Here is a 144,179-nt window from a genome sequence, read left to right on the forward strand (position 1 = left end):
AGATCACATTTCTTAACAGTAGAGAATTGCCCGCAGTGACACATTTCAAATGAAAGGAGGAAGCCATTAGCTCCATTTGAGAGCGCTCACAGTTGAACCCAAAGGGGCTGAAGGTGCAAATTCACAACCACCTTAGCATCTTTTGAAGTGATAGGATATTGTAACAAGGGTTAGTTTTCTTGAAAGGCTGCAGCTTTTAAATGGCCATTCCTAGGATGCTCAATCTACTGTCAATTAATTTCATTAGATGACCCTGAGTGTAATAAAAGACTTTTTCATTCTTTGTATCATGCATGCATTTTACCAATGGTGGTTTTTATATTAAATATATATATATTGAAAGGACTGAAGAGGGGGGTTGCTTGCCCTTCTCTGAATAAGCAGGTCGGGACTTTGCCATTCTATTTTTTTGTCTCCTAGAGGTGGTGTGCAGATTCTTGAGTGCTTAAAGTACTGCCTTTTGGCTTCCCAGCATACAAGACTTCTCTTGTGAATTTGCAGTTTAAATGCACTTCAGTTTCTGCAAGACAGTTCCCTGAATGGAATAGAGCTACCAGATGACCTTTAAAAATAAGAGCTGTGGCCTTACAGAAAGGATTTCCAACGTGACATAGTTCAATTATGGTGCTATTATACTGAAATGTATTTCCCAAGTCGTAGTTTCGGAAATGAGAAATGCCTGTGGTTTCAAAGTGAGATAAAGACTTCGTTGGAGATAGGGCACTCAAGCAGAGAGCCAGATTGTGTTGTTTTTTCCTTCAGCCACAAATATATTTGTCTTAAGTCTACACAAGCACTGAGGGCAAATGGTAAGCAGAGCATTACAAAGCAGTTCTTTTCACTCGGTGCAAGCATATCTCACCACAGAAATAGGGATACCTTGACTAAACCAATTCAACAGGTTGACTTGGGTTCTAGCATTCTTGCTTTGAACATCCTATGAAGGGTGGGGAAAGAGCCTAAGAATAGGATACTATTGAGCCTGTCTGTGGCAGAGACAGCCAATGTGGTCCAACTCCAGATGCTGTTGAACTCCCATCTTCCATCAATCCTATCAAGCATAGCCTATGGCCATGGATGGTAGACAACTTTGGGAGGGTACTACATTGGCTGCCCCTGGTGTTATGAGAAGGAATTACTTAGCAAGCTAACATTCCAGAGATGGTTTAATCTGATCCTCCCATGGCCAAAAACCTCCCTTGATTTGAAGGCACCTCCTTCTCTTTCACCCGTGTTGTTAGGGCCGGTCTTTTCCTCAAGCACAGAACTCAGCTTTCTTAGTTCAAGGAATATGTATGTCCTGGCGTCTGCTCTGAGAATGCAGAGGTAGCGAGAGCAGCTAGACTGGTGCCTGGCTGCTGGGACCATATAACACTGGTTCTAAATGAATTATATTGGCTCCCAGTATGTATCCAAGCACAATTCAAAGTGTTGGTGCTGACCTTTAAAGTCCTAAATAACTTTGGCCCTGTATACCTGAAGGAGAGTCTTCACCCCCATTGTCTAGACTGAATACTGAGATCCAGCTCTGAGGGCCTTCTGGTGGTTCCCTCAGTGCAAGAAGTGGGGTTACAGTGAACCAGGCAGAGGGGCCTTTTTCGAAGTCACATCTGCCCTGTGGAATGCCCTCTCAGCAGATCTCGGACAGATATGACAACCATGTGATTTTTTAAAGACATCTGATGAAAGCCCTGTTCAGGGAAGTTTTCTGTGTGTGATTTGTGTTGCTTTTACTATTTTTTGTTGGAAGCCGCCAAGAGTGGCTGGGGCAACCCCAGATGGGTGGCATATTTTTTATTTTTATTATTGCAAGCAAGAACGACGTTCTTTCTTGGATATGGTAATGTGTTTAGGGAGGGTAGCTGAAGGTAGACTGGGCAGCAGAATTGGCTGGCATGTGAACTGTGCACCTCACAACTCTGAAATGAAGCTCAATAGGGGACAACCAACAAAAGGAGCAAATACATAGCATTGAAATGTGCCTAAAAGATGCGTCTTGCTATGGGGATAGCCAACTTAGTGCCCTTTAGATGTTTCTGGACTTCAGTGTCCCTCAACCCTAGCCAGCAGGGCCTGATGGAAGGGATAGGGCCCACAGATTGGTTACTGCTAGTTTATTACACCAGAGTCTTCTCAGTAGGTTATGTAACATGTCTTTATGCTTTAGCTCTATACTGAGTCACACCACTGGGTCTGTCTAGCAGAGTGCTATCTATATCAGGGGTAGGAAATTAAAGGTCTGGGAGCCAAATGCACCCCCCTTGCCCTGGCCACATCCTGTACTAAGCCTTGCTTCATAGGCTTCAGTGCTTTTGCCTGGATGGAGAAGGGAGGGGTGTGTGTAGAAACTAGGCCACGGTACAAAAGTAACATTCATATTCATTGCTCTGCCCACTTCTGCCCATCACTTGCATATGGCCCCTGGGAGGTTGCCAAAAACAGAATGTGGCCCTTGAGCTGGAAAATGTTTGCCACTCCTTATCTATGCTGCCAGCGACTGTGGTTAAAGCAGCTTCATTAAACTCTTCCAAGTCTAGCTTTGTATTTCACAGCTCTAAACCACACTTTAAAGAGGAGAATGGCTACATTAAGTCACAGAATCATAGTTAGAAAGGACCACAAGGTTCAAGGTTTCTCGAACTTGAGTCTCCAGCTGTTTTTGGACTACAACTCCCACAATCCCTAGCTAGCAGGACCACTGGATGATGGGAATTGTAGTCCAAAAACAGCTGGAGACCCCAGTTTGGGAAACCCTGATCTAGTCCAACCCCCTGAAATGCAGGAATCTTTTGCCCAACGTGGGGCTCAAACCTATGACCCTGAGATTGATATATTTAGCTTACTAAAAAGATTTGAAAGTGCCTGCAACAAAATCAGCCTGCACCTCTCTGCAGTGTATCCTACCCACAGTGGCTACTGAACACCAAAAGTGCTGGAGAAAGAACTAGAAAGAGGCAGCCAAGTGAAGAAACCTTTAGGATGTTTGCTCCTGAAAGTGTCTTTTTCCTTACTTCTCCATTGTGAAAGGGGGAAAACACGTAGGAAAAAATGAAGTATGTTTTATACACAAAGAAAACTGGAACATTTGAAAGTTTATTTGTTTGCATAAGATGGGTATAATTAACCGCAAACAAACTTAATATCGATCGCTCAAATATATTGTCTATTGTCCAAAAATCTGACAAAGAGAAGAGCAAATATCAATTGGCTGAAACCAAATTATCCATTATCTCCTGCTATTTCCCCAATTTCTATGCAGTATTTACAAGTAAAATAAAACCTACGCAGAGCTTCGATGTACAGTGGTGCAGTGGCTATGAAGATTATGGGCTTTCTGAAAAGCAATCATATGCTAAGAGACTGATGTTTTCACAGAAAAATATACATCTCAATTAAGGCTTTCTGCAAAGCCTGAAGGCTTTGGCTGTCAACACACCCACGTGGTCTGGGGCTGTGTGAATTGTGCACCTCCGTAGGAGCCAAGAGAAGCGTGAAACCTGATTGCTGATGCTGAACTTGGCAGGATATCAGTGTTCATTTCATCCCTAATGGCTGCTGTGAAAAGCTTGGAGAACCTGAACTCCAGAAAACATCCTGGATTTTCCAGGATCAGAACGTTTCTGGGGATATACACACCCTGACCCATGTCTACTGCCGTTTGCCGCTTTGAGGCCCACAGCGATCACTCACACCAAATCTCTGTGCTCTTCATTCCCCTTTTAATCAAGCCCCTGCTTTTGTTCAATAATTTCTGAATTTTCGAAGCAAACAGTGCATACAAATACACTTCACATGAATTTATTCAGCAAAATTCAGGTCGCCATACCGCATACCTAGAACTGTTTTGGGGGCTGTATGTGTCGGTATGCAGGGCGCGATGGCAAATGTGTACACTGATCACACAAGGCCCTGCATGAAGCAACAATCTTTTACAGTCATTTTAGCAGGTCCAGCAAACTATATAAAATTGCTTCAGGGGGGAAAAAATGAAACTGCTTAATGTCAGATGATTTTATACAATTATACAGTGAAGAATCCGACTTTCAATTTTATTTCCCCCCCTGACAATAATACATTTAAAAACAGTATTTCACAGTCACAATATTACTAGCAGAAACAGAAGCATTAAAAGGTTAATCTTCATCTGATGAAGAATGTCCCTGTCGTTCTGTCCTAAGTTTTTCTGCGTAGAACTGGAAGCTCTCCTACAGCAGATCAGAAGAAAAGAAAGTTAGGAGACAAACTAGTATTTTAGTGTATGTGCTAAGCAATTGTGCATCAACCCAACCCGCGAATATCTAACTGTTCTACATCTGTTTTCCTAACACTGATCAAGAAAAATAAAAATGAAAAGGCAAAGACCAATATTCTGTTATGGCTTAGGAAGAACTTGAGTCCACGCAACTTGAGGAAGACTAACTTAAACTTCAACAACAGTGATACATACCTTCCATATAAATTCCCTTGTAAATATGAGCAGCCTTTGCCAACCAGGTGCCCTCTATAAATATTTTGAACTGTAACTCGCATCAGTCCCAGTCAGCGCTGTCATAGACCATAAATGAGCCCCCTTAGGCACGAAAAGTTTATATTTTTTTTCTGCCGCAGAATATTATGAACCTCCCAAACATGTCTTGTAGATAACCTAGCTCTAACCACAAACCGCTACAAATTGCAACTTACATGAACTCATTGCTACTTGGCTTTTGTAGATTCTCCTTCTAAAATAACATACTGAAGAAGTTATTTCCACAGTTTTAATGCATTTGTTCCCCTCAATTAAGCAGATTTACAGAGGGGCCAAGGTTTGTGTTTTTTGTTGGCAAAATTACGAAAGATAAAGTCAACCTGCCTGAGAAAATTAGTTCCTATGTTTTACATTTTCATCCTTACAAATGCTATTTGGAGGGAGGGGAAATGTTCATGTTTAAAAACTAGCAATTAGCTAACACCTAAACCCGTTCTGAACTAAAGCATGCGGAAATCATTTAAAGTTTAAATGCCAGAGATAAAACACTCCAAGGATGCTTGATAAACTCACACCTCAACATGAATGCCCAGTAATGATCTTATACTTTAAACACAATAGCCCCAGAAGGCTTCCTTCTCCCACCAGTCAAGTCTAACGCCAGATTAATACAATGCCACAATATATACAGCACTTCATTTGTAGACTCCTCTGAGGGTTTTCTGTGAAGCCTTAATCCCAGAGTAATTAAGCATGCCACTTGTTTTATTAGCAACACACACACACACACACACACACACACACACACACACTTACTTCCAGAGGTATTTATTTGAAAAATCAGTAAACACTCACTGGAGGTTCAGTGAACGGAACAGGCTCTCCTGCATTCTTAAGGAGAACTGCCAAACGTTTCAGAAATAGCTCATCTGGGTGCAATTTCTCAGCTTTCATTTCATCATACAGAGCTTTTGCTGAAGCCACATCCTCATCTAATGCTAAGGAGGGGAGAGAAAAAAAAGATATATACAGAAGAAGCCATTACAGGAGATGAAACAGTTTACCAATCAACCAGAATGCATTATGCCAGAAATTTCTAGTTCCACTCAATTCATAAAGACTCAAATGTGTTGCTCTGCAATAATTTCCAACCAAGTAGACCTGAAGTAGAGAGAAATGCTGGCTTTAATCCATGAATTACGGTGATAAAATGAATAAAAGCTTCACAACTGCAGAGTAAATTTGCCCCTTGATGAATTTCTGGGGATGACAAGCTCCCGCTGCAAAGAAGGCCTCAGAGATAAGCCAACTCCCTGTACCAAGTTTGAGGGGGGGAAGTGGTAGTTTCCTCTTCCAATTAACATTCTAAGGTAACAGTTTACTTTTCCGCATGCAGCTTTCTTAGTGTTCATTTGAATAGTAAGAGTCTGGCGCAAATGAAACAGATAAAGCAAAGCTCATTTGAGATCAGTGTCAATACACCCTTTAAACCTGCACTGCCCACAGTCCTGAGGGGTCCTGAATTTATTCCTTCATGAAGCCATTCCTAGGTCTGTGGCATTAATCAACAAGTGAGAGCTCCACATTCCTTAATTAGGCGAGGGAAAAATGCTAAAGACTGAGTGTCCCTTTGGGTCATGAGCAGCAGCTTTTGATCATTAAATTTAAATTCTTGCACTTTATTAACAACCTCCGTCTTTGAGGATACCCTCATCACTTTCAGTTTTGCTTTGAAGTATGCTCACTACCTTAACTGATTACATTAGAAATAGTAATAACCTACTGACAGGCCACAGACTTGCAAGCTACTTAAACAAGGAGAAGGAAATAATCCTGAAGGTGACACATATGCTCTGGGAAGATCTCAAAATTCTTTTGACTGGCCGTTAAACTGTAGTATGTGGACAAGCTTGACACAGGGGTCGGCAAACTTTTTCAGCAGGGGGCCGGTCCACTGTCCCTCAGACCTTGTGGGGGGCTGGACTATATTTTGGAAAAAAAAATATGAACGAATTCCTATGCCCCACAAATAACCCAGAGATGCATTTTAAATAAAAGTGCACATTCTACTCATGTAAAAACACGCTGATTCCCGGACCATCTGTGGGCCGGATTTAGGTGGTGATTGGGCTGGATCCATCCCCCGAGCCTTAGTTTGCCTACCCATGAGCTTGAGTGAAGCATGTGGGTTGCACCTTCCCCAATGTTACCCCCCCCCCCAGCTGGTAGGACTTTGGCAGAACCTTGTTCAATTTTACAGAATACAAGCATTATACCAATTCAGTGTAACCCAATTTCCTTTGTTAACAGAACTGTGTTCACATGTAACACAAATCATAGCTTAGGAATAACCCATGGACTAGCCTTAGTGAATTGTCCATCTTGCATGTGTCTCTTTCCTCCAGCGCAGTTGGGAAGAGGGCTTTGGCAGAGTTTAGTTTCATTTATTTTATTTTATTTGCAGAATCCTGATGTGCCATTACATTCAAACCAAAGGTTGATCTCACAAGCCAGCTTTGTAACCCAGGGTGTGATGCTGGTTTGTTACAAAACTTACCAGCGTTTGTTTTAAACTGCAACTCCTGGTTTTGAATGTAATGGTCAGGATTCTGCAAAAAGGAAACCAAACTCTGCCTATGTCCTCTTCCTAACCACCCAGGAGAGGGGGGCACACAAGATGGCCACTTCGCTAATGCTAGTCTATGAATCACTGAGCCAGGATTTGCTTTACATGTGAACCAGGCAGAGGGCCTTCTCGGTGGTGGCACCTTCCCTGTGGAACGCCCTCCCATCAGATGTCAAGGAAATAAACAACTATCTGATTTTAAGAAGACAACTGAAGGCAACCCTGTTTGGGGAAGTTTTTAATATTTGACGTTTCATTGTGCTTTTAATATTCTGTTGGGAGTTTCCCAGCCAGATGGTCGAGGTATAAATAAATCATCATCATCATCTGTTAACATGGGAAGTGGAATTACACTGACTCAGACTCTTGTCCATCTAGCTCAATATTCCCCACTCTCACTGCCAGTGGCCCTCCAGGGGTTCAGACAGGAATCTTGCTCAGCTCTAACTGGACACGGAAGGGGACTGAACCTGAGATTTATTCCTAAGCAGAGCATGCAAATTAGGGGGGCCAATTGCTACTCCTCCCCCCCCCCCAGTAGAGACCTGCGACAGCAAAAAACCCTGCTCTCCTGCTTGCTTGAGTGACAGAGCCACTAAGCAGGTCTTTTTGCTGTACTGATTTTCATTTCATCTACCTTTCTGGTACCTGCCTTCCTAATAAGAGTTACTTAATGCTATACATGGGAAAAATAAAAAGCTTATAATCTGTAGAGATGCATGTTTCAGACCCCTCCATTTGTCAAGGAAAAGCTTCCCACTCACAGCTGCAAGTGGATGAGTCGCTTTCCAACTGTGGGAGGCTTCAGAACCTGTGCAAAGTGATGGTTTAATGAAGGTATAATAGAAATTGTTAACTTCCCATTTCTTTAAAATAGAAGTATCTATTGTATGAAAAAACAATAAAAGGAAGATGTAACAGTGAGATTATGTTTAATGGACCGCACAACTGAGACGTTTTCATAGTATTTCTTTATTCTTGGAAGACTAACAATTTGGGTTTTTCTTTCTTTTTCCCCTTACAAGCCTTGGACACAGTCTCAGGGTTTTATATACCTGATGAGAAGGCAGAACAAAAACCCCGCAAATTCAACTAGCTTTGGAAAATAAAGTATGCATCCTTCTGGTTCTAGAGTCTAATACAGTGGTACCTCAGGTTAAGTACTTAATTTGTTCTGGAGGTCCGTTCTTAGCCTGAAACTGTTCTTAACCTGAGACACCACTTTAGCTAATGGGGCCTCCAGCTGCCGCCGTGCTGCTGGAGCACGATTTCTGTTCTGATCCTGAAGCAAAGTTCTTAACCTGAAGCACTATTTCTGGATTAGCGGGATCTGTAACCTGAAGTGTCTGTAACCTGAAGCATATGTAACCTGAGGTACCACTGCATCTCCATCTTCCATATACCTTAGTAAAATTGCAACCAAAGTATCACCCTTTAATAATGCTTCTGTTTGGCATACACCTCATTGGCTGGATCCAGACTAAATTATTTCCCATGAAAACCAATGAGAAGTTGTAAATTTGTCTGATTGATTTCAATGGGACCCAAGTTCAAGAAACTCAGCTTGGATCCAATCCAGTGACCACCCCCCCACCCCCCGTCTCCTGTACAGAAATCTGAATTAGGGAGAAAAATAAATGAAATTGTTAAAATGATATAAAGATTTCAACAAGGTTTGCTCTTTGCCTCCTTACCAAGGTGAAATGTCAACTGGCTTTCCCCATAAGGAAACCATGTTGCACTGGGTGAATTTGAGCATGTTAGCTTTTTTTTAACCAACTGATAAAAAAGCAGCATTTAAGTATCCCCGCTGTCCAGGACCAATTGGGTTGCCAAGCAGACATGGCATTTATATATACACAGTGCTGACCTATGAGCTACCATTGAGCTGTGCCTTCCTTACAGGTTTGTTAAAATGTTGTTTTCTTTGTTTGCTCCACATCATCAGCTCCTAGGTAAACTTCACCAGTACCACTTTTATGTAGTTTGTCATTGGCTAGGAGTCCTAGCCCTCATAGAACAATTTGTGCCCTGAACAATCCTTAAAACATCGACTTTCTGAAGACCTCCAGCTTTGACTATTAAGTTCCAAATGCTCAAATTTTAAATTCCTCATACCTACGGGACCGCCTCTCCTGGTATACCCTGTGGAGGACCTCAAGGTCCACAAATAACAACACTTTGGAGGTCCCAAGCCGCAAGGTGGTTAGATTGGTCTCAACTAGGACCAGGGCCTTTTCAGTACTGGCCCCGACTTGGTGGAACGCTCTGTCACAAGAGACTAGGGCCCTGCGGGACTTGACATCTTTCCAGAGGGCCTGCAAGACAGAGCTGTTCCACCTGGCCTTTGGTTTGGACTCAGTCTTTTTTTTTTTTTTTGGGACTCAGTCTGACCCTTATGTTTCCCTCCCCTTATGATTTTGATTTATGGGCTACTATCAAAATGAGGCTGCATTTTAAATTGTATTGTAAGCCGTATTTTAATAAACTGGGGTTGTTGCCCCCCCATTATGTTTTATTGTAATTTTATTGGTGTTAGCTGCCCTGAGCCCGGCTCTGGCCGGGGTATAAATAAAATATTATTATTATTATTTATACGTGTTGGCAAACGGTCGGAAATAAAACACGTGGCATCTTACCATGGCATTTCATAAGGTAAGAGCAAACCATCTTCCTATCTGTGAAGTCAGGAACTAGATCCAACAATGTCTTGATTTTCTGAACCTAGAAAAAATGAGAGGCACAGAAGCAGACTTTTGTTATATAATATCAAAGGAGAAAGAGCTTGTTCATAAGAATCAAGGACTAAGGGAAAGGAATGTGCTATGGTCACGACCCAGAGGGATGTGTCTGGCAAGATTTTCAGGAGATAAAAGCTTGACTGCTCTCGAGAAGGCAGGAAAGAAAAACTTCCCAGAATCCTTTGTTCCTGCCTTGTCACGGGACAAGGGATGTTACCTAATCCAGTGCCTTCATGACAGCAGAAATAAATCAACAATTATTTAAATACTGGCTAGAGAGATGGTTGGATCCTTGGAGGATAAGTAGATTGCAGGGAAGCTGAGCAAATCCTTTACACATGTCTTCACAGTGGAGAATGCAGGGCAAATCTCAGCACCCGAACCAACGTTTTCAAGAGGGGAGTCAGGAATTGAGGAATCAAGAGATAAAACCAACAAATTGCTGGTCCCAAATTGTATCCGCCTAAGAGTTCTCCAAAGAACTGAAATGTGAAATTTCTTATCTTCTAACAAAAAAAATTGTAACTTGTCCCTAAAACCGGTCTCTGTACCCAAGGGCTGGAAAGTGGCACCAATTTTTAAAAGGGGACCCTGGAAATTACATGAAAGCTGGTGGAAAGCATTGTTTGAGATATAATAACCAAGCACACAAGGCTTGCTGAAGCAGAATCAGCATGGCTTTTGCAGGGTGAAGTTCTGTCTCATTAAGAGTTCATTTGGGGACTGTCAACAAACATCTAGAGCTGATCTAGTGCACTTGGACTTGGTACTTCACCAAAGACTCCTGAGTAAGCTTAGCAGTCATGAGATAAGAAGGGAGAGCCTCTTGTGGATCAGGAACTGGTTATGTAACAGGAAGCTGGGAGCAGGAGCAAATGGGAAGTATTCCTGATGGAGGGACATAGCAGGTGGCGTGCCCCAAGGACTGTGCTTTTTAATTTGTTCATAAATGATCTAGAGTTAGGGGTGAACAGGGATGTAGTTTGCTGACGATACCAAATTATTCAGGATTGTTAAAACAGAGACTGTGTAGAGGCCCGAAAGGACTTCTCCAAACTGAGTGAATGGGCAGTAAAATTACAACTGCAATTCCAAACCTGTGTAAAGTGATGTACATTGGGGTTTTGTTTTTTTTTTGAGGGGGGGGTCCTGAATTAAAAAGTATACACTCATGGGAACTGAATTGGTGGTGATGGACCAAAATGATCAAGGGAGTGGAGCAACTCCTGTTATGACGAAAGGTACAGCATTTGGGGCACTTTAGAGAAATAGTAAGTAAGAGGTGACATGAGAGAAGAGTTATAAATTCTATTTAGTATGGAGAAATTGGATTGAGAAAAGTCTCCCCACCATAACCTCAGAACTCATGGAAATCCAGTGAAGCAGAATGTTGAGTTCAGGACAGACAAAAAACCCTACTTCTTCATGCAATGCATAAGTTAAACTATGAAATTCATGCGCACAGGAGGCAGTGATGGCCGGCAACTTGGATGGCTTTGAAAGAGGATTAGACAAATTCATGGAAGAAAAAGCCATTAACTAACCCGATGGCTATGCTCTGCCTTCATGGTCAGAGGCATGGTCAGGGTCCTGACTGCAGGCTTCTCGTGGGCACCTGGTTGGCTGATGTGAGAACAAGATGCTGGAGTCGAATGGCTATTAGCCCAAACCAGCAGGTTCTTCTTATGTTCTCATGTCTGTTTTGTGACTGCTATCCTATGATGTGCCATGCGATATTAATGCAGTGGAAGAAAGATATGAAGTTGTCTCACAATGACCTGTTTTTTGTATTCTGTTTTATTGATCTCCTACTCTGTTGTTTGCTCTATAGCAACAGAACCCACTAGAGAGAAGTACTGTGGTTAGTGTAGCTTCTACTCTTTTAATGGAGCTTACGGAAAGTAAGTTCTCAGTGGATTGTGTCCTTAGAAGCTTGGCATGCGAATTCTGCTACAGAAGAAGCAAATATGTAGTTTTCAAGTTTCATGCGCATTTTTGCACTTAAGCAGAATACCACTTACCAAATAAATATTTCATGCACCGTTTTCCAAAATGCGGTTCTTATAAATAACAAAAATGCACTGTTGAAAAGAACTCCCCTCCCTTTCTCATATTAAAGAATTCGTTTTTATAAAAAAAAAGCTTTTCCTCTTTTCACTCCCTATGAGAATAGTATGTTGGACCAGGTGGGCCTGATCCAGCTGGCTCTTCTTAGGTTCTGATGAACCCATCATGATAGCCATTATTTGCCCAATGGGAATATGTGGTTTAATTATGTCCTCTTGTTGGAATTTAGAGACCCTTGGCTTTCATTTAAAGATTAAGTGGCAAGGCTGTAGACCTCACAATTAACTGAACAATTTGGGAGTGTCACCATCAACCAATTTCCCTAGATACACAAGAGGAGATCTTGTCCCCCTTTTCAGAGTTGATGACTGTGAAGGCACAGAGTCAGGTTCTATGGCAACATCCTTGACAGAGAGCTTTGACTAGTGAAGATGCTAGAAAAATATGGGGGTGGGGGGAGAGAGAGAGAGCTGACATACCTGTCCTGCTTGCTGGGTTGTCTTTGCAAGGAAAGCCACCAGAATCTTTTTTTGTTCACCTATTGCACTGCATCTCTTGAAAGGAAGAAGTAGGGGAGGGGGAAAGAGAGACACAGAGAGAATTAAATGAGCAAAAGCAACCGTAGGCTCTTGATAAATAAAACTACTGAAGGTGAAAACTTCCAATTAGAAAGGTTCACAATAACCAGCACTATATTATTATTACCAAAGGCCTTAATAGTCGACCACTTATTAAAAACCTGCAGAAAGGAAAACAAATGGGGTGCCAAGGCAATTCCTCCCTTTCTTTTTCTGTCCTTGGCACAATAAGCATTAGGCTTGCTCAAAAAGGAGGGAGAAAATGAACAAATGCTTTAACATCCCACAGAAAAGAGATTTAGGACTGTGAAAGAAAGAAAGAAAGAAAGGGAAAAAAGGGGGGGGGACACACTATTCCTCTCCAATTATTCTGCCAAGCATTCACAAGTGAGCTAGGGATCATAAGGTTAATTATACATTTAATAAGGTGTCAGGGAGATAACTGCTCGTTTCTTTATAAAAATTAAAATGTACAAAGCAAGTTCTCTTTAAAGTATAATTACCTACACTTATGCATACAAAAGGACTGATTTCAATCTCTCTATTTTATAAAAGGCTTTCTCTGCAACAGACAGACAGTGCTCAAGAGACAAAAGTTAAACTCAAAAAAAGTTTCTGTGACAGACCTGACAAGTCAAGTGTCTATCCCATGTTGGAAACTATAGAGTTTCTTTAAAAAAATAAAATAAAACCTTGATTAAAAAAAATCAAGTATGTCAGACAATATTTTAGTTTATGCTCACAGATGTCATCCTTGCATGTGTGAAAAATGCATACTGTTTCCCACCCCTAAGAAAGAGCTTAAGACACTCTGTCAATGCGAAAACCTCCAAGTATCAGCCTACTCTGCTTTGCAGAGAATGTATACACAGGAACACACTGAATTACTTTATAAGCAGATACTGGAGACATCCGTGAAGAAGAACTAATTCAAAACCCCACTAAGAACACACAAAGCATTTAATGCTTCCTTGTCAAATTCTCATAGATCCAAATAAAGTTTATCACTCTTCCGATGAATGGCAAAAGGAAACCAAGCAGAAATCCCAGAACATCCTTTATTCTATCCTGCTTTTCAAAGAATTGCCAAAACTCAAAATAAACAACTGTTCTATGAGGGACAACTACAACTACAACTACACACACACACACACACACACACAGAGAGAGAGAGAGAGAGAGAGAGAGAGAGAGAGAGAGAGAGAGAGAGAGTCTGAAGAAATATGCAGTGTGGTAGCAAAATGTATGTTTTCAAAGGAACAGTTTGTCATACATGGAGCATATGGCAGAGCAAATAGCAATCTATAAAAAGAAGGCAAGAAACACTGGCCTTTTTTTTTTGCACTCAAAAGAGTATAAGCCATAACTGTAGATATTATCTGATTTTGGATACGAACAACAGAAATGTGGAACTGGGGATTTGAGTGGTACGTAGTGCAGCCTCTCAGACTTCACTTGTAGCACCCAGGAGAGGTTTTTAAGTGGACTGAGAACCTTTCTGGCCCAGTGTGGCAGATGTTTATCTCCTCCACCCCCACAGGCCAACGTTGACAGGTGCTGGTGGGACCACCCACCTATCAATCACTTGATGCCATAATGGCAACAGGGGACCGGTATCTGGGTTGTCCCTGTGCATCAGCTGATGTGCAAAGTGTTCCATCGCAGCAATGCACTCTATGCGGAGATTCCCTTGTATTTCATCCGGTAATTGCAGTCTATCCCTCTTCAGACATTCAATGCACTATGCAAAGATGCACTATACCCATATCCTCATTTCAGACACTGAAACACCCACAAACCCACCCAACTAAAAGCAAGTACTTTGTCACAGTTTATTTCTGCAGGAACAAATTCACTACTACAAGATGTCGTGGTGGCGAACTGATGGCTTCAGAGGGGTGTTAAGATAATTCATGGATGGTGCTATTAAATGATGTTGGCAGTCTGCTTCTGAATACCAGTTGCTGGGGAACATGAACAGGTGGATGCTTTGGGGTTAATGTCTTGCTTGCCGGCGTCCCAACCATGGTCACCCTTGAAGACCTCCCAGTGTTAAGACCATGAATGTCACTTGGGTAGATTCCATGGAAGTGAAGCCTTTTGGTACAGTTCCTATTCACTAAACATTTCTCTTTCCCCCAATCAACGTAAGGTGGTCACTTTAAAGCTAATGGGAATCATCCAAGCTTATGGAGGTTCATTGCACCAACAGGGTACCATATTTAAACACATTAAGAAATAACTTTTCCTTTACATCTGAAATCTAACAAGATCACCTTTACCTCAAATGCAAAAACCAACCAACCACCCCATGTTGTTTTGTAACAAATGTGTGTTGCAACTTCTGTCTTCAAACCTACAGATAACAGGAATGGATCCTGTGACATTTTATATACACGTGACAAACTGATGCGTGATCATCAACACATGAGAAGAAGGCAGGACAGGGGCAAAACGAGCCAGGGAACTCTTCAATGCGCTCCACTGACATGCCCGGGGTCCGGAAGTGGAATACCCACACAAAATGGTCACCGCCTGCATTCTTTTAAAAGGAAATCTTATATTTAGAGACACTTCAAAGCTGTTGAAACCCAACAAGATTCTTCGCAGGAACAGAAATAAAGTAACACAGTTATTATAAGCATCACTAGTAAGCTAAGTAAACTGGGGTTTACCATGAGATTACAGTGCACGTTTAAAACCGGATGCATCTCTTCGATCGCAAAAAAAAGACACCCCAAGCATTGCATTTATGGTTTGCTTAATTATATAAGCAGTAGGCAAGGATCAAATTTCACCACTACCAATTTCACACACACCCCGCCCCAGATGCTACAAAACCTCCTGATGACTAAAGAGAGGGTTTTTCTTTCCGTTTACCCTTTAAAGTACTTAGCAGCTATGCAAGAACGTAAGTGAATGTAGCAGTATTTACTATCAGAAATTGGTAACAAGCCTCAATTTGACACAGGGAGTCTACACAAAAGCAGCAATCTGCAGGATCATTGTGACTGTTTGACTGCCACCTGCTGGGAAAGACTCCCGGCTGGAGCCTGTTTGTGTACACTGCCAATGGCAGCTCTTATCACCCATGGTTCATTCTGCATATTTCTCTGCTTCCTATTTAGCACTGCTAAAGTGGTACGAACGCTGTCGTCTCGCTCCCCGAAGATTGCCAATTTTTAAAAGAATGAGGCAGACAGACCACGGACCACTAGAGACGTGCATTTGTCAGTTAACATGCCAGTGACACATAACCAAACGGAAAGCAAACACAGCTTCTAAAACATTTAGAGGCTCCCAGAGAGAGATTTGACTGCTTTAAAGAAGATGCTACTACTGGATGTGTGTGTGTAAATAAAAATAAATGCCCACTATCAGTTTGAAAATAGTTGTCAGTGGAGATAATAAGTGTTTACCTTTCTTATTATTTGTGACCTGCTTTTCAGCCAAGCTTTAGCCCCCAAAGTGGTTTATTGCAATTAAAATTTATCACAAAAAATGCAGCTTTGGTTTCTTCGACGGTCTTGGCATTTAAGCTATTCCCCCCCCCAAAAAAAAGCAAAATGGGGAGCTGCTTCCTTCAGCAGGCAGAAGAGGAAGGGTACACACTTCTACCAGGGCAGCTGCACCATTACAGAGGCATGTTTGTGAAAAAGGAAAGAGAATGTTGCCCTGCAAGGACAGACTGCTAATATAACTGACACACTGTTCAGTACAAAACATGGATACAGATTACCATTCGCTTAAATCCTCATTCCCTTGTTTCAAGGCATTTCGGATTAGACAAGAATAAAATTATTGCTTCCAATCCACAGCAAAACAAAACAACAAAACAAAACTCTTAATACATGAAATCAGCAATTATGTGACAAATTAAAAAGTATCTTTGCCACATCCTGTGCGTGACACCTTTGTGTTTATTTCTTGCTTTTCTTTTGATGTGGTCACAGCACTACTATCCCCTCTCCTGATATGTTATTACCTCTAGAAGATGCCTGGCATCGTCTGCTCTTCCCGCATTTATATACTGAAGGAAAAGGTCTGTCGCAGGCCGATATATTCCAAACTGATGGGCCAACCGTTCAGCCATGGCACTAACTGCAAAAATCAAAAGAAACATGTAAGTGATTAATTCCGGCTTTAACAAAATATATTGCTACAGCCTGTTTTAAGTAAAACTGAGAGCTATTTAGTGACGTTTTTGCAAAAGCAAGGCAGAAACACACAATGCCATTGACTCAGAGGCTTGGAAACAGCCATTTGTTTGGTCCCTAACCGTCCAAATAGGGAAGTTCTGGCTCTCTCTAACTTTTAAAAGTTGCATCTGGTCAGTATCTCTGCACTGACAGAAGGCTATTTGACCCAATGGAAACAGCAGAATGGGGAGGGAGGCTATTTTCAGAAATCCCTCCTCTTCCTACAATCTACCTCAGAGGTTTGGCGGATGTTTTGAAGCAGTGGGAGCTGCAGGAAAGAAGAAAGAGACTTCTCCTTTTCCACTGATGGATGTTTCCAATGGATCAAAGAGATTCGTGTCAGCAGAGGAACACCAGATGGAAGCAAACATAAGGAATGTGCAGGCATAGGAATGTGCAGGCAGACATGCTAGTCAAAAATTTTTTGGCCTAGGGATTCCTATGGACTCCTTTTGCCAGGCTAACTTACGTTTTTCCAAAGCTGGCTCCAGTTTGTCTTCCAACAACTTTCTATATACAAATGAGATGCTTGTACTTGGAGAGTCAGCAAGCAGTGCTCCAGAGGTAAACATGGTCTCAATGTATTCCACAGCAACATCAGGGTTATTGCTGGAAGAGAAGGGGGTAAAAAAAAAAGTTGCACTGGTTTAGTTTCTAATGTAAGAGCTCCTAAACCAATAAAGCAGGTGCATAAATGTTTTATTTTATTACTACATTAATATTACACAGAGTAGCGATGTTAAAAGTACCCACGACTCCATTCATGCAGATATTGTCACAACACAAAGTGAAACAAATTTATGGCTGAATGCGTAAAGTTGGCACTAACTCTGTTTCTTTCGAGAATGAACTCTGACCTGTTCTATGGCTGAATAACTCTGCCATAAATGCTGCTTTTTTTAACGGAACAAAGATGACTGCTGGTTAGTTACTTCTGAAATAATAAAAGGGCAAAAATAAAACATCCAGGGACAACCTCTTAATAATTAATGCCAAAGCAACCAAAGAGTATTTTTTAAAAAAATATTAAATTAAATATTTTCCTGAATTTTTCATAGCTGTCTTTTTGGATTCAAACACAACGAAATTAAATGTGATACATTTAACAGCTTTGTCTACACACTTTTCTCTTTGAAGGATAATGCAGCATGAGATAGCGATGTGTAAGAAATAAATAGAACAGTTTATTGTGCTTTTGAGAAAAAAGTTCTAAACACTCTGGAGCCTGGTTGCAAGACAATTTTCATGGAGAGATACATTTGATCAAGGATCTGTGCTTCAGGTACTGGCAGCTGCTACAGGTTTGTAATGAGTTCAGAGCCAATTTCCAGTCTGAAGAAGTACCTGAATGCCTAATAGGGCAGGATTTTCTCCCTAGGAGTTAGCAAAAACATGGCCAAACTTGTTGATAAAAATGGAATCTGAACAAGCAGTTAAGTATGCTGGCAACATTGTGCTTGCTACGCAAAAGAGTAGAGTTCTACAGACATTACCGTATTTTTTGCTCTATAAGACTCACTTTTTCCCTCCTAAAAAGTAAGGGGAAATGTGTGGGCGTCTTATGGAGTGAATGCAGGCTGCGCAGCTATCCCAGAAGCCAGAACAGCAAGAGGGATTGCTGCTTTCGCTGTGCAGCGATCCCTCTTGCTGTTCTGGCTTCTGAGATTCAGAATATTTTTTCCCTTGTTTTCCTCCTCCAAAAACTAGGGGCGTCTTGTGCATCTTATAGAGCGAAAAATACGGTATTTTGTTCTTCCACATGGCAGTTCCCTTGTACTTCCATTTCTCATGGAAGACTGATGAGAGAAACCTGTGTATGCTCTTGTAAAAGTCCCCCTAATAAGATACGGTCTGAATCACTCATAATGAAGTTTGAGCACAGTATGTAGCTTTGGGCAGTCTAAGGGCTTGCAGAACTAAATTCTCTCTGGCTGATCAATGTCTGAAAAGAGTATGCCTGGATTTGGAAATTGGCCTGTGCAGGTGGCTTGCAATTCTATCTGCTTTTATCACACTATTTAAAATTATCCTGTGGCTCTTTGGCATGGGTATTTTCACCGGACCTACCTGCCTCAGACACGGATACCTGCGACATAATATAACTCTACAGAGCTGCAAAATTGGAGAAAAAACAACCGAGTCTACTGTTTTAAGACTGGTACGAAAGGAAAAACCAGAAAACAGGGCAGAATCTCTACAGAGAATATCGGTAAAAGATATATTTTGAGAGGCATGTTAAAATGTGCTCAGTGAATGTTATGGAAATGCCCTTCCGTACATACCAAAACGAAAAATAAACAAAATGCCATCTCACTATTTTAAGCAAAAAGCACACAGAAAAACTGTATTGCTGATGTTTTCGGGCAGTTAAAGGGCAGGGAGAGCTCATAACTGGAATGCACCTTTTAATGTTTCAAAACCTTGCGCATATTCTTTTAAAAGGAGGTTTGAAAAGGTTGTCTAAAACGTTTCTAAAGCCTTCATTAGAAAATTAAGCACCTGAATTTCTTTCAAAGCCAGTAAGAATCTGCATGTACAGCACAAACCTTTACAACTCTGAAAAATCACACATGCATTCTGCTCAATTTTAGGGGTGCAAAGCAAATTTAAAAGCACATTTAAAGTTTATTGGTGCAAAGTGAAAACCTTCTATTGGCTTTGTGGAAGTGTGCATCGTGCTGCGAATTAGAACAGTAAGAAGAGACTTCAGACATCAGCCTAAGTCGAGGCTCCGTTTAGGGAGGCAGAATTTGATAAGCGCATATGTTTGACATCATTAGCCTACTCAAAGTTCACTTATCCAGTAATAACCTGCCAGCTTCTGCAATTCATTAAATGGACTCCAGCCTCCATTGTTTCCAGGATAAGAAATTTCAATGGCAGCCAATTCTAGCATCCATTTAACTGTTACGAAGGGAAAGTTTATTGATATGCAAGGCAACCAAGGTCACCATATTGCCCCTTTTCTTGGCTTGTAAAACAGAAACAATAATCACTGCAGAGTTACTTACTTCTTGATGTGAGCCAACGCTGTGTTATTGATGTAAAGCATACGTGACAATTTAAGAGAGCCACTGAGGTCTGCCATCATCTTCTCAACTGTGGCTATACTCTCCACATCTCCCTTCTTAGCCAAAGCCTGAACAAGTCGAGTAATTGCCACCGGAATGGGCACCTTGCCACTTTCAATGAGTGCCTTGAGAGTAGATATCGCATCTATTCAGAATATGGAATAGTAAAAAAAGAAAAGTCTTCATTCAGAATGGAAACTTGGGCCTTGGCCTATTATATGCCATATTTATATATTTAATCAACAATAGGGAAAAGAGCATAAAATCTCCCTAATCCTATCCCTTGAATTCAGTTGGGTTATTTTGTGTGACAACTTAAGAAAGCAATCACCTTTGCCGTTGTGCATTTGCCATGGAAGCCTCATATTGGTGAAGTTCTGCTAAGCAAGATGGAGGCACTGCGGGCAAGTAGTTCCCATGTCTGAAAAATTGGTCAGCTGCCTACAAGTGAGGGTTACACTCAATCTGGAGGGGCACAGCTCTGTCAGTACAACTGGCTAGGATGCATTGGTAAAGGCATGCATTTTCTGCAGCAATGCCGTAGACCTCTTCCTGTTCATTTTCAGCTTTTAAACCCAGCATATAGCCATGGTATAAATCAGGGGTGGGATAACCTCTGGGCCCCTGAGCCATATTTCACCTGACTTTCTAGGTCCCCTCCCAACCACCAGCTGTTCAGTGGGAACAGCTGAGAGGGAAAAGGGCTTTGATATTTTGCAAACAATACAACTGTAGATACTTCATCTGCAATATCTGCTGAAAGTAGATCAAAGAAGAGGGGAGAAAAATTTCAGCAGATGTAAGACTTGTATACCTTGCAAACATACCAAAAGTGTTGACACATTTTGAAACTGCACATATGCATTTTAAAATTCTGTAAGGGAGGGCTTGGAGTTCAGCTGTGCATTGGCACTGTTTGCTTTTGGCCTATGGGAGACCTTTTTAAAGATACAAACAAGCGGGGGGGGGGGGATCAACAGAGAAAATGGGAAGTGAAACTTTATTCCTAATTAAATACATGTCAGTTTCTATGAAAAACAGGTTAGTGTGTGCACATTTGAATTAGTGTGTGTGGTTAAGGGTGTGCAATTATGTTTGGGTCTGGTTTTGCTGACTATTAGAACGTGGAGTCTGACCTTTGTCTCAGGGAAGTATCCTTTCTTGTCCAGAACACTTCTGTAGGAGAAACCTGGGACAATCTCCACCTGAATATTACCGTGTCTTTTAACAGTTGGTGTAGATACCATGAGAATGGTTTGCTTTCCTGCTCTTTGCTTTACTTTTAATACTCTCATAGAAGAGTTCTATATTTGCAGGTAATAATCAACCTAACCTTTGAACATTTTTTACACTGCTTGTCATTTGTTGGGGCACACATTTCAGTTTTGGGGGCTAGAGATGATACGGTTGTGGCTGTGCAACATCACAAGTGGCTATCAAAATGCCCAATGAATAGGAATCCCAATTCATGTGTTTTTGCAGCTTAGTAACTTTAAATGGCAGACGTCTTCCTGCTCCTACTGTCTGCTCTTTTGCCTACTATGTCTTGATGAACAAGTCCTTAATCAAAATCTATTCCCTGAAAATCTTGGCTTGTGCACTGATGGTTTTAAAGTCATGAGCATCCTTGGTCAGATTCCTCAAATCTGGGTTTACAAGCTGCTTGTAAATAATTGAAAATGAAAACCAAGCTTCTAGCATCCATCCATCCACCCCCCTCCAACTTAACTAAGACCTGGCTAAAAGCCAGCATGCATAAGAGTGTATAATTTGTAAAGCACTGGAAGTGTCCACCATAAAATGCCATGCAACTGAAGTTGACAAATGTATTTTAAAAGCTAGTAAAGAAATACGAATTGGCAAGCATGAACAGGAGGATTTCTTTTAAGAATACATACATGAGACTGCTTTAAGATATTCATATATGAATAAACTTGCTTCTTGAAAATGAGCAGCTATATTTACAATCACTAGTTTGTGCATATAGATTATTCTAAAGGATTACATACAGGTAGGTGTTTCAGTTTTCTACTTCGAGATGAAAGTGGGTCGTCTATGTTCAAGTAAACTTATTCAAGAGCAAGGTCTTCCTTTAGCGTTTTGTTTCAAGCAACAGGCTAGTGTACCCATCTGAAAGTATATTTTTTCACAAACTGGGGCACTTGTAATTTCAAGTGGCAAGCTTGAACTGAGGCCTACCAAGACACAGTAAGGTGCATTTTGGGAGCTATTTCCTACATGGATGTATACAAGAGATTCAACCAGCTGCTTCACTATTCAGGATTCTAGGTCAATAAAAGAGAGAAAGGGAATTTTGCATGACCAGTATAGAGGAGGCCTAGAAGATGAACTCAAAGACATGCGGTTATGGCAGGAGCTTCTCATGTTCCACATGTCAGAGGATACTGCCAGGAGCAAACCAGGACATGTGTTTGTGTGTTGCTGGAGCAGTGGGAAAGCCAAGTGCTAATGTACAGGTAGTAGGCAGGATTCAGGAGAGAATCGGGACAGATAAAGGCAAAGGAACACAAGATGACTCAGCCAGCAAGTTCAAAGCTTGGTACAGGAGCTGAAGTCTCCGTGGCATGATGTCCTTTATAGTGGCTGCTATTAGGGATGGAGCAAAAATGAAGCAGAAATACTAAAAAAACCTCAGATTCTTACGGCGTGTGGGACTGAGGAGCTGTCCCTGACATCCACCTCCAAAGCTGCTCTATGATCAGGATAACTTCTCTGGCATGTGAGGTCTTGGTGGTTGCTTTGGGAAAAGGGCATGGAGCCCTGTTTAAAACAAGAAGCTTCTAGCTTTCAAATACATTTTAAAAAAGCAAAATATACACATATACAGCAAAAAATATATATGATGATTTTCCTAGTTTCTGCTGACTCTAGTGGGCAAAAAGGAAAGAAGTCAAATATGATGTAAGGCTACAACGCCTGGGCAAGTGAAAAATGAAGGATGCTGTCAGCAATAAGAGAATGAGGAAGGGGAAGGCATTGAAGTCAGATGGTGTGATGATCAATTCAAAATGAGCTGTCGGGCAGAAAGGGAGAGGCATGAAACGAAAGGGAATTTGCAAACAAATATGACTGTTCAGTGGCATGTGAAAATGCTGAATCTCCAGCACACTTGTTCGGCTTCTTTTAATTACTGGAATTAAGTCATAAAAGGACAGATTTTAAGTTTACATAAGAATTTTAGCAGAACCTCCCAATATGAACTTGATTTACTACTCCTGGCCCTCAAAACGAATCTAAATCTGGAAGGCAAAACAGGAAGAACAGGAAGCAAAGCAAGCAGCTTTAAGACAGAGTCTTGGTACAATTTTGACTCTTTGTGTTTTATATAGAGAACATATTACTATGTACAGCGTAATGCGCTCACTAACAAGAGAGGTAATGACGCTGAACTTTTGGTGAATAGTCCTCATGTTAAAATGACATGTTATACTTTTAATAAATATCCACATAAGCAATGAAACACTTAGCAATCAGCAGTTATTCCAAACAGTTCCAAATCTTGCTATGTAAAATTGAATGTTAACTTCCTAAATCTGCATAAGCTTCAGTCTTCTAAACCTGAACTTCAGTGGCTTTGTACTGGTAAAAACATCACTTTCACTTCTTTGCAGCACCTCCAAGTTGAAGACAAACAACATGTTTGGAAGAGGGTTGCAACAATAAAATGGTCCATCATTGAATTTTCAGGCATTTATTTTGCACAACCAACACTGGTGTTTCCGAACAATCTAAGCTTAAAAGGAGCACAGAAGCACAATGTAGGTTTCTTTACTGTTGGTATTGCAAACTATTAAAAAGTATTAGATTAAGGTTTTTAAAAAATCAATATTATAATCATTTAGTGCACAACCATGCACATTTAACACTCAATTTAACTCACTTGATATCTTGCACTACCAACACAATGTGCGGGAAGAAACTGCTGGGAATTGTTTCAGATGCTCTAAAGTATGTTAATTTCCAAGCAAAATGACTTGTGCTGTGAATTTTAACGCACTTGAAAGCCTGTACTTTCTCTCGTTCTGGAGCACAAATTTTGCATGTCTGAAGAGCTGTGATTCATCTTAAGAAAACCCATCTTGTGTTAAATGGAACGGAAACTGGACTAAGTGGTCAAATGACAAGTACATTCATATTCAAGCTGTATTATAAATGCATGTACAGTAATTTACGTCTCTCAGCTACCACAAAAGGCGCTTGATAAGCAGGTAATTTGCTAAATGGACTCCTTTATCCAAGTATTCGAAGGGCGTTACAAGAAAAATCTGCAGAGGCATTAATGTGACGTAAAGGTCAAGCATTGTGACATACCTTTCAAATAATCCCGCCTAACTTGCGTTATGATGAGGAGGCTGCTGGCAGCATCGTTCAGCACGAAGCCCTTGATGTGGGTCTCAGCGCTAAAAGAAGCAGACATTTAGAAAGGAATTACTGACATGCTTCTGATACGATAATAAATGGTTGAGCACCAAGGTGAAATTATAAAAACTACTGTTCGTATGTTAAAAATATTGCCGCAAAATATCGACCTGGAGACAGCTTTTGTGTTATCCTGTCAATGGTTATAGAAGGATAATTTTTTTGTGCATTCTGACAGATGACAAAGTTGGAAATGAGCAACAAAAGAAACAAAGTACAAGATTTTTTTTAAACAATCGGTTCAGATTCTTGAATGCTGACATATTAGATGACGAAAATAACTGCATGCCCAGCATTGTTCTGCTGTATCCTAAGCGGAATACTTCCCCCCCTCTTCTTTTTAAAACAGTCACCATAATTATAAAATGTAAAACTATTCTTTCTGCAATAAAAAAATGAAACATTTATTTTCAGCACTGTATATTTTAAATATAAACTAAAGGGATATTATGAACCAACACCGTATCATTTGGTTGATTTAATTTTCAAATTTCTGTCATCTAGATGCATACAGGTTTTTTATAATAATAAAAAACCCCTCAACGTATTGCTTTTGCTGCCTTAAAACTAAATTTCATAATTCATCAGTTCTGCATCCTTTAGAAAGCAAGAAGAGGGGAAAGGCGGAGAGAAAGCATCCCCGGGTCTGAAGCGTCAACAAGAACTTGGCTTTAACAATATTGGTTAAAGCCTTTCGAGAAACATACACTGAGTGACTAACCAGAAAATCCTTTCCTATTTTTCGAGTGCGTGCCTTGAAATGCCCTCAGCATCACTAATGAAATTCAGACTTTCCTTAATATCTCAGGATAACTTTACATGGTTCATTTTCTAGGTTAGAACATCTCTGCTGGCCGGAGTGTATGTAGGGCTGCCATTTGCCATATCAACAATCAGGCTAAACCACCATGATCATCTTGTGGCAAACAACTGAGCAGCCTACCTACTTGAACTTATGAGCTGAGCGGATTGGGAGGTAAGCAGGGTCATTGCTAAATTATTCTCATCAATCCCAAGAAAATCCTGCATTGAGTTCACAATATAACTATCCTCTCAGTCACTTTCAGCCTCTGGGGCCTTCAGATGCAGTCACTGGGCTCAGGATTTTCTTACTCTCCCAACCAATCCCCTTAATCTCTGGCTAAGCACCTATTGCTCAGTTCCGCTTCTCCCCCCCCTCCCCGCCCCCTCTTTGTCCCATCTGTCAAAGCCCTTAAGTCAACAATTCATGCATGAGACTGTAAATTACATATAACAAAGGATTTACTTTCTCCAATCTTCCAATCTTTAGTGTGATTAAATAGATGTTAGCCACTATTACAGAACTAATCCCTCATTCCAATACTACTAGATTTCTATTTTAGACCCATACCTAAAATTCATCAGAATTCTAAAAGTAGGCCTGGGGACTGACCAAAAGCATCTGAAAATTTCCTTAAAGCACTTTCATTTAGTTCTTTCCCATTCTGCTGTTAAATATTATGGATTTTTTTATTTTTTAAGACAAACCTACCCCTTTACTTAAAATGCGTACACAAAAATGAGTTCGGACTTCTTATTCCAGCTCCACTGGAAACAAGGCAAAGCAACTCCAAAATGACCTCAACCTGGATTTCTCCTTTCAATATAAAATATTTTAGCTTCTCTTCTAGACTACCTGTTGCCACAGAATTTATTTAACAACAGCAGTGCTTTATGTATAGCAGGCTTAAGAAAACAGCACCTGGAAGAAGCATTTTGTTTTGATTTATTTGACCACTTTAATTCCCAGGGAAAGTTCCAACCTCTACTGATGTGTTGGGAAGGTGTGAATTTTTATGACGTTTCTATGGGAGAGAGAGATATGCCAATCAATAAATGCTTATTGTATTATCTATTGATATTCAACAACCCTAAAGAATAATCCTTATTAACTAATTAGGCATGTGATCCTGAATATCCTTTGTTCTGATACACACTATGTACTTGGGTCTTAAATGACGCCATGGCAAAGAAAGCTCAGCGTTCCTTTACGTCTGCCTTTTTAATCATTTTTGTTAAGAAAAAAGGCTGAGTGCTTCTTCAAGCATTTATTTCTCAGTTAGTGGCCCTACACTATCCTGGTTCAGTTGTAATGCTATTATGGGTTTGAATTACATGCATGAGCTTTTGGTTTGTGCTCTGCCCCCACTCCATTCTCCAGCACACCTGCAACGAGAGCTTCCATTTTTATTCATTGTGCTTTTTACATAATTGCTTTTCTGTTAATGTATACTTTTGCATATGATAGGTTGATGTTGCTGTTGTTTTTGGCCAGCTAGCGCTAATCAATTTGGGTGCTAATTTTTTTTATATATATTTTGCTTTTTTATATTTAACTTATTTAAGATAAAGCTGTTCTATATTTTGTTGCACACCTTAGAGTCTTTTGTGGTTATTTGAAATTAGCCAATCTAATTATCAATAAAGACCCGGGAACTCTTTGAACTCAGTTTTGACTTTTTAAAAATATAAAAATATTTTTGAACGTATCTTGTTTCCAAAGTTGGCTTACGTTGTTGCTAGGAAAAAAGTCGAGCGCAACTCTCTCAACATGCTCAAAATCTACAACCCACAACTTTTGGCATTCGTGGCCCTATCTGCACATGCAGAAAGAAAAGGCCTTCTGTGATTTCGCAGCCCTGTTGGATTATGACCAAAGTTTTTTGTTTGGCTGCTTTTGACATCTTCCTTTTTGCCCCTAAGATAATACCTAAAGTCAGGGTTTTTTTCTTCTATAGCCTACATATAGTAGGGGTATTTAAAATGAGAGTCGTCATGGCATCCTCTTTTTTTTTTGCTCTTCAAAATATGGCACCCCTAGATGAAACACATCTTGGTGGACCAATGATCTGACTAGGTATAAGGCAGCTACATATTTTCTTATGCAGGGCTTTTTTTTCAACCGGATCTCAGCGGAACTCAGTTCCAGCACCTCTCAGGTAAGCGCCATTGCCATTCTAAGAGAAAGAGGGAGGTGTTCATGGTGAGTTCCGGCACCTCTTTTTCTACAAAAATAGCACTGCCTAAAGTTACACTTTTATATGCCTGTTGTTTTTGTCCATGGAGTTTTGTCCCATGGACTGCAAGAAGATCAAACCTAGCCATTCTGAAGGAAATCAGCCCTGAGTGCTCACTGGAAGGACAGATCCTGAAGCTGAGGCTCCAATACTTCGACTAAACAACAACAACAAAAAAGTTACACTACAACTTTGAGAAACTTATAAAATATATAGTGATGCTAGGCAGAAGAATGACCACTATGTTTATTTTTTAAAGCTATCTTAAGATAAGATTTCTGTGGTGAAATGTTGACTTATCCCAGAATGCATCACAAACAGCTTTTTAAATCAAACATTTATATACGTTAAAAGTTCACACATAAATATAATTACAAAGCAAGGCCTTTAGGTATGGCCCGTTTTGTCACATATTTCCACTGTGAAAGAACTGTATTCCTATAAGGTGCAATTCAGTTGAATAGTGACCGACTGGCACATGCGACATGGAAGCGAAATTTCATGCACAAAGTTGAACTGCCCAATTCAGTAAATGGCACTTCATACTTGTATGATTCTGTCAGTGCATTCGATAAAAAGCAATGCCTGTAGCCTTCTGTGTCTGGTCTTGGGACTTCACCCAGCCTTTAAAGGTGAATGGTGCTTGGATAATGTGTGCATTTGTTAAATTGTTAAGTGTACAAAGTGTGTGACTGGGCTGTGATGCATCATTAGCTACAAAATGACCCGATGCTAAAATGCCAAGCTTCCCCCCCCCCCTTTTATAACTTATGACATGCAACATATTGGAAAGATCAATGCATTTTGCTACTTTCAAGTAAGCCCATTTTTCTATTAGGAAAACAGAAATTTCACCTGAAAGCAAAGATTGGACTGGTTTTTATGCAAGGTTACAAGTGCACAGATATAAAAGAATATAGAAAAAAAATCCTTACATGTTTTTTACATTGATGGCTTCTTCAAGATAACCCTTGCTCAGCAATGCTCTTATAAGTAAGGCGTATGCAAAGGCTGGAAGCACACTACCCTGCTCTTGTGCTTCTTGTAAAATTTTGTATGCCACTGCAAAGAAAATTAAAACAAAACAACTGATGTGTCAACTTATACTGAAGTGCCACAGAACAGCATTTATATCTCTCTTTTTGGAAAAGAAAGAAAAATATAGCATCTGAAACAAATCTATTCCTTTTTTTCTTCATATATATCTTAAGAGTCCGAAGCTTTATTTAAGAAACTGTCTGGTTTCTAGGTTGAAATTCTTTCTGTGTAATTGTTTCTTTAAAATACAAAATCCTTTCTGAACTTTTAGCAACCTAAATTCAAGTAAAAGAAGAAGAAGAAGAAGAACTACTGCCACCAATTGCAAACAAGTTATCCTCAGCCACCTTCAGAATTGCCATTTTCAAGTTCGTTGATGAGCTGCTACTAGGCTACCTTGGTTCAAAGACGTAATTCATATTATTTTAACGCATCCCCCAACTCTGTGGAAAGGAGTTGCAATGTTTGATACTGTATCATAGCAGCATTCAGCAAATATTGGCAGTGTTTTCAGTACTGGGAGATCAAATTATTTGGCTACGACAAGATTTACATAAAAACATACAATTTACAAATATACTGATATTTAACAAGTAAACTAAAACTGCATTTATTTGACTGATTAACAGTTTTATTTCACACATTCACAATAACTGTCAAGTTAGTGAAAAGACGTTACCAAAAAAAAGGGGGGGAAAGGTAACCACACTTTTCAGTCATTTACTTTTCTGAACAAGATTATGGAGGTGTAAACATCCTGTTGAAACAGTAATTTGTTGCTTAATATACTCTTTAAAAATTAATGTCATACATGGGGGGGGGGAGACGAGGGACACTGTGCTTATTTATTTCCCTTAAAAGCAGTGTTGGTTTTTAATATTTTAAATACACTACAGTATGTAAAATCAAATAAACTTTAGTTTTTATATGTAGCGGAGTTCAGCTGGTATTTGGAAATTTATGTACCAAACAAAGCAAAGAATAAATCAGAATCGACTTAAGAAAACAACACACATCCTGACTGTATATTATATGTGATGCAAGTTCTACTGTATATATCTAGTACCTAATCATGCACTTTATTTCAATAATGCAAGATGCATCACCAACATTGTGTTGAGAAAAGATATCCAAACCTTTTTTTAAAAAAGAAACGGGTAAATTTTTAACACTTCCTGTTCAGTTTGCTATTTATACAATTTCTGTTGTGTTGACCACCACAATTATGGTGCTAAAGCTAAAGGCTGTGCTCTTAGGTGCTGATAGTGTATTGGATGACGCCAATGTCATCAGGGCAAGACTTCGGGACCGAAGTCCAGGCACCACTTATCAGAATGGGCAGGAGGGCTCCCAAAACAGTAGCATTGGCTCACATCCTTATGAAGTAAGAGACGCAATCCACGTTGCTCTCCAAAGGGAGCCCTCCTCCCCCAAGATGAGTGAAGAGGCAAAAATTATGTAACTGCACAACTGGATGTGCTGCTACAACCACAGCTTGTGATCTAAACTGAGGATAGACAGTCGTACCTTGGAAGTCAAACAGAATCCATTCCGGAAGTCCGTTCGACTTCTGAAACGTTCAGAAACCAAAGTACAGCTTCTGACTGGCTGTAGGAAGCTCCTGACAGCCAATCAGAAGCCACGGAAGCCCCGTCGGATGTTCAGCTTCCAAAAGAACATTTGAAAACTGGAACATGCGACTCTCAAGGTGTTCGAGAGCCGAGGTATGACTGTATTAGATTGGTTAGCATTATGTCTTCCAAACCTTCATGTCCTCCACAGGAAAACTATTTAATTCTAACCAGCAACAGCATAGTTAAACCCAGGGCTTTGGTATAATTTAGTGTCCACTCCACCAAAGCTGGAATATCATTTTCTCCTGATTTCAACTAATTCATTGTTCTGAGTGGCTTCCTAAGGAAGAACACTAAAACCATTGGATTCCATCTTGGCTTAAGGGAAGACAAGATGCACGACGTGGGTTAAGAATATCTGGCCGCTCTAGGCCAATGTTTGACGGTATATATCTATAGTGGTGGTGAGTCGTTCCTGGCTGCTGCAGGTCACTTTGAAGCCATCACTTCAGGGGTAAAATGAGGATGACAGCGCCATGCCCTCGTACCTTTTTATTGGTGGGTCTCTGCTGAGGAAAGAGGGAGTTGGAAACCAGAGATTTCCATGTAGAGCTAAACATTCACATGAACTGGCTCTGCCTAAGTCATGGGCCAAATCGAGCTGACCCAAGATTCAGTCTAAGAGGGTTGAAGCAGTCTCAGATCCACCTGGGGCTGTCAAAAGAGATGGTGGCAGCCATAAAGCTGCCCTCGGCTGTGTATTTAATCAGGGTTTCAAATTATAGGCAATGCATGGCCCTCAATTAAAGTTGGGGCCTGGATCTGGGTCAGCCTTGGATGGCATCAGGGTCCGAATTGGATCGGTGTGGGAGAGGCAAGCACAGCCTTATTTACAACAGCTGTTACAACACTACTTTTCTTTTCAGGCTAATTTAACACAAAAGGGAGACAGTTACTTTCTGCAGTGGGAAAGATGCCTTCTAATCTTGATGAAGTCCAAATTTAATATAACGGAATATGATGATAAATTCTAAATCAGCGATATCCTTCCTACTACAGAGTGTAATAACCTCACATCCAGATGTTAAATTATTCCTTACAACAGTACGAAAGATAGTATCATAAGCAGTTACATACTGGGAGCCTATATATTCAGCATGGAAAGAAATACAAGACTGCTAATATTTTGGCACCAAGATTCTACAGTACAATTTCATGAAGCAGAATGTTAGCTATAGAGCACCGTGATTTTGGGAATACAGGCGTGCTTTGTGCCTTGTATTGAACGAGTTAGCACATTCTTTTCAACAATAGTTTAAGAAAGAGTCCAAATTAATTTACCTTCAGGTTTGCCCTTTTTGCAGAGTATGAATATTTCTTTTTCATTATCTGCCGCCTGTTCAGCAGTCGTCAAAGAGGGAGAACTTACAGAATCAACAGCCTCATCAGTAGCCCCATCAAACCACGTCTTTAAAAGAAAACCATTTTTAAAAGTTACTTATCTTCATACATACAATCTCCCTCTGCCATATCATTCACAAACCAACATGAAAGATTTTAAAGCCAGTATTTCACCACATAAAACAATTAACCTAATTTACCTCAGGTACATCAAATGGAACTTCCTGATTATTAGCCTTAAGAATATCTGCTAGCAGCCTCAAAGTTCTTTCACGGGGAATACTGTTTTCTTCTTGCATTTTAGTCCAAACAGCGTCAGCCCTTTGCCAATCGTTGTTTACCTCTGAAGGGGGAAAAGTGAAAGAACAGAGGAAACCTAAATATGGCACTGTCATTTTCTACTGCAAGCTGTTTCATGCATGTCTTCACATGAAGTTTACTTTCCCATATATAACCAACTTCCTTTGTTACTTAATCTGGAGTGGGTGTTTGAACATTCTTGTTTCAAGTTATTTATAATTAGAGCCAAGCAGAATATTACACATCATAGGAATAATTCTCCTGTCAGTGTAGTCCTAATTTCCTTTTAGTTAGAAATCTTCATCGCGGGGAGGAGTTGTGGTGGACCGCGTGGCCACCTACTCTTCCCCAGGGGCGGGGGACGGAGTCCTGCGTTGCCCTGGGGGATCCCGACTGCGTCAGCACTCAGCCTGCCAATCAGCTGGCTGGTGGGGGCATGGCTGGGACCATTTAAGTGGAGGAGCAAGCCGGAGGGCTTCCTCATGGCTTGCCTCTTCAAGCTCCCGCCCTCCCTCCCTCCCTTTTTTGCAGGTTTTCATGCTATGGACCTCGGTTGGTCGCTGTTGAGGGGCCTGGTAGGAATTTTTCCACTTGGCAAAACTGGCACGGGCCATTTGGTTTTCGCCTACCTCGTAGCAATCGTCACAACTTTGTTAGGGTTGTGGTTAGGCATTGTTTGACCTTTTGATAGGAGAGGGGAGGTGTGGCCATTACCTGCCCCTCCAAGTGTAAGGGTATTCCGTTAAAGGAATCCGGGGGTGTGCATCTTGTCCGAAGCCCAGGGCAGGGCTAGGACCATGACACGACCCCGTCGGGAACACCTGGGGGAGCTCAAGTTGGTCTGAATGGACGGGGCTCCCCCTTCTGGGGGTTTACCCTTACCAGACTCTCTGCACAACGGGCAGGGGTCAGATATAGTCGGGTCCATTCAATGCCTTAGCCAATTACTGGTCACATTCTGTAAACAATAAGCTTCAAACTTGATCCCTTAAGGGGAGTGAAACCCCACTCAGAGCAGGCTGCATATGTACTCCCACACCATCAAAATCCTCAACCAGCAATATTTCTGCCTTGTATGGATTACTGTATTTTCCCGTGTATAAGATGCCCCCATGTAGAAGACACCCCCTATTTTGGGGGACTCCAAATTAAGAAAACAGCCTTCAGCACTACCTGTGTATTAGATGAGCCCGTTTAAACCTAATTTGGAGTATAAGACCTAGTCTTATATGCACGGAAAAATACGGTATGTTTCCACTCCCCCATCCCTATCTACTACAATAGGATGCCAAGCAGTTCAGGACTTTCACAACCTCTCCAGAATTACAAGTTGGAAGAGAGACAGCAATGGGGGTCATCAGGATATAGGCAACATGCTGATCCAAATCCCTGGCTCATCACCATTTCCCATATTCCAAGGTGCCTGAATATGGGAACACACAGTGAACACAGTACATCCCCCAACTCCTTGCAAAAAACCCTTCATATATTAGAGAGTTAAAATAACCTCTGTTCATCACTCGCCTTGCAATCAATGACGGATTACAGGTTTATAATAATTCCTTTTTTTGTGCTGAACTACGTTGCCTACATTTGTAAACTGATGGAAAACTGAATTTAGCTACCGTTGTAATAATATACAGAAATAGCAATGGAACCTCAGGAGCTGTATTGCATGCAACAGTTTTGAAAGATGGTTAGACGTAGGTTAAGACTATGGTTCTGTTTTTGCTCTTACAGCGGACAAAGCTGTTTTCTCTTTATTTAAGTAGATTGAATTGGTTGTGTCTTTTCTTGCTGTCTACAGATTTTGCACAACAGTGTTTGATAAAATTTGTATCTTAGATTTCTCCTCTCCCCATTGAAGAGAGACAGGCTGCTTGTTGGGAAAGGAGGAGGACTCCCTCCTACTAAAGGAAGATTATGTTTGGAAACTCAGTTGCTTTATTATGGTGAACCAGTATTTGTAAAACAATAAGGAAGATTTTTTAAAAAAAGCTGCTGAGGAAATGAAATGCAAGAATGAAATAAAGCATACAGCAAATATCTTGGCCACTTCTTTTCTGAATGTTCTTTTTGCAAGCAAAAGAGGTGAATAATCTGCCAAGGTAGATGGAAAAAACCATGTTTCCTTATCTTATAAAGAGACAAGAAGGTGTCATAACATCACAGTGCTGAGCTGCAGTAAAGCAAAAATCCATCTGTTTCCAAAAAACACAGTTCCATAGAGGTGGTTATATTGGGCTGCTGCAACAAAAATAATGGAGAATCTTGTGGCACTTTACAGAGTTACAGTTACTGAATTTCATAGCCTGTTTTCCTCTTTCATGGAGCCCTTCCTTCACCTTCCTAACTTTGGCTAACCACAGTTTGCCATTCCTGAACTGGAAAACTATGGTTAGTGCTAACTTTCAAACGACAGCTTGCAAACTCACCTCATATTGAGGTTTGAAAGTCTTTTTTTAAAAAAACACAAACGATTAAGCAAGCAAGCAGTCAACAGATGCCATAGAAAATTACAGTTATGGTTAAACTAGCCCAACTGACCTGTATTGGTTGCTACTAACATGAAACAAATTCCTAGGCAAATATTACAGATGTCTGAATAGAGGAGAATTGCAGGGGGACTTCCGGGTTAGCGCCATCGGCAATGGCGGAGTTCCTCTGACCGAGCGGAACCCACTCCGTGAGAATCGGGTCTTGCCGCCGCGGCAAAGGCGGGGACCCCTTAAAAATCCCAGGCGGAGGAAGCCTGGGAACGTGGGATTTTGCACCAAGAGCGCCTCTCCTACTCGCGGGGAAACCCATTTTGGGGCTCCGGAGCGAAGTGGGGTGAGCAGTGCGGTGCTTCGAACTGATTGCTACTCTCACGGAGTGAAGCCGCACAGCTGTTGCTGGAGAGCGCTGACTTTTTCCTGTGGACAATTGGATTTAAAAGTAACTACCCGTGAGTAAAGTGAAGAATTGGAGTTTTAAAAGTTGAATTAATTTGGCACGAAAGCGGGAAGGTCTAAACAGGTAGTCCGCCTTCCGCTTTTGTAAATAGATTGAAGCAAAGACATTGCAAGCTAAAGTCTGGAAAGTCGTTTGTAAAGGACTAAATTTTCATCAGCTAAAAACACCAACCCCCCCCCCTTGGAAGCAGGAGAAGAGGGGGGAAATCTTAGACTGTTTAAACCTGCAGGAGAGAGAGTAAAGAAAGACAAATTTCCACTGTCTTGAACCTGGGAACGGGGCGTCAGAGACAGACGCTTTGGGGAAGTTCATTGACTGTGAATAAAATGTTTTTTGACAGATAGTTAAAAAAGAGAAACATATTGATTCCAATGTTTCCTTCTGCATATAAAAGGAATAAAATATCTGGAAAACGAAGTAATTTTGTTGCTGGAGCTGCTTTTAAAAAGACGGATACAAACAGAAATTGTTTCCTCTAGAGGGAGCTTGTGATACTGTTGCTGGAGTCGATCTGGGGAATTTTACAGCTGCAGAGATTAAAGATCGTGGGAACCAGACATTGACCTTGAGCAAGAATGTGTCTAGAAGAAGTTTTAGTGCTTGCTCTTTGCAAGACAAGCGCTTTACTGGAACAGCTACATGAAAAGATGGATTTGATGACTGTTGCAGTTAGCAATTTTGGACAAACGGTGAATACCTACATAGAAACTACTCAGGAACCATCTCAGGAATTTGCTTTGACAGGGCAAGTTGTGCAGAAGATAAAGGAGGAGGTTGTTGCTGAACCTCAAGTAATAGAAATGGAGAGAGCCGCAGCCTTGCAGGAAAATAAGTTGTTGTTTCTGATGACTGAACCTGGAGAAAGTCAGATTGGGAGAGATGGAGTACTGTTTGGTTTGGAGATGGGAAGCTGGATGGATCCCCCTATGCAGGGATGTTCTGACTTTTGGGATCTGGTTGTGGGCCAGGGGGAGCTTGGAGTTGTGGGGACCCTTAACTTTGGAGGGACTTTGAAAACATGCCTTCAAATATCTTTTGGATTTCAGTGCTGACTATGGAGAATGGGCTGACCTGTCGAGAAGGGAGTCTCCTGTCAAGTTGGAGTCTCCCCGACATCTACCCCTCAGTGAGAAAGGAAGGAAATTAAGAATAAGATCAGCAGAAGACAATGTAAAGTGCAGGTATAAACATGAAGAAGACCTGCAGAAGGGACATGGAAAAGACTTAAGAGCCTCAGATAGAAGGTCACCAGGTTAATGAACTAGATGGAAGGGATAGAAAGGACTGACAAAACCCGAGACCAGGAAGAAGAGATGATGGATGAAGATTGGAAGAAAGTTTAAAAATTCATTTAGAGAATTATTGTAAAATTAACGAGTGTTAGAAAAATGCTGGAATGAAACTATTTGACTTTAGTAGAAATACTATAAGGAATTATGTATAAATAAGTTTTAAATTTTAAGCTCTAGGGCTTTTTAAGGTAAGATAAGATTAAAATAAATTAAGGTAATTTAATGATAGAATATAGTGAAAGATGGAAAGGATTTGCTGAGATAATTAATAACTAGAATACAAAAAAGGGAGGTGTGAGGAGGTCGATGAAACAAGTTAACGAAAGATAAAGATTTGGGAACATTGGATTTGTTTTTAAATTTTTTGTTTTCCTTTTTTGTTGTTGGTTTTGATGTATTGTGTTTTGTATTTTTCTTTTTTTCTTTTTATTGACTTGTATTGCTTAATTCCTTGTTTTTCTGATTATTATTTTTTCTTTTTTTCTATTCCTTCTTTTTCTTCTTCTTCCTCTCCTTCTCTCTTTTTTATTCTCTGTAATTTTAAACTTTCAATAAATATCATTTAAAAAAAAAAAGAATTGCAGGAACATGTAGTGTATCCAATTCTACTCATACCAGGGCTTGATTGCACAAATTGATGCATAAAGGACCCTGCAACATGATGTTTAGCTATTTTCTTTGAAAAGCAGACAACCACTCCAAAATGTCCTATCAAACTGCTTTTAAATGACTTCTCAGTTTCAAAAACTGTGTGCCATATGGTATGTGAGGTTCCAATTCAAGATATATAAAGTCCAAAGCCTTTATCAATGCGCAGCATTACGTAAGCAGTCCTTTGGATCCCAGGCCATATAAAACCTGATCCTATTAAAAGAGGATGAGACAAAATGTTTCAGAGGTATGGCATGCCTGCAAAATTCCCTTTCCGTCAATCGGATCTGCAGTCACCCATTGCTATGTGGCTCTCAATTTTCAATTGTCCTCGAATGCTTAACAAGTTGCCCACGTACTGGTAAGATTTTGAAAGGCTTTCAAGATATTCCTTGGGAGGCTGCGAGTGTATTTGGCTATCTTCTATTGAAAGCAATTATGTATGTAGCAAAGAGGAACATCTTTTCAAATTCTTTTGTAGACAGCAAAACAAGACAGCTCTTCAAAGCAAGGGGAGAAATTACACAGAGGATTCTTGAATTTCTGAGACATGGTTTAGTACTACACAATGATGGGAAATGGCAACTTTCTTTAAAGAACTCCTCAAGAGATAAATACCACCTATGCAGAAGCAAATAGGTGGTTTACAAAAACCTTCAATTATCGTTCAACCAAAGTAAGCCAACTGCAGAATGTTTCCCTATTCGAGTTAACACTCTAAAACTGGAAGAAAGAAACTTAACTGGTAAATTGGAATGCAGCTGAAGTACAATGAACAACATTTCACCCATGGGCAGGGCACTGAACTAAATGGACAAATGCCATACCAAATCTTTCACCCAACGAAAATGGCTGAAGCAGGGAGAAGAAATCTTTAACAAGCTGCAATAAAGCCCAGACAGCTTGGCAGCTAAAAGATAGTACACTTGAAAATGGCGGTGACCAGCCCACCTACTAGGTAAAAAGGGGAACAAGGATGGAATGTGAGACAGGCCATGATTGCACCCTGACCAAATGGTTGTGTTCAAAGGTCTTGTTTCCGCCTAAGCAAGCTCTAATTCTACTTATCTCCACTGGGCATGCTTGCTGCTGCTGAAAGTTGCAATCCAAAACATCTGGAGTGGAGTGCACCATACTGGCTACCCTGCAGTAAACCCAATAAGCAACCTAGGCTGGTAGCAAATCTGTCATCTGTGATCTAGTTTAGATTCCTGCATTGCAGCCGTTTAGACTAGATGCCCCCTAGCTATGTTACTTTCCCACACCGTGGGAGGAAGGGAATCAAGCCTATTGTTTACTTAGTCTACCTAAGGAGCACAATGTGTGAGGTGTGAGCTGGTGGCCCCAAGCTCAGACAGCATGGCTCTTACAAGCCATTCTCATGTTTCTATACCAATTATTTAGGAACTTTCACTACAGCTTATATTTCTTTGCTTTTACTTTGCTGCGTGTTTCGTGCAGCTGGTTCTTCCTGCCAAAGTACCGAACCATACATATGTCCCTACTGAAATTCCTTTTGTTAAGTTTGGGCCCAGTTTTCCAATCTGTTAAGGACTTCTTGAATCCCAATTCTGTCTTCTGAGCGACCCCCCCCCCAGTTTGGAGTCATTTGCCAATTAGGTGACCATCCCTTCAATTCCTTCGTCCAAGTCATTTATAAAGCTGTTGAACCACAACAGACCCAGGACAGAACCCTGCAGCACCCCACTTGCCACATTTCCCCAGAATGATGAGGAACCATTAATGAGCACACTTTGTGCCTCATGATTCCAATTCCAATTCTTTGGGCCTCACATTAAAACTACAGTTGCTGCCCTTTGTAACCCCTCCCACCAATACCACCACATCCTTAGACATACAAGTAAAGTGCATAGTATTAGTTGCTTACAACACTATTAATTTCTCAAAAACGTTAATATCTCAATTGGGGTTTTTTTGTGGCTGTAAAAACAATTCTATTCTGAACATTGGTAAGTCTAACGTGAAACATACACGAGAATTTTCCTCACTTATAAGAACCAAAATAGAGACTGTCCATTTTACTTACTGCATAATTTTAACAGGTAGTAATACATCTCGTCTCTATCACATTCAAAAAGCTTTTGAGTCAGTTCTACCATGCTTTCCAGGGCTTCAACCTTAAACGAGAAAATATTACAAACACACACCACATTTATAACATCTATACATGACATAAAGAACTGCTTGGTTTATTAGACATTTATTGCATATGTATCAAGTTGTAAAAAAGTTATGATGGGGTAATGAATAGGTAGGGGATGTAGAATGAGCAAATAGGAAAAAGGGGAGTAGAAGAATGTGACTATATGATGTGTGATGGAATTTTCTGTGCATGAGCTAACATTTTAGCAATGATTTTCGCAACGTATAAATTGCGACGACAATGCACAGCAACAAAAAGAGAATAGGCTATCAGTGACTACTAGCCACAATGGCTAAGTTTTACCTCCATTGCAAGAAGCAGCATAGCCCTGAATACCAGTAGTTGAGAATCACAAGTTGGGAGAACACTGTCACACTTAAATCCTGCTTGTGGGCTTCGGATAACCATCCAGTTGGCCTCTGTGAGAACAGGAGGCTGGACTAGATGGGCCTTATGCATCTTCTTATTTAAGATCTTATATGTATATATTGCATGTGTTAATCAGCTCCTTACACTTCCCTATAATAGCAGTGTATCTCATATAGTAATCACTCTGCCAACATTAGCCACTCTGAGTCAGGCTCCGGCCGGGGTACAAATATTATTTTTTTTAAAAAACATTATTATTATTCTCAAAAGTATGCCCAGTGAAATTAATGAACATTATTGAAATTATGTATGATTTAGTTACGTCCCTGCATTGCAGGGGATTGGACTCGATGACCCTCAGGGTCGCTTCCAACTCTGCAATTCTATGATTCTACGAGTCTTAAGTTCATTAATGTCAATGGGTGAGTATAATTAACACTGTATACAACCTTCTATATTCTCGACCAGTGTATTTGCCAATACAGTGGTACCTCTGGATGCGAACGGGATCTGTTTTGGAGCCCCGTTCGCATCCCGAAGCAAACGCAACCCGCATCTGCAGGTCACGATTCGCCGCTTCCGAGCATGTGACGTCATTTTGACTGTCTGCGCATGCGCAAGTGGCAAAACCAGGAAGTAACGCGCTCCGTTACTTCCGGGTCGCTGCAGCGCGCAACCCAAAAATACTCATCCCGAAGCTACTTCAACTCGAGGTATGACTGTAAAAATCATCAGTTCAAAATGAACTGAAGTTAGCTGGGCATGAGCTTTGCGTCTGTAATAGTACACAACTGATCTAAGTAATTTCCAAACGGTTTTGCATACAGTCATACCTCTTGTTACGTCCGCTTCATGTTACGTTCTTTCAGGATATGCCCTGTGGCGACCCGGAAGTACTGAAAAGGGTTACTTCCAGGTTTTGCAGCTCAGGAGGAGCTCTACTGCTAACAAGTTGGCAAGTAAAATGATAGAACCCTGAATATACTATCAGGAATGGGAAAGACAAGACGGGTGACTATCCTACCCTATATCTGTAGACGGTTGTCAACTGGAGGCCCTACAAAAAGGTAGTTAGTACATGCAGGTCCTGCTTTGCAAACACAATGAGCTCCCAGTAAATCGCTTAATGGTGAGTGTTTGCACAACAAGCCAATGATTTCCATTATTTCCTATGGGAAATTTCTAATCCATGATTTGTCCATTCTCCCTCCCTTTGCCTGATCTCTCCTGCTCCCTGATTTGTCAGATCTCTCTCCCTTCCTCTATGCCAGTGATGGGCAAACTTGGCCCTCTGGCTGTTTTGGGACTACAACTCCCAGCATCCCTAGCTAACAGGACCAATGGTGAGGGATGATGGGAACTGTAGTCCCAAAAGAGCTGGAGGGCCAAGTTTGCCCATCAATGCTCTGTGCCTTCCGCCCCAAATGGCTGCTGCTGACCAGCAAAACACAAATATGTAAGGAGGTGGGCTGTTTGGATATCTGAATCAGCCATTTGTGTAGCAAGGTTTGAGTATAACAATATGTGTTTGGATAACTGAAATTTTCAATAAAGAGCATTCTGATAGTGGGAGGTGCATGTACACACAAACTAATTAAGTCTTTTTCTCTTGGATTTGGATGGTTACAATAGAAATGATGCAAAATTATTGCCTTAAATTAGTAATAACAATAAAATTTTCACAATACACAAACCTGATTATTTCCAATACACTTCTCTGCAAACCACTGCAGTCTGGTTGGTCGAGCTCTTAAACCAGGTGTCTGCAAAACAAGATTTCAGAGTAACTAAGCACTTGCTGACTTGGAATAATTCCTTAAATGCGGAGGATTAATATGCAGTTATAACATAAGATTACTCAAGTGGTGAACTTGCCCACTAGATACATTTTCATGCTACAACAGTTGAATATGAGGTTTAACACTTTCAAAAACAGTAGTGGTACTAAATATAGCCATGCTGTTTTAACTAAAATATTATAAGAAAAGTTCCGTATTTTTCAATGTGTTTAAAAGCAAAATGACTTCTGGGATACAAATATAAATAAAGCTGAATTGTTTAAGTCTGAATCTTTTTGAGTACTATGTCTTAGCGACTAAATTGATTTGTTATATTTGCTTTGCGTGGGACAAGTTGTGTCTTGGGCTGGTCTGTCAGCTGCTAACTGCAACTTAAGTTAATATTTAAGTATAATCACGTGCTCTTTGGTTTTATATGCAGTGTTTTTTTATTATACTGATGTTTCTATGATACTTTAGTTTGGCTGCCTTAAATGTCAATTACAGCATAAAGGAGGGATGCTATTTTTTTAAAAAAATAAACATAATTCTTTTGCCATTCTATTTACTTATTTCTGGAAAAAATCAGGCTCCCCAATAGTAATTACAGCAATTCAAAGAACTGTGTTATTACCTGTGTTGTTTAACTCAACTCTACAGAGACCAACCTAGACTGTGGCAATTCTATGTATTCTAAGGTGGTCTGTTGCTTTTCTATAGCAGATAAACTCTTATGTTCTGACAACAGCAGTTCAATAGCCAGGGGTATTTCTTTTGCTATCTTGGTAAAATGATATTTATTCCCAACCTAACTAGAAGGAATGTTTCCTCATCCTGGTCTGTTTAATTCTTCCATCTCCCCCTCCACTAATTCCTACTTCTGGCCTGCAAGTGTGGTTGTTAAGAACACTTCAACAATGCAAGTTAGGTAGCAAAAATTTCCAAAGAAAACACTAAATCAACTTTTGTCTCTGTGGAACAGCCTTCACAATTGTCCACAAACAAATGGTTTTCAGAGTTTACAAGCAACCTGTTCTCAGCTACAGGGCACTTCAACAAGAACATTTATTTGCTACTCCATTGGCTAACAGCTCCTCTTGTGCACTCTGGACTTTTCTTCTGTATATCAAACCCTTTATTGATTCTATCAGCGACGCTAAAGTTGTCTGCATTTTTTTTTAAAAAAAAGATTATAGAAACATAGTCAAAAAGCAAAATTCCTGCCTGTCCCCCTCCTGTCCCCAAACATAGTCCCACATTCTGGCCTTTTCCAATGAATAGTGGGAACATTCTGCAGCTAACTGTAGCTGTTCTCTAACTTCATCTGTATTGCAACATTGCAGAGTGGTACAGTGGTGCCTCGCAAGAAGAAAAGAATCCGTTCTGTTATTCTCTTCGTCTAGCGGTTTTTTCGTCTTGCGAAGCAAGCCCATTGACGGATTAGCGCTATTAGTGGCTTATCAGCTTATCGGATCAGCTGATAAGCGGCTTAGCGGCTTAGAAAAGGGGGGAAGGGGGAAAAACCCGCAGGAACTCGCAATACATTTTCGTCTTGCGAAGCAAGCCCATAGGAGATTTGTTTTGCGAAGCACCTCCAAAACGGAAAACTCTTTCGTCTAGCGAGTTTTCCGTCTTGCGAGGCATTCGTCTTGCGGGGCACCACTGTACATCCTACCAAAAGTTCTAAACCAATATTGATTCATGGAAAGTCCAAAGCAAGCTCCAACGTCATGACTGGGATAGAAATTATCAGAAACTTGCTGAAAGCAATCTGGCAAAGTTTGTGGAAGTAGCAGAACTCCCAGTGGCATTTTAGAAACTTGGTGGTTCATCTCTCCCTTCCTTCCTTCCTTTCCTTCTCAAGCACTCTACTTCTCCCAGTACCCAATGCCGTAGCACTATTGATGCTGTGAATCTGATAAATTACTACACAAAGGGAGCCCAATGGCACAGCACTGAACTTCTTAAAGAAAGTTATCAGGGTGACAATGCTGGGTGCTACCTCTGATGTCCTCCCCACAACCGCCAAGACTGAATGTGATCTGGCAACCATAATGTCCACCTGGAAAAACCCTGCTCTAAGATGCCAGGGTTCTCCCCCCCCCCCCTCTATCTTTTTAGCACAGGACTATCAAATCATTATTTTATGTCATATGGATATATGACCATCAAGCAAACGATAAACAGAAACCACTTGTGTATAATTTCATAGCACACATGATATTGGCAAGTGAATGCATACAGAAGAAGGGCTTGCTGGTTTTAAATACACCTCTTATGCCTCCCTTCCCATCTGATGATCTCTTAAACAATTTCACAAGACTGGGGGTGGGGGGTGGGGAATCAGTGAGAACTAAAGAATTAAGATCTTATACAACATGCCCATGGAAATTAAAAGAGAAGAAGTATGTTACTTGAATCTCTAGATAATCCTCTTTGTGACATAGCAAAACTCAAATGCGGCATTCACTTCCAACTTTCAATATCATTGCTGCTCCAAATGCCAATGATCTAAATGGCTTTAAAAGCTGAAAACTTTATATAGCAAATCCTCCTCTGTTAAGAAATGATTGCTGTGCCCATCACTACAAGGACAGCTGAGTTATACAGTGGATATTCTTGTGTTTCATTTTGAAATTGAGAAGTGTTTTCACATATAGTAGGTTCTCAATCATCAAAAGAACATCTAGGTCAGATTAACTAAATCTCTAGGGCTTTCACGATAGTCCATATTTGTGGCTTATCTCTAACCATCTTACTGAATTTTCAGCATTGTGCCTGGTCTGAAATTGAGACAGCTGTAATGCAGTACATTGTAAAAAGAAAAGAAAAAGGGAGAACCTATGCTGTAACCTACAAAAAAATCTTCAATAATTTGTGGCTTTTATTTTCTTTTACTTACAGATCACTCAAAGTGAAAACATTAAGTTTGGCAGCAACAACACACCACTGATTGTTACTTGCCTTCCTTCTGGAAAAGACAGCTTTTTATCCATTCTCCATTCAGTTTTCTAAAATGTTTTCTTTTCAATACCATATGAGGCTTAAAACAGTATTCTGCTTTACAATGTAATCTTTACTGCTCTATTGTTTTGACTTCTCCCTATGGATAATTATGTATTTGGACAGCAGCCCAAATTGCTTTTCTACTGTTGTTTGTTTGCGGCTGTTGGTGCGTGCGCAAAATAACTATTTTAATGTCTTCACGTGAAGCTTAACTAAATATTCTTTCACCACCCAAAGGCCTGGAATCAGAGAGTGGTGTGGGCACCATACATTTCCTGTGCCCTCTGAAAAACTGCTCCGGAAGCCACCCAGAGGGTGTGCAATGTTGTGCAGTAGAGGTGCAACTAGGGGGTGGGAGCTGGGAGGGCAGGTGAGATGCTGATTGAAATTGGCAAAAAAATTACAACAACCACTGACACCCCCCCCCCCCCAAATAAAAGCAACAATAAAAGCAAGTTTGTTTAAATCATGTATTCGGATCCAAGGTAGCATCCTGCCATAAAAGCATTACAGCAAAAAAGCCTTCTGAGAGCCTATTCTGTGGAACCAGCATTCCTGCCGAGATACGGCAGACACCTACTATCAGTATTTTCTGAGAACAATTGAGGTCACTTTTGTTTCAACAAGCCTTGCCAGCTGGCTAAAAAAGGTCTCTGCTATAGGTGTTCATTTTGTATTGTTTTTAAACCTATTTTCAGCCTTGCTGTTTCTTTAAAACGATTTTATCTGTTTTTATGACATGGCTGTAAACTTCCTTAAGACATTTAAGTAAAAGGAGATTTGTAAGTTAATAAATAGTTGTGGTGGTAGTAGCAGCATCAGTATTAATAAAACACAGTTATGGGAGCTACAGCTCTGGCTCCAATGCGCAGTTGTCTCACACGAGTAAAAAAACAGCCTTGAACATCCTTTTTAAAAAATAGTAATAATCATTTTTGCATTTTACAATGTTTTAACAACAAAAATTAAATCTAAACAAATTTAACCTACATTTACTTCGACTTCCCTCCCCCTCTTGCAGTTAGTCTATATCATATTCTTACTGCATAACCAATTCAAACCTATTTACAAATTTATCCTTTATGTTCCCTTTTAATTATTCTTACTGCTCATGTTTAGGTCAATCCTGCTAACATTTTTAATTGTTTACAATTTGTCTTCATATATTCAACAAATTTTCCCCATTCTGTTAAAAAAAGAAGAAGTATCTCATCCTGATCTCTTATTCTTCCAGTGAGTTTTGCCATCTCTGCTTATTCCCTCAGTTTTAGTTACCAATCATCTTTCATTGGAACAGTTTCTTCTTTCCATCTCAGGGCATATACCATTTGGGCAGCCCAAAGCCTTGACTTTCCAGCTATGGCTATGAAGATTGTACTAACATTGAAATATTCCATGCTGTTATGTCTAATTTCTTCCTCTGCTATAACTTTAAAGTAAACAAGGACTTGTTTATGAAAGGCTAGGATAGCCAGTTACCAACACACTCTGAACTTTTCTAAGATGAAGAAATTGTGGGCCATTAATCTATTCACATACACCTTGCACTTTTAATGTCTTATTCTTCATATTCCGATGGGGTGTCTCAAATTAGAACTGTCTGTCCTACTCATTTCTCTGATACAGCCTTCTTTCTTCTCCTGCACCACTCTGCGGAATTGTTCAGATAGTGAAGGAAATGGGCCGGATCAGAGGTCGCATCATACTGGCCATATTCACACTGCATGGCAACCAGGAACTCCAAGCAAGTGAGTGTATCAGTGTCCCTCCAGGTGAGCCTGAGGGCTGCCACAGGATGGATATAGTGATCTGGCACCCTTCGTTCTGGTTCCCAGGTGTCACCTTAAGACCTTTTGATATAGCCAGGCCTATGGAACTTTCCCCATTTTTAAATCTGCCAGTCATTTTATTGGTGTGTTATATTCTATTGCACACACTGTGTACACCACCACATCATATTGTATGGATTGACTATGTACATATTTGTGTGTGTGTGTTGGGGAGGGGGGATCTGCTGCTGCTGCTTGCTTGGTTTTTGTGCTAGCCTCAGAAGAAAGCCCCTTCTTCCACAGCCAGCACAGAAGGATGAGACCCTTCCTGCATGTCCATCATAGAAATCAAGGGCATGTCAGAGGAAGCAGACAGAACTCTATTTCTCCATCACCAGCTTGCCTTACAACAACAACAACAACAACAACAAGCGGCCTTGGTCCAGTATACCTGAAGGAGCATCTCCACCCCCATCGTTCTGCCTGGACACTGAAGTCCAGCGCTGAGGGCCTTCTGGTGGTTCCCTCGCTGCGAGAAGCCAAGTTACAGGGAACCAGGCAGAGGGCCTTCTTGGTAGTGGCACCCACCCTGTGGAACGCCCTCCCACCAGATGTGAAAGAGAAGAACAACTACCAGACTTTTAGAAGACATCTGAAGGCAGCCCTGTTTAGGGAAGCTTAGTGCACCGTCCCTTATCCCTCTTCTTCCCAAGCAGCCTGGAGGAAGAGTTCAGAAAGTTTTGCTTATCTGCACCTTGTAGTGCCATCTGGATCAACAAACTGAAGTTAACATTAACTAGTGGTCTGTGACAAAACAAGCCAACTTCAGATCATAGTTACCAAAGTTGGCATTTTAACAACAGTTAAGATTGACCATTCTTCCAGATCCAAAATGGCATGATAAACTGCGGTTTATCAGAAGCGGAACAGAAATTCCTCCTCCCAATTATGCAGAGGAGGGGAGGGTGAGAGGTTTTACAAAAGAACATAAGAAGAGCCTTAATACTAATCTATTATTATTTACACTACGTACTGTTTTCCCAGCATATGCATTGTGTATCATTAATCTATTCGTTAGTCACTTTTAAACAAAAGTGTCTTACAGAAACAAACATTAAAAACGAAGGAAAAGAAACCTAAAATTCTCACCGATAACATGTATAAAAGGGCAGATTGAACTCCCTCTACCACACTAAAAAGATTAAGGTCCAAGAACCTGGATAAATGGCATCGCCTGTTTCAAACAGTGGTGTTAGGTGTGCCTCCTTGGGGAGAGCATCCCACAAACAGGGAGCCACCACTGAGAAGGCCTGCTGTCATGTTGCCACCATCTGTACTTCCTTCAGAGGGGGCACAAAGAGAAGTGTCTTAAATGGGTCTGGGTTGATTTACGTGGTGTCCTTGAGGTATCAGAGTCCTGGGTGCATAAGGCTTCATAGGTCAAAACCAGCACTTTGAATCGATAGCCAACTGGTGCCAGGATTGGTGTTGTATCTGGCCTCCGAACTACCAGCTGTAGCTTCCAAACTATATTCAAAGGCAGCATATACCAACATCTCTCTCGCACACACCATGCAAAATAATTTGTTCCAGCCATCTCCCATGCTCAATAGGTCACATAAATAATCTAGGAAGCTAAATTTCTTTGGAACATCTATATTAAAATGAAATCATACTTTACAAATAAAGGAACATCTTGCTACAATAGTTTTATCTCCACTACAAAATTGAGTTTCATGTTGATTTTATACAGATACGCAGAAAAAGCAATTTGGATGAAAGGGTGCTGTAATCTCTCAATCTTAGGACCCAGAAATATTTTTACAGTAGATTAAAAACATACAAAACCAATGGTATCTTGAAATCGGTTGGTATTGTAATGCATGTCCAATGTTGTGCTCAAATCACTGTACTGCTTTAATTTCACTAAACATTATATGTATATAATCAACCCTAAATAGCTCTCTTGTCAGGTCTGAGTGCCATCATCTGCTTTTACTCTCAAGTATCTCAAGAATCACTTGAACATTTGAGTCCTGTCAATAGTCTTACACTGAACAGATTCTTTGGGGAGCATAATATTGTACCAAAAGCTGGTGCAACAACAACAGTAGGAAAAATGGCATAAAGGATGTGGAAACATTAAAACATGAGTGAAATATCACATATTGAACTTTTTAACACAAAGCACACTAGTAACAGCTTTCACGTGCAGCTGGGTTATTCACAAGAATGAGCTGCTGTCAGCAGCACTAAAGATTTTTTTTCACAAACAGGTATCATCTTCACATTGTCAGATTAAACAGTCTAACAGAGACACAGTTTGAAACAGGGATATTCACTGCATTATATCAGGCTGTGATATTCTGGAATACCCAGTTTCACAAATTAGGAAGCAAATGTAACTCATATGATAACGTCTGTGCTGCTAGACCCAATGGAAGGTGCTTGTTGACTTTCAAAGCCCTGATCAACTTAAGTCCCAAATATTTGAAGGGATGCTTCTCTCCATATGTGTCAGCCTAGGCCTTGTGATGTGAAGGGGAGGAGATACTTGTGGTTTCATCGATAGGCATGGCTTACAACATAGCTCTTCAGGAAGGTTTGTTGCAGAAGGGCAGGCTGGATAAGGGAACTTTAAAAACACCTGCCACTGATTTGTACTCTTTGGGGGTTTTATGCTGTGGTTTTAATTTACCTTTAAGCTATTTCTGATGCACTTTTAGTGGAGTAGAAGAGCTGGGGAAAAATTTACATCTAGCAACCAATGTGCCCCTTTGGTTTCAGATTATTACATGGGGAGACGAGTCTAAAGAGCCTGGGACACAAATTTTCACGGCCCTCTAGTGGCAATGGTGGCTAGAAGTAATGTATTTAGTGGTAACTCTGAAAGTGTATACTCTATTCTAACCAAACTATGCCTCCTAGAATACAATATGCATAAGGATTGTTTTTAATTTGCATTTATTTACAAATGCATTTGTATTCTGCTCTCTCAAACTATCAGGGTGGTGAACCGCCCTAAGAACTCTGGGTATAGGGCGGTATATAAATTCAATATATAATAATAATAATAATAACTTCCTAATAAGCCTATTTAAAGGTGCACTTCCCCCCCTCCAAACATAACAATATCTCTGTACTTTCAAACCACTTCAAGTAGCAGAACATGTACTTTATTCATATACAGACAACTTCAGTCCAAATAATAGGAAGTCTATGAGTCTAGCATTAACCTAAGTTTCATATTAAGTACTCAAGTGCAAACTATGTTAACACAAACTAACTATGGTTGCATATCCACTGGCCAATGCTGGGAACAGGTTCAAAAGGCTGGCTCCCAATCTGTGCCGGCTATTGTTTGCAAGGAACATCTACACCAGGTCTTTGGACCAGGGAATACTATTCCTCTTGGATGAAATTTGTAAATAAACACTCATACCAAGAGGTAGCCTGTGTTTTAAAACACAAATTGTCACGACGCATATACGTAAACCCTTAACTTGCTGCCTATCTATCCCTTCTCAACAAATTACAGCCCAAGATTCTGTAATTGCTACAGATTGGTCTTTGGCACAGGAGAACAAGCAAAATTAAAGAGCTGAAAAGTGAATGAAGCATATTAAAAAAGCTTAGATGAGGCTCCATCAAGATTATGCAAAACTAAGAAATCTTAATCCAACATAAAAAGGACAAGCAAGAATGCCAGATGTCTACTTTCTCTTCTGATAGACTAGCAAGAGGGAAAGTTTCTGAAATTAATGTTTTAGGCTGTCGTCTGTTGACATTATATTTGCTAATCCCTAAGTGAAACACAAAGTTAAGTGAGTGGTTATTTAGGAAAAACAGAAATGAAAGGAACTGACAATTTGTTTAAAGTTTTGGGGGTTTTCTAAGACAAAAAGTGCAAATAGACTGCAGGGCCAGAGCCTACTTGTTTAGACACCAGCATAGGGGTGATGGTAGATTAAGTATTTAGGGGAGGTTGAAGAAAAGTTCGATGTATAAGGACTTTTTCTCTTGCCACATTTTTGTTTTTGTTTTTCTAGGCCTTCACATCTCTAATTCCCTCCCTTTATTTTATTGTTTTAACCTTTTCGATAAAGCTGTTGGTGATTCAGAACCAAAATTCACCCAATCAGATCAGGCAGTTTACTCAAAATTACCACTGAAACAATAATTCAGGCAAAGCTGTGAATACCATTCAGTATTTTCTTTCACTTTTTTAATTTAAGCAATTATTAATAAGTCACCTTGTGATTTACTAAAAGGACCTTTGGGTTCTTTCCCTTTACATTTGAAAAGCTTAGCCTCATCTTTGCAAAAAGATTAACTTCTCTCTTTTCCTCTCACTAATGTAAACTGGTCAACTAATATGGAGTTTGGGAGGGGAGGGGGGGGGAGAAATGCAACTGTGTTAGAGGAAAATAATCACAATCTGGGAAGGCTCTGAGGCTGCCCTTTTGACTTATCAATTTCAGTAAGCAAAATTTCAATCAAGCCTAGATAAAATATACTAATCCTAAATAGACCAAGTTTGTCACCTACCACTTTCTATAAGCTGCTTACCATAGTGGGAGGAAAAAAAATGCTAAATTAAATGCCAAACAGTAGCAGACAGCACTTGTTTGGCTGATTAACTGGTAGACAAGCATTACAAATAAATCTGAGCATGGTCTGCAGCAAATTAAATTCCAGTGCTTTAAAGAACAAAGAATTTGTTGGGAAAGAGGATTAGCAACTTTACACCCAGGAATGCAGGTTTAATTTAATTGTTCCACAATCCGAGATTTAATATGCAAATATCATTTGGATATTTAATAGTGAATTTGACAAAGTAAGGAAACAATTTCAATATACAGCCAGGCCGCCTCGCTTCTAACTGTAATTATACACAATGGGGGGAAAGGAAGCCTAGTCTTCCCCTGACTCCTCCACCCCCCCCCATCTTTCATTACTAGGATTGGGTTCTATTAACATTAATCAGAACAAGACTAATTAAAGGTTAAAAACTTTAAATATATAATTCTAATTAAAACTCTAAATAGTTGTATGATTAGAGTACTGTCGTTATAGTCTCACCTCAATGATCTTCTTGGCTTCTTTATATTTGCCAGTATTCAGGAAGGCAAAGAAGAGATCATAGAGCATCATCATTTCACCTCTCTCTTGGCTTATGAAATCCATTGCTATAGGAACATTCATAAAAAGCAGATTAGGTTACCTGTTCAGAGTCAAAAGGAACATGTCACAAGGCAAATGGCTGAGTTATTGGACACCCATGCCATAGCATCATGTGATCACTTATAGCTAGATGATCTAATGACATGTTCACCTCTCCATCCATGTACCTGAATACTACTTTCTAGATGAGTTTGATTTTTACCATATCAGAAAGACTGGTCTTTTTCTGAGGAAGATTTATAGGGGGAAATCCATGAATTGTGGAGCTAAATATTCTTCAAGGACAGAACTGAACAGAGTTTGGCCATCGTCACTCATTCTTTCTAATTTAAATCATACTGAGTAGACCTATTGGAATCAATGGATTTAAGTTTATTTTGTGAGGTCCTCGAGATACTATTGGTATCTCTGGTGCCCCCGAAAACTTTTAAATAATTCTTCTTGATCACAGGACATGGTTTGAACATGTGATTCCTTTTTTTAAAAAATAAATTTTTATTGAAGGTTTCAAAAGTTTTTTTTTATCACAACAAAAACAAAACAAAACTATACAATAAACAAAACAAACATAAAAACACATATAATTTCGACCCTTAATTTCTTGTATCTTACTTTCTCGACTTCCTCATACCTCCCCTTTCTGTATTCCAATTTCTAATTAATTGTTCAGCAAATCCTTACTTATTTTTGACTTTATTTCAATCTTACTATTTCTCTTTAACATATCCATTACCGCTTATAACCATATATTTTCAAATCCAGCGTCATTTTAACATTTATTGATTTTGCAATATTTCTTTAAATAGTCCTTAAATTTTTTCCAATCTTCTTCCGCTGTTTCTCTTCCCTGGTTTCGGATTGAACATGTGATTCCAAACATTACTGCTGTGACCCTCAGTAATAAATGGCTAAAACTGGTTGGGTTAAGGTGTCCCCCTACCGTAATGCAGGGCAAGAACAGAAGGAAATCCCAATCCATAATAGCAGCAACCAACCTTTCTGCAACAGTTCGGTGTTTCCTTTCTGTATTAATCTGCTCAGGACATCGTGAAGTCTAGGAAAGCTGCCATACTTCCTACAGCAATCAAACACAGCTTCCACGGCTGCTTCTATGTCATCCCTTAAAAGAAAATCCACAACATGTTAATAATAATAATAATAATAATAATAATAATAATAATAATAATAATAATAATAATATCCCACCCTACCCAGCCAAAGCTGGACTCAGAGCGGCTAACAACAGTAAAAATAGCACAGTTTACATAAAATCACAATTAACTGAAATACATTCTAAAATCAATTCAGAATCAAATTCATGGCAACCATTGGGCTAGAGTTCTGTGAGGATTACCAAAGGAGGGGGTCAGACTGTGCCTTGGCCAAAGGCCTGGTGGAACAGCTCCGTCTTGCAGGCTCTGCGGAAAGATGTCAAATCCCGCAGGGATTTTAGATGGAAGAAAAAGAACAACGTATACACCAAACCTCAGAAACAGTCACCTATTGTCCAAAAAAGGATCAAGGAGATAAAATGCATCCAATTCATTTCCTAACACTTCACCAGGAACCCCAAAAAGAGACTTATTTTGACTTTTGTCAAAATTATTATAATCCAATTTTCATTAACTGACGGCTCAAAAGAATGGTCACATATGAGTTCTCATATCTAGATGGCCCTACTTTATTATACGGGAAGTTCTTTGAAGCAAATATGAAGAAAGATCTAATCTGAATGGTAACAGAAGCTGGGTGCATTTTTTTAATGAACTCTGCTAACACTGAGTGTGAGCCCCTCTCATTCAACAACAACAACATTGGTCTAGCCTATGTGTTTAAGAAAGCTGTTTATAAAACATTTTGATTATATACTATGCGCAGTGAGTTTTGACGATACTGAAAATTAAAATGTATATTAGAAGCACAATTCAGTTTCTTCAGAAAAAGCTTATTTTAGCATTTTGAACTTACGTTATATTGTGTTATGCCATCACATAACCAATACAACAAATTATGTGATTTTTTAAAAAAAAGAAAAGTCCATTCCACAACTATTTTCAGAAGGTATTCTAATTCTGAAAAATATTACGAAATTAAATACAAATTTAGAAGCGATTTTACTGCATTCCACACGAAACTGTAAAAAAATGAGCGGCGCTTGATGGCTCGCTACCTTAACCCCTTTACTGAGCCCTGTTTACAGCGCATCTTCTGGCACCCCACAGAGTCATTTGAATTATTGTCATTTGGGGTGAAGACTAAATTACAGGTTAATTTCAAAACTGCAAGTGGATGATGCCGGCTAGATTACTGTCATACAAAAGAAATACTATGGTAGCTACCACAGATGGGTATAAAGCTTTATATAATCAGTGTTTTCTTCTGCTCTGGTTGCAAGTTCAGTTAACACCCATAGAAACAGCTTGAGAACTCCCAATAATTCCACCTAGGGTGCAATCAAATTTATACATTCAAGTTCTCAATGTTTATGCTCAGCTTCTGACAGTGACTCTGAAAAGAGCAATGGTACTGTTTCAGCTGCGTTCCCACAGCCCGAAATTGACTGTTTAGGTCAAAGGTATCAATAAATGAATGAATAAATTAGAATGCCAATCAAACAGACACATTAATAGTGTTCATGCTCCAGATATATATTTCTGAAGGTATTTAGCCTGCTTGCGTAAAATAATGAGTCCTGGAAATGAACAGGGGTTAACGTACAAGTAGCCATGAATATATGTCTAAGCATTTGTAAATGTTTTGCCAATCATAAACTCAATGTTTCACCTAGCGTTATGCGAATGCTACAATACAGTGGTACCTTGGGTTAAGTACTTAATTCGTTCTGGAGGTCTGCTCTTAACCTGAAGCTGTTCTTAACCTGAAGCACCACTTTAGCTAATGGGGCCTCCTGCTGCCGCCGCTCGATTTCTGTTCTCATCCTGAAGCAAAATTCTTAACCCGAGGTACTATTTCTGGGTTAGCGGAGTCTGTAACCTGAAGCGTATGTAACCTGAAGCGTCTGTAACCCGAGGTACCACTGTACTACCACGGCTTCTGATGTCTGGTTTCAAGAGACTGCAAAAAGCTAGTTCCATATCCTCCAAGTATAAGAAGCCAATTATTTTTACATAATGCAAAGTAAATTCAAGGGTGTGGATCAAAACTACCATGTGTGCTTGTGAGGCATTGATGCCACCCTTCTGACTACAACCGCTCCTGATGAGGGGACCCACCAAAAGGACCTCATGCAACACCAGGGGCTTCAACCAGGGCTGTGGGAAAACTGACAGAATTGGCGGTGCCCCTGTGGACAAGCAAAACTGCATGGGCCAATCACATTTGTTTGCAGCATACCTATAGAATGCAGCTATTACATATAAATTAGACAGGATCTTACAGGTCAGGCAGTCTACCAAGAGGTTGCCTTGTTCAAAGCTCCACCCAAATGTGTGATATGCAGGAGATTCCTTCCAGAAGGCTTGCAAAGGAACACTTTCCACTAGACTACCTTTGGCCTATCAAATGAAGGTAGCTAAGCTAACGTTTGAAGCACAGAAACAGTGGTACCTTGGTTTTTGAACATCTCTGTTGATGAACGTTTCGGTTTTTGAACGTGTAAACTTGGAAGTAAATGCTTCGGTTTCCGAACAAGCCTTGGAAGTCGAACATGCCACACGGCTTCAGTATTGAGTTTTTGAACGTTTCGGAACTCGAATGGTGTTCCAGAATGGATTGCGTTCAAAAACCGAGGTATCACTGTATATCTGATCTAAAAAGCTATCTTTAAGGTTCTGTTTGATGTGAACTATTATCAGATTACATTTACTTTAAAGACACAGAATTAGAGCAAGCAGCTAATAAATTCAAAAACAAAACTGAGCAATTCACTAGACAATTGAGCTATTTCATCTATACTCATCTTGCTGTTCAATGTGGGCTTTAGAACACATGGCACTTTGCTGTTCTATGTAAATGGAATAGTGAAATCGTATTAAAAAGGAAATACTATCCCATTCCATTCTAACTTGCATGTCAGCTGCAATCACGTGTATTAGTCTCAACACTCACATGATGTCATGACAGTCTTGACACAGCAAAACACAACTTAATTTGGATTTCTGTGACGTAGAAGGAATTTTATCCAGAAGTGCCTGTGGACACAGTGGTCTTTCCCAACATGCACTGCCTTTAACGTAGATAAGAGCTGAAGGAGGAAGTTGGAAGAGTGACCGTCTTTCCCATTTCCTCTTTCCCTTTATGAACTTTTCAAGGATCAGGTTAATTCTACTGGATCCTAATTTTATCCGGATCCCTTGACAAAGCAAAGTATGTAACATGTGCTTATTTTCTTCCATCTTGGGGTGGTGTGGGGGAAGAGGGCGAGAAGTAACCAGAGTGGTAGTACCTAAGGCACTCACTCAAAAATCAAAATGTGTCCACAGGCTTAGATAGGTTGATAAACCCTGGTCCAATCCTATGCGGGCATACACAGGAATAAATCTCATACTGCTAAATGGGTCTTATGCCCAGGTATGCGTGCTTAGGATAGCAGACCAAAACATTTTGCTTCAAATAAGAGTAAGGCACAAGGTAACCCAATCTTGCAAGGAGCCAATATGTGATTGCTCACAAAACTAGCTCAGATCTCAAACTGATTGAACAATAAATTATGTGTGGCCCTGAAGGGCAAGAAAAGGTAAAAAAATACAACAAATCTTTTTGCTTAAAGGGTGCCACTTTCTCAACCTTACCTTCTTTACTTGCTATAAACAACTTTTCCAAACCTAGAAGCCTGCTTGATAAAAAAAAATACTCTAAATATTGATTTTAATTGGAATGAAGTGCTTCAGTGTTCTGCATAAAGTGTTAGTGAAGTGGCAATTTACCTAAGGGGTTTACTGATTGAAAAGCTCTCAAACCTGAAATCGCTAGAGAGGAAGAAATAAAAAAGGGGAGGGAGAAAGAGGGGAAAAAGGGACTCTGGGAAAGAAAACCACAGAGAATGCCTCAAAAACAAACCCCTCTGCAAATCTGAAGCATATGTTAGTGTGGAAGGAAATCAATTCAGTAAGGTACAATCAGCTTAAAAAAATATTCTGTTAAGAGAACGGGGCTCTTGAAAGAGCTAAATGCCCCCCCCTTTCCGTTCATCAGCTATAACGAGGAATTTTCAAGGAGACTGGTGTTGCAATTACAACTAATCCTCCCCAAAAAATTAACTGTGTTGAAGGCTTTGTAATTTCCCTAGGTACAATTTAGCTGTCACTTACTTTAAAATTTACTCAAACATGCGTTCCGAACAGCACTAACTTCACATGTCAAGTGCTTTCCAGCCAATTGAGTCTAAACTGGAAGTCGGTGTTAAACAACTGAATGATTAGACAAGATAGCTCATTTCCCTGCTCTTTTGTTCAGAATAAAATGCCACATTTACATTATCAGGCTCAACAGGATTTTCTGACAGAGGGAGAGAGAGAGGGGAAAAAAACCTCTGGTGAACACTGTCCGTACTAAACACATGAAGCCTGTCATTTACCAATCATCCTTCAAAAAGCAATAGCAATGAATGTAACTTAATTACGACCCAATGATCCTTGACAAAAAAAATCATCTTATCACTGTCCTGTTCTCCTAGGGCAAATGAACCATTTCTGTCCTTTGGCACTGATGATGCAAAATTTCTAATTGCAATAATGGAGTAAGAGAGACAAACCTTTGCTTCACTCAAAAAAAAAGTGTGTTTTAAAGAGGAAGAAAACAATCTAGAAATGATGTGGACGTTTGAAATAAAGATGCAAAAAAGCTGCTGGGGGAGGGCATTCAGAAAAAGCAGCGATTTTTAACAGACTGATAGGAGAAATCAACAAATTAATAAAACGACTTGCCATAATTTTTAATGAATAGCTATATTTAAACTTAGACAAGGGCTACAGAGGCACAACACGTCTTAGAAAGGGGACTGCTAAAATTTTGCGTCCATGGATTGCAGTGTATATGAATCCGTAAGTCTCTTCAATGGACAGCAGGAGTTGTGATTTAATCAGTAACCCATTGAGAACTTAAATTCCATTTCTAAGTCAAACTTCACCCGGTTAAATCAGTTGTTTTCACTTGTCTGAACTACAAGCAAGTTTAACATTTTGTCAGTGAGGAGGCTTTTCTCATTTTGTGCCTCAGAAAAAGATTTCTTAAATGGCTGAACTCAAATTATTCACTGTGCTTCAGGCCATGTCTTCCAATGACGTTTTGGGCAATGACTGTAAAAAAATTCACCTATGCATTCACGTTGCTATCTTCTGTTATCTTTCTCAGTTGGTTTCATTTGCCCTCCGAAACATTATGTAGCCAAACCCGATGTGCTTTTCAGCATAATCTCATTTTTATATCCAGTGCTTTTTTTTCTATAAAAATAGGCGTCGATACTCACCATGAAGTTCTTACAGCAAGTGCCACACTTTTTAACAACAAAAAGAGGTGCCAGTACTGTGTACCCTTCAGTACTCCCTGGCAAAAAAGCACTGTTTGTATCAGTGTTTCCCAAACTTGGGTCTCCAGCTGTTTTGGACTACAACTCCCATTATCCCTAGGTCAGGGATGATGGGAATCATATTCCCAAAAACAGCTGGAGACCCAAGTTTGGGAAACTCTGCTTTATATGATCACCGACTGGCTGGGATCACTCGTGTGACTGACCCAGGAAGCACTGTCCTTGCTCTCAGTGTGTCTTGAGCTTGCCCTCAGTGACACCATCTTGTAGCTAAATCTGATTCTGTTATCTCTCAGCGACATTACCATGTAGTCAAATCTGATTTGCTATTGAGCATACTACTTACTACATGATCTTCAATTAGTTAGGATTTAGGAGGGGCGGGAATTTATACTAGAAACAAAACAAGCAAACCTATAAACTGTGGCCCTCCAGATGTTGTTGAATTCCCATCAGCCAAAGCCAGTAGGGGCAATGGTTGAGGAATGATGGGAGATTTAGTCCAACAGCATATTGAGGGCCAAAGGTTCTTTCTCTGTATCAGAAAAAGAATCACACATTAGAAAGGGGGAAAAGTGGGTATTCTTATACAAGGTTTTCATGAAATGTTTCTAATGGAATAATTCTCTGAAAACACCATATTTGGCACTTTAAATTAGAAATGGGAATGTTTGACAGTGCCCTGTTTTTCTACCAAATAATGATTTTGTTTCAGTAGGTTTGATCCAACGACGAGAGCTTAAATGCAAGGAAAATGTGCCCATAATAACTCTTTCCACCTTTTATTGTATTCAGCCACATAACACCTTATTATAAATAATAACTGGGTGGTGTTTTTTTAAGTCTGTAACAATTAAAACTCCCATACAACACTTTTTGAAGTCCAAGTATCGAAGGAGAAGTTGTTGCACAAAGGTTTAGATTCCTAATGATGAGATAAAATGGCCTCAAGCCCAACAATGAAAGGCATGCTGTTAGCAGTATGCTGAAAGAATAATACTTTAAATGTCTAAAAAGTTAATGTTGAGTAAATAGTACTACTTCCAATCTGAAGAACACCAGCAATTCTATAAAGAGCCATTATGAAAAGACAAGCAAAATGCTTTTCATTATGACAAATGTGATATTATATTGTGGAGATCCTGGAGGATCCAAAACCTCCAGTTGCCCTCCCTGGTCCTGGGTAACTGGGGATAAGCTACCTGCAGTTTCCAAAACCCTCAGGGCAACTTACAAAAATAGAAAAAAGAAAAAAAAGAATATAATCAAGCAAGCCTGTGTTCTGAGGACACCCAGATTCTCTCTCTCTCTTCATCCCTGACTCTCAGCCTATGAGGTTTTGCAGGGTTTCACATTGTCACCCATGCTGTTTTGCATCTATATGAAGCCCCTGAGGAAAGTCATCTATGGATTAGTGACATCAATATGCAAAGAGCATTTCTCTCTCTCTATGTATATACCCATAATATGGGTGGTCAAGAGTTCTGTAGAGTTTCTAACATTTTCTGCCGTGTATAATGTTTTAGAAATAGTTATAAATGTCATTGTTGCGTTTTATGGGCTTGACAGACAAAGCGCATGTAAAAATAAAACCAATAGATATTTTCCTACTTGTAATAAAGCAAAGTTTAGCTGCAAGTGAACCATGATAGCGTGTTTTGTTTGTCCCACAGAAATCTGTGGGAGCCGCTGAGTCTCCCCCTATCTCCACAGCTCTACCCCATTTTGAGAACCAAAAATTGGCACGTGTAATATACATGACTATCAAAATGCCATGTTAAAGAGGAAAAAATTGGGAGAGAATGTATACCACAGGAACCAGGGGTGTGTGAGAGAGACCTTATTTTCCCATATGGTTCTTGCTGGTGGGGGTGAGGCCTGCTCATAACATGACTGCGAGACAGGCTTACTCCCCACTGCAACTTCATCCTAGTACGGTTTTCATTTTTTCCCCTGGGAGTAAATGACTGCCATCCATTTCCACCCCCTTGTGGCAAGATCTAAGACTGCAGGCAAGAATGTGACAAATCTGATGCTCTAACCACATTTAGCCATACATTCACCACACAAAGATCAGGAGTAGAATATTTGTGGCAACTTTCTAATATAAAAAAATGACCAGCATAACTGGGAATTGTTAGCTTGTAAAGCAATCTATGGCACCCTGAGAGTATTTAAAAACGAAATCCTATTTCAATATGTTAACAAACTGCAATTTATATTTTCTAGTCATAGACTTGACAGAAGAGCTCTTCAAAATTGTTGTCCATATTATTGCTGAGGAAACTAGTGCCAGCAGAGGACTATCATCCAACCAATTCTCCAAGCAACCCACATAATACCTGGAGTATTTAATTCTATTGCCTTCAAGGGATCAAATCTCCAAACTCCATCTAAATTGCGTTTGCTCTTAGATCCTGTTGGACTACTTTAGGCATCTCATTCAAATTACATTCCACTAAAGGGTCCCACTGACTGACATTGCATTAACTTCCAAGCTAGCATTGCTAGGATCATAGTCTGAGGCAGACAAAAAGTATAAGCAGAAGTTTTAAAAAAACAGTGGCACAATCACATAAAAAATACAGCAAAATTGAAACATTCTATTTTGGCAAGGGGAGATCACTACTTCTTGCAGAACACTATACTATTTGACACTTCCACAGAATTGTTTTGGGTGGCGATACCAGGGCCCAAGAGTAATTTTATGCTGGGGATGTGCTACTGTCCACTTGATGAAAATTCTCAAGAGATCTTGAGGAGAAGAATAAAATCAAGGAAGCCTCTACAATAGGAAATGTTGCAATGGGTAACTTAAAGTACCTTCACACAAACCAGCTACATATTTGCTGGTCTGGACAAAGACGTGAAAGGTCAATATACCATTTAGGACTATATCCTAGAACAGTTGGTCATCGAACCGACCAGAGATCCAGCAAACCTGGATCTAATCTTGAGGAGCGCAAAGAACCTGAGTTGAGATGTAAGTGCTGTCAAGCCTATTGGGATAAGTGACCATAGTGCTGATAAACTCAACATACATTTAAATGGACAATTGCCAAGAAAACTGCTCTCACTCTCACAGGATGAAGAACTCAAACTTGGACTTTGGTTTATGCCCAAATCTTTAATGCTGAAATAGGTATTGTTGTGTTTTTGTTTTTATTATGTATTCTGTGCTTTTATCTTGCATTTTTATGCTGTGAACTGCCTTGAGATCTTCATATAAAGGGTGATATACAAATTTTAATAATCACAATCGTAGGCAAGGCAAGGATTAAAAGCCACAGAAGGTGAATGATAGTGCTAAATGCAAGCTAAGACATTGATCCAACAAGTTACATGCCCCAACTTTCTTTTAATGAGCAAGGTGAGCACAACCTTCAGCATAGCAAATGGCAAGATTTCCAAGACTGGGCGAGCAATCAGGTTGTTGCTGTTGTTGGTTAAAATAATGGAATTGTAAAGTTGGAAGGAACCCTGAGGGTCATCAACTAAAGCATCCATGACAGATGGCCATCCAACCTCTGCTTAAAAACCTCCAATGAAGGAGAGACCACAATGGCCCGACAGAGTCTGTTCCACAGGGTCAGCAAACTTTTTCAGCAGGGGGCCGGTCCACTGTCCCTGAGGCCTTTATGGGGGACCAGAGTATGTTTTGGGGGAAAAAAGAAAAAGAACGAATTCTTATGCCCCACACAAATAACCCAGAGATGCATTTTAAATAAAAGCACACATTCTACTCACATAAAAACACGCTGATTCCCAGACCGTCTGCGGGCCGAAGTTAGAAGGCGACTGGGCTGGATCTGGCCCCCGGGCCTTAGTTTGCCTACCCATGGTCTAAGAGCTCTTACTGTCAGAAAGTTCTTCCTGATGTTTAATCAGAATCTCCTTTCTTGGAAATTGAATCGATTTGTTTGAGTCCCACCCTCCAGAGCCGGAGAAATCAAGCTTGCTCCCTCTTCCATATGTCAGCCCTTTAGATATTTGAAGGTGTCTATCATATCTCCTCTCAGTCTCTGGTTTTCCTAGCTTCTTGTATATTTGTTTTAGATCTTGTGATTTATGTGGAAGTTGTTCAGTTTGGTTGTGTATTACTTGATGTTCTATTTCTTGTTTATGACTTTTATTATGTTACAGTTATGTATTTTTTCATGTTGTAAGCAGCCTTGAGCATGGTTTGAATGGTTTCTTATCCATTAAACCCATAAAAAGGACAAAATCTTACCCCACCGATATACTTAAGTGTGTCTTATAGCCAAGCCCTCCTTTTCACATTAGACTAGTAACATGGGACCTGCTGCAATTGAACTGTCTCCCATGCTGCATAAAATATCACATACAAAGCAGGGCCCTCTGACACCTCGGTTTTTACTGTTAATATGTTATTTGGTTCCCTTTTGATCCTTACAGTATATTGGAGAGAAATACCTAGCATGAGAGCAAGTGAAACCAACTCACCGCATTCAGGATTCAATTTACACCATTTAACTCCTGAATTAAATTTAGACAGGGACTAACGATTTCCTGAAATCTGCAAGAATCATAGTTGTACTCCTAATTAAGAATGCTACCAAGTTTAAGCCAAAAGTTCTTGGTGTTGGGTTTCGGTTTTTTGGGAGTGACTTAACAACATTTGTTTTGTGGTCCACCTGATTCTAGACATCACTGGGATCCTAAGGATGCAATTCTACACAAGTTTACGGGGAATAAGTCCAACTCAAGAGCTTGTTGCTGAGTAGACAAGGCGCAGGACTGCACCATAAAGGGCAGGGATACTGTAGTGCCCACAAACCTGAAAATAATGTGCATTCAGCTGCTACATACAGGCTGAGGCTATACCAGCACAGGCTCTCTGCATTGCACTACACTGCACTGCCACTAGCTCCTGGATTATTCCATGAGAAGATCTGTTATGGGCTCAGAGAGCTTCATTCCTAGATGCAGTCTAGAAAGCAACCTGACTAGAGGCGCCTAACACCTGGCAATCACTGCTGATGCCCAACAGATTATTGAGCAGCTTTCTGCTCTTTGACTCCCAACTCCCATGAGTACCAACCAGCATGGCCAACTGTCAGGGATGAGGGTGCTGTAATTAGCAACACCTGGAAAGCAGCAAAATGGGAGAGGCTGATTTAGGAAGGTAACTGATTTAAGTCTGCCTGCTTCTGCTCAATTCTGGAAATGTGTTCCAATTTTGCCGGACTTGTCCCAGAAGAGAACAAATTGCATTTGCCCATTAAGCTTTTGCCCTACTCTTGAAATACACACACGCCAAAGTATAAATACATTTGTTTCTGACAATAAAATAATCAGGTTCAAACTAAGGAAGGACAGGAAAAGGTGTTATAGAGTACGATAGATTCCGGCGTATTAGGCAACTGGGCGTATAATTAGATCCCCAACTTTTGCTGTTCAATTTTAGAGTTTTAGAGTTTGAGCGCCGCCAGGGGCAGAGAGCGCACCCCTCTGCTGCCTCTGCCACTGCAGCAGCCCGAGGCGAGGCGTTTGGCGGGCAGGTGGGCGAGCACTGCGCTCGGAAGGACTTTCTGCGTCCCCTTCTGTGGGGAGGGAGGAGGAGCGACGGCAGAAGGGGCGCCTCTGCTCACCAGCTCCCCCTCCTCCTTCCCAATGCATATACCCGGTGTATAAGACGACCCCCGATTTTTGGGGTGATTTTCCAGGGATAAAATAATAATATTATAGTAATTTATTATTTGTACCCCGCCCATCTGGCTGGGTTTCCCCAGCCACTCTGGGCGGCTTCCATAGAAACCAAAAAACACTAAAATATCATACATTAAAAACTTCCCTGAACAGGGCTGCCTTAAGATGTCTTCTGAATGTCAGGTAGTTGTTTATCATTTTGACATCTGCTGGAAGGGCGTTCCACAGGGCGGGCGCCACTACCGAAAAGGCCCTCTGCCTGGTTCCCTGTAGCTTTGCTTCTCGCAATGAGGGAACCGCCAGAAGGCCCTCGGTGCTGGACCTCAGCGTCCGGGCAGAATGATGGGGGTGGAGACGCTCCTTCAGGTATACTGGGCCGAAGCCGTTTAGGGCTTTAAAGGTCAACACCAGCACTTTGAATTGTGCTCGGAAACGTACTGGGAGCCAATGTAGGTCTTTCAAGACCTAAAAAGTCGTCTTGTACGCCGGAACATACGGTACTAGGAACTGTGCTCCAAATACAGCATATTAGGAGTGTATGACAGGAACCGTGGTCCATGATACCACAAAGCAGACCGGTTGCTCGATGACCAACTACACCCCCCCAAAAAAACAGCTGTCTGATACATCCCCATCCAGAGGACAAGAGTGGACCACTTCCAGTGGATCAGAGCAACTTTTAATTGTGAGCATAAAAGCCAAAGTACAATTGTTTCCAGACTGCAACCAACTTACTTTTCAAGGTGGACACCAACGAGGGGAGAACACAGGTTTCCAGTAGGCTTTGCTAGACCCAGGGACACAATGGTCTCGAGTAGCCGATTCACCACTTCAACGTCGTGACGCATGGCAGCGCCATTAATAATGTGGAAAAAGGATGTAGCTGATATAGATTGAATAGGGACATCCTTCTCTTTCATCTCCTTTAAAATGTTAATAGCATCTACAATGAACCACCACAAAAGACCCTTAGGTAATTTCATGTACAGAGAAAACAAACTGCTATTAAAACAGCATTTCAAAAAACCAGCAGGAATGTAAATTCTGGTGTATAATGCCAATTTCAAGTTAATTACTACTTGCATTTCTAAACGAGACTACAATTATGAATCCACAATAGCATGGTTTTATCATTTTGCTGCAACTTTGACTACAAATTACAGATAGGAACTGTGTGCCCACTCTGCACTACGTAACCCTGTAGAGTCTGCCCTATAGCAACAAGATCCTACTAAATGGATGCTTTTATCGTTCAGTGCTAACATCTGCTAAATCACACCATTGTTTCTTCAGCAGATGGCTTGTCACGAGGCCAGATAATAAAGATGTGTTTACACTGTATATACAGCCAGACTAATGGTCTGATACCGATAGGGCCTGTTTGCTGTGTCGATACTAATTAGCCAAGGAGAGCCAATGAAAGCTTTCTAAGAGAGTGCATGTTAAAACATTAGGTTCATTAAGCTTCATTAAGAAGGCAGAAACAAACATTTTGGTATATGGAATAAGTGCATTTTTTTTTGTAATGTTCTTAATTATTGCACAGGCAAAATGTTTTGACCACTTTACATAAAAGCAGGGCTCATCTTTTGAAACTGCCTGCTGCATGCAGAGCGCTGTGTGCTTCAGAAAATCAACACAATGCCACCTTTTAATTGCACAGGTAGCCACAATCTGGTTTTATCATGTTTTGGGGTGAAATCTCACTCTAACAAACAATCCAAATCTATTATGACACCCTTTCAATTAAAGGAATTGGAAATAAATTTTCTGTTTAATAGAACAAATGCCAATTATAGTTGGTTAGTCAGAAACAGACTGTTTTTTCCAACCTCTAATTAATGGTGGTGATAGCCTAGTTTATAAACTTTATCGATTACTAAATACATACCGTTTACACCCAAATGCATTAAATACATTTACAATTAAAGATCTGATTAATTTAACAATATTCTTCAGTTGTTGGTTATAAAATGTTACATTAATAATATATAAAAGGCAAATTTAAGATCTTAATATTATAATACATTTATTAAAAAGTTAGAGGGTGGCTTTTTTTTCCTGAAGTGCTTAGACCCTTTACAAGGAGGTTATGTTTATAGGCTTTATGCTAAGACTTCAGACCTTCTTAAGCAAAAACAAAGCCATTAGTCTAGGCACATACGCAATTTGTGCCATAAGTCATGATCTTCAAACTCAATCCAAACAGCAATGCTAATAAAAACTAGCTGCAGAAATGCAAAAAGCACTGAGCTGTGTAAATGTAAATGACAAGCTTGCCAATCCATTAAAACTAATGGCCTGCACTGTCCAAGTATCTCTGGTTGAATTCACATGCAAATTTGTATGCAAAATGTTCAAGCACTTTGCAGGACATGATATACCATTAATATCAACTCATATTTTTATTCTGGTGGCAAGATACCTTCATTATATAGCAAAAATATACACTGAAAGAAAGAGCACTTACCTTCTACTCTGCCATATTTGCTCAAAACTTTCACCAAGGCTAAGCACTTGCCCGCATCAAGAGCAATAGATGAATCTTTACGAGAACTGGGGTATATAAAAAAAAACTGCATCAACTCCATTTGTGCCAGAATATAATAATCTCACAGCGCAATCATGTAGATGTTTACTTAGAAATCAACCCCACTGTGTGCAATGGGTCTTACTCCTGAGTAATTCAGTGTGCAATTAGGAAGTACATTTATTTCTGATATATCATGGAGGCATTGGCGCTATGAAAGGATGCACTGCTTTTTGAAGACATTGGGTTGGAACCACGGTTACATGAGTGGAAGGCCTGGAATGTGGTGTGGGAGCCTGCAATGGGAAGAGGGTATCTGAGAAAATCAGGAGTTCCCCTTTCATGAGCACAGCTCCAAAAACATCCAAAGACTTATTTATTCTCTCATTTATTCATTTAAAATGTTTTGCAGGATTTCCGGGTCTCAATCAAATAGGTAAACAAAAATATGAAGAAAGTAAATCTAGGGGGTGTTACCATCAACAAAAAATAATACGTTCGATTCAGATTAAGCAACTCTTTATTTTATTATATATATAAATTTTCATAAACTTCCATCTCATAAGAAAAAAATCATGGTGGTGTACAAAATATAATAACAAAATCGTACTTGCATGTTGGTCCCACATGTATGGGATAAGTTAGTCATGAGTGAAGGTAAATCCCATTGATGAAAATGGAAACTAAGGGTACACCATTTAGGCTATAATCCTATGGGCATTTACCCAGAAGTAAGCCTGAAAGGGCTGAGCTGATTGTCCAAATCCAAACCAATGTCAACCAGTCTTGAAATTTATTCCAAGGCTACCATTTAATACTGATATCATCATCATCATCATCAAACAGACCACAACTTCCTCAGTTCACAAGGAATTATGGAAAGGGACCATTGCTCTTATCTGAAATATATTTCTACGTGGTGGATTCAACTGGGTTTGGCTTCCTCTACTGCTCAATCAGTAGGAGCAGCCTAACACAACTGAGTCCATTATACCACCAAGGAAGAAACTAGGTTTCTCCAAAGAAAATTACTTATTGGAATCAACTTGCTTTTGGCATAATGCAACATACCTATTCAACTACCCTGTGCATCTTTATAACTCATTACCTTAGTCATAATTATGGTAACAAAAGGATTAAGGGCTGTTTCTGTAGCAGCAGATGTCTTTTTATAATAAACAGAATGCTAACTACGTACGATAGCACATTTTCAAGGGCTGCCAAATAGATCATCTTAAATAAATTGAAGGGCCAGTTCCTTCTTGGTAGGAGATCTGGACCGGTTCTTGAATGTGAATCCATATGAGAACACTGGACTTGTATGGACTGTCTAAGGCATTCATTTGTAGATAATCCAGTGAGCTGAAGGTAGCCTGAACAAATGCACTCCACAAGATCATCTATGAGCATATTGAATGAATAGAGGATCCCTTATTTTGAAACATGGCCCAGAATATGTTCAAGAACACAGAGCTATCGAGGAAACACCTGACTTATGCAACTTGCTAATATAAAGAAGTTGTTTCACAGAAGCTAAAAAGTCTTATTTCCATCTGAGGCCTTCCTTCAGATGAGATAAATAAGTAGAGTTAACAAATATAGAGTTACAAAATTACACACACACACAATATATCTATATATGTCACCTCTACTCATGTGCAACGTACGCAGGGTTTTGGAACCTGTTTAAAACTGGGTTTTCAAATAAAGTTTAGGAATGTACGGTCATTTTAGCAACAGGAGAACCCACTGAACCTGCAGAACCCACACGTATATGTGTGAAATAGAAATATAGAAGTTGAGAGAGAAAAAATTCACGGGAAAAAGACTGACTTTCCTGCAGCTCACTGTCAGTTGCTAAACTCTCATCATCTGTATATCTGCACTGGTCCAACATCATGCCAAAAGAGCAGAAAGAAGCTCCTAAATATGTGATTGTGTGTGTGTGTGTGTGTGTGTGTGTGTGTGTGTGTGTTTTGTTTTGTTTTCAAATTTACCTTAACAATAAAATTAAAGAAATAAAACTAAAAGACAAGAGGAGGAAAAAAAGGGGGGGGATCTGCAAAGTACTTTGCTGACAAACCAGGCATTACAGGTCTTAGCTGGGAGCTAATTTTCACAACCAAGATATTATCTCTGGAAACAGAGACTTTAAAAGGAAATGTTTACAGACAGGTATTAGAAGCATAATGTCACTTACAAGCGCTGTAACCCGCTATACTGCAGCTACATTACCCAGCTCAGAAACCAAATCTGAATGCCAAGGTAGCTGCTAAGACCTTATCATAAACTGATTTATTAAAATACAACATAGAGCACCACTAATAAACATGTGTGTTCAGAGTGATTATATAATCTTGACAACTTGTTACAACCAATCTCGAATTTCAGCAAAATATTTTTATCAGGGGAAAAGCTAATTAAAAATGTATGAGGGTTGGGCTGGTTTTTTTTGTTTCTTTTTTTAAATATTCAACCTACTTAATTCAATAAGGTCTGTGTATCAGCATAAATCTCTTTGACATCTTTCAGGGCCGGTGTACTTACAGTTCTTCTTTAAGGTTCATTGCCTCCTCTGCATTATCATGTCGACAGCACAAATGTATTAAGGCTGCATAGCCACCAACAGACATGTCCGCTTCGTATTTGGCTTTCACTTCAAGGGCTTTCTGCATATTCTAGGAGGAGCATTAAGGGAAAGATATGAACTAAAAGAGAAAAGTCCGCATGACATTTTGCATTCCAGGACTTTGCTGCGAAACTACATTTATCTATGTATGCACAGCCTACGTGCTGCTTGTTAAAAGCTCACGTGCTTTACATTTGCAAAAATTACAGTTATTTTAGCAAGTGACCTGAACTTGTCCAATCGAAACCTTTTGTTAGAGGAGTGGTTTATATGCTTTAGTGGACATCTTAGGTAGGCACATAATTACTATTATGATTTCTTCCTTGAATATATGTTAGCATTCGTGTTCGGTTGGAAGTTTTATTTTAACCGTGGGCAAAAGCAGGAACGAAGTGTCCAACTTTTAAAACCAAATAAGCATCCCCATATCCTTTTTAAGGAAGCTGCTTGGCTATTCCTATTAATACATCTTGAACATATGCTTATGAACAGAGGTCATGCCAAAAGCTTCCACCGTCACTCTTCTTATATAGAGTAACAAAATGAAGCGAAACCTCTTCACGGCCTAAATTTCTGCCATTATAGAATGCAAGCTATAAGGTTAACCATATTCCAGTTTGCTGTACAATAATGGGCATTATGGCACAGGCACACAAACAAGAAATTGGACCAGACTCTTGGAATACACAGCAAATTGCAGACCTACACAAAATATGAACTACAGCTGGATGCCTGCTGATGAAGGCAAGAGCCTCTTTATCTCAGAAAGCTTTTCTCCAGCAGGAAAATGGAATTTCAATCCCCGCATTAACCACCTTGTAATATTTGACTTGCAAATGACTATTGCATGTATCAGTTGCTTGACAATCTAGATGTAAGAGACCAGAGCCATGGCTTGAAAGGACATTTGGCATGTATGATAAACCTATCACAGCTGTTACTATCATTCACTTTGCAGATTACCATTAACAGACCAGAGTAATCCCAAAACATGCCATTCAAGAGGTAACTGAAATGAGTTGACTTTTTATTTTTTTTGCTTTAATTGCTTTTTTGTACTTTGATATGATTTACAAGGGCCAAAATCAGAACCCTTGAAACATTATTCTCCCTTGCTTACCAGCACTAAACCCCCACCTGAAATGAAGCCTAAGTACATGCAATTACATTTGCAACCATTCATCTCTGGTTATCTTTACTTGCCTCTCTCTGTCTCCCTCCCACTTTATATCCCACTGCCTTCACTTAAGATTTCAAACTCCTTGGAGCTAGGATTTGTCTTTTACTTAGTAACCATTTCCAGAGGGGTGGTCATCTTAGGAGGAAAGGGTCTTACAACACCTTAAAGACAAACCAATGTCAGGTGGTAGTGAGAGGGCAATCTCTGTGGCAGCTCCTAGGTTGTGGCATTTTCTGACCTTAAGACACCTGAGATATGTGTTTTCAGGACCACTGCCCTTATTTTTGTGACTGCAATTTGTATTAACCGTTCTTAATGTTAAATTTAAAATTGCTGAATCCCCACCCTGCGGAATACTGGTGAAAGGCGGGTAATAATTTTAATAAATAACTTCATCATCCTCAATAACATGTCTTACGCTTTTGTGGGCTAGATCCACCTTCCTCAAATGCATGTCATGAAGTGGGCTCTTGTCTATGAAACATATGTCTTAAATGTTAAGATGCCACAAGGCTCCTCCTTGTTCTTTCACTAGGATTACTCTGTATACTACTACTACTACTACTACTACTACTACTACTACTACTACTACAACAGTGGTGCCCCGCAAGACGAATGCCTTGCAAGACGGAAAACCCGCTAGACGAAAGGGTTTTCCGTTTTGGAGGTGCTTCGCAAAACGAATTTCCTATGGGCTTGCTTCGCAAGACGAAAATGTATTGCGAGTTCCTGTGGTTTTTCCCCCCTCCCCCCCTTTTTCCCAAGCCGCTAAGCCGCTTATCAGCTGATCCTAAGCCGCTAAGCTGCTTATCAGCTGATCCGCTAAGCTGCTTATCAGCTGATCCGCTAAGCCGCTAAACCGCTTATCAGCTGATCCGCTAATAGCGCTAATCCACTAATGGGCTTGCTTCGCAAGACGAAAAAACCGCAAGACGAAGAGACTCGCGGAACGGATTCTTTTCGTCTTGCGAGGCACCACTGTACTACTACTACTACTACTTTATTACTTGTACCCCGCACATCTGACCAGGTTGCCCCAGCCATTCTGATTCACTGCCACGTACATTGATGGGTGTTCTATAGATAAGAGTCACTGTTGTTTATTCAAACGTAACACTGAATGCTGCAAATTCAACACACAACTCTTTCAAAAGTTACCTCTTCCGCACACAAAGCAAATATAAGCTGCTTCAAAACATCTCCAATAGGCTGGTTCTCAGCTTTCAGTTGTTTCAGTTTCTCCTCCAATTCAGGCACCTGAAGTGCAGGGAACTATGGCAAGAGAATAAGATGTTTACTAAATAAAACATCCCTGAAAACCACTTGAATTAAGAGAGAAAACATTACGACATGTGCAAGCAAGAACATGCAAATTCTCTGCAACTGTTCGAGTCATAGCAAAAATGCATAACAGTTCCTTTATATTTTCAGTCTGCCTACACTAGATAGAGAAGGACAACTTAACACCAAATTTGCTGTGGTGCGTCTTCCCTCACTCAGCATGAACATGTGCAATTGCGTTGAGCTTTAAGTGCTTTTACCACAGAACAGTTAAGGCAAATGTTTATGATTATTCCTAGGACATGCATTGCCCAGAACCTTAAAGAAAAAAGAAAAAGGTTTCACCATCGAGTGCAGATGCCCCATCCATGTGCCCCACCCTGGTGTGCAAGGACTTCACATGCAAGTGAGGCCAGGAAAATTTTTGCAACTTGCCCTTCCCTGCCCAAAGTGGCAAAAACATAGGCTCATAACCGTCCCTGTGAGCTGCTCTCTTTTCTAAATGGGGAAAGTGAGTCACGGCAGCTGCCTCAGGTGTTCAAGCCTGTTTCTGGGAAGGCCAAATACGCAGACGACATAGTCGAACTAACAGACATATTATGCCTCTACTGTTATTAACACTGAAGCTAATTCCAGGAAAAGGCTGAAACGTCAGCTGCGCAAGAGAATAGATACCTTGGAAGAAAAAATCCTTTTTGTATACAAAAATTATTTGATTACTAACAAATAAACCTAGTTAGCCAGTCTACTTACTTTTGATAATTCTCCGGGCAACAATGCGTCTTTATCAGTCAAGAGAATTACATCCTAGAAGATAATATATATAGTGTAAGAAAATGTATGAAATATATGATGAATAAAATTGAACAAGATCCCATTTCAGCGAAGCATGCCGTTAAGCCATAGAAAAGAGTCTCTCTGTCCCCATTTATCCTCATAGTTAGAGCTTTAAAATTCTCTGCCCAAAGCACAAATGCTTCCAAATTAAATAAAAAGGAGAAGATCAATATGCTATTTTAAAAACCAGAAACGGTTCCTTTTGAATGTTGTTTCTCTCTAAACAGATCCATGGGGAGTACAGACACATGTTTTATATTGAAAGACAACATTTAATTTACCACTACAGACCTTAATTAATTCAGGAACGTGGCAGCTGTCCAGTAGGTTGCGAATACCTCTAAAGATGTTGGGAGGGATTACTATATTCTGTACCGAGAGGTGGAGAAAATTACACGAGTTTTAAAAACACAACCAAACTGAGATAATTTCTGTTAGACAAATTTCAGACATAATTTAAGTCTCCAGCACTCGCATGTCATTGAGAAGTGGTCTGGTTGTACTTAAAAGCTGCAATTTCAAATCTAATAGATACATGTCAGGCAGGACAGGCATTATGTAGCAAAAAATGAAATGGTACCATCTTCTTCAGCTGATGGAAGTATTGTCTCAACCGCTCCTCCTTGGCCTGTACCTCTGAGTCACTCATGCTGTCAATCAAGCTATAAAGAAAATAGCCAACAGCTTCTGCAGGGGGGAGGAACACAAGAGAAAGCATTCCACTAAAATTACTGACACTGTCATGTTATCAAGATTAATTTATAAGAAATCATTTTGGTGTGAGATGTCACCCTGATGAGAGGCTCTGAAATGGCAACAATGATCACTGAGGCATAGAGATTATGTGGTTTGGGAGCACATATCTAACTGGTGAGTGAAAGGAATATTAATTATTTTCAAACCCGGTGACAGCTTTTCAGTACAGAATCTATCTTCAATCTATTTTTTCTCACTGCTGTGTGACAGAAGCAGTACTGCCCAGGGCCTCTCCACCACTCTCCTGCCCACTACCCCAAAATAGTTGCCATAAATATTTTGTCATTTATTCAAAAGGAAATAAAGAGCTTCCTAAAGCATCGCGTACACAGCACTGTATATTTCACATTATTTACCATGCTTTCTGCAGCCTAGCAAGCGAACACGAATACAATAAGGAGTATTAAATGATTTTTAACAACCAGATCCAATAATCCTGTGGAGAGCTACTTATTAGCCAATGAAAAATCAAGATTAACAAAAGATGCTACAGAGTGAACAGCACTAATTTTCTTTGGCACTCAAGCATAAAATGTATAGGAGCATCAGGAAGAACTAATGAGCTTTTGATAAGACATCTACTAGTGACATGTACTGCATTCTTTTTATTATTTATTAAGAGCGTTCAGCAGGTCTTAAATCACTTTATTCGAGATACTAAGTGGCATTTTGCTCTCTGATATGACAGAAAGCAATTAAAATGTTATTTTAATAGGCTTATGTTTTGTTTTGTTTTAATAGCTTTCTGAAATACAGAAAAACTTGGTTGTAGTTGTAAAGTGTTTATTTAAGGGATCTGATTATGTTATCAGTGTTGCAAGCCTTTCTGTTTTATTTAACACATGTGCAACTCTATGAATGGAGAACATTTTAATTAAAGAAAGAAAAGGGGGAAACACCCCCCCTTCCAAAAAATCTCACGGATTCCATAAAATATACTGTGATCATCTGGATAAAGATTTTACCCAACATGTTTTCCAAATTTCACTTTCAAAAAGAAGTAATCAGTGTTTATGGTTGTAATCCCTCAAGCCCATCATTACACAGAAGAACGGATTTGTGGATAAGTTACAATCATAGAAATTGAAACTCTACCAGTTGGTCCCGGAGGCGTCTGGCAATAACGTCCATCCCTGTACAAGAGTTCTGTTATCTGGTAAGACAGAATAATCGTACATTGCAGCCGAGAAGAAGAAGCAAGGGCAAATAGTATCTGAAATTGAATTCTACAAATAATAAAGCATCTCTCCACTAAGCTATTATTCTATGCCACATCATAGCAATTCACTCTTTAAAAAGGAAGGCTTTTTGTGTGTGTAAATATGGTATTTAAAATCAACACCAACAGCATGTATGCTGCACACCAAAATGTATATTGGAAGTAGGGGGGAAAAGAAAGTATTTCAATGATTCTGTTCCTAGTGCCTTAACCCACAATAGGAAGTACTCCTTAAAGCAATCATTAAGCACTGTCACTTTCAGGTGTTAAAATTAAGAGTCTTTATAGTTTCTCAACAGTGTAGTGTTACTTCATTTTTACATATTTGTAAATAATAATAAAAATCTGCATTTTAGATAGTACTTAATGCCGACAACACACCAGCAAAGTAGTCCACTTCTTTAAACAAAGCAAAAAATATATATTAAGGGTTATAGCCAGCTAAGCTTTACTCAAGAGTAAACCCACTGAAATTAAGGGATCTAAGTTGGGCATGGCCAGTCATTCAACTGGGTCTACTCTGAGTAAGACCAACAATCGATACAACACTATGTCTGCAATCTTAAACACATTTACAGGGAAGTAAAGTAAGCCCCTTAGGGGACGCGGGTGGCGCTGTGGGTAAAAGCCTCAGCGCCTAGGGCTTGCCGATCGTCAGGTCGGCGGTTCGAATCCCCGCGGCGGGGTGCGCTCCCGCTGCTCGGTCCCAGCGCCTGCCAACCTAGCAGTTCGAAAGCACCCCTGGGTGCAAGTAGATAAATAGGTACCGCTTACCAGCGGGAAGGTAAACGGCGTTCCGTGTGCTGCTCTGGCTCGCCAGATGCAGCTTTGTCACGCTGGCCACGTGACCCGGAAGTGTCTCCGGACAGCGCTGGCCCACGGCCTATAGAGTGAGATGGGCGCACAAACCCCAGAGTCTGTCAAGACTGGCCCGTAACGGGCAGGGGTACCTTTACCTTTTACCTAAAGTAAGCCCAGTTGAAAACAGTAAAACTGACCTCCAAGTAAGCAGGAATAGGGCTGCATGGCACACTTGGAACGCAAAACTGAAGGTGGTCACTACATTCAGACTTGGATTTGATTTTCCTACGGCTAACTTATTTGACAGTTTGGCATGAATGAATTGTGTTTCTTCCCCAATATTAGCTTCCTAAAAACACCTCCCACGTTCTCCTGAAGGGTGTGTCCCTCCCCCTGCCCACAGGAGCAGATTTTGGAGGCACATGGGAACAGAGGTTAAATTAGTAAAAGCCCCCCTCCCCAATAGAAATCTCCTAGATAAAAGCCTTCTGCCAGCACAAGTTCACCAGAGAGCACAACATTCTTTCTGTAGCTCTGACCCACTTCCGAGCTTAGTATAAACTTTGCCTCAGCAAACACCACATCTGGAGCTGTACTAGCAGCCTGATTGGCAAAACTTCATACGGGCAAGAAAACCCAGGTGGTATTTCAAATTTAAACAGAAAGATGTAGATTGTCAAGATGAAGAAGACGGAAAGAAAAGGCTGTTTTGGAAAACAAGCCCCTACTTCTACATCCAAGAGCAATAAATAGAAGAAAAACAACTAAGCTATGCTGTGCCCCGTGTAGTGTTTTGCTGAAACATGGTAGTTAAGCATCGATCCAAAAACTCATTTTAGTGCAATCTTCCTATCACTTCATTATCTTTCAGGGAACTTGTGGCCTTCTAGAAGCTGCCAGACCACAATTACTGCTGGCTAGGCTTGATGGGAACTGTAGTCCAGGAACATCAAGGAGCCACAGGTTCCTCACCAACTTTAGACAGGGTGTAGGAAAATGTTATGCAAGAAGGAGCCTTGGTTATTTTGTAAATGACTTCCTCAATTGTTTGGTTCACTTCCATACTGCTTATTCTCTGAATTTTAAACTGGTGACGTACAGAGATATAAAGCGCTTTGGGTTTTCCCCTCAAGCCTAAATAATAATAATAATAATAATAATAATAATAATAATAATAATAATAATAATTTATTATTTATACTCCACCCATCAGGCTGAGTCCCCCCAGCCACTCTGGGCGGCTCCCAATCAAGTATTAAAAACAATACAGCGTTAAATATTAAAAACCTCCCTGAACAGGGCTGCCTTCAGATGTCTTTTAAAGATAGGATAGCTACTTATTTCCTTCACATCTGAAGGGAGGGTGTTCCACAGGGTGGGCGCAACTACCGAGAAGGCCCTCTGTCTGGTTCCCTGTAACCTCACTTCTCGCAATGAGGGAACCGCCAGAAGGCCCTCGGCGGTGTATCTCAGTGTCCGGGCTGAATGATGGGGATGGAGACGCTCCTTCAGGTATACAGGACCTGATGGGTTCAGTCTTCTTCCCCACCCCAATCCTCATCTCTTTCGCACATAATTATTAAAATCGCAAGAAATTACTTGGGCAGAGAGCCCAACTGGGGATCTTCGCATGCAACCCTCTTTGAGCAGAAGGTCTCTGGCCAAGTTACCACTGTCCAGGTTTCTGTCCACCAAGTATTTTTATCAACAAACTTCATCCAAAGCCAAGCATGTCTTAAATCCAATTAGATATGGGGAAGTGAAGGCGGTTTGGAGTCAAGCACGTGCTTAAATCTCCCCACTGAGTTCAAACAGAATTAGCTTTGGTTGAATCATGCCCTAAATTTAAAATGCACCGGACAAGATACAACACTCTCCAAATAAGTTACTGTCCAGACTGTGAGCATGCAACTTCCTGTTACTTATACTTCCATAATATTCTGTACCCAAAGCATTTTAAAGCAGCTCAACTTTATTTCAGTTTATTTCTTTCAGTTTCACTGTCTTACCTTGCTCCAGAGATTTACATCAAAGGACCTGTAGAGGGCAGCAGAGGATAATTAATCGAAGGTCAGAAATATTTGTTTAATTTAGCCCTTTCTTTAAGAGAAAATCGTAAAGCTAAGCACATGCAGATTTGTTTGGGTGAAGGGTATTAAAAATAAATTAATGATTTACACATTTTGTCAGGTTTATTTTTGAAAAATGAGTTCACGCAGTATATAAATTGCCACAGAATAGGAGGGCTATGTTAGAATCCTTTGCTTCAATGTGTTTCAACCAGTTTCGTGCTCGTATTTACATGGGGAAGCCTGAAAACAAAAACATCAATGCAAGTGTAAATGTCCATTCAGCAGAAAATTAAGGTTCCTCAGACCTTCCGGTAACTACTTCAGATGATTTTTGAGAGGGTTAACCACAACAGTAATTTGAAGCTTGTACATGAATAGTTTGCTGGTGACATGAAAAACGTACTTTCCAACACGCTTAGTCCATTTCCTTAAAAGTAATGCTGAAAGCACTTATTAATCTGCATGATTAATCTGTTAATGTGTTATTAACCATTCAACTCATTATCACGCATTAAATGTAAATGCATTAATCAGTTTTCAAATGTCCCCACTGTTAAAGGTTCAGGGTTGTAACCTATCTGCATATCCAAATTCAGGCAGCATTTTCAAATTAAATAAGTCATACACATGTATTATTTAATATCAACAATTACTTTCACTTCATACTCTCCAAAATACAGTAGTGAGATACTGTAACATATATCTCCTCTTCAGACTGCCAGGTTGAAAGAGGATTGCATAATTTCATTTTTATCTGCTTTTTTTAAAAAAAAAACATTATTGGCAGTTTTGTGAAATACTACCTGTCACAGTATCTCATGAAACACAGTCCTTGAGAAGAAAAGAGACAAGACTTCACAATATATGAGATGCTCCCTCACAAGCAGAAAAGAGGTATGCACTGCTGATTTTAAAACCTTAATTGTTTAGCATCCTAAACTTTCTGAACAAGAAATTCCAGCAGGACATACACTGAATCTGAAAAATGGAGGAAGATGTTCCCAGTTTAAATAACCAGAATGACACTGTAATATTTACTGCATAGTGTGAAATTGCTGCTCCACAGCTACAGATTAGGGACAGTGCACTGGAAGCAAATGCAGACGGATTCTAGCTGTTCTTGGAAATGAGTAGGTTAAAATTATGACTTGCATTCACCTGTTGGAATGTCTTTATCAGTGTAAGAATTGCCTTGTTGACCGAACAAAATCTGTGTAGTTGAATGTTCGGTTTCCAACACTGATCAGCCAGACACCTGAAGTTCTCAAACAAGGCATAACAGGAAGAGTCCTGCCTCCACACCTCATTCTGCTGACAATATCCAGCCATTAATATCAAGAGATATACTCAAAACATAAAAATGTTGTATTGGTTTCAGATGGGCTTCCCAAAAGGCATTTGGTTGGCTACTGTGTGAACATACTACTTGATGAGATAGATCTTTGGTCTGGTTCAGCAGGACTATTCTTTTTTCCTTTATTTAATACTTTTATTTATTTTTAATTCCAGTTAACAAACACATCGAACAACAGCAGGATTATTCTTATGTTCAGATGCTACTAGACCTGGTCTCCATGAATCTGCCCGACCCTTTAGGACAGGGGTGCCCAAACATTTTTCAAAGAGGGCCAGATTTGATGGAAGTGAACATGCATGAGGGCCGACCAAAGTTGAGCTTTTTTTTAGGATTGAAGAGCTTTTGGGGGGATGTCCCCCCAAGGTTTATTGACCTTTTTAAAGGATTTGACAGCAATAAATGAATGAACTGCCACAGGGGCCTGATAAAACCGGCCGGAGGGCTGAATTGGGCCCCAAAGCAGACTTTGGATATGCCTGCCTTAAGAACTAGCACAAAATAACCCATATATAAAACACAGTACTTGTTGCTTCTTGTTATGTGTTACACACACACACACACACCACGGTACTTGTTGGTTCTAGCTCCTGAAAGCTCTATCTTAAAAGACCTCCAACCCCTTTGCCACCATCTATTTCCCGAATTCTTCCGTTGTCCCCCTGTTGTTGTCTTTTTATAATATAGCATTCATCAAGAATACAAACAACAAAGTAATGGATACCGGTCACCAGCTACAAAGCGAAATGAGGTGGAAAATAATAGCAGCATGCTAAAATTGTACCTTGGCTTCAGGATCAGTGCTACAAGCTTTTCTGTTTGTTTGTTTTTTGGAGGGGGGGAGGAAAGCTGCACCCTACTTTGCTAAATTCCGACTTATCCTCATGAGGGAGGTTATAATCCCACCGACACCAGACCCATATTTTTTCCACCTCTCTGACTTCCTCCTCTCTCATATCTCTATCTATATCGGGGGAGGCAGCCTCGCCTGCACAATAAGCGATAAAAAGAAGGGCGCTGCTGCTGCTGGGCTTTTCTTCACGGGCTTTCTGCTGGGGGGCGGGGCGGAGAGCGCTCTGCACATGCTCAGGAGACCCCTTAGCCTACAATAAACACCCTCCCCCCGGACCCTGAGGAGGCAGCCCAGCCTCTCTTGGCGGCTCCCCACCTGCGCTGCTCCCGGACGAGGCTCCGCCGTTCTCCTCCACGGGCATCGCACCGCCACTTCCGACTCCCGCCGGGTTTCGAATGCCTCGCGGCGCTTCCGGCGGAGTGGGCGGGGGAGGGGGAAAAACCCGCACGCTTTCCAAATATCGCGAGATTAAAGCGCCGGCTTCGCGTGAAACTGCCGAGACAACAAATCCATAGACTGGCAGCCGGCGGCGGCTACACGGGCCACACGACGAGGTCTGGCGGGCCGGATTCGGCCCGCGGGCCTTGTGTTTGACACCCGTGCTTTAGGACCATCCAACCTAGTGGCCATCAATGAGACTCAGCTATGACCAGGAACTTCCCCGTTCTACTCTGGTCTCTGCCATGTGGCCTTAGAGGCAAACCCCTCTCTTTGCAACTTGAGTTCCCCCATCTGCAATATGGGGATAATAATACTGACAGGGCTGTTGAAGGAATTACAACTATAGAACACGTGTGACACTATATACACAATATATTGACCGATACTCATTAATGATAGAAGCTCCAAAAACCACCACATACTTTCAAGTAAGAGTTGCTGCCGGTGTGTTTTGAGGCGGGAGTCTGACAACCATGAACTGTCACCAACGTTTGCCTTTCAAAGGGCGAGTACGCTCACCAAACCATAATTAACTACACTCGACTATAGCTGGACATAATGCCTGAATTAATAGCAAACTGGTCAGCAAACCAGAATGGCAAATCATGGCTTATGCTAACAGAGGTTTTACTAATATTTTACTTTGAAAGTTACAGCCATCCTACCCAAAGTTCCCTTTCCTTGTGGGTTATGCTGCTTTACTTCATGAGCAACTGGCCAGAAGACTAGTACTTGCACTGTTTGCCTCTTCACCTCCCACCTCCTTGGAGGGTGAACGAAACAGGATTTCAGTAGCAGAAATGCCCTGTTGTTCTCCGGGAAACACATAAAGAGGCTAGGATGGAGGTTCTCTTTCAAGAAAAACAAGCATATGGCTTGGGTACTGCACTCTGGTGGTGTGATGGTGGCCAATGAGCACTGGAATACACTCTGAACTGCCAGAGGTAAAGAGTTATGCAAGCACCCAAGGAAGCAGACACTTTCATATGTGCATGGCTAGCTGTACTTGTCACTTCTCCAATGTTTATCCCTCTGAGTTGTGACGTTCTGAATTTACGAAACATCTCTCAAAACTCTTCCAAGATTATTCTTGGAATGGGGAGGTGTCTCGAAAAAGCCCTATGTCACTGAAACACGTACACAAGGTCTGAAATTTTAATGGACCTATTTTAAAAACCTAAAGCAGTCTATGGTTGCTGTGCTTATTTAACATTTCAAGGCATTGTTCAACAAAACAGCTGATTTCTCTCCGTCAGAAAGGGGGTTTTAGGAAATATTGTGCTATGGTGGCTTTTCAGAATTTCCCCCTTTTTCTTCCTGTCCCACCCTAACTCCTTTATTCAATACAGATTCCAAACAGGATTGTTTTATGCATTATGATCTGAAAACATAATAGGTATAGATATGACAGAGGAGGGGGGGTATAACCTAAAGCATTTTGATCTCAAGGAGAGGTAGGGCATTTCAGATGTTGCTGAACTCCAACTTCCATCAGCTACAGCCTGTCCAGCAGTCTGGGATGATTCAAACTATAGTTCAATAATACCTCAAGGACCACAGAAAGGCACAACTGGTCTGATCAGGATTTCAAGTATTGGCCAAATACTTCACCAATCATAGTGAACACATTTTTAGGCCCTGAAAACAGATGGAGTTACCCTATAAAAGGTACCATAATATCTAAATCTGCTAACTTTGGCCAGAGAAAGAAATTTCAGAAATGAACAAACCAAATAGCACAAAATGCATTTCTAATGCTATAGTCAATAATTGCTTCCCATTATTTTCAAAAATCTCATTTTACATACTGAACTAGCATGATGAGAAGACAATTTAGGGTGTTGCTGTTTAGCATGTGGAATAACTTGCGCTCTGATATAGCAACAGTCCAACAACATAGCCTGACAACACATGACTGTGAATCATGAAGCTGGGCTTTGTCAAAATAACATAACACCTACTTGGAGGATGGGTTAAGTAAAAACTGAGCAACAACAATTTATTTATACCATGCCTTGTCGTCGTCAACAACAGCAGCAGCAGCAGCAACATCAACAATTTATTTATACCCCGCCTTTTCCCTGATGGGCAGCTTCCCTCAAGGCAGCTTATATATTAAAATGAGAACCACTAAAAACACAGAACAACATATTAAAAAAACAACTGCAAGAAGCACAGCAATGACCCCCACTAGGGCAATGGGGCTTCCCCTCCTTTACTCCCTTAAATCCTCCCTGGAGGACCGGGAGAAACCCCTGAACAGCACAAAGGGGGAGAAAAGAGATTATTAGCGCTATACTGAATTCCGCCATTTCATTGGGTACCCTTAGGCAAGCACAGCCTCAGTGCTTCATCTGAGATTATCATACCCATCTACTTTCAGGGTTGATGTCATTATTATGGCAACAACTTGCACCAAACACTCTGAAAACTGAATGGCCTATATAAATGATAATTATTACAATTACATAATCACTAATTAAGCTTTCGATTCACAGAACCAAAAATAATTATGCTATAGCCAGTGATTGCATAGGTTGAAAGTTTCCCACCCATGTCACTCATAAGAGTGGCAAGTAGGGTTCATTCTGGCTCTTTAAACCTTAAGAGAGATGATAGGCCTGCACTGATTCTTACAGCCACATATATACTCCTATCCAGCTCCTAACTGGCTTTTTAGCTTATGGGCAAAAATATGCTTTCATTCCTCACCCCCTTTTTCTTAAAGTAAGTGCCCAAAATACCATCCTGGGATTAAGGACCAAGAGCATCTAAGGTACAAAGGTGGCAGTGAAAGCTTCATAAACTCTTACCTTCTGAATCCAAAGACTAGACTGCCTCTGAATTGCACTTGATCTATGGGTGGCGTATTTGGAGAAGACACTGCAGAATAAATGAAAATCCTTAGAATGCGTTGACCCTTGCTTCTCCAAAAAGGATTGATTAAGCCATCGGTATCAAAAGACATTTATTTAAAGAGAATCTGTTTAGTAAGATCATCTTGGCACATCAATGCATGATCTTCCAATAATTTCAAGTTTTAAACACAGAGAGGTCTTTCTTTACTGGCTAGAAAGAGAAAGGTATACAATACCCTGGAATTACAGTGTTTTTTGGAGTTTTGGTCAATTATTAGGGAATGCAGTTACTGCATGCTCATCTCTGTGCATATTAACTTAGAGCAGCAGTCCCTGTTGAATCATTCCCCACCCAGAGAAATACATTTATCTCATACAATTTACATGTATTTAAAAAAACATCAAAGCGTTTTACAAAAGATAAAACAGTAATATCAAAAGGAATCCAAAACACTCATTAGCTCTCAGTAATGTATCTGGGAAGCTAAATTTCATAAGCCCCGGCTATGTGTGACAACAGAGACTTCTATGCAGCACTAGGGGTAGGAGGAGTTGGCTTAATTCAAGCCAGGAATGAAACACCCAAGCTGGTATGTGTGGAGGGGAGTTGGGACAGCATACAGCTGACGGAGGAAGAACATGGACATTGAACCGCTCTAAAAATCAACAGCTATGCAGAATTTCTAGTAGTTGAAACATGAGTGCCCATCTGTCTTTCAAATGCATGCACTCCAGCAGAACGCATTACTTCTTCCATGCCAGCTTCCAGACAAGCAGCGCAGGGCAGGAGAATCCAAATTCAGTCCCTAGACCAGAGCTTTCCAAACTGTGCGTCGTGACATGTTAGTGTGTCGGCTGCAGTGTGTAGGTGTGTCGCGCAAATGCTCCCCATGCTCCTCCCAGAGCTGGAAATGGGTTACTTTAACCTCTGGTTTGCTCGTAAAACTGAATCACCATGTTGTGAAATGATACCTGTCTAAAAAGTGTATCACCAACATGAAAAGTTTGGAAAGCTCTGCCCTAGACCAACTGGGCCTTACACTGAAGAGCTTCCCTGCTTCTTTGTTGTGATCACTCATCTTTTTTGTTATTTAAATATAGAAATAAATAAATGAGAAAGCAATCTTGTGTTTAAAAAGTTTTTGTTCGTTTCAAAAAACAACAACACGGTGCAGCTCTGTATGCTCAACTGCTGCTGCCGCCGCCGCTGACAGCCGGCAAGCTGGTTTCCTTAGCAACAAACAAGTCTGAGGAAAAAAATGAAAAACAGATGACAATGAAGTGGAATGGGGCAGTTGAGAAAGGGAGAACAGGCACCCTTGTGCACATTGTCTAATGCGCCCAGATTCCTTAACTGATGCTTCATTGTTTTCATCTTGCCAGTTTTGGGAATCTGTGCATTATAGAACTTTGACTCCAATGAAAATCCTGTTTATTTGTATATATATATATATATTTTGTGTGTGTGTGTGTTCTATGATGGCCTATATTTGTAATGCCTAATAAAGGTTTGGCGAAGTAAGAAGCATTATAGAAACCTGGAAGCTGCGATCAATAGCCCTTGGTAGCAGTCCGCTTTAACAGGTTGCCTTCCCCTTAACCAGCAAAAGGAAGCTTTAATTTGATCTATTAACATTAAATCCTTTCTGGTAAGACTATCAGTATACAGCATGGGTAGGCAAACTAAGGCCCGGGAGCCGGATGCGGCCAAATCACCTTCTCAATCCGGCCCAATCGGTCCGGGAATCAGTGTGTTTTTACATGAGTAGAATGTGTCCTTTTATTTAAAATGCATCTCTGGGTTATTTGTGGGGCCTGCCTGGTGTTTTTACATGAGTAGAATGTGTGCTTTTATTTAAAATGCATCTCTGGGTTATTTGTGGGGCATAGGAATTTGTTCTTCCCCCCCCAAATATAGTCCACCCCCCCAAGGTCTGAGGGACAGTGGACCGCCCCCCTGATAAAAAGTTTGCTGACCCCGGTATACAGATTCAATGGTTCAATGTACAAAGCAGCATTTCATGACCATTATGAGTCTTGAAGCTACTAAAGACAAGTATGCACTGATGACTCTTTGGATGTTGTAGCAGTTTAAGTGGGGTGGAGGAAGAAAAACATTGATAAACACACATAAGGAAAGTAAAGGAGATGGACAGTGATCCCAAGATCATCATGCTCCACACTTGGAAGTTGTGCAGCGTATCAGAATCTCACTTATGAGCACTATTGTGAGCTTTGACGTCTCTGGTTACCTAGGACAAGTGCTTAAAACCATCCTTCTTTGTTTCCCCATCCCATCAATAGATAGCCACATGAGGGAAGAGGTGAGATCACTGATCATTTGTTGGTGAGCATTGGTGGAGAAATTTGAACCACCTCACCTAGTCTGGCACCTGGCAATGCAAATTGTCTGCTCCAATGCTAATCAGAGCGACTAATGAACAGTGAGGGGAAAATAGCACACACACACCCAGCTGATCACTGAGGAGGGCTGTGTCTCCACTCTGTCAGCAGCGAACTGTGGGGTCAGGCATACCTGACCTCTGGTTGTCCAGTCACTGCTGCATACCAAGATGGAAGGGGGAGGGGAGCTGCAGGGGCAGACCCCATCCAGCACTCCTGCCGGCACCAAACACACTGCAGCCTTGCTCTTCCACTGCTCTGTTCTAATACTCAGCAACAATGAGAATGCCACTGCAACCCCAGCCTGCCATCCGCTGCTACTGCACCCTATAGATGGGAGAGTGTGGGGTGGCTACACCACTGCTTGCATGTAACCCCCAGGAGATTGGCCAAGACTGAACACCACCCTCAGGCTAAAAGAAGTTTGGAAACCAATGCCCTACTGCTTGAGATTGTGGATTTCATAGAATAAAGTTAAATGCGAATTTATGGATTTATTTTGTGCCTGTTTTTAATATGAATCCTGTATTTATAAAGAGGCAAGCTACACTAGAACTCCAAGTCTAGGGAACTGGTGAAGTAAATTTTATTTATACTACCAAGGTGACTTTTAAAAAAAAATAAAAAATACGTTTTTCATTCTTATGTCTAGCTTCAACAGACAACGGCTGTACAAATAATAATTACAACATCAAGGATACTTACATAAAGCTAAAACATCCTCCAGTCTCCCAGTGGCTGCTGTGTATCTGATTTCTGCTACAGAGAGTGATTTACTATCAATAGGACAGTTTGCTTCCTATGGAAAGAATATAATTCAGAGACGAAATGCAGTAACAATTGGGAGAGCACAGTGGTTAAGACCCCCAGCATAAAATTTGAAATTTGGTATGAATTCAGCAATCAGCCTTAGACAAGCCCCGTCCTCTTCTGAATGGAAGGTCGGCGCTGGCCTTCCTAATAAAAAGGGAAAGGGAAAGGACCCCTGACAGTTAAGTCCAGTCACAAACGACTCTGGGGTTGCGGTGCTAATCTCACTTTACAGGCTGAGGGAGCCGGCGTTTGTCCACAGACAGTTTTTCCAGGTCATGTGGCCAGCATGACTAAGCCGCTTCTGGCGCAATGGAACACCGAAACCAGAGCAGCACATGGAAACACCATTTCCCTTCCCACCGGAGCGGTACCTATTAATCTACTTGCACTTTTTTTGGCATGCTTTCGAACTGCTAAGTTGGAAGGAGCTGGGACCGAGCAAAAGAAGCTCATCCCGTTGCGGGGATTCGAACCGCCAACCTTCTGATTGGCAAATCCAAGAGGCTCAGAGGTTTAGACCACAGCACCACCTGCGTCCCCGGCCTTCCTAATAGAAGGTTGCAAATATTTCTGAGATATCTATGTATTACACTTGCACAACAGAATCTCCTCGCTCTGTGTACCCTTAAATATGTTCTAGGTTTCCCTCAACCTTCTGGAGCAGATCTGGAGAGGGCATGGGGTGCGTACAGGCAGAGGACAGGGAGTTCCACTGTACAAGCATAAATCCTGGTCCTGACAGTTAGTTGGATATTGTCTAAGACAATAAAATGTGTATTTAGTTGCAAGCCAATAGCTTTTAGTTATTACAGCAACCATTTGAGATGCATAAAGATTTAAAAATTAGAAATGTGATTTAAATGAATGGCTTAAAATTATACTGGTGTAAAAACGAGCCCCCCCCCCCTTAATGCCTCAAAGCAGCTTTCTGGAAAAATACGGAAAATGCATTAAAGATAAGGTTTAAAAGTATATTTAGGAGGCATGCTTCTAGGGCTATTACAGCATCGGATCACCACAAAAGTAAAATGAAACCTGGTAAGTTAACATCACTGGGATATAAAGTAATAAGCCAACTACTTAACTCACCTGCAGCAGATGGCGCACAGAGCTGATATCATCAAAATTTGTCAAAACGTAGTTGGAATATGTTTCTATATCAGGCTCTACCTGCATTTCATGCATTGCTTTGAGGACTTCAATTGTACCTAAAGGGCGGGAGGGAAAACAGATGCTGAACCAGATGCTGAATTTCAGCTACCTAGAAACTTTGGGCCATATTCAATATGTCCATGTGTGAACGGATCAGAGTTCCGCTTCTCCAGTGGAACCTCTCCACCTACAGCCCCTCACATGCCCCAACATCTGCCCTGGAGGATTATAGGACTCTCCAGAGCAGATTTGGGGGTAGATAGAGGGACAGGATGTCTATTTATGCAAACAGAAGTGTTAACACTGCACTGGATTCAACCCTAAAACTATAAATCTCTATGCATTGTCAGAAAAAATTAAATGATTGGAAATGGCTCTACAGAAACGAGACTTTGTGTTTTGTTTTGTTCCAGTTGCTGCTCTGTCTTGTCCTCGGGAATCAGGTTCTGCTGTGAAATCAGCTACATTCATATGCATCTTTACCATAAGCAAATAAGCCTACAACCAACTCCCAATCTGGTAGTCAAGGTTCGGAAACCAAAAGCTATTAGGGCTAGAGCTGGGAGATATTTCAATTCATCATCTGAAACCAGCATGAAGTTCAGATCACAATACTGGTTTCAGACCTTTTGAGCAGGCAAGTACATCTTGGAAGGGTGTTTCAGGGAGAAAAGCAGTAGGAATGGATTCCCCCCTCACCTTTGCTGCTGCTGGTGGCAGGCACTAACACTGCCCCAATTCAAGGGGCTTTTCTAGGGGTGGGAAGGAGCAGCATCACCCCATTTGCTCAGCTGCTTGACGTCCACTGGTCACAAGGGGCTGATAGTGGGCACTTGCTTCACCCCACTGAATGGGTTTTTATCACCCTGTTTACTCAACCATTTGTGGTCCACCTGCAATGAGCAGCTGGCTGTGGCAGCCTGCTTTGACCCATTGAAGGGGTGTTTCTGAATGTCCGTGGTGGTGTGATGGAGCAGTGAGCATTGCCCTGTTAGAATCACAGAACTGTAGGGTTGGAAGAGACCATGGGAATCACCTAAGCCAGGTACATCCAACAAATGTACCGGTAGATCACTGGACGTCTGTGGTAGATCACGGGCTCCCCACAAAGAAGCTTAACAACTTTGGCTCCCCTAAAAAACTTTGACCTGAACCCAAAAAAGCAGGGCTTTCCTCCTCCCTAAAAAAAAAAAGCTCAACAACCTTGACCTGAACTCGCCAAAATGGGGTAGATCACTGTCAGCTTTTAACTCTGTGAGTAGATCGCAGTCTCTTGGGAGTTGGCAACCCCTGAATCCAACCCCTGCAGTACAAGAATCTTTTCCCCGATATGGGGCTCAAACCCACAACCCTGAGATTAAGAGTCTCATGCTCTACTGACTGAGCTATACTGGGTTCACAGGGTTTTTTCTTTTCCACCAACTATAAGGAGCTGTTGGCTTTCCTGAATACGTATGTTTGTGATGAGAAAAGGTTTGGGTGGGAGTTGTCTGTGAGAGTGATAGAGGAATGCACTTGGGTAAAGAAAGGGAGTGGTGTCTGTGTGTGTGTATGTGTCTGTGTGTGAAATGATCCTGTTATTAGACACTGTTGCTGGAGGGAAGGGGAACAATATTGTGTGATCACCACAATTAGCTACAAATATGAATGCAGTGCATGTACGTTTGCTTGTGGATTAAGGAATCGGCTAGCTAACCCTGATCAGTCCAGGATCAAGTCAGAAGATATGAAACCATTGAAGGTAAGAAGGATCACATGCAGCCTGCCTGCCTGGAGATTTAAAATCCCAAAACTACCTTGAACCTTGATTTCAGGGCGTGTGAGTCACACAGCTCCAGACTGTTATCTGCCAGAATCTTAGAGATTCAAAGTGGATTGCTGTATACAAGCACACACTATGGCAGTTTTCAGTTTTAAAATCTGGGAATTGTCTAGAGGAGAGATTGCTTTATTGCAGGGGTGTCCAACTTCCAAGAGTCTGCGATCTACTCTACTCACAGTATTGAGCTTTTTTTAGGGAGTCAAAGTTTATGAGCTTTTTGGGGGGGGGGGCGGTGCATTTTGCTAGGGGTTCATAGATCAGCCAGGAACTACCAGGGACATCCCACAATCAACCAGTAGGTCGCAATCGACCTGTTAGGCAGCCCTGCTTTATTGTATTTGTAAACCTACTTATTTTTCACTGCATTTTTGCTCCACTGGTAGCATAGGGAAAGTAACATAAAACCAGCCTAGGTAAAGTCATTTCCCAAAGAACTAACTCTTTTGACTTTTTCGTAAACTTCTATCTTTGCTTCATTAAAAAAACCTGTGAACTCCATTTACACATCACCTAAGCACAACATTTTAAGTTGTTCTCGGGGAGACGTGAGGGGGGCGTGTTAAGGCTGTTTGGTGGAAGGCAGCTGGGGAAAATAACTCTTCCACTTGATCAAAATAAAAAAATTCCTTCCAGTAGCACCTTAAAGACCAACTAAGTTAGTTCTTGGTATGAGCTTTCGTGTGCATGCACACTTCTTCACACGAAAGCTCATACCAAGAACTAACTTAGTTGGTCTTTAAGGTGCTACTGGAAGGAATTTTTTAATTTTGACTATGGCAGACCAACACGGCTACCTATCTGCAACTCTTCCACTTGATGGCAGCAGAATGGCCTAAACTGGGAAGGGTGGGCAAACAGAAGGGGACACTGTTCTGGCCATATCTCCCTTCCCAACACACTGTAGCAAGGAAGAAAAAGTTAGCAAATTTAAACTTGGTTACAGTGGGGAACAAGGATTTAGGTGTTAAGACAGGGGTAGGCAACCTAAGGCCCGGGGGCTGGATGTGGCCCAATCGCCTTCTCAATCCAGCCCGCGGATGATCCGGGAATCAGTGTGTTTTTACATGAGTAGAATGTGTGCTTTTATTTAAAATGCATCTCTGTGTTATTTGTGGGGCATAGGAATTTGTTCATTTTTCCCCCTTCAAAATATAGTCCGGCCCCCCACAAGGTCTGAGGGACAGTGGACCGGCCGAAGGCTGAAAAAGGTTGCTGACCCCTGTGTTAAGACAACAACCTTATGGAAAAGTTGGGTTTTCAAAATGGATCTGAAGAAAGAGAAGTAGTAACAGGAACACATTCAGCAAAAGTTTCACATTTATTGGCATGCATTTAGAATGCATGGTGGGATGGTGGTGTTTTTTGTAAAACCAACCCCTGGTTAATCCACTTAACTAATTTAACTATTAAAAAGGAAACGTAAAAGCCTTGCATCTGGCATTTAAAGGTTACCACAAAGACACTATGGCTAAGTTCTTGCCTTTTAAAACATAATGCTGCATTTTATTACATCATGTCTAGCTAACCAACTCCGGAATTCATGTCAAAACCTATACAGGTACTGGAATTTTTGTAAGCATAAAAATGATTTGTCAGATGCTGCAGGATACCAGATTCAAGTAGCATATGCTTTCCCCCCTCCTTTTTCCAAGTTGCCTCACATATTTGTTACTATAAAAAATTCTAAAGTTTCCTGAAGTCCCTGTCTTTGCCCTGGAGTGCCACCTATGGAAAAGTGACACTTCCATGAATATTTTATGCAGTGCACTACGGTGCAAATAATCAAATGTGAATTCCCTTTGAGCACTTAAAAATACATGCCAACAAGTCACACTAAATTAAAGTCGCATCATTTGCTCAAGTTTGCCTTAAAACAGAAGACGGACTGATTTTGGCCAAGAACCGGCAAATGTATCCAGAAAGAATTAATTACAATATAATTTTGCTCAATACATTTCAAAATCTGACAGCAAGCTTATGCTTTATATTTATAAGATGTCAAAAAACGGTAACGAAAACTCAGCTGAAACTGCATTTCATCAGCACTTCTATACTTTGAGAAAAGTGTTTAGATGCACATTATCCGTAACATCTGTTTGCTTTTAAAATAACTGCTACAATAAATTAGGCCCATAATAGCCAGGAGATGTGGGTTCAAATCTCTACGCAATCAAGCAAAAAATGCTTATGGCCTTTCATACCCCAAATTCACATCTGTTACAACTCTCTCTTTGCTGGCTTTATTTTTGAGCAGATGCAAGTGTTGTAATGAGGATTAGAATTTAGGATACTATTAATGTTTGATATGGGGAGAGGCGTTTTAAGGGGATATTGGATAAAGTATCCAAGGAAGATGGGAGTGCCTATCAAAATGTGCACACATAGTGGAATTACTTGTTCTAAATATATGCTTGCAGGGATAGTTTTCTCTTTTAAACATCCATTTGCACTTGCAACAGATTCCTATTTTTAAGGCTCAGGGCTTTAAACCAGTGCACACTACTAAACTATCTGATTAACCGACGGGGCTGGTTTAAACCAGGAGTCTGAGAGTAAAGGGCATACTACACTTTGCTACCTTATCATTCACTGAGTGGCTGCATTCACACATAACACTAAAACATAGTTTATTGTTGTAAGCACAAGTAGAAAAGAGCTGCTATGGGCCCTTGGGGCTTTTGCTCTCTTCCAGCTGTTCCAGAGAACTTTGGCAGCATTCTGTATGCATCACAGGTTGGGGCTTAAAACAAACCCTAGTTACTTTCCCCACAAAGAAACTTATTTATTATTTATTTATTATTTCATAAACTTTATATACCACTTGCTTGTAGAAAGACCACAAAGCGGTTCAAACTATGGGTTATAAATCTGGCTTGTTTAAACTACAATCTCTGGTTTGTATGCAAAGACAGCCTAGCTTTCATGATTATTGAAAACGAATTCTGCCAAAGTCCTCCTTCTAACGCAAGCCTTATGGTAGCTTGTTACTGTATGCTGCCGTAAATCATGGCTTACCAGCATGCGCGAACTGAGTTAATATCACAAAACACACACATATTGAGGCTTTGCTTTATGAAAATGCATTAAAAATTTAATAAACGAAATTAATCAATTAAAAGGCAGATGGCCAGTGCAAATTTAAATTAGTAAACATACTTGCTGTTTACTGGTTATATCTAGGTTAGTTTATCCAATATAGATAGTACTGCCTCTTTAGCAGCATACTGCAGGTGAAGAAGTCAGGTGACAGTTTTGAATGTTTCCCCAGATAGAAGATGCCTGAATACAATAAACTAGTATATCAGGGGAAATACTACACAAAATTCTTCCTCTCTGATGAGCTCATCTTCTTTGTAGGGGGTAGAGACATTCAAAACACAGTACAACCTGATATTCTATCACTTCATTCTACATAATCTGAGCTTTGTCAACCTAAGCAGCAGAATAAGGTAGCAGTGTGGTCTGTACCCCCCCAAAGATACAGGCAAACTATTTCATATTTTTTTATTGCTCTCCCATTTACCAAGAGTAACCAACTAGCATATAAAGAGGAAGGTTTTGTCTTAGCCCAAACCCTGCTTTCCTAGCTTTCCAACTGCAGAACACAGGCTAAATGTGTAGAACAGGCAATCCACTTCAAATGCAACAGTGACTGCAATGAACTGTAAATATCTTAAGATTAAAAAGCGCACGCGCGCACACACACACACACACATTCTTAGCATCATGCATAAGCCAGGATAGCTCTAGCACGGTCTTAGTCAAATCTGTGTCAACATTGATCAGAAAACAGAGAGACTGAATGCATCTACTTATATGCTCACATGTGTTTGAACATGTGTTGATATATAATGAAGGAATGCTGCTGGGGGAGGGGGGATATTTTGGCAGTGGATCTGGAATTTTGCTTTAACCAGTGAATGAGGATGTAGCAGTATCTGTCAGTGGGTCCAAAAAGTTTAGGAATATCTCTTATGCCATTAGTGCCACTAGAGAAAGGGGTGTCACACCTTCAGAGATGTCTGGAATTTATACCACTGGTAGAGATGATTGCTTGGGAACTTCACATCCCTCATGTCTTTAATAAATTTGCAAACGTTTACAAATTATGTCCATAACTGGTTGCTGGATTTTCTTGACTGACTGGAAAGAAAGAAGCTTCTTACCTTGTGGGATGTAGCAATCTACTATAGAAAGCATGTCCGTTACAAACACACCAACCATTTTGCATAACCAGTATGTGCATACAGACTTTGCACAGATTCTTCCCAAGAAATGCAATGCACAAATGTAACAGACCAAAGAAGCATGCCCGCCAGAAATTTATTCTGCATAAGCTTCCCTGAAATGTGGGAGAAACTCATGGCACAACATGTGACTGATTTTTCTGTGCAATTCTCTTTGAGGAGATGCGATTAACAATAATGTAAATGGTTTAATCACTACCTTAATTTGCATATGCTTATCATCTTTGACCTTTCTGTCCTCACAACAGCTTCATAGCACACTGTCATTATTTATATCAGGTTGACAGCTCAAAATCTAGGAATGAGGTCTAGTAACAGGGCCAAGGAGATGCCATGCACATGGTTTCTGAGCTTCCCCTCCTCCTTCCAATTATGATTCTTCACTTTCCCTGCAAACCGGAATAGGCAACTCACATCAAACTGTGGTTTCCAATTCTAGTACAGAGAAGTTCAAACCACAGCTTGCCAATTCAGATGTAATGACAAACTATAGTCGTCCAGAGAAGGAAGTCAGGGAGGAAGGCAATGTGCACAAGGACAGCTGAACTATGGATTTGTTATGGTTACTGAGGACCCGAATGGGTTGGGTTATGACCCTCGTCATGTGATAGGGGCAGGAGAGCAAAGAACTCTGGGAGGCAGGTGCCGTCCCCTTCAGTTTTTTCCCCTCCTGTCTGACGGATCAGGTCATTTTCTCCCAACTCTCTCTGCCACCTAAGTGTTTCTGCCTTCAACAGTACTTCATTTCTACTTCTTTACAGAGAAGATCAGAGAGATAGTCCACAGAACCTATCAAATCTACACTTCAGGTAAGACCAATCATCCTTTTGCAGTTAATGCAAACTGGTTCAGTAAGTTTATGGCTGAGTAGGTATTTCAGCACAAAGCCTCAAAAGGTGTAAGTCTCTCAATTCATCTGAATCCGTTGGTACAAAGGAAACATTCATGTGCAAGAAATTGATTACCTTGGTAATCAAAGTTCAGGATCTTGCTGAAATTGAAGATGTCTTAGAAGCTGAAAACAAACAGCTAAGAATGGAGAACTTTCCAAACTATTAGCAACTAGTTTCTATCTGCGATAGGGTACAAAGCTATGTGGAGCGTTGTTTTGGCAAGCTCTCTCAACACCACGCTTCTACGGTATTCATGTAAAAACAAAAACGGCAGAAAATTCTAGGGAAGTCTGTAGATTAAACACATGTCACTGCTGTTAAGAGCTTTTAAGGGAGTTCACCACAATAAATATTATCTGCTTCATCCTTGAAATCCAAAATAGAACTGCATACTGAACTACCAAAAACTAGCCTCTCAAATAACATTTTGTTTACATAATACACTGAAAGTCTGCCCACTTACTAGACACCACCAAGTGAAATTTTAATGCAGCATTACTTTTCCCCTCTATCTTTGTGAGATAACATTTATTTATATTGTGCTCTTCTCCCCAGATGCATCAGTTTTCAATTTGATTCTTCCAATTCCTGTGATCTCTTACAGTTAAAACTGCATCATGAACATAGCAATATGCAAGAAAGAATATGCCTTGAACCTGTTTGAAGAAAAGAGCATTCACGCTGATAACTTCATGCTGAAGATAGCACAATGTAAAGGGAGACTGGATGGCTACAAGAACAGAGAATGCTCTTGGTACATACAGCCAGAACTTCTTGAAGTGCTGAAGTACAAACTTAGAAAAGATTTCCCTTTATGTGGCCAAAGACACCTACACATTTCTCCTTGCTGCTGTTTTTAAACTGATGCTTCTTAGGGGTTTGTGGCATTGCTAGACTTCTGAAGTGAAGATTCAGTATCATTTGATGTCACAAACCTCACTTCCCATTTGCCGTAACCATCAACTGTTACACCTTCTGACCACTGCATAAAAGCAGAGCAAATTGTGCAATAAAATTTTACCGGATGAATATGGCCACATGTGTGCATAGCTCTTCACCCATTTATTTGTGGATAGAAGAGAACTTAAGCCTATGCTGAAACTCTGAGTTTTTACAATGTATTTGCAACATGCTGGGATTCAAATGATATGCTGGAGAACAATTTGCCCAGTACTTTTAAGTGCCTTCAGGGACCTAAAGAGTTAACAAGAACAGAATATTGTTTTATAAAGGTTTTTCTAAAAGGCTTGACACACTTTTATAGCCAGAAACAATTAGGGAATACTTGTTACAGCATTTCTTCTAAACTGGGATGCGACTGTATATTTAAAATAAAATTGCAATACAAACTGCCTGCTAAAAGCACTTTTTTTTTGTTTGTGCATTTTGTTTGTCACCCAATGTCACACTAACAACTCTGCATCTCATTCTAAAGCACATTATACTGTGAGATAAGATGAAAAAGACAGTTTTTAATTTCCCCAAGGGGAAAGTACTTCTGTTAAAAGCATCTTTTTATCAGACCACTCTTTCTGAATTACCAATAATGCAAACCAAAGAATTAGATATTGTACTTTAAAATTTAATATTTGTTCAATTCTTATTCATATCCTATAGACATCCCCATGTGTAACAGGGGAAAGTGTGTGCTAAATGCTTAAACCTACTTAAGAATCCCAAAGATTGAACATTTCAGTCCTTCAATCAGTGTGCTGTCAGGTCATGATCATTCAACAATGGAGGTTTTTGTGCTTTCATTATTGTAACTAAGCTCACATTTAACTTATCACTGCATAGGAATGAGCAAAGCTTGTCCAAAAAATATATAAATCATTTTTCTATCTTTAAAACAAGGGTTCCACAATGTAGCCCGACTTTTAAAAGCTTCCTTAGATTTTGGTGAGCAGAAGATATATTAAGAGAGAAACAGCTAAGGAAATAGTAACAAACCAAATACTTTTGCTACAGTCAAGCTAAAACAATCACAACTCCTTGAAGAGTTCTAAATTTAAGAAGGTTACCAGTGGCATAACAAAACAAACAAAAAAAGGCTGGAAAAAGTAATGACAAAGAAACTGTTGCAATGTACATCACCACACCAATAGGACAATAGTGCCTTAGCAGGGCTGCCTGTACTGCAACATTATTCTGTTTCTCGTGCTCAAACCCATTTGGCCTACAGGGCTGCGTGTTACAAGTTCACATGCACAGTAAGCTAAGGTTTGATTTTTAAAATGCTAACCTTGAACATTTTTCTCTTTCTGGTGGTGAACCAGCAATGGCCAAAAATAGTGAGGTCTGATGGGTTCGCCTTCTTCTTTGATGGCCTTCATTAGATCAATAGCCAAAGCTGAAAAGATCAAGAAAGTCAAAGAGTCAATAAATGGGGTTGTAACAGGGTTAAGTAGTAAAAAAAATTAACTGAGGCAAGCAATAAGAAAAAGTACCGGTTTTCTTTAACTCCAACGCACACAACAGAGTCATCTGCAGGGGAGCAGTGTGAATGCCGTGCTCTTTCATGTCACTGCAGAACTGTTTCAGTTTAGCCACTGGCTGTAAGGAAATGGAAGGTTTAAGAATTTCACTGTTCAACTGGCAATATTCAGCACAATTAAGTGAATGAGTACAGTGGACCCTCCGGATACGAATTAAATTCGCTCCAGGGGTCCGCCCGCAACCCGAAAAGTCCATAGGCAGAGGTGCTGCTTCAGCACACGCGGCGAAAACCGGAAGTATAAACTTCCAGGTTTGCCGCATTCGTAACCCGAAAGTTACGTATCCAAAGCAGTATGTAACTAAAGGGTCCACTGTACTTCAAATATTCTTGAGAAACAAAGAGAGTGCTGGCTTTGACTGGGAAGGCCTACACACTACTGCGTTCACATACGGTTTGTGGGCTTCCCTTGGGCACCTGGTTGGTCACCATGGGAGACAAGATGCTGGACTAGATAGGCCTTCAGTCTGATCTTCTTAAGTTCTTATGTTTATGAATTAATCCATGCATCCAACACATAGTATCCCAGCAGCGATAAGAGCAGCAGAGTCGCTCATGTAACTGCATGCCAGAAGCGAGGAAGCAAGGCATAATAAGGGTGGCAAAGGAAACACAAGGAAGCCAGTGATCAATAGGGAGGGGCGGGCTTACTTGCAAGGAGGAACTGACCAATTCCAGAGGGGGAACTTGAACAGGAATAGAAAGTGGAACAAAGGCTATGTATGAAGACAAGGGAAAGCTAAAGATGTGGATATCAGAGTAGGATTCATAGGGTGGAATGGGGAGAGACATATGAGGAAAAGAATACAGCTTTGAAAAAGGGAGAGGAGCAGACCTTGCGAGTGAACAGTTTGCTTAAGAAAAAAATATTGATTTAAAGCAGGGGTGGTGAAAATGTAAACCCCCAGAAGCCGATGGACTCCAACTCCCATCAGTCCCGAACAGCAGGGCCAAAGGTCAGGTGTTACAAGAGTTGGAGTCCAGCAATATGTCAAAGGGTCTCCCTCCCCTGCTTTAAGGGTCCTTCGTAGGACTTCACTTACCATGTTCAAATTTGCACAATGCCGTAAGAAGAAGTTGCCACGGTCTATGCTGCCTTCGTTCTGGGCATCTGACAACCCTGAAGGGAATGTCTTCAGTACTTGAAAAGCTGTATCTTCTAAGCCGTGTGTTAGTAAACTCAGACAGAGATTCATTGCATCTAGGTAGTTAAGTACAGCACGGGGGGGGGGGGGGAGAGAAACCAAATACGATTAGGAAGAGTCGGGGGCAGGACCAATACATTAATGTGCAGAAGTAGTACACCATTTATTTTTAAGCACTCAATTTACACATTATATGGAAAATGATAGCGTAATAAGCAAAGCAAACATTATAGTCCAGTTATAAAGGCATTATGGCCAATAGCTGTGCTTAACAATGTATTGATAAATTACAGTGTACTACTTACCAAGCATTGTGGATATATTTCAGTGCAACTCAGAAGAAGCCATGTATAAAAGCCACTGAAATTAACTAAAGTTCCAAAGAATAACTACTCTACAGATCTACAAATTTATCACTCAGTGCTTCTATTGGCTTTCACTGCTCAATGAGTAAGGATGCTTGTAGCCATTTTTTAAGTCAGTAGCTATACCCATGTAATCTTTGACTATTTCTGCTCATGTGCCATACTGAGAACTACCAATTCGTAAAGAAGTACAATGCTCTAATCAACTGAGCTAAGTATAGATTAATATCACCAAGACTGTGTAAAGTCAAGTCAGAATAACCACCAATTAGACATGATTATAAAAACACTATGTATCATTTTACAATTCTATTTGAGAGAGACATTTTATGTATATCTCTCTTCCACAGCTACTACCCTGAGCTACCCAAATGGATGCACTGCTTAACTAAGTAAGAAATAACCATGCATTTTCATTAATTTCCTTTTTTGAAGAGTAAAGGCTAGTGCCACTAAGCAAATCAGATTTGTTGGCATCTTTCAAAAATATTACCTGGAATGTATCCCCTATCATGTCTCATCTTCTCCAAAATGTTTTGTACATGCTGAGGATGTCCAGCCTTGGCAAGAGTAAAAATGATGTCCATTAAGTCCTTGTCCAAAAGGTAGGCATCAGTTTTTTCAATGTTGCCCAGGATCTGCAATAGGAAGGAGAAACAATGTAATAGGAAACTACATATAGATATAAATATTGATCTGTATTAATCTTTTTTATTATCATCAGTTTTATGGCCACAATGTAACCCTTTGCATCTACATGGAAAGAACACAGGAAGCTGTCTTGTACTTAGCTCAGTACTGTCTACAATGCCTAGCAGTGGCTCAGTGGAGATGGCGGGCACTGAGTCTGGGACTTTTTGCATGTGAAGCAAATGCTCTGTGCCACTGACCTATGGCGCTTCCACAAAGAGGGCATCTAGATTGACTTCTGTGGGTGTGTTGTACGTTAAGGTGTTCAGTCATAACACAATGCCCAAAAGATCAAGGATGGATCTACTTCATGGGATAGTTGAGAATATACAGTCATACCTCGGGATGAATATTCTTCGGGTTAGGCATTTTTGGGTTGCGCTCTGCGGCGACCTGGAAGTAACGGAGCACGTTACTTCCGGGTTTCGCCGCGCGCGCATGCGCATACCATCAAAATGATGTCATGCGCAGAAGCGCCGAAACGTGACCCGCGCACACGCAGATGTGCAGACATGGGTTACGTTCGCTTTGGGATGTGAACGGGGCTCCGGAACGGATCCCGTTTGCATCCTGAGGTACCACTGTACTATGCCAATATCTGCAAAATGATTCCAAAAACCATTCAATGGAAGCAAAATATTGTGCTGGAACTGCCTTTTCAATGTGCAAGTATGCTCCAGTAGCATTGCATTCGTTCAAAACACAAGACTGGTTTTCCAAATTCAGGAGGTTCCAGGCATTAATCAGCCAAATGAAACTGAGTGCCGTGTTACGCATGACACAATTGTGTCTCTGAATGTTAAGGGACCGCTCTAGAGAAAAAGCCATTTCAGAAGTATCAGCGTTAGTTCTGAAATATACGACCTTGTAGTAAAGAGTATTGATTTTTGTGGTTTAAGGAAAACAGCAGAATGCACAGTTCTGCTAAACTTAAGACCTTTTAGATTGAAAGCATTGTAGTCATCATTAAATCCATTGCAGGTGGAGAGAAAGAGGTTTAAACTGTCAAGGTGTTCATTTTAACTGCATTGAAGCCCTGGCTAATAAACAACACTTTTTATCCCATGATAACTACAATCCAACTCACATCTTCAGCACAACTGTCTTTTTCCAACACTGATCTCAATTAATGTTTGGATATCTTAGATGATCCACACATGTCAAAAGACAGACACACCAAAGTATTATGTATAGGTAGATCTCCACAGTTTTTGGGATTCCACTGCCAGTAGAGTGTGGTTACTAAAAGGTGGTGTCATGAAATGCCCAAGTGTGTCAGTTGTGGAACTATTTCGATTTTCTTTTAAAAAAATATTTTGTAAAAATATATACCACTAACTCACATAGAAAACAGATGTGGGCAGCAAATGTAAAATCACAAGCACCAGAAAAATACAAAAGCAGAAAAAGTAACAACAAACTGGTCCATCACATAAAATTCGTTCAACTGAAAATGCCTGTTGTCTTCAAAAGATGTGCTTCACCAAACATACTATATTCTTGATTTCTTGTAAATACCAAGCGGGGCTCATTTACATAGGGGACAATTAACAGCATTACTCAGTGTATGCAAACACACAAATTGAATAGGCAGCTTTGAGTAAGCCACTACCTTCTCTGCTTACCAAAGAATACTAGTTGCTGCACAATTTCAACATACAGTGGTACCTCGGGTTAAGTACTTAATTCGTTCCGGAGGTCCATTCTTAACCTGAAACTGTTCTTAACCTGAAGCATCATTTTAGCTAATGGGGCCTCCCGCTGCCACTGCTGCACAATTTCTGTTCTCATCCTGAAGCAAAGTTCTTAACCCGAGGTACTATTTCTGGGTTAGTGGAGTCTGTAACCTGAAGAGTATGTAACCTAAGGTACCACTGTATTACACTTCCTATAGAATTAGCTACTAGCCATTTGGGAAAAGGCATGAATGAAAAGTGATGACTATTATAAAATCTTTTCTGGACAGAGCTGCAGCTTTGCAGACGGTGTGTATTACCTCTTCAATTTTGCTCATGTCACCTTTCTCAGCGTATGCATTCAATAGTGCAACGTAAGTGTCTGGACCAGGTTCAATGCCAGCATCTCTCATCACAGAAAGGATATTTTCAGCATTCTCCATATCCCTGTGAAGTGTTTAAAAAAAAAATATTTTTTAATATAGTGGCAAATACAATGTTATAAACTGGTTGTGGTTGGTATTAAGACTTGAGCTTATGGGGGGGTGTCACAATTTATCAACAATGAGCTCTTTATTCAATTAAACAGCTGTGGGAAAAGGAATGAATGAAATATAGGACAGGAACAGACAGAGCATCTGCCATCTCTGGCAAGTCCCAATAAAGATAATCAATGGAAGGGGAAAAATCATCAAGGCTGGCTCACCTGCATGGCTACATCAGCACAATCAAATCTTGGCTTAATAATACAACCCCATTGCTACCGGTTCTCTACTCCCCTTCTTCAAGTGGCAAAACCGGTAATCTGCAGTTAACCAGAGCTTCCTGCTATGTCTAAACTGGGAAGCTATGGCTATTGGTTTCTTTAAAAAGGCAAAATAGGAAGCAATAGTTCATATGGCTTCCAAATCCTGCACAATTTCCCAGTCTGTACAAAACAGGAAACTACAGTTAGTTGTGGCTTCCTGCCTTGTTTCATTGCTTGTATGAAGGAAGGGAGCAAGTGGGACTAAACAGGCTGTACCTGCCACCTCCACCTCCTTTCAGCTGCTATGTGCAAGTCTAAAAATTTTCATGCAATTTAATGAGATACACTTAAGATCGTTTTTTACATGTAGTTTGGCCTTTAAGCATATGCATCAGAAAACCAGTCAAGGTTACAAATTTTGAAACTGTCCCATGCAAACAGTCACCTGGTTGGGGGGCGGCTTTTTATATTCAAGAGATCCCTGAACACATCATTATGCACAACTAAGATCTCTGTCAGGTAACTGGGGCTGATATGAAGGGTGTAACTATTTGTAACAATTAAAAAATTAGAAAATGCATTCACTTAACTCAAGACAAAATAGCAATTTAAGCAGAAGAGTAAGAACTATAAATTACCCGGATCTCGCATGGCCAGTCACAAGTGCGCTGAATACAGACTCTGTGATTGGGAGCTCCTTGCTTTTCATAAAACCAAGAATCTTGCTGCAAGATGAAGAACTAAGTCAGCTATGTTTTTCTTTGGAAAATGCAAGTAAAACAAATGTACTTTATACTGAAGACTATATGCTGAAGTAAAACAAAATAAGGTATCATTTAAGTCTTGTAATACTGAGTTAGCTAAGACCTTGAGATTACCATTTTAAATACAAAGAGACAATTAATCCAATATTTTAAACCATATTCTGGAAAAACAGTGTATGTTCATTGCTCCTAACCCTATCTTCTGTTATATATTCCTCTTTTAACCTAAAAAGGAAATTCCTGATTAAATTAGTACTGTGCAGCATAAAAACACATCCATGCTTTCTCCACTAGCTAGGTATTCTTTTTTGTACCTTGTTCCTTTCAAGTTATACAAATTCCAATTCTTCACTTGCATACAACGGCTGCATTCACATGAATAATGTTGCATATTAGCCATTGTTCAGAACCAAAACTGTGGTCAACATTAACTATGGTTAGTTTCAATAAGCCAGTTTCAGAAGTCACAATATTCAGCTGGGTTGTTTGAAAATAACCATAGCCAAGTATTGTTTCTTTGGATAAGGTTATCGCTTTTATATTTTTCAATGTACTTTCATTAATCAATCAGTGAAATTTGTTTGTTAAATTTTAATTCATGTTTAAAAATATAAACACTGAAATCGTATACACCAGGGGCAGAGAACTGGATCTAGCCAAATCTTTGCCTTCCTTACCCCCCATGGCCCAAATCTTACAGGAAAGCAGGACTGCTCACTTCTCAATCACCTAATGTCACTAGGACATCAGGTGATATGGGGCTTTGAAGTCCCAAGAGTGAGCTGATCGTCAGCCCTTCAAAAGCCTCTCTAGCCCAGTTGCCTTTTTACTTGTCCACACTGACATCATATCAGGTGTCAGATGATTGGCAGGTGGGCAGAGCTTGAACAAAATGGCCAGGCAGATCAAATGGGGAGACTTTGTGCCCCTCCCTGGTTAATAATGCCTAAAAGCCAGTGGTTCCTTGCCCCTGCTATACATACTTATCTAGAAGTAAATGCACTGAACTCAATGAGACTTCTGGGTAAACATGTAAAGGATTATGCTGTAAGATGCATTTTGGCTTTAAAATATTTAGGTCCATTTATGCAAACCCTTACCTAGCACCATCAATATCACCCTTGCTGCAATAGGCAGCAATCAGCCGCTGGTAAGTGACCTGCAAAAGAAGATGACGAAAATAAGACTTGCTATTTAATGAGTGGTGGTGAGTTAAAAGTTGGCCAAAAAAATGCCTTTACGAAAGAAGTACATACTCGATTGGGCTGAACATTAGCTTCTTCCATTTTTGTTAAGAATTCAGTTGGAGAGAATGTGTGCCCATTCTGAAGGTAGACCTTTAGCAAAGCATTGTAATGGCTTACATCGTACACAACACCTTGACAAGAGATTATAAAGAAAAATTAAAATTCAGTACATTAAGAAGTTCAATACGATAAAATAATTCAATGCAAATACTATCACAGCAACAAATTTAGGCATAGATAAGAACGCACAACTTCTGAAAGTGCGTGAAGGTATATTTCTAAGTCCACTAAACAGTGTACCTTTGTAATGCAACGCCTGAAACAAACATTAAACACATGTTTGCAACACAGCGCATCTTAAGTCTAGAGCCTGTTCATTACACTGAGGAAGTATGGATATTATTAAGGTCAGTTCAGACATAATATTCTCAACCCTCCTTCTATACTCCCATTTGTGACTATGGTTTGCAGCTACATGTATTAATAGAGGAAATCCAAGCCATGGTGGGGGAAGGTCTATGTAAGCCTAAATATTGTTCAGGTAGCATACAACTACTGTTTGACATTATGCTTAAGCCAAGTCTGGTATTAAACACAACCACTATTTAATATCTACTCACAAACCAAAGCTCTAAGAACTATTACCAGCGGGAGCAATTGGGATATTGAACAGAATTCTGGATAATTGTTTAGCAATGCAAAAAGTAGCAATATTAAACTAAAGTCTCTCTCTCTAAAATGTTAAGCAACAAATTACCTGACTTCATTGCACAAAAACGAAGCTTGGTTTTAATATTAACACCTCTAGATGTCAGTATAGCTCTTGGAATCTAAAAACAGATTTCCAAGAGTTGTATCTACAAGTATTTAAATAATGTCAGCTACACATTTAGTATCTAACAGTATTTTAATTCCATTAATTTTTACACCAGAATAAAATAAAGCACATGCTAAAATAACATTCATATGACTTATTTAAGAAAAAGAATACCTAGTCCTTTCATCTGGGTCCATATGGTATGGGCAAGTTCTGTTCTTTCAGCTGGATGATGCTCAGGCAATAATGAACCACAGGTTCTCAACAACAGTAGGGCCTGGTTACTACTTGGGTATCCTAAATTAGAACAAGATACATGAAACACAACATGAACAATCACTACGTAACCTAGAAGGCAATAAAATCTATTAAAGGGGGGGGGGACTACGCATAGCTTTGAAAAGTTTAGAAACGCATATCCACACTGTTCTGTGACATCTGACAACAGAAAAGGAGATGCGGGTCAAGATTTGCAACATGGGGGAATTAAGAACTCAATCCTATGTGTATCTACTCAGATATAAGCCCCACAGTGTTCAATGGGGCTCGCTTCCTATTTTAATTTAATTTAGAACTGCTGCTTAGACATACCACCTGGGAAAGTATTTGAACATGCATGCATTTTGTAACATTTTCTAGGATACAGGTACGTAGCTGTGTTGGTCTGATGCAACCGAAATATATATATGTGTGTCTGTGTGTGTGTGTGTGTCCAGTAGCACCTTAGAGACCAACTAAGTTTGTTCTTGGTATAAGCTTTCATGTGCATGCACACTTCTTCAGATACCAGCACATGAAAGCTTATACCAAGAACAAACTAAGGGTCTCTAAGGTGCTACTGGAAAATTGTTTTATTTATTTATTTTTTTATTATATCTTCTAGGATAGTAAAACTAGAGGCATTGGGTTGTATCCAAGTTTTACTCAGAATAGACCCTCCAAAATTAATGTACCTAAGTTAGCCATGTCCATTAATTTCAAAGGGTTATGACTAATGTAGGGTGTTACCCACCATGTTTTCCTGACGTGTCTCAAACTATTGTTGAAGAGTTTGACTTACAGTAAGCGTCCCAGATGGTACACTTTAAATGGAGCAACTATGTCCTGCAGTACAAATATGTGGAGGCAGAAAGTCAGCTTAACTTCAAAATTCTGATAGTGTGGCCACTGCATATGTACATAAAATGTGCTCTAGTGCCATATATATGCAGCTGAGCCTGTTTTGCCTATAGTTTGTAGTATGCAAGTGCCAATGTGTATATGCACACACTCGTTCCTGGAACAACTCAATACATTTGTAGCATATTTATGAAGGATTTAGTAACACATGAGTGCACAGTGTCACATTTCTCAGGAATTATTTTTTGAAAAAGTTCTTCTAAAAATGCTCAGATAGCATCCCAAATAAAGCCAAATTATGCATCAGATTTGAGAACAGAAGAGAAGGTGACCAAAAAAAATGTGTTTTAAGCAACCTAACTGCCAGAATGAAGTGATGCAATAAGCAGTGCAGACATGACAATTAATGATTTAAGTTGATCTCTGTTTATGCAGAATATATATACCGAGCTTCTGCTCTTCACTGGGAGCACAGCGTGGGGTGGGGTGGATCAGTGCTCCTTTCATGTAAGCTGAACAACTTTGCCAAGCTGAAATAACACTCATGTTCTTTATTTCAGTTTAGAAAGAAACAAGCTACTGATCCCACTTTTACAGGGAACTGCTCAGGAATTTCTAAAAAGTTTTCCCCAATGAAAGCTTTACGTTAGGAAATAATAAACTTTCTATACATACTGCCTAATCAGCCTGTAACCTCAAAAGAGTAGCTCACTACTATCTGCTGACTGAATACATGTGCAAGAATAAAATTGGGCTCCACAACATCTGATGCAAAGCAGTATATAACTTTTTGCCTTGCTTAGCTATTAGCCATCATTTCTAGTTGCCACTGGCCAGCCAATCCTTGCAAAGAAATTTCTCTCTTGTCTCACACTAGATAGAAGATGGGAAAAGAGAAACAGCAATGAAGACTCTCTTGTTTTCCAAAGCATGAGATAAGAGAAGAGATTTGCCAAACCAAGGAATAAAGTGTGAGAGAAGACTCTTACCCAGGCTTCCTCAAACTCAGCCCTCCAGATGTTTTTGGCCTACAACTCCCATGATCCCTAGCTAGCAGGACCAGTGGTCAGAGACGATGGGAACTGTAGTCTGAAAACATCTGGAGGGCCGAGTTTGAGGAAGCCTGCTCTTACCCAATGCTCTTGCCAATTCCGCTATTAGGAAAAGCCTAGGAAGAGCTTATGTCCCCCCTTCTGAGTTCTCTGCAATTCATAGATAATTTGGGGCAAAAACCAGTCACCAAATGGTCCATCAACATCTGGAGTTGTGGCAACCAAATAAGTGGATGGATGATTACAATTAGGGTTAGGACTACAGGAAAAATGTCTCCAAAATGTAATGGTGGTTTTATTAAGCTCTGTAACATGCAGATGAAATCTCAACCAAAATAAGGTTTGCCAGATTAAGAAACAGACTTCTGTGTCACACCTGAACATCTTTAAGCAGCCGTGGCTGGGGCAACAGATACCAGCACAAGCTGCTCAGTCTGTGGAAACTCATGCTGCACTTAAAATACTGTATATGTCTTTTCCTACGTAGGAATTATTCCCATGTTAAAAAAGTAAAATACAGAGTGATCCTAGAGGCAAGGAGAAAGGAAAGGGTTATCCTCCTTTCAAAAGGACACTGATATTGCTGCTTCTTAGCAAGATGTGACACTGCAAAACCGCAAGCCAGCCCACCTTTTATGCCCATTATTTCAACTCACACTGTAGAAATGTAATCCCATACAGTTGGCTTTTCAACCTCCAGGAATGGTGAGCTGCAGATGCCCTGATGAACAAGCCACAGCTATGTACACTTTGGGTACAGAAACAGAAATTCTGCTATGGTTTAGAAACTTGGTTGGATCCATGTCGCTAATATCCACTTATATTGACCCTGTTAATTTTTCTTTTTCCACTCTGTTTATGTCTTAAAAGAGCTAAGAAAACGAGCAATGTACACTCCAAGAGTTGCTTGACCTGATCAAGTAAGGGAGATCTATGCACTGAAATGGCCATCCATTCGTGCAGCTGTCACACGTGCATCTGTACCACCACAGGCCACACCGTGACTGGAGACACCTTTTGTTATGCACAGCCTGCGCAGCCCCACTTAAGCCTGCAGGTCTTTACGTGCAAATTGTTGCCTGTGTTTTAAGAGCAGGAAATCTGTTGGGGTGGTGTGACTCTGCCACCCTCCAGCAACTTCACTGCAGCTTATGGAACAGTGAAGTGGGAAGATTGGGGCTGGGTACGTGGATGGGCAGAACCAATCTGGGGCTCCCACCAGAGCAGCCGTGCAGCCTCAACCCCATTGCTGCCCTGCCCCCTCCCTCTCGTTAAGTGACAGCAATGGGAGTGTGGTGGCACAGCAAACTTCAACCACACCTGCTATGGAGTTGGTCTGAGGCCAGTATAAGCAAAGTGAATGATAAGCAATGGTGCAACCCTATATTCATGGAGAGCAGGGTATCTCCGTGCATCATGTGCTACTGCCATTCAGAGGGCACTGCAATTCCATTACAGCTGAGGCTATTCAACTGTAGCCATCTTACTGGCCTGTTACTGGCTCTTTGTTCCTGCTTCTGCAGGGAATATGCTGATCCACTGGATGCTAATGCTTAAAATGCAGGGTGAGCTTGTCATTAAATGGACCCTGCTAAGGCACAAGAGAAGGATTATAATAGGGCTTCATGAGGGCAGGGAGCGAGCTTGACTTATACCAAACCAGACCCGTGGGTACACCCGCCTCAGGACTGTCAGTAACAACCAGCAGCAGCTCTCCAAAATTTTAGGGAGGAATCTTTGCTTGCAAAGCATGTGCTCTGCCACTGAGCAATGGAGCCTTTCTCCACGTTTATACACATGTGCATAAGCCACCTGCTTTTATTTTGGAGAAAGCAAGCAGAAAGCCAGCGAGGGGCCCCCAATCCAGATCAGGAGCACATTTCAGACTGGAGACCTGTGGCTGCTTTTTTCCAAAATAAAAGCATCCAGGTTAAGCACTCTTATATAAACATGTCACATGAAATTTAGTCCTTACTGCCAATGCTAGTTAAAACAGGAATACTGTTAAAATGTTTGTGCCCTACAACTATTCAATTTTCACAAATTACAACTGTAACCCGAGTAAACGGAGCTCAGTTTATTATTGCAGCCACCAAACTGCTAGAAATAATGTAAATAAAAAATGCTACAACTATTTTCAAAGCATTTTAAAAACAGTATGTATTAATAATTGCCAAGGATTTTAACAAAACGTAAGGCAAAACCATGCTGTTAAGCAAAAACTTGATGTTAGGTAAATATAATGTTAAGCAAAATAGTAACACTTTACCTGTTCTGCACACATCATGAAAGATTCTTAATAGAAGGTTTTTAGTAATGCGCCCAGTTCTTCTGATAGATTCATCCAGTTTATTCAAGGCCCAATCAAAATGTTGTGTCTGCTTGCTTTGAATAGCTGTAGGGGGTTGCTCTTGAACTTCTCCCTTCTCTTTAGTTGCAACTGTAAAGAGCCTTGCTTGGTAGATCAGATGCCTACAAAACAAAACAAATCCAGCTTTGAGGGCAGATAACAGCTATACTTGTGTCTTACATTTGCTGAGCATTCAGAGCTGAAGCAAACCTCAAGAGTTTTAGGGGTAGGAAACAAGAGCTAATAGTTCTCTGTTTGGAAAGCACTGAAAGAAGAAAGCTGGCCAGAGAATAATAGAATTGGAAGGGACCCAAGGGTCAACTAGTTCAACCCTTACCACATGGAATTAAAACCTGCAAAGCAGCACTCAACTGCAAAAAACACTATTGTACTCTGCCTGTACATACATACATATGTATACACACGCACACAGAAAAGAGCTGCAAAGTAATAAGTGGAAGCTATGACAGCTGGTGCTAAAGAGATTGTGGTAAGGAGGACAGAAGAAAAATGGGGGCCTGAAATATAATGTACTGTCACCTTTTCACCAGGACCTACCAACTTGTTTTAAACTATCTAAAGCAGAAATGGGCAACATTTTTTAGTCTGAGGGCCACAGTCCCTTCTTGGCAATCCTCTGAGGGCCACGTGTTAGGGGTGGGTGGGGCCAGAGGTAAAAGTGGATAGAGCAATGAATGTCACTTTTGCCCTTGTAGAGTAGGGCTACACACAGACCCTCTGTCTTCCATTCAGGCAAGCAAGCCATTATCAGAGATCAAGCAAGCATTTCAGCCAGGCACAAAACACTAAAAGGTGTGTAAAAAGGCTGGTGAGGGATGTGGTCTGGGGAGAGTCCCATGTACCAGACGGAAAGACTTGGAGGGGGTATTTAGCCTCCAGGCCTGAGGCTTTCCACCCCTGATCTAAAATCTACCCTAGCCGCTGAAGACAGCTATGGAGAAATGTAAACTGGGGGCTCCCAGTTTGCATTTATACGTAATGCTAAAGCATGGTTCAGTGCTACATAAGACATGCTTGAGCAGAGGGCTGCAGGCTCTCCACTAATCCATCCTTCTTCATACCTGGGAGCACAGCTTTAGCAGGTTTTTATTTTTAAGAGTCTGACTAATTTAACAAAGCAAGTCCATAACCAATGGTTCAAAGTTGGCTTATTAAACTCAGCAGATTGTTTCAAATTGGAATCTCTTGGCTGAATGTAACTTTAAGCTGAAATTGTGTATATTTACCGTATTTTTCGCCCCATAGGACGCACCGGCCCATAGGACGCATCAAGTTTTTTGGGGGGAAATAAAGGAAAAAAATTTATTTCCCCCCAGGCGCTTGTGGGGCAGGCAGCGGGGAGAAGCGCTCTTCTCCCCGCCGCCCGCCTTGCGATCAGGTCCGGGGACAGCAAGGAGACGCAGCGCGTCTCCCTGCTGTCCCAGGAGTGGTGGGGCAGGCAGCGGGGAGAAGCGCTCTTCTCCCCGCCGTCAGCCTCCAAACCACTTCGGTCCCCCGACCTTGTGGGGCTGGCGCTGGGGCTCTCCTGAAGCCTGGAGAGCGAGAGGGGTCGGTGCGCACCAACCCCTCTCGCTCTCCAGGCTTCAGTGAAAGTGTGCATTCGCCCCATAAGACGCACCCACATTTCCCCTTCATTTTTGGAGGGGGAAAGTGCGTCTTATAGGGCGAAAAATACGGTAAAACTAACTCTGCTAAAGACCTCTTCGCAACTGTGCGTGAAGAGTGTGGAGCATGCAACTCTAAACCATGGATAAATACAACACAGGAATGTCTTAATGAGCCTAAGGCATTCCTGTGTTGTATTCATCCATGGTTTAGCATTACGTGAAAATGCATCCATTCTATGCTAGAAAATTCTCCAGAGAATATTCTCTAAACTGCAAATTCTAATGTAAGAACCAGTTTTACAACCCACATTTAAAAAATCTAGTAAATAAGAAGTCAAGCTGTGATATTGCCAGTGTAAGTAATGAATAATGATTGTTTTGATCCAGTTACATAACTGGGCATTGTGTCATTCACCAGTGTCAGTTCTGAAATGTGAGCTACAGAAAATGTTTGGGTTTTTTTTGGGGGGGGTGGTTGTTTTAAAAATATGATTCATTTAATTTGATGAACATTTGAATTCGTATGTATTTCAACTATCTGTAATAGCCTTTTCCCCTATTTTGGTGTGCCCTTATTCTTAGCAATTCTATACCCTTGGCCATACAGTGTGATATTTTCTTTTTACAGAAAGTAGCTTTAATGCTTTACACACTTAAAAGTACCTAGGAATAGGCTTACTGTGGACAGAGCAGGAAAGCTTACATGTGTAGCATTTATTTTAAACTTTATCTTGATTTTATTAGTGTTGCACCGAAAATACTGTACCATGTAGATATGCTTATTAAAGAACGTACTCATGTAGCAGACCTGAGGTTTTATTTTAATATTCCTTTTACTTTAAAAGCTACATTTCATGCATACACAACATAATTAGAATTCAAAGTTGATGGTAAATATACGGTTAGTGGCAGGCTCCATGATTAAGGTGAGTCATTCACACTGAATTTTCAATTTCAAGTTTGGTGCAAAAAAAATCAAAGAATGTGAATTCACTGCAATGCCCCATTGAATAAAAGTACCTATACAGTTTTTGGTTGCCATCTGAACAGGTTTACCCATGAACAAACATGTATATTAACTAATTATATCATTTTCAATGCATTAAAATTATATCATTTTCAATGCATTAAAATATTCTCCTATTTTAAATGAAATTTCTCTAATACAGTGGTACCTCGGGTTAAGTACTTAATTCGTTCCGGAGGTCCGTTCTTAACCTGAAACTGTTCTTAACCTGAAGCATCACTTTAGCTAATGGAGCCCCCCGCTGCTGCTGCCACACCACCACCGCATGATTTCTGTTCTCATCCTGAAGCAAAGTTCTTAACCCGAGGTACTATTTCTGGGTTAGCAGAGTCTGTAACCTGAAGTGTATGTAACCTGAGGTACCACTGTATTCTCATTAATCGAGAATATTCTCGAGAATATTCTCCAAAAGATTATTCTTGAGATTTTAACATCACTAGGTCAGAGTACCTGAAGTATCATCATTTCCTACATGAAGCTATCTGGACCTCGAGTTCCTATTCAGAATGGCTTCTCTAGGTAAGATAGAGAGGGTGGCTACTGGAAACAGAGCGTTTTTGGTAGTGATACATCAACTTTGTAATGCTCTCCAGAGAGAGGCTCAACAGGCAACTTTGTTGTGGTCTTTTCAGCGCTGGGTGGCCTTATTTCACAGGCTTTCTAAACTTTTAAAAATTTAAAGTCTTAGAGTTAAATCCAATTGTGTCCTTCCATTCACAGAAGAGTCTCTGATCTAATGGAGACCACCACCAGTGGAAGAGAGGAGAAGAGGCAATTTTTGCCGATTCCCCTTTTTGCAATATCTCAGACTGCCTTCCCTTCTGCTCTGGAGGGACCTCCAATGCTCTGGAACAGATTTTGGAAGGTGGGGGACCCAGAGGAAAGGGGCTGCCCCTTCTGTTTTGGGCAGGGTACAACTTTTATTCTCTCAGATTTTTCATTTTAAAATTTAGTTACTGTACAGTATTGCTAGTGTAGCTTAACTTACTGATTTTATTATCTGCTTTTGGAGTTACACAGTTTTACATTGTTTTACGGTTCATGGGGGTATTTTAATATATTTATTGTCATTTTAAGTGTATTTTGTGTAAACCACTTTGTTATTCGGCAGTATATAAACACAGTTAATTAATACAAGTTCCAGTAAGATAATGCAAGGAGGCCCTGCTCAAGAGTACTTATAAAGATATGAGAATTTAGATGAGAAGGGACTTCACAGCAGTCAATCCCAATGTTATGAAAAATGCTTCCCAAATAAATATGCAATAGCCCTTTGCAAAAAAAAATTCTGGAAAAGATGGTGGTTCAGATACTATCTACATATCCCAGAATTTGGGCCCCATGTACCACAGAGATAATACCTCCTTGTACATATATCTTGGAGATGCCTCACTAATAGGCAAATAATACCATCCATGATAGATGGCCATCAGAACTTGCTTTGTGCCATCTCTGTGGAAAGTAAAAACTGCTAAGGCAGTTATATGAAGGCTGCCACCTCTACCAAGGTGCATAGCTTCTCTGCTTTCTGGGCTTTCTCCACAGGCAGGAAGGTAAAGGAACTGATAGAGAGGGGCTGCTCTCCCACTCCGTTGGTCACATTCAAATCTGATTGGTCCTGCCCAGTGGAGCAAGTGGGAGGACCAACCATAGAATTGTAGAGTTGGAAGGGACCAGAAGGGTCAGCTAGCCCAACCCCCTGCAATGCAGGAATTATTCATCCATGGATCCCATCCTTCACTATAGGAAAAATGCATCTCTTCTATCTAGGCCAGGGGTTGTCAACCTGGTGCCTACCGCCCACTAGTGGGCGTTTCAGGGTTCTAGGTGGGCGGTAGGGGGTTCTATGGCACAAGCTGAATCCTCCTTCCATCGAGCACTGGTGGGCGGTAAGGAAATTTTACCATCAATAAAGATGCATTAGTGGGCAGTAGGTATAATCTAGGCAGAACGGACAGCTCTATTTTTGTTTGTTGTTTGTTTTGTGCTGTGCTCCTGAGGTTTTGCATTTTTAGGTTGTTTTTTTTAAAAAAGGAACTGTTAGTGTAAGCTGCTTTTATCCCTGGAATGGCTACTAATAAATAATAATATATTTAATAATTGACAGGTATCACTGGTGAAACTGATTAGAAAGGGGGAAAGGAGATAATTATTCAGAATTTACCGCTAGGACCGCTCAGGATAAAAATTGATATTTTACAGGATGTAAGTTAACTTACATCACTTGCTTGGACATTCATTTCATTTTATACGTTTATTCAGCTCTTCCTCCAGTCACTTCAGGGTAGCAGTCTTCCATACCTATCACTGTATTTCAAAATGATTTTAATAAATATTATTTACTCAGGAACAGAGATCCGGAATAAGAGATCTATGTTACGTTCAGTGAATATTACGACTATGCATTGGATTCAGCTGAGAGTCAAATCAGGCACATTCAGAGGGACTAGAATGAGTTGGGTATGCACAGCTACAGACAGATGCGAGTTGAGTTGCAATGGCCCAGATGCGAATTGAGTTGCAACAGCCCAGAACAATCCATGACAGTAAGGAGGCAGGGCATGAGGCCGGAAGGGTGGAAAAAATATGTGAAAAGGCTGGGACCTACTTGACCGGCGGCTGCATCTTCCGGGGCAAAAGAAGGCCCAGCACTGCACCTCTCCTTCCTGCCTCAAAGGAAAACCACTTGTGAAGCACCACCACACAGGGTTGGATTCTCCCATTTACCAGCTGTTAAGCGGAAAGATCCAATCTTGTGTAGTGCTAGTGCACCCTCCTGAACTTCTTTAACCCATTATCTGTATGTTAAAATACACTTTTAAAACCCATGTTTGGGGGACAGATCTGGAGTGGGGTGGGTGGACCCAGGGCAGCACAGGGTGCCAAAGAGTAGATTTTGAAGTCCTTGCACAGTCATAATTAAAAGTCCCATCTTTTGTACTTTGTGTCCTTGCTGCTCCCAGGACAGATTTTCTACAGCTTATGCCAGGTGTTAATAACCCAAGCTCTACAGATGTTGCTGAACTACAACTCCCATCATTCCTTGTCACCAGCTATGCTTGTTGGGACTTAAGGGGACTGTGGTTCAGCATCACCTGGAAATCCAACATCCGTCGCCCCCATCTGACTTAGCCCAACCTTCCCCAACTGGGTGTCCTGCAGATATTTTGGATTATGTCCCACTTAGACCAAGCCAACATGGCTGTGCTGATGGAAGCTGTAGTGCAGAACATATAGAGAGGGCTAAGCTGAAGAGGACTAAGCTGAAGAAGACTGGTTTAGCTGAACAGAGAAATGTGGTGGTAAAAAGTTTGCAGCATGTTGCTTTACGCAACAAAAACAAACAAGTTTATATTTAAAGAGAACACTGTTTATATACAACAAAATGTGACATGTTCTTTTTAAGCTTATTCATATGACTACAGCAGCATCAAGGTTGGAACTTAAAACTCAAAATGTTAAAGTGTGATAACCAAACTAATGTGTGTGCTAAAGACAGAAATCAAATTTCCTCTGTGCCTCCCCAACAGAAGTTCAAGCAAAAGACATTCAGCCAGGATAATTCCTGCTAACTGAAAATAGGTTGAAGCAGTATTAGCTCTAGAGACAACTTGCTTTAGAACAAGCTCTTGAGTTTCAAGTGATACCAAAATCAAGAAAAATAGCCTAGAGCACAGGTCTTCAACTGGTGGGTTGGGTTACAACCTTCGCTAAGGAGGGTCTCAACAGCAGCACTACCATCAGACAAAGTGGTCAGCACTTTGGGGCAAAGAATCCTACAAACGTTGGTATCAAAAAGGTACATTATAACCAGAGCTATCTGAAAATGAATTTAAGAAAAAACTTGAAGCATTACACTGTTCTATTTTAAATCCTTTGATATGCAACGTCTAACAGACGAAGTGAAAACACAAGTTACCGTATTTTTCGCTCTATAACATGCACCAGACCATAACACGCAAGTAGTTTTTAGAGGAGGAAAACAAGAAAAAAAATATTCTAAACGAAATAGTGGATATATGATTTTTGTGGTTCATGCTGTGGCCACAGACATGTGATCTGACAGTGAGTTTGGAGTAGCCCAATGCAAAAATCCTGAGGATCCATGCTTTGTAACCACGGAGGAGGGATGGAAGGGGAACCATGGATCCTCTGCTCACGACTGCAGCAGATCCTCCCCCCCCCCCCCGCCACCCACAGGCATTCGCTCCATAACACGCACAGACATTTCCCCTTACTTTCTAGGAGGAAAAAAGTGAGTGTTATGGTGCAAAAAATACGGTAATCTAGCATCTTGATCAAATTTCTGAAAAAGTCAATGCAGAATGATTTCAAACCTAACTCAGTCTACAGAGCCTGCTACATTACCAGCAGTACAGCTTAAGGCCTCTGGAAATGTGACTTTGGTTCAATTGTCATAATGGAACCTTCAATTTCCAAAGAGCAAGTTCTAGCTTTCTTGCTATCAAATAATTACAGTGGTACCTCGGGTTACAGATGCTTCAGGTTACAGACTCCGCTAACCCAGAAACAGTACCTCGGGTTAAGAACTTTGCTTCAGGATGAGAACAGAAATCGTGCTCCGGCGGCGTGGCAGCAGCAGGAGACCCCATTACCTAAAGCGGTGCTTCAGGTTAAGAACAGTTTCAGGTTAAGAACGGACCTCCAGAACGAATTAAATACTTAACCCGAGGTACCACTGTATGCGAAAATTTGATGCTAGTGGTATATCCTAAAGGGGTCTTAATCCAAGCAACAAGAAAGCAGGTGAAAAACCATTCCTCCCCAAAAAAACTGTAATTAGTTCTAAACCCATTCACTGAACTGAGAGACTGAAGTGGCTGTTGGAGGATCCAGGGAGCCACATACTCGTAATCTCATTTGTATTTGATCAACTACAATGACTGAATTCAAACTTTTACAAACAGGAGTTTAAAAAGAACATCACTCAAAACTGAGTGTTCTGGGTCCTAGGTGTCTATTGAACTTGAGAGGTGCTGCACCATAGTAACCTTAAAAGGTAGCAGTTTGAGACAACTGTGTAGTGCAATGGAGACACAGCTTGCTGATAAAAATGAGTATGGCAACTTCTGCAAACAAAATCTTTGCTTTTCAGACAGAAATTATGTAAACACTGCATGCTGCAATTTTTTTAACAGCAGGCAAGTCTAAAAGCCCAAAGTAAATGGAATGCCAGTAGCAAATGCCCATGACCTCATGTCTGTGAACTCCAAGCTGAATTGCTAATAGTTTGTGCACCTCCATAGTTGTGGTAGGGAAAATCTTAACACTACTGAACCACGGCCCTTGTATGCTGCACGCTTGTTTTGTGCAACCGACAGAAATAACTTTTCTTAAAGGCATTTTGCTGGGTTCCTCTTCAGTTAGCTTTAACGCTTGTTGTGAACCTGCTCTTTTCTTTCACTCCGTCTGTTCACAATCTACTACTAGCAATATTGACAGCTGCCACCAACCTTTACCTTTATTTAGGGAAGCCCAACTATTCCTTGCTTATTAATGCAATGTTTTGAGCGCCTTTGCGTAGACAGAATAGTCTAGCTATAGTCTAACTATTCTGATGCTTAGATCTGCACAGGTGCTTTTTGTTTTCATGACATTTCATTATCATACATTATCTGAACCATAGGACATTTTCCCCCAAGTACTATTACTGAACTTTAATTAAACAGCCATTCTCCCTAGCACCTATCTCAAGAACATTAAATTTCAGGCAACCAAGTAGTGATTTTTTTCAAAAAGAAAAGTTGGCTCTCTTCTTCTTTTGGACCATCAATGTGCCTCAAGCAGCTGGGGTCAGTAAAAATGTTAGCAGGTTCATGAGTTCTGGGGACTTATTTGCAAGGATGATATTTATTCTTTTATTATTTATACTGCTGCTTTGAGCTGTTTTAGAAGACAAAGCAGGATCTCTTTTAAAATAATGAATACTTTTTTGGGGGAGAGGAAGTTATATAAAGGAGCTTTAAGCAACTCTTTTAAAAAGTCATTGCTGCATAGAAGTAGCATGTAATTGCCAGCTGTCACCAGGGCCCCACTTTTACTTATTTGCAGCCAGGGTGGAAGGGGAGAGCTGGCACAGCGATTGGCCCAATGTGACAGCAGTAGGGTCAGCTCAGGACCCAATAGATCCTGGACTGGCTAATTTCAACCCATATCCATTTAGCAGGTAGAATGGGGAGCTCCATGCTAGCTGAGCGATGCTCATGTCATTCCACAGACAAAGGCTGGCGGGAGGCTGAGAGGGCTGCAACCTTCCACCTTCTTTCTTCTTCTCTGGCCAAGTAAGATTGTCTTCCATGAAAATGGTCTTAACAGCGAGTCCGTAAGTGACTGTGGAGGCCAATTCTGGATCCGCACGTCCTTCCACAGTGGGGACCTAGGTTTCCGGGTGGGTTTGCATTGCTCTGAGAGTCCTTCTTTTTTATCAGAACAGTATTACAGGTTCCTCACTCAGAAGTTGCAGTACCCCAGTTTAATAGACATAAAAATATATCCGAAAGACATGTCAACTCTGATGGCACATACTTATTGAAATGGCTGTTTGCAGGTGCGCAGGATCACTTCATATTGTGGAAAGGTTTCGTAACGTTCAAATCAACTCTATAACATTTGAAGAGCAAATTAGCATAGGCAGTGTTTAGTATCACCACGTCACAAGCTACTTTTGTAATGTTTGTAATGGTATGTTCTCTCAGTAGGATTCACACTTTTGTTATGCTGAAGCAAGCCTGTCACTGTTTTCTCAACCTGTGTCAGACATGCAGGTGACTATGTGAACATCCAGATCACAGGCCAATCTGTTTAAAAAACCCACCTGTTGCAACTTAAACCGTAAGCCAAATTGTATGTAAGATTATTTACCATAACTATTCCATGTTGATCTCAAGAACAAAACTTAAAGCAAAATGCTGCAGTGCAATCCTAAGAATGTTTCCACAATGAGGAAGCCTACGTAAGGGCTTACTCTCTAGGAGGTATGCTCAGGATTGCAGCCATCGTTCACAATTAGTGAGGAGTGGGGAACCTGTTATCTTCCACATGTTGTTGGACTCCATCAGCCCCAGCCAATGGTCAGGGATGATGGAAACTGGCCTTGCAGATGTTGCTGGGCTACAAATATGCCCCATCCTAGGTCTGTATCAAATTTCAGATTATATTACCTGAAAACAGTGTGGAAAGCCCCAAAGGTTATACCAAGGAAAGAAACTGTTAACAAGAAAAAGGGGAGAAACACCACAAGCCACTCAAGAAATTCAGTGGCAGCTTACTGATTTATTACAGCTTTAACTTATAATACAGTACTAGATTTCAACAACTTTTCTGTGCTTCTGGTGATAACTTGCATGTGGGACTGAGCCAGGATAGATGTAACATGACAGAAATAACTTTCACATCACTTGTGAATACAGTAGGTTTCAAAAGCGTCAGGTAGCACACAGCACATCAAGTACTCAAGAATTGCAAGTGTTCACAAACCAGCCTCTTAACTTTTAGTGATCAAAGTCATGAAGCTATGTGTGCTTCCATACATATTTACTGTGGACTTGCTCCTATGCCTCTCAGCAAATATAGGGCAGTATTCAACTAAATAATTTCCCTGTATCTGCTCCAGAGGCTTGTGGGATTCCATAGAACATAGGGGGTGGGGGCTATGCCAGCCCCAAGATCTGAATCTCTTCAGGGCTTGCTCATAAATGCAAGCCCTGAAGAGAGATAGACTGACTGGTTTTATATGCTAGCCTTCATCCTAGGATCATAGGGCTGTTTACAGATCCAGACCTAAGAGCTGGTTTAAACATTCAGCAGAAAAGTTGGGGCTTTTCAGACACAGACTATATCTACTTCAGGCTACAGCTACAGTATGTTTGAATGCTTCCATACAACGCACCTTCCTAAACCAATTCAAGCAGGGACTGTATTGGTTACATTTGTTCCCAGGCCCAACCAAAATATAAATAATAATTATCTCACTATACCAGCTGAAAGCTACCAGTATGAGTTTGACCAAACTGCGGGAGGCAGTGGAAGACAGAAGTGCCTGGCGTGCTCTGGTCCATGGGGTCACGAAAAGTCAGACACGACTAAACAACAACATACCAGCTCAGATCAGGAAACCAGTCCCTCTGCAAGCCTTTGCGCCTTTGCTTTGGCTGTTTAAAACACTGAATACTAGGAACAAGGCCTTTAGATTTGAGGGTGCTCTACCCATCAAAGTGAGTGAACTTTTTTGCATTTTTTCAAGGCTTGCAATCTCAACTTACATTCAGGTAAGTGATTTTCTGGTGTACTTGCTGGCACGTTTTGCCAATAATTAAAAAATGTACCACCGTTTGGTTTTACTTTACGTTGGTTTTAATGCTTTAAGCCATTTTAAGAAAGAGCCCATGTGTTGTCTTAAAACAACATGCCAGGAAGGAAAAAAAAGCTTGTCTGAACCTTCCTCCTCAACAAGCTAATTTTCCACATGCAAGGAGATGTTAATAGAGGCGAGCTTTCAAACCTGTAATCTCTGCACTTGTAGCCCGAAGGCAAACATCCCAGGTGGATGATTCTGCCACAGTCTTATACACACTTACCTGGGAATGAGACTGTGTACAAACTATACCTTTAAAGTACATTTGAAGCACATTCTTTTCCTCAAACAATTCTGGACGCTGCAGTTGACCCCTCACAAAGATTCCCAACAACTCACAACCGACTACATCGAGGGAACAGGGTCGGGCCAACGGCCAACCAGGCGCCTCTGGCAAGACCCCAGGACAAGAGCCCTCTCCCATCTTGCGGTCTGCAGCAACCTGGCATCCGGAAGCATTACTGCCTCTGACCTTTAGAGGCACAGCATAGCCACTGTAGCTAGTAACGCTACACACGTGCTTTGAGGGGTGGGCATACAAGCCTAAGCCTCGCCGGCCTCAACAGCACTTTGCTTTTCTGAGCAGCCGTGCAAAGGGGTTTGCAGCAAAAGCATTAAAAAAAACACACCTTGACACCTTGTGCCCGGAAGTAAACCCCGCCGAGTGCAACTGCGTTCACACGTGCACTCCCGAGGAAAGCTCAATGCGATGGTTACGGAATTCGGGCCCCACTCCCCCACCCCTATTTTGTTCTCGTGAAAGAGGTCAGGCCGACAGCACTTCGGACGCCCAGCTCTGCAGGGATTTGAACGCCGGTCCCGAGAGTTGCATGGGAGCCCCCCATTCCCGGCCCTGCCAACACCCGGCCGGCTCTCCGCGGGATTTACTCCCGAGTACACGTGCCCACAAGGCGCCTCCCCCAGCGACTGAGAAGCCCAGAGGGACCCCCGTGACCTTCCCCGCCGCCCCGCCTGACTCTCGCCCGCCAGGCCGGAACCCCCCTCACCTGTTGCCGCGGGAGGCTGCGGCCTGTGCGGAGGGCAGCGGCGCCCGGGAGCAGACCGTGGCCCCCAAGGCGCGGCCCCCTCTCAGGGGCAGGAGGAGCGAGCGGAGCCGCGAGGCCGACCTGAGGAGCCCAGCCATGATCTTCCTCCTCACGCACGCACCGGTCAAGGGGGAGCACGTGACGGAGGCCGGGCGGAACCACGGCGCGAGGAGAGGGCGGGGCGCGCGTGGAGGCGGCGGCGCTGCTTCCGGCTCTCCTGAAGGGAGGTATAATCTGTCTCGACGTTACTCAGAAGGTGGGATTGTGTTTTCCCCACCGCTCTTTAAAAGGGGTTTCCTCCGCTTTGAGGCGTTGTGGGAGATAAAAAGGTATTCTTTCCCCCCCCTTCAAAAAAATGGTACGGTCCGTATCTGTTTCAACAGGAGCTGGAAGGTGAGCCCGGGAGGCAGCCTCGGGCCAGTCAGAAGGGTAACCCGGAGTTTCGATATATCGAAATCACTTGTTATCGGCTTTGATTTCTAAGAATGAAGGCCCTGGCTTCTCACACGGAACGGCGGGGCTCCCGCGAGCGGTTTGTCGGTATAGGCGGCAAAAGGAGAATTGAAAGGCGACTCGCAAAACTGAGCGGCATTTTTCTTAACTTCGGGAAAAGCATTGGTTGGCCTCGCTGTTCGCTTCCCCCTTTGCGTCAGAGGGGCTAAAGTCACGTGAGAGGATCCCTCGACTTCTGCTGGAGCATGCGCCCTTCCCGACTGCGCGGAACGGAGAAAAGTTTTGCTCATAGTAGCAGAGTCGTAGGAGATCCCTGGGACGTTCTTTGGTGGGCAGTGAACGTAGTCCTTTTCCAGCTTTATGTACCGCTGACAGTGCAGTCCTTTGCTACTCAAAAGCTAGCGCCACTTAGTTCTATGGGACTTGCTCCCAGGTAAGGGTGCATTGGATTGCAGCTGAATGCTGCTGTCCTAGATACTCTTACTTTTATATTATTAAATTCCTATACCGCCCTTCATCTGAGGATCACAGGGCGACTTACAATAGGAAAACACACAAAAAACATAGTAACGAACACACACGCACCAGTTTAAAAGGCCATAGATTGTTTAATCAGCCAAAGGCCTGGGAGAAGAGAAATGTTTTTGTCCGGCACCTTAAAGTTATGTAACAAAGGTGCCAGAAGAGCAACGCTAGGGAGAACATTCCGCAAATGGGGAGCCACCACACATTCCCGATGTTGGGAGTAAGTAGCATCAAATTTAATGTGGGTCCGCTTCTTTATATAAAAAGTGCATTTATTCCAGATGTTCAGAAACTTGGAGATGCACACAACAAATAATGTTGTTGCACCTTTAAAATTAACAGATATCTCATGGCATGACCAGTGAGTTTGGAGTCCCAATATCGTTTAGCACAGTACGTTTGTTAACCTTTAAAGAACCTGGCATGCTGCCTTCTACCAGGTCAGATTCTTTGCCCATCTAGGCTAGAATTGTCCACTCTGACTGGCAGCACATCTCCAGGGTCTTGTGCAAGAAGTGTTTCCGATCACTAGGGATGGGCAATATCAGCTTTTCAACATTGCGGTATATGATCAGCCAACCATTGCAATCTGGCTATATGCAGCGATGTTGAAAAAACAAACTGCATTGGCCTCAGCCTGCGAGGCGCTGAGTGAAATTGCCGTGGCTCTCACCGTGGGAGCTGAGGCAGTTTTACCCCAGCGCCTAGTAGGCTGGGACAACGCAGCTTGATTGTATGGCTCAGCTGGGGGGCAGGAGGGCTCCTGATTCCCAGCTGAGCCATCCCCAGTGCTTCCCTTGCGGGAGCCGGTACCAGGCTGGGGGATCCTTTAACTGCTTGGCTGAGGGGAACGGCAACCACAAACTCCTCAGCCAAGCAGTTTAAAGATGCAGAAGGAGGAACAAGCTGTATTGGCACCTCACTTATGCAGCTTTTCTCTCCCTCTGCACAGTCTTGGTGAAACTGCCACTGCTTCCGAGTCCTTCTGCTAGCAATGCTTGCTGGAGGAAGTCGCTAGCAGAGAGACTCAGGAGCGGTGGCGGTTTCACCAGCGATATACCGCTGAGTGAAGCTGATATCATGGTCTGCTCCTCATACCGGACCTGGGTCATATATTGATGTATCACCCAGGCCTACCAATCACTCACTAAAAAGGTAAAGGTAAAGGACCCCTGATAATTAAGTCCAGTCACAGACGACTGGGATTGCGGCGCTCATCTCGCTTTACAGGCCGAGGGAGACGGCGTTTGTCCACAGACAGATTTTCCGGGTCATGTGGCCAGCATGACTAAGCCGCTTCTGGTGCAACAGAACACCAAAATCAGAGCAGTGCACGGAAACGCTGTTTACCTTCCCGCTGGAGCCGGAACTATTTATCTACTTGCACTGGTGTGCTTTCGAATTGCTCAGGAGCTGGGACAGAGCAACGGCAGTTCACTCCATCGCAGGGATTTGAACCACCGACCTTCTGATCGGCAAGCCCAAGAGGCTCAGTGGTTTAGACCACAGCGCCACCCGCGTCCCTTACTCACTACCAGATCTTTTTAACTGGAAATGCCAAGGATTGAACCTGGGATCTTCTGTATGCAAAGCGTGACACCAGCCCCTAATCCAGCGGTTCTCAACCTGTGGGTCCCCAGGTGTTGTTGGACTACAACTCCCATCATCCCTGAGCTCTGGCCTTGCTAGCTAGGGGTGATGGGAGTTGTAGTTCAACAACATCTGGGGGCCGACAGGTTGAGAAAGGCTGCCTGTGGTGCCTCCCCAACAACACTCAGAAAAAGGTTACAAGTCACCATGTATATTTCATGCACGCATTGCATTGCTCTGTGTGTTTTGTAAAGGAAGAGGCTTGCTTTCAAAATCTGCTTCTTGAGAGGATTCTTCAGGAAGCATATTCAGTCTTCAGATACTATCGAAGAAGAACCTGCTTATTCATGCTGGTGACCCATCTAGTCCAGCATGCTACTCTCACAGTGGCCAACCAGATGCCTATGGGAAGCCCACAAGCCGGGCATGAGCACAACAGTGCTACTCCCACCCTTTGATTCCCAGCAACTGGTATTAAGAGGCTTACTACTCCCAACAGTGGAAGCAGAACATAGCAACTGCAGCATGCAGCCGTTGATAGCCTTATCATCCACAAATTTCTCCCATCTTCTTTTAAAACTATCCTAATTGGTGGACGCGGGTGGCGCTGTGGGTTAAAGCCTCAGCGCCTAGGACTTGCCGATCGAAAGGTCGGCGGTTCGAATCCCCGCGGCGGGGTGCGCTCCCGTCACTCGGTCCCAGCGCCTGCCAACCTAGCAGTTCGAAAGCACCCTCGGGTGCAAGTAGATAAATAGGGACCGCTTACCAGCAGGAAGGTAAACGGCGTTCCGTGTGCTGCGCTGGCTCGCCAGATGCAGCTTGTCACGCTGGCCACGTGACCCGAAATTGTCTCCGGACAGCGCTGGCTCCCGGCCTATAGAGTGAGATGAGCGCACAACCCTAGAGTCTGTCAAGACTGGCCCGTACGGGCAGGGGTACCTTTACCTTTACCTTCACTAATTGGTGGCCGTACATGAAATCATTACTGTAAGGGAATGGCAACTCAAATCCCAACCATCCATGATGAAGACTGATACGTTTGGTCCTTCAGCTGGTATCTGGGGATCAGAATGGGCCTGAAAGATACAGAAAGTGGCAGGCCTGGAAGAAAAGTTTTCATTTTTGTCCTCCTGTTCATTGATGGGACAGACTTGCAGCTCTGCACAGTCTTCACTGTATCAAACTTAAATGGAAAAGATTTAGTTTCAAACAGTAAACAGCTTTCTTCAAATGGCTTTTCCTTCCTGTTTTCATAAAAAGGTGGCATGCAGTTTGCCTTTTGGGACAAAATTCTTTTATTCAGTGGGCCTGCTGAACTCAACATTAAATATACTTGATTAAACCTGAATCTTTCACAATTCTGTGTGGTCTTGAATTTGTGTGTGTTTGTTACTGCAGCAGAGAATACTGCATATGCCCACATCTGATAATTTTCAACTAAAGAAAATAATGAAGATGGCATTTAAGGGATGGTTTCTGTTTATGAAACTGTAAGTTATTTCACCCTTGGTGGATGGGCAGCTTTCATATGGCTACTTCCTTTTTTATTTAGCCCCATAAGTGCACAATGCTTTACAGGCTACAAAAGGACAGATCTCTGGCCGCAGGGAGCTTACAATCTAAAATCCAACAGAAGAAAATTGTACTAGTCCTTTCCGCTACTGCGCCTCTTTCTCCACCTACTTATTATTTATAGCCCGCTCATCTGGCTGGGTTTCCCCAGCCACTCTGGGTGGCTTAAAGGTAAGGGACCCCTGACCATTGGTCCAGTCGTGACTGACTCTGGGGTTGCAGCGCTCATCTTGCTTTACTGGCCGAGGGAGCCAGCGTTTGTCCACAGACAGCTTCCGGGTCATGTGGCCAGCATGACTAAGCTGCTTATGGCGAGCCAGAGCAACACACAGAAACGCTGTTTACCTTCCCACCGGAGCGGTACCTATTTATCTACTTGCACTTTGACGTTTGTTTGTTTGTTTGTTTGTTTGTTTGTTTGTTGCATATATTTATCTCACCTTTCCTCCAACCTGGATGTGGCATGCATAGTTTTAGTCTAACAACCCTTCAAAGTTGGTTACGATAGGGTTGCCACATTTCGAAAAGTGAAAATCCAGGCACAAAAGTTGTTGAGCAATTTTTGGAAAGTTGTTTGCGGAGGGCAGGCAAAGTTGCTGAGCCAGACACCCAGATTTTCCCGGACATTATTACCGATTTTTGAAATTTCCGCCCAGACGCTATTTCCGACGGGCAAATCCCATGTGCGTCTGGGAAGTTCCAGATGTATGGCAGCCCTAGGTAAGGTAAAATAGTGACTAGCTCAAGGACACCCCAGTGAGCATGGCAGAATGGGGCTTGAACCCGGGTCTCCCCAGTCCTAATGTGATACTTTAAGCCAGAGTCAACGTGGTGTCCTTCAGATGTTATTGGATTATAGCTCATGTCATCCTCAGCCAAGGTAGGCTGCGTCTTAAGGACGATGGAAGTTGTGGTCCATGGGGCATCTCATTGCTAATCCCTGCTCTGAGCACTGCACTGTACCACATTGGCTGTTTACATCATGTCTGCTTAGCTTAGCAGTTAAGTGCATAAGCACTGTGCTGTCTTGTGTGGGGGTACAGAAGCTTAGTTGCAATCCTGTCCTGTTTGTGTGGAGCAGCAGAAGAGAGCACACACTTTGCTTTAAGTGTGGTGAGAAATAGGTGAATTTGTTGTAGCTGGAACAAAATGCAATATATGCATGGGATCACTGAAGTCATAGAAAGGAATGAGATCCTCCAGAGGTTGGGGTGGGGAGATGTAAATAGTCTATTATAGGCTGAACGTTGATATGCTTTGGAAAATTTTAGATTAGTTGTTTTATTATTGAAGACATGAGAATGACTTGTATTGGAAGCAAGAATAATCACCACCACTTTCTTGACTGGAAAAAAAAGTATTACCAGATTGTTCCACTGCTGTTTGATAACCCTACAAACCTCATTATCTACTTACTCTGTTTATATATTTTAAGCTTTTCTACTCTGCTTCTTAGTCAATAAGGCACCCAAGGTAAGGTAAAGGTAAAGGGACCCCTGACCGTTAGGTCCAGTCGTGGCCGACTCTGGGGTTGTGGCGCTCATCTTGCTTTATTGGCCAAGGGAGCCAGTGTACAGCTTCCGGGTCATGTGGCCAGCATGACTAAGCCGCTTCTGGCGAACCAGAGCAGTGCACAGAAACGCCGTTTACCTTCCCGCCGGAGCGGTACCTCTTTATCTACTTGCACTTTGAAGTGCTTTCGAACTGCTAGGTTGGCAGGAGCTGGGACTGAGCAACGGGAGCTCACCCCGTCGCGGGGATTCAAACCGACGACCTTCTGATCAGGAAGTCGTAGGCTCTGTGGTTTACCCCACAGCGCCACCCGCGTCCCTAAGGCACCCAAGAGTGGCTTACAAGAGTAGTACAACAATCCTTGCGCTTAAGCTTACAATCTCAAAAAAACAAAAAAACAACAACCCCTGGAATACAAAGAAAGAGGGATGGGGAGGGAGGAGGGGGAAAGCATGTTCAGGCACCAGTGTTTAAAAGTTACAGTTCCTACAGTGAACAGCTGGGATAGAAACTGTTCAGGAAGCTTGAGGGAAATGGTTGCTGCTAGGTGACTGCTGAGTGTGAGTCAAAAGGCAGCAGATCTCGACAAAGTCTAATAATTTTATTTTTAATCTCCTTATCTTTATAAACTGTCCAGAGAACCTGACTGACGAGTTGTCTAGAAACGGAGTGAGTGAACAAATAAATAAATAAAAGCAAATAAATTGAGTGTAATAGAGTTCCATTAAAATTAATGGGAGAATTGCTACTGATTTCAGTGGGATATTGATTGCACTCTTTGAATGCTCTGAAGCATTAGACTGGAGTGCCACTTAAGATCTGATTAAAAATGAACATGATACGTAAGACTAGCACCGTATCTATTAAAATGTGTTAGTCACCATGTCTCAAAATAAAACGTAATTATTTGTAATCAGTGATTTATTTATTTTTTAACTTGAGTTTCCACTGGGATCTAATATTATCTCAAGGGTATTTCAGTGTTGACACTGACAATTAAGAGGAAATATTGTTGTCTAATGCCTGATCATTTCCCCAGAGTACCACGTGGTGGTGGTGTTTTTTATACGCAATTAAATTATCTCCACGGCTAAGTATTCAGCAGCAATGTAGCAGACATTTTAAATATGAATGTTGTAAATATAAATCCAAATATGATTTAGATTTTTCTAAATCCATGCCATTTCCTTGCAGCTGCACCCGCATCTTCACAAGGAGCAATATCTGTGATGTGTAATAATGCAAAGTACAATACAGTGGTAAGGTAAAGGTAAAGGGACCCCTGACCATTAGGTCCAGTCGTGACCGACTCTGGGGTTGCGGTGCTCATCTCGCTTTACTGGCCAAGGGAGCTGGCGTACAGCTTCCGAGTCATGTGGCCAGCAGGACTAAGCCACTTCTGGCAAACCAGAGCAGCACACAAAAACGCCGTTTACCTTCCCGCCGGAGCAGGACCTATTTATCTACTTGCACTTTGACGTGCTTTCGAACTGCTAGGTGGGCAGGAGCTGGGACTGAGCAACAGGAGCTCACCCTGTCGTGGGGATTCGAACCGCCGACCTTCTGATTGGCAAGTCCTAGGCTCTGTGGTTTAACCCACATCGCCATCCACGTCCCATCCACAGCACCACCTACGTCCCACACCTCGGGTTAAGTACTTAATTCATTCCGGAGGTCCGTTCTTAACCTGAAACTGTTCTTAACCTGAAGCACCACTTTAGCTAATGGGGCCTCCTGCTGCCGCCGCGCCGCCAGAGCACAATTTCTGTTCTCATCCTGAAGCAAAGTTCTTAACCCGAGGTACTATTTCTGGGTTAGCAGAGTCTGTAACCTGAAGCGTATGTAACCTGAGGTACCACTGTAAAACAAGGTATGCCTGTTCATAAAATGCTTATCCTGCAACATATTAATAAGACGAGTGCCACCATTAAGAGGCAAGTTGTTTACCAAAGCACAGGGTTCAATAAAAGGTCTTGCCCTGGCGCATAAGACTGAGAAAGATGCTGCCGGGAACATCTCCCTGAATAAAACAGAGGGCAAGAATTAAAAGGCCCAGCTGCCAAATGGCTGGCAAAGTAAGACAAATCATATACATAAGAGGCGCAATTAGGAGGACCAAATTGGGTTGCCTGTTATATGCATGGTTAAAGTGGATATGAATTGGTCTGAATGCAGCTAGCCATGGTGATGGCGAAGGATCAGGATTGATGACAGCGGCAGCTTTCCGTGCCCGTTACACTCACTGTTACACTACACCATATAAACTCAAACTTGCCCAATCATTTCCCTTCAACAGTCTTGGCTAGAGTTAACAAATAAACCAGCAAACTCTCTTGGGCAAAGCACTGCAGGCATCCCTGGGAGAGGTTCTCCACATGGTCCTCTGGGATGGGTGCCACCATCCTTTTTACGTCTTCTGGCTGCTCCACCCTCTTCGCTCTTCATGTTTGTCTGGCATGGATGCACAGGCTGAAACCATTTGTGATACCTTCCCCGCCCCCCAGCTCTCTTTTCTGAATAATTTAGATGGCACCATACTAAGGATTAAGAATCTGGGGATCTTTTTCATTTCATTTTCAGGATGACGAATCAAAAGGTTGGGCAAGCGTGCCAAGACGTAGATGGTTTCTCCCCACCCCTTTCTCCTTTTTTCTGTTTAGGTTTGCTTGATTTAACATCCATGACTTCTCTCCTCCCCCCCCCCCCACCTTCCTGATTAGATTACATTACACTCAGTCATGGGAACGTGCTTTGAGTCTGAGCTGGAAACTGCAGGGAATAGCCTGCATGGAGGCTGAGAAGGGACAGGGGACTCTTCGTGACATGCTTTCTGGTTAAAGCAAGCCGCAGTTGACCAAACATGCCGAACATCCTATGCTCAGCTGTTGCACGAGGGGCGAAAGACCCAGCCTTTGATTCTGCCCTCTCCTCCCTTTTTCTGACATCCTTGCCTTACTGCATTTCCCACAGGGCATTTCTTTTCCTTGACAGGCTCCATCCCTTGCATCAATTAGGAGGGCTGTCCTCTGGTCCCTGAGGCTGCGATCTGGACTCCTTCCATTCCATTCCCTGCTTGCTCCCTTCCCCCAGCTCTGACTTCCGTCTCTCTTGCTGCGCTTGTTTACCTTGTCTGCATCATTACAGTGGTACCTCGGGTTACAGACGCTTCAGGTTACAGACTCTGCTAACCCAGAATTAGTACATCGGGTTAAGAACTTTGCCTCGGGATGAGAACAGAAATCATGCTCCGGCGGCGCAGCAGCAGCAGGAGGCCCCATTAACTAAAGTGGTGCTTCAGGTTAAGAACAGTTTCAGGTTAAGAACGGACCTCCAGAATGAATTAACTTCTTAACCTGAGGTACCACTGTACTTTTATAAAGAGGGAGGAAGCAGCAATTAAAAGGTCAGACGTTAGAAGTTCTGTAAGATTGCAAATTACGCCATAAGCCAGGTGTTTTCAGAAGCATCATTGTTGCTTTTCTTTTTATTGCAATAAAATCATTACAAAAGAAATAAAATATGTCCTCTATCTATCTAAGCTTGGAATATAATTTCATAATACCCTGTGTCCATATGCAGAATGTCAGTTATGGATTACATAGTGTTGCTCATATTAAGAGTCCTTGGTTACTATTAAATTTGAAGCGGAATGTCAAATTGGGTGACTGAAAATAATAGAATTGGACATTGTCTTGGAATTTACATTCTGATAATTAACAGACTCCATTTTTCAGTCAATTTTGTTTGGTGCACATCCTTCAGTGTCTCTTCTATAACAAATAAGCTTTCTCAACAATTTTTTTATCTCTTACACTCCTATGATGTAAGTAATGGGCTCCACCTGCTACCCTGCTCCCTAAACTATCACTATCACTATTAATATAAAAATAAAAAAATTCCTTCCAGTAGCACCTTAAAGACCAACTAGGTTAGTTCTTGGTATGAGCTTTTGTGTGCATGCACACTTCTTCAGATACACTATTAATGCACACTTCTTCAGATACACTATTAATATACTTCTTCTTAATTGTATTTCATTATTGATATACTTCTTAATTGTATTTCAGTTCAACAATTACATTGATAAAACACATATTTCGTTATGTGCAAATGGCTTTAGATACCTATTAGGTCCATAAATTACCATATAGCATAGATTCAACACAAAAAACAGCGACAATTTGTTGTTGACAGTGGACAGCTGGACATATAAAGGGCCCCATTACCTTCAGTAGCTTAGGGCCTCATCAAAACTAAATCCGGCCCTGTGCGTTGCTGTGGAGAACATCATCTCTTGAGATGGCGGATGCTGTAAACTCCGCCCTCCCCCCACTGAAAGCTTCCAGTGTGAATATGTGTGGAATAAACCATATTTCTTAAAACGACGTGGCAGTCTCCACTATGTCTTGACTCCCAACAGAAACACGACTGGGCACCTGGCCGAGCACCTGGAACAGCCTGAAATCTCACTACTGCTTGGCAGAGATTGGGGGTGGCGTGCAACCTTTGTAACAGTATGTAGGTAGTTTCAGCAGTAAGCAGTGTGGAAGCGAATTCAGTGCATTTCTGGCACACATTCCATCATCTCAACCGGGTCCCCAGCACCCAAGCTTTCAATGATTTCATGCCTGAAATGCCCCTCTCTTCACGGTGTTTGCTGCCTGTGAATGGGTGTTTGCGTGTGTGGCCTTGTCACTCAGCCCTAGCGCCGTAGAAACCCTTACTCAGCACGACGCTACATTTCCTCCAAATTCGCCCCCATCTTTCCCTTTCCGTCTACTACAGTGAGACAATTATTCATTATTAAACACTGAACCTCTCCCACCCAGCTGCCCTTCTTCCTCTAGCCCCGAATGACAATGCTTTTCAGCACTTGGTGCCAACCGCTGCGAAGAGCGAATCTGATAGCAACCGGTCTCGAGCTGAAGTCTACCTTGATTCCTGCTGGCATGGCAAAGCTTCCTTCAATTCACAGGGGGCTTGAGAAGCACTGAGATGGCAGAGATTGTTGTGGCAGAAGCAACTGGAAAATGTCCTGAGATTGAAACACAGACATATTAACATCACCCTTGTGGACGCTAATGACTTGCACTTTAGAATGCCAGAGGCTCATCCTGTCAGCTAAAACAAAGAAAAAACACATTTTTAGTCTCCAAAGACCTTAGATCTTTCCAAACTCTCCGGGCAAATCCAGCCATAATGTATCTTTGCAGCAGAAGGGGGCAGCTCATGCATGCCACTGGGGGAATCATTGCCCAGAGTTGCTGTAGGCAGTGTAGTTGGTATAGCTAAATAAAACAGTAGCGGAAAGCCTGGGAGAGGTTCGGCTAGTAATGGCGCGTCATATAATGCATTGCAATCAAATCTAAACAATTGCCAATCAAGAGGGCATAAGCACACTAGGCCGTCCCTCTCATTTTGTTTTTATTCATAATATATTTCCGTGGCCAAACATGTAACACAATGGGCAATATCTTATAATAAGCTTTGCCCTTTAACATATGCTGGCAGATAATTAGTAAGGCTGCCATCGGGTTAAAGTATTTTGATGACATAAATATTTTACCCAAGAACCAGCTCGGGTAGACGTGGACAGCCAGACCTCTGCTAGGGGAATACATGTAATTGGAGCAGGTTTTTGCATGGGAATTGCCTGTGTGCTGGGAATTGCATGAGAATGCTTGCTAATACAGACCCTCCAAGTATCCCTGTTTTCCAGGGACAGACCCAGATTTACAGAAGCCATTCCGGTTTCTTATTTGGAATGGAATAGGGATGTCCCGCTTTCCCCTAGGACACCCCTCTTTTCATCGGAGAAGTGTTGGAGGGTATGGAGTTATCTCCTTTGCTTGGGGGTTGCATAAGTAACAACCTTTTAGAAAACATCTGAAGGCAGCCCTTTATAGTTTTTAAAATGTTTAATGTTTTATTATGTTTTTAGATACGTTGGAAGCCGCCCAAAGTGGTTGGGGCAACCCTGTCAGATGGTGGGGTGTAAATAATGTAGTAGTAGTAGTAGTAGTAGTAGTAGTAGTAGTAGTAGTAGTAGTTGAATAGGACACTCCTATTTCCATTGGAGAAATGTTGGAGGATATGTTGCATTCAGTTCTCTGCTGCATCCAGCTTCTAATCTGGAGCATTTTCTGTGGTGTTCATTCAGGGCTGGCGCAAGACATTTTGGCACCCAAGATGAACCACAAAATGGCACTGCCCCCTGCCAGGGAGAAAGGGGTGAGGGGAGATCTACATGAGAAACTAAAATTATGCATTTGTTGAAGATCTAGGAACTGGGTATCTCAAAGTTCACAGCACGACAATAATAGGTTTATAAAAGCTGGAGTTTTCATATTTTCTCACCGAGCATCTTATAGAGGCATGAATTTTGCAGTCAGAAGTTATTGGGCCGTTGCTGCTGCCTGTTGTGTGGGTTTTAATAGATCTCAGTCTGTTTACACACACACACACACACACACACACACACACACACACACACACACTGGTTCATTCAGAACCTTCATCTAAGTAGGCTTGCAAAATAATATTGAGTTTCCTGTGTGATGGTTCCCAAGTCTTGCTTTATTTTTATTTTCAAGGCTCATTTGCAAGCGTAATGGTACTTTCCACACACACACACACACACACACACACACACAATGCCCCCCAGCGGAGAGCAAACCTAGGGGGCAAATTGCAACCAAGCTTGTGAGGTTTCTATGAGTGGCATCTTTGCCAAAAGGGCAAGCAGCTCAGTACAGCTGCAGGGAGAGTGCCAGCTTTTTATACTTGCAAATCACATGCATTTACAATTAGTGTGGAAGAGTGCTTTTTTCAATATTATACTCTGTGTGAGTATGTTTCGCTTGAATAAAAGAAATGAATCACTTAGAGGCTATTCTCTTCCGGAGGATTTTTAACAACACTTTAGCCATGCTAAAATGTTTTATTTTCACACAAATCAATGGCTAGAAAAATAAAAAAGGTGAGATCATTTTGAATGCTCCCATTTTTTATGCCTTGGTTTTTGTGTTGTATTTTTAAAAATAATCCCGATTTGCACCTCTTGCATTATAAAATAAATATGCTTGTAATCACATGGGCACATTCATTCAGCCATATATTGTGGGGGGAGGTATATTATTATTTTATTTACAGCACCCCCCCCAAATACACATGCGTCAGCCAAAATGGCTCCAAGACAGCTTACAAATCAATAATAATAATAAAGCAACAAGATGGTCCTTGCCACTCAGGCTTACCATCTAAAAGTATACAATCTACAAATGGGGAAAGTGCTATTGCAGTCCTGTCCTGCTTGTGAGCTTCACAGAGCGTATAAGGCAGATCTCATTTCCGGTTGCCATATGTCCTCCTTTTCCCAGACATGTCCTCTTTTTCATGGGTATGTAAAATGAGAGTCTTCAAAATATGGCAAACCTATAATGCCTGAACCGACATTTGTAGGAAGAGAATGTGAGGAGCCGTGGCAGATAGTGGGGATGAGAGATGAAGTTTTAGTCCTAATAGACAAAATAAAAACTGACAAATCACAGGGTCTACTTGGTAATCACCTGAGAGTTCTCAAAGTACTCAAACAAGAAATTGCTGACCTTCAAACTAGAATATGTTACTTATCCCTCAGATCAGCCTGTATACCCAAGGAATGGAAAGTAACCAAGGTAACATCAATTTTTAAAAGGGGATCTAGGAAATTACTGGCTGGTTAAGTTAATAACTGTGCTGGGAAAACTGTTGGAAAGTGTTGCTAAAGTTAAATAACTGAACATATAGAAGAATAAGCCTTGTTGAAGCAGAGCCAGTATGGCTTTGGCAAGGGCAATCCTGTCTCACAAACCTATGAGAATTCTTTTAAGAGTTCTTTGACAGTATAAACAAGCATATAGTGATGAGAATTTCCATTCCACCTTAAGGAGCAGACGTGTGGAATTGTTGTGTGTCACATGTCTGTTTACATTCCAGCACAGCTTGCTGGGAACTTCCGTTGTGTGTATTGCTTTTGCTTTTCCCTGTCTCTCTGAGAAGACGAAGAGAGAGACAACACGTTTCTTTGTCCTGATTTATGATTAATAAATCTGTAGTTGTAGTATGCTTTCACAAGCCTCGTGCCTATTCTGTGTCCTCAGTTCAATCTGCTGATAGTGTGCCCTGGCTTTGAAGCCCGGGTTGCTGATTTACATCAGAGCAGAGGCCGATGGTCTTCGCAGCGAGACGGCTGGAAGGAGAAGGCCCAGCTGGGGCTAGCCAGCTGGCCTTACACCCCTCTGCATGTCGACATATAGATAGAAGTGATCCAGTAGACATAAAGTCCTTGGACTTTCATAAAGCTTTTGACAATGTGCCTCACCAAAGACGCCTGAGCAACTCTCCTATGAGGAAAGGTTACAGCATTTGAGGCTTTTTAGTTTAAAAATAAGGTGAGTAAAAGTCATAGAATCATAGAATTGTAGAGTTGGAAGGGACCCCGAGGATTCCTTCATCTACTCCAACCACTGGCAATGCATAAATCTTTGTTTTGTTCCTTAATGGCTTCCACTCAGCTAGCCCTCCCAGGCTAGTTTGGCTCCTCAGCATAAACTAAATCAGGAATTTCCGTGTTTGGCAAAGTTTAATCCTAACTTTGACTACCGGTAATTCTAAGAATCATGGATGCACTGAAAACCAGAAAACACTGGCACCCCAGCACATAACAATTCTTTCCTCTGTAATATTTGGTTCAAGATGATTTGGTTCACATGATTTGGTTCGAGAATTGCATTGCAAAATTCAGGGAAGTGTGAATTTTGAAGGACAGCTGCACTTTGGTTTTCAGATTGTTTTGGGAAGTGTGTGTTCAATAGGTTTGCATTAAAATGTGACCTGAACCAAACTCCATCTATTCATAAATACAAATGGCAATGCAGATTTATTTTGAAGGAAAAAGCTGCAGCTAGTGCCAATTTCAATTATTTATTTGCCACCTTTCAAAACACAATATTTTCCAACTTACAGTAGTAAACTTTTTTTTAAAAAAAGCACCATTATCTAAAAATCATAAAGTAAAATAGCAGCATCAAACATGCCATAGTGGCAATGTTTGATGCTTCATCACAATTTTAAATATACTAAAAAACCGAGTCAACAGCACCACAGTTTTAAATATACTAAAAAACCGAGAAAGCTGTTGCAGTGGTGCAGTTTCCAAAAAAAAGAAAGAAAGAGAAAAGAGCAGTGCAAATATGTTGCCGCAGTATAGTAAACAGATATACAGATGCAAATTTGGATGTGTTGTGCAATTTTTTTCCAGGGGAACCAAGGTGAGCGCAGAAAAATGGAGGCACTTCAAAATAATGGGGGTTTATATACAACAACAAACATTCTCCTTGCCCCAGTTTTTCTGCATAGAAACTATGGATAATGCCTACTTCACCAGTGCTTTGTGAAGCTAAACATGTTATTGTTTGTAAAGTGCCTGCAGTGTCTCAAATGAGGAGAGCTATAGAAATGTAAAGTAGGTGCCTTCATCTCCCTATTATCTTCAGACAGTTGTTTAGGAGAGAAGCTTGGTGCGTGGCTCTTGGATATTTCTGTAAGAAGGAACGGGGATTTCTTGATTGTAAGAAGATTGCAAAGAGAACCATCTGCGGCCATTAATCTCTAAATAATATGATACCCTCACAGAGTTCTCAGTATCTGAAAGCAAAACAGTAAGGCCTGGATCTAAAGATCCATACAACTAGTTCTGCACACCTAGGTAAAAGGTAAAGGGTAAAGGACCTCTGGACGGTTAAGTCCAGTCAAAGGTGACTATGAGGTTGCGGCACTCATCTTGCTTTCAGGCTGAGGGAGCCAGTGTTTGTCCACAGACAGCTTTCCGGCAGGGGTAGAGGAAGGAGGGGGGGGGGGCGGATCGCCCCGGGTGTCATCACTGAGGGGGTGACAAAATGCTGAGCGGCACTCACCATGGGGCATGCAGCATGCCCGAGCCACAGGTCTCTCCTGGGAGTGACGTGGTGGCTTGGGCGCCACAGGCTCTGTGCTGCCCCAAACGGTCTGCCCCACACCTCTCCCTCAGGTGTAGGGCGGCTGAGTGGGAGGAGGCAGGCAGACTCTCTGCAAAGTTGTGTTTACATACAGTTGTTGAGGAACACAGAGGAATGCGACTGCGAAGAGCTGCTAGCAATCAAACAAACAGAGGAAACTACTTCAGTAGGTCTTACTCTTTGAAATGCTTCTCCTGCTCCCTGTACTGAATTCAGTATATCTTGAACAATGAAAATGAAAAACGTTTTAAACTAGCAGCCTCATGCCTGGTGTTGCTTGGCAATTCTAAAAAAAAACCCCTAAAGATCAGTGCAGTTTTGAAAGGTCCAGTCTGCCATCTTGATTCAAAATTACTCCCAGTTTTATTCAAACATAGACAAAACCTTTATCTCAGCAACCATCATGCAAAAGGTTACAATTTCTTGAAAGGAGTCCAAATATACAGTGAGCAGACAAACGACATCCCAAAATGTCGAATGCACTGGCGGAGGAAGAAAGGTGCGGGGGGAGCGCACTGCCCCTGGCAGCACGATCCCGGTGGGGTGCCATTGCGGCTGCCCCCTGCCTGCGCTGGGCACCAGTCCCCCAGGATGCCGTCACACCCCTGTGGGCGACATGCCACGCCCCCAGGATGTGTGCTAGCCCCGCCCCCGCCTGCTCTCCGCCCCCCGGTGCTGAAGCATGAAGCTCCGCCACTCAATCTATGGTCTGCAATTGCACTTGCTTATAAATTTAACCCATATTATTTTATTGTCTACAGGGTCACTGTTTCCTAACTGGACACATTTTTGAAGCCTGTTCGCACCACAATCTGTTTCACAAGGAATGGTGACACTGGAATAACAAGTGAAATACCAGTGATATCACTGTCCTGTTACAAAATTGTGAGTTTCCACACATCTCTATGTCTATTGAAAGCTCTGAGAAAAAGTAATGGGATGTTTTGTATCACCTTTAGTAGCTCCCTGGAAGTGTGGTGCCTTGTTTTTCATGAGAGCTGTGAATCTGAGTTACCTGCTTTAAATGTCATGTTTACTTTGAGATTTTTTACGCTAGCTTTGACCTTCGTATACATCAGCACCCAGTTGCACATTACTCAAAAGCAATTAACTTCAAGAGGAACAATGAACAGATACCTGCTTACAACTGGGCATAAGTTACAGCCATGCTTTCCTTCTTATACAAAAGATTCTATAGAAATATAGATTCTAACATATTTCTGCTTCATGTGTGATTGAAAATAAGGTAAATGCCCAAAGCATCTGTTTGGTTTTCCTCCATTGGCCACTTATCAATTGAAGTATTGGGCTACAGCAGTAAAAATCAGATGATTGTCATTTTTAAAAAGGTGTGGGTAAGTCTCTAGCCCTCCAGGCATCTATGTCTGGCCCTTGGAAGGCTCCCCAGGCCACAACTGTACTGGCCCGACTCACACCCCAACCTTGGCTGGACTGTGTCTATGAACTCTGATCATGCCTCTTGATTGTATAGATAGAGTGACCATGTGTAGAATCTAGCCAACTTTGCAAAGGTATAATTGGCTTTAATAGTTCCACCCTCCGCTGGCCCTTAGAAAATTGTTTAGAAAGGAATGTGGCCCTCGGGTGGAAAAGGTTTTTCATTTCTGATCAACACCAAAGAGTTCAAGAAGGCAAATGAAACAAAGAGAAGATTATTTTGAAGATATCGTAGAAAATGCTAAGATAGCATTGTACCACCGCAAAAGGTCTTTGGTACATGCTCATACCACAAATGTGCTTAGCCACAGTAACCTTGTCTTATAAATGGCACAGCATAACTTGAAGCAGCACATAGAGACTGTAATGCAATTATGTCCAAAGGAATGGTAGAACTCAGGGACATCCAGTGAAGTTGCATAGTTGATGACAGCAGCGAGCAGCAGTAAATCACACTGAGCAAGCTGGAGTTAATAACAGGATCTGCATAGGAGTGCCAGACCTAGTGAGCACAGCAACTCATCTTCAGATGATCTTGCCTCCATGAAGCAGTTGCCACAACTGAAGACCCCTGCCTCCCCACAGCTGCCTAAGCCCCCTCCTCTCCAGGGTTTTCCCCAAGCACTGTGCCTGCATGAAGCTAACTTCTCCTCTGCCCTTTTCATGCCTCTCCTGGTTCTGGGAGACCATAGGAGAGGGGAGCTTGTCACAGCAGGAGGGGGAGACACCCATGCCTCTTCACCAGCCTGGACTCATCTCTGCCTCACTCCTCTCCAGCCTCCGCTTCTGCCTCTGATTCTGAACTGCTCTCTGTCACAGCCTCTTCCTGCTCACTAATCCCTGTTACCTCTTCAGCTTCCAACACCCCCCAGTCTTCTCTCTCTACTTCTTTTGACCACTCATCATTGTCCCACCACCAATCCTAATCCCTGAGTCTTCTTTCTTTCTTTTTTTAAAATAATTTTTATTAAGTTTTCCATTCCACAATCCAATCATATCACATTAGTTATTCCAAATTGTACCAATACATATCATAAAGCCCAAATATTTTGCCAAATTTTAAATTTTTGTTGGGGGTTCCCATGCTTCAAGTTCAGTAAGGGTCCAATCATCTCATATTTCTGCTGCTTTTGATGTTCACAAGTCCCATCTTCCAATCTTCTTCTTGTTATCGTTTTTCTTAGAATCATAGAGTTGGAAGAGACCACAAGGGCCATCGAGTCCAACCCCCTGCCAAGCAGGAAACACCATCAGAGCACTCCTGACATATGGTTGTCAAGCCTCTGCTTAAAGACCTCCAAAGTAGGAGACTCCACCACACTCCTTGGCAGCAAATTCCACTGTCGAACAGCTCTTACTGTCAGGAAGTTCTTCCTAATGTTTAGGTGGAATCTTCTTTCTTGTAGTTTGGCTCCATTGCTCCGTGTCCGCTTCTCTGGAGCAGCAGAAAACAACCTTTCTCCCTCCTCTATGTGACATCCTTTTATATATTTGAACATGGCTATCATATCACCCCTTAACCTCCTCTTCTCCAGGCTAAACATGCCCAGCTCCCTTAGCCGTTCCTCATAAGGCATCGTTTCCAGGCCTTTGACCATTTTGGTTTCCCTCCTCTGGACACGTTCCAGTTTGTCAGCATCCTTCTTGAACTGTGGTGCCCAGAACTGGACACAGTACTCCAGGTGAGGTCTGACCAGAGCAGCATACAGTGGCACTATTACTTCCCTTGATCTAGATGCTATACTCCTATTGATGCAGCCCAGAATTGCATTGGCTTTTTTAGCTGCCGCGTCACACTGTTGGCTCATGTCAAGTTTGTGGTCAACCAAGACTCCTAGATCCTTTTCACATGTACTGCTCTCAAGCCAAGTGTCACCCATCTTGTATTTGTGCCTCTCATTTTTTTTGCCCAAGTGCAATACTTTACATTTCTCCCTGTTAAAATTCATCTTGTTTGTTTTTGCCCAGTTCTCTAATCTGTCAAGGTCGTTTTGAAGTGTGATCCTGTCCTCTGGGGTGTTAGCCACCCCTCCCAGTTTGGTGTCATCTGCAAATTTGATCAGGATGCCCTTGAGTCCACCATCCAAGTCATTGATAAAGATGTTGAATAAGACCGGGCCCAAGACAGAACCCTGTGGCACCCCACTAGTCACTCTTCTCCAGGATGAAGAGGAACCATTGATGAGCACCCTTTGGGTTCGGTCAGTCAGCCAGTTACAAATCCACTGAGTGGTAGCATAGTCAAGACCGCATTTAACCAGCTTCTTTACAAGAATATCATGGGGCACCTTGTCAAATGCCTTGCTGAAATCAAGGTAGGCTACATCCACTGCGTTCCCTTCATCTACCAGGCTTGTAATTCTGTCAAAAAACGAGATCAGGTTAGTCTGACATGACTTATTTTTCAGAAATCCATGCTGACTATTGGTGATCACAGCATTCCTTTCTAGGTGCTCACAGACTGTTTGCTTAATGATCTGCTCCAGAATCTTCCCTGCTATTGATGTCAGACTGACTGGGCGGTAATTATTTGGGTCCTCTCTTTTCCCCTTTTTGAAAATAGGGACAACATTTGCCCTCCTCCAGTCTGCCGGGACTTCGCCTGTTCTCCAGGATTTCTCAAAGATGACTGCCAGTGGTTCTGAGATCACATCTGCCAGTTCTTTTAATACTCTTGGATGCAGTTCATCTGGCCCTGGAGACTTGAATACATCTAAACTAGCCAAATATTCTTGTACTATCTCCTTAGTTATTCTGGGCTGTGTTTCCTTTGCTGAATCATTTGCTCCAAATTCTTCAGGTCGGGCATTGTTTTCTTTATCGGAGAAGACTGAGGCAAAGAAGGCATTGAGGAGTTCATCCCTTTCTGTGTCCCCTGTTTGCATTTCACCATCTTCTCCTCTGAGTGACCCAACTGTTTCTTTGTTCTTCCTTTTGCTACGAACATACCCATAAAAGCCTTTTTTGTTGCTTTTAACCTCTCTAGCAAGCCTGAGTTCATTCTGTGCTTTAGCTTTTCTGACTTTGTGTCTACACGTGCTGGCTATTTGTTTGAATTCCTCTTTGGTGGTTTCCCCCCTTTTCCATTTTTTGTACACATCCTTTTTTAATCTTAATTCAGTTAAAAGTTCTTTAGATAGCCACCCTGGCTTCTTTAGGCACCTTCCATGTTTCCGTCTCATTGGTATTGCCTGACGTTGTGCTTTTACTATCTCCCTCTTAACAAACTCCCAGCCATCATGAACTCCCTTTCCTTTTAGTATTGCTGTCCATGGGATCTCACCCAGCACTTCCCTAAGTTTTATGAAGTCGGCTTTCTTAAAGTCAAGAAATTGAGTCCTAGTATGCTTGACTGCTCCTTTCCGCTGTATAGTAAACTTCAGAAGAGCATGATCACTCGCGCCTAATGATCCTTCCACATCTACCCCACTAACCAGGTCATCAACATTGGTTAGGACCAGATCTAAAATGGCTGTTCCTCTTGTTGCTTCTCCCACTTTCTGGACAATGAAGTTGTCTGCAAGGCCAGTGAGGAATCTGTTTGACCTTATGCTCTTGGCTGAGTTTGACGTCCAAAAAATATCCGGGTAATTGAAGTCCCCCATTACTACTATCTCCCTTCCTTTTGCATGCTTGGCCATCTGTGCCAGGAAGGCATCATCTATGTCCTCCGTTTGGCTTGGGGATCTATAGTAAACTCCCACAATGAGGTCTCTGTTATTCTTCTCTCCCTTAATTTTGACCCAAATGCTCTCACTTTGGCTTTGAGGTTCTAAATCTTGGATCTCTTCACAGGTATACACATCCCTGACATATAACGCCACTCCTCCTCCTTTCTTGTCTGGTCTGTTTCTCTGAAATAGATTGTATCCCTCCATTATTACATTCCAATCGTGGGACTTATCCCACCAGGTTTCAGTGATGCCTATTATGTCATATTTAGTTTGCTGTACCAAGAGCTCAAGCTCATCTTGTTTATTTCCCATGCTTTGCGCATTAGTGTACAGACATTGAAGTCCATTAATCATTCCCCCGTGTCTCTTATTTAAGGATTTTTTCCTCCCACCACTAGGTCTGCATGCTGTTTGCTCCATTTGGTCTATGACATTTGGATGATCATCTTCATTAATTGATAGACTCCTACCTTCAGGAGCACTGTCTCCCTCCCCCACATTAGTCAGTTTAAAGCCCTCCTGATGAGGTTTCTGAGATTTTTGGCAAAAACATTTCTCCCAACCGTTGTGAGGTGCAGCCCATCACTTGCCAGAAGTCCATCTTCAAGAAACTGCAGTCCGTGATCTAAGAATCCAAACCGTTCCTGTTTACACCATTTGCGAAGCCAGCTGTTCACTTCCACTATTTTCCCCTCTCTCCCTGGGCCACTTCTTAATAACCTCTGAGTTGTTTCCACAGGCGAGTTAGAAGCAAGCATTATTATGTTTCTGTGTGAACTTTGTAAGGCTCTCCAGTCTTTTGTTTGCAGTAAATCATCACACGCTGATCCAAAAGTCCTGTTCAGGCGGCAGGAGCCATTTTTGTCAGTTCTTCTTTCTTTGTGGGTTCCTCACCTGGTTCCTCCCACCATTCATCTGCGTCCAACCTGTCCATGACAGTTGAAGCATGGAACTTACTCTGGAAGGCGGTGATAGCAACCAACACGGATGGCTGTAAAAGACAATTGGACAAATTCATGGAGGCTAAGGCTCTCAATGGCTTCTAGCCCTGGCAGCCATGCCCTGCCTCCACAGACAGAAGCAGGAATGCTTCTGAATACCCGTTGCTGGAAGCCACAGGAGGGGGGGATATTATTGTGTTCAAGCCCTGCTTGCAGGTCCTCCATGTATCCCTTTCTTAAGACCCTGTAAGAACACAAGAAGAATCTGCTGAATCAGACCTATGACTCATCTAGTCTAACATCCTGCTCTTACAGTGGCCCACCAGATGTCTGTGGGAAGCGGGACGTGAATGCAGCAGCACTCTGTTCACCTGTGATTCCAGAAACTGGTGTTCAGAGGCTTAATGCCATCATGGCTGGGAACCACGGATAACCCTCACCCCCCTGAATTTGTCTAATCCTTTTTTTTTTTTTTTTTTTTGCTATCCCTTTTGGAGGCCATCATTGCATTCTGTGGGAGCCAGTTCCATAGTTGGACGACTCACTGCATGAAGAAGTATTTCCTTTACAGTGGTACCTCCGGTTAAGAACTTAATTCGTTCTGGAGGCCCGTTCTTAACCTGAAACTGTTCTTAACCTGAAGCACCACTTTAGCTAATGGGGCCTCCCACTGCTGCTGCATCGCCAGCACACAATTTCTGTTCTCATCCTGAAGCAAAGTTCTTAACCCGAGGTAGTATTTCTGGGTTAGCGGAGTCTGTAACCTGAAGCGTCGGCGGCGCAGCAGCAGCAGCAGGAGGCCCCATTAGCTAAAGTGGTGCTTCAGATGAAGAACAGTTTCAGGTTAAGAACGGACCTCCGGAACGAATTAAGTACGTAACCAGAGGTACCATTGTATCTGTCATGATTCTTCCAACACTCAGATTTGTTGGCTGTCCATGAATTCTAGTGCTATGGCTAGTTGCTGTTTATAGCTTTCTTTTTCATTTTCTTTTCCCCCCTTTCTTTTTTTGACAATCGCTAGTCTTAATTTTATTATTTTTACAATTTTTTACAATTCAAAATAAATATTTTGCAAACTTATTGATATCCAATTACTTCCCTTCTTCTCTTTCCATGGTTCATTTTAAATATCTTCAATTCCTGCATATTTTACCATAACCATTCAAGTCAGTTTTCCATTCCCCCCCCCCGTTGATATTTTTATTAAAGTTTTATTGGTTTACAAAGGTATGCGCAATACAGTGGTACCTCGGGTTAAGTACTTAATTTGTTCCAGAGGTCCGTTCTTAATCTGAAACTGTTCTTAACCTGAAGCACCACTTTAGCTAATGGGGCCTCCCGCTGCTGCTGTGCCGCCAGAGCACAATTTCTGTTCTCATCCTGAAGCAAAGTTCTTAACCCGAGGTACTATTTCTGGGTTAGCGGAGTCTGTAACCTGAAGCGTCTGTAACCTGAAGCGTATGCAACCCAAGGTACCACTGTATATCTTTTTCCTAGTTGCATTTTCCATAGGTCAGTTTCATTTGTTGAGACATTAGGGTTACATTAGGAAGAAAAGGGGGGAAGAGGTGGAGGGGGCCATGGTGGGTGGGGTCGGGAGGTGATGTTTCTATTTTACTTCATGTATGTGTGGGGTTTTGTGTCAGCGTCGCTTGTGCAGGTTCCGTTTATAGCTTTCTAATGTTCTCTTTCCCCCAAGAGTGCAAACACATTCTATCTGGGATAAGGCACGTTTAACTTCAGGTACGGGGGCAGGTGCAGAATGTTTCGATCCATGCTGGCTCATTTTGGCACCCGAGTCAAAGAATAAAAGCAGAAAGAAGACAAGTTCTTCCCCCCTCCCCTCTGCTGGCAGTGAAATATGTACAGTGGTACCTCAGGTTAAGTACTTAATTCGTTCCGGAGGTCTGTACTTAACCTGAAACTGTTCTTAACCTGAAGCACCACTTTAGCTAATGGGGCCTCCTGCTGCTGCGGCGCCTCCGGAGCACAATTTCTGTTCTCATCCTGAAGCAAAGTTCTTAACCCGAGGTACTATTTCTGGGTTAGCGGAGTCTGTAACCTGAAGCGTATGTAACCTGAAGTGTATGTAACCCGAGGTACCACTGTACTAATAAATTAAACAAATTGTGTCCCTGAAAAGCTCTCAAAAGGTAATACTGGAAGCTTAACTGCCGGCTTAGGCCTGGCTGAGATTGTGCCATGAGAGTGAGTCAATTTTAAAATAAGGACGTGTCTTTCTTGCCCAAGCCTTGTATGTGTATGTTCTTGAGATAACACTCTTCCAAAGGCTTCACAAGGGCACACAAATGGCAGTCACATCCCTATAGGTTTTATCACATATCCCAGCAGAGTGACATTTTTAGCATGCTTTTCCAAGTTGTTACATTAACAAATTTGCACTGATTTCCTTATCCTGTCGTCTAAAGACCACCTTGTAGTAAGACAGTGAACTTTTACAGCATTTCCGAGCTGATGTACTGTCTAATGTCACAAGTGTCTGCTCGCATTACCTCATGAAGGCTTGAGAAGATTCTACATTGTGCTTTCCATTTGAGCTTGATTTGACAGAATCAGTCCCCACGCTAGCTCATGGCACTTATCAGTTAGTCAGCGTTCCTCGGGGAAGAGAATTTAGAGTGCACCATATTCTGTTTTCAAATCAAGCCCTGTCCCCTTAGGAACTTGGCTGCTGCATTATTAAACAGGGTGCCATCAGCCATACCACCATGCATAAACATTCAGTCAGATAAAAGACTACATCATTATGTTAACTCTTTTTTCATCAGGTTCATTCATCTTTCAGTGATCTGAAATGGAACTCTGAGGGACAAAAGGAGAAGTTTCCCCTTCAAACATCCGTGC

At 41.5% G+C, this 144,179-nt stretch overlaps 1 protein-coding gene across 1 annotated transcript; it reads right to left on the reverse strand.

Moving 5' to 3' along the window:
- Positions 1-3,073: 3,073 nt before the first annotated feature.
- Positions 3,074-119,682, reverse strand: LRPPRC (leucine rich pentatricopeptide repeat containing). The gene is made up of 38 exons (XM_081188406.1): positions 119,511-119,682; positions 107,394-107,596; positions 103,128-103,250; positions 102,146-102,267; positions 101,990-102,048; positions 100,764-100,850; positions 99,698-99,824; positions 97,505-97,649; positions 96,545-96,702; positions 95,455-95,560; positions 95,250-95,357; positions 85,983-86,101; positions 84,786-84,879; positions 81,633-81,702; positions 76,109-76,136; positions 73,175-73,232; positions 71,904-72,010; positions 71,615-71,692; positions 71,240-71,293; positions 70,364-70,477; positions 67,944-68,074; positions 65,337-65,422; positions 63,602-63,809; positions 51,705-51,829; positions 50,608-50,714; positions 40,667-40,735; positions 38,487-38,577; positions 31,442-31,584; positions 31,182-31,308; positions 28,164-28,290; positions 24,083-24,171; positions 19,691-19,895; positions 17,149-17,288; positions 16,466-16,581; positions 12,382-12,456; positions 9,734-9,818; positions 5,324-5,466; positions 3,074-4,205 (listed from the first exon to the last, which is right to left on the reverse strand). Exons 1-38 carry the CDS (start codon positions 119,645-119,647, stop codon positions 4,134-4,136), a joined length of 4,236 nt encoding a protein of 1,411 aa, XP_081044532.1. The 5' UTR covers positions 119,648-119,682; the 3' UTR covers positions 3,074-4,133.
- Between the last annotated feature and the right edge of the window lie 24,497 nt (positions 119,683-144,179).

This window comes from Podarcis bocagei (genome assembly GCF_964188305.1).
Source record: "Podarcis bocagei genome assembly, chromosome: 3".
NCBI classification, from domain to species: Eukaryota; Metazoa; Chordata; class Lepidosauria; order Squamata; family Lacertidae; genus Podarcis; species Podarcis bocagei.

Excerpts from the sequence above, each read along its gene's own strand:
- LRPPRC (XM_081188406.1), bottom strand. The coding sequence starts at position 119,647 with ATGGCTGGGCTCCTCAGGTCGGCCTCGCGGCTCCGCTCGCTCCTCCTG. Across the intron at positions 71,693-71,903 it reads TCCATCAGCTGAAGAAGATG|AATATAGTAATCCCTCCCAA; the intron begins GTACCATTTCAT and ends CTCTCGGTACAG. Across the intron at positions 16,582-17,148 it reads GGAGCCAGCTTTGGAAAAAC|TTAGTGCCATGGCTGAACGG; the intron begins GTAAGTTAGCCT and ends TGATTTTTGCAG.